Source organism: Aquarana catesbeiana, linkage group LG04 (genome assembly GCF_042186555.1).
Source record: "Aquarana catesbeiana isolate 2022-GZ linkage group LG04, ASM4218655v1, whole genome shotgun sequence".
NCBI lineage: Eukaryota > Metazoa > Chordata > Amphibia > Anura > Ranidae > Aquarana > Aquarana catesbeiana.
In genome coordinates, this window is record NC_133327.1 from 640,775,785 (window position 1) to 640,919,963 (window position 144,179).

Sequence of the window (144,179 nt, forward strand, 5' to 3'; positions counted from 1 at the left end):
AAAAAACACACTGGACTGCATGTGGTGTGAACTGGCCCTTCCATTTGCATGCAAGCTTTTCAGCAAAAGTGACAGTTACAGGTGTTGCTTACAATCTTTCATTACCTAAGTCCCCTTTCACACTGGGGCACTTTGCAGGCGCTACAGCGCTAAAAATAGTGCCTGCAAAGCACCCTGAAAGAGCCGCTGCTGTGTCTCCAGTGTGAAAGCCCCGAGGGCAGGACGCTAGAGGACAGGACGCTAAAAAAAAGTCCTGCTAGCAGCATCTTTGGAGCGGTGAAGGAGCGGTGTATACACCGCTCCTTCACCGCTCCTGCCCATTGAAATGAATGGGGCAGCGCGCCTGTACCACCAGCATAGCGCTGCTGCAGCAGCGCTTTGCGGTGGTTTAAACATTTTCTTGGCCACTAGATGGGGGGTAAAACCGCCCTGCTAGCGGCCGAATACCGCCGCTAAAACGACGGTAAAGCGGCGCTAAAAATGGGGCCGTTTTACCGCCAGCGCCCGCACCACCCCAGTGTGAAAGGGCTCTTAGACTTAGCAAGGCCATACATGATTCTTTTTTTTTTTTCAACCAACGGTTGAACAAATAAAAGAAAATGAACCAATTACCCCATCCACACATTGAATGTAGATAGGGGAATCCTTCCTGCTGTGCCTTCCCTGCCAGTAGAATACAATGATCGATGTTGCTTGCTAGAGCCAGTGGACTGATTGCTTGGGAAAAACCCAACAGGCTGGTTGTATACAAGTGGATCCATTGATCCACTTGTGTACAACCAGTCTGCCCATAAATGCATCAAAATTCGTCCAGTCCCAGCTGAACCAACCAGAGAAAGTCTTATACTCACCCAATCCTCCGCTCCAGCAGCAAACGGCGTTCCCCTGGGAGGCTATGGCCTTTGTTTCTATTGTGGAGAAAGAGGGCACTTTATCTCTCTCTGCCCAACTCACCCACCTCGGCCAAAGGTTCTTCAGGTGGGTACTATTAGTGTAAACTGCCAGGGTTGCTGTAAGACCTGTCCCCGTTCAATGCTACAAGTGGGTACCCTGACTATGGTGGTTAACGATACTGGTGTCCCTCAAGAACCCGTAACCAATACCCCTGAGAAGCTCCTACCATCTGGCCTAGAGGCAACTATGCAACCTCCTGACAACAGAACAGTTCCTGTAGTCATCCCAAGCTCCATAGTGGTAAGTGCAGTAACATCATCCTGTCCTGCCAAGAAAGTTCTACCACCTGACTGCACGTATGCCTCGAATGGCTCCATAGTCTGAGCAGGAACTGGAGATGTTTGAAAAAGCTTTGCAAGCGACGAATGTCTCCCCTGCAAGAACTTTAAAAGCAACAAAGCCTAAAAAAGAATAAGGAAAAGTCTTCTAATGCCAGGTACACACGAGCTGACTTTTCGACCGGACTGGTCTGACGGACCGAGTCCGGCAGACAATTCGACCATGTGTGGGCTTCATCGGACCTGCAGCGGACTTTTTCGGCCGAAAATCTGACAGACTTTAGATTTGGAACATGTTTCAAATCTTTACGTCGGAACTCCGCCGGACCCACATCTTATCGAAAAGTCCGCTCGTCTGTATGCTAGTCCGACGGACGAAAACCGACGCTAGGGCAGCTATTGGCTACTAATAGGAAAGGTGCAGCGCTAAAAAATATTAATGTAAAAATGTCCCAATAAGAACCAAAATAAATGTGGTCAAACAAAAGTCCTCTCCGCCAGGAAGAAATAATACTCTAATCAACGAGATCCATATTGAAAGGAGACAAAGAAGAGAGATGAAAACCAACACCCAAACAAACTGACCCTTACCATCAGTGTATGGTTTATACACGTGTGTAGAAAAAAGGCAGTCTTCATAGAATAAACAACGATCTTCTAATGGAGTAGCACCAACATATTCCCCTCTGAACTAAATGGAAGGCTTTAGATCTCCTTTTGGTAGCTGGATATTAAACCAAGTATACTCCAGTATGCATATGCACCTCAAGATCATGGTACGTAGGGAATAAAAAGAAAACGCTCATTGCGCAATCTCCATAAACAAGGATAATTTATTGAAAAGATAAAAACCACTCACATTTAGTAAGAAGGTATACAGCAGTGTGAAGCGTCCAGCGCTTCTAACCACAAAGATGGCCGCCGTGTCACCGTCTCACCGCGTCCTGCGTCGCCAGTCTCTATCATTGCCCAACGTTTCATCATCAACATGCGTCTTCAGGGGCGTAGTTATGATGCAAACTGACGTGTATTTATAGGAACAACAGAACTGGACAGGCAGAAGTCAGAGGACAGGAAAACTTTTCTTTTCCTGTCCTCTGACTTCCGCCTGGACTTCTTTGTGGACAGGCAACAGGCGAAAGAGCCCGACTCCCGGGTGGCCGTCCGCAAAAATGCGGAAGCGCCTGAGACTGAGCAGCCGAAAATAGTGCCATGGCTGCTGCGGCACCAATCCGGGGACAAAACCGGGGACTGTCCCTGGAAAACGGGGACAGCTGGTCAGCCTACTTTTAGCTCCCCAGTCTGGGGAGGTGACCTTGGGCCTAGGCTCAGGTGTGGACGGGGCCCTCCAAGAAAATATGAAGGTGTCCTGGACAGGAGGCACAGGAAGAGCAGGAGAGGACAGCGGGAGAACACTGTTGGGCAAGTCTCCAGGAGTTCCACAGAGACACCCAGGAGGGCTGTTGAGTTAGCACACAATCGGAAAGATTGGGGAGGCAAGCCTGAGAGGAATGGGATGGAACAGTCTGGGATAGGTGCAGAGCCAGTCTGGAGGATTGTGGTGGCACGGGCAGTGGAGCGAGGCAGCTGCAGCCAGGAGGGCTGGCGGTGCCTGAAGAGGTGGTGCTGGGAGCAGTAGCCACAGGGACAGCTAGCACTGGGACTTTTCTATTTGCTACACCACAGGGGCCCGCTGTCCCTGCTTGTAAAGGGCACTTGCTTTAGGCCTGGCTGAGCCAGTGTCAGGCCTACCAAATTAGTGCTAGCTATTCTGGAGAAGGAAAGAGAGGAAGCAATGTACAGGAGGAGAAAAGGAGTGATTTATACAGGATGTATATAAAGTCCCAATTGTTGATGTTTGATTCCATGGGCATCTCATAAGTCCTCATCCCTATCCAAGTTCAATCTCCCTCCATAAAACAAAAAAAAACAAAGTGCAAGGACTGCTTTCATGTCTCTGGATGAATGACAAGTGTGTGCCTGGCTGGGGCAGGGTGACAGACGGACCACAATACTCAACAGCTCCTACGGGGGTACAGCTACACTTGCACTGCGTGGGAGTGACATCATCGCGGCCCGGGCCATTCATACAGCTGGAGTCTAGGAACCCAGAAGGAAGACCGGGTGAAGATGGAATCGCCAGGGAGTGACACCGCTGTGCTGGAGGGCTCCATGTCCAGGTAGGCCTGTCATAATGTCCTAGTATGCGGTGCATACTAGGACATTATGACTTTTTTTTCTCAGACGGTTTACTACCGCTTTAGGTTTGTTGGCAGTCAGTATTATTATCATATACTATATGACATTTTAGATTTTGCCTTTAGTTCTATTTTAAACCATGATTCTATGGGACATCTTTGACAATTACAGAGGAGGAGCTTGGAACATAGCTCTGATTTAGGGCTCTATGGGTTCATTTATTAACGGGGGTAAAGGCTGCAAAGTGAATGATAATAATTAAGGTGAACCTGTGTTAAATATTAACCCCTTGGCGCCGGGCGCACGCAAACATGCAGCCTCTCAGCGCCTGGTTCTTGGTGCCAAGGGGCCACATATTTGCGTGAATTGCTGTCCATACAGCAGTGCCGAGAGCGCGCGTGGTGAACGCTCCATTCACAGTTACCGGCGCCTAACCGAAAGCTCCCGATCGCTGCTTGCGATCAGGTGTTTTCGGATCACGTGACTGCCAATGACGGCAGTCGCATGCTCTTAAGCACCGCCCTGCCTCCCGTGTCATAAACCTCTTAAAGAGCCGAGAGGCGCCGGCATAAAGAGGTTAATACCCCATTATCTCTAAGGGAAATTTAAAAAAAAAACATTTTTGCTAGACCATAATTGGTTGACTACAGCTTTATTTTATTAGCTAATCTCAGAGAACATTCAGGGAATCAGCAAATCAATGAAAACAATGGTTACATTTATCATTATTATACAGGATTTATATAGCGCCAACAGTTTGTGCAGCGCTTTACAACATGAGGGCAGACAGTACAGTTACAATACAATTCAATACAGGAGGAATCAGAGGGCCCAGCTCCTTAGAGCTTACAATCTAGGACATTTAGGGCCCTTTCACACTGCTTCCTTGAAAAAGCGCATTTTTGCAGCGTTTTCTGGACTCCTGATTCCAATCATGCACCTGTGCAACTTGGACATGTTGTTCAAAAACACACCAAAAAAAAAGTGCATTTTTTTTATGCATTTAGTGCTTTTTTTTTTTTTGCTGTATTTTCCATTCATTTTAACGGGGAGGTGCGTTTTTGAAAAGCAAACCAAAGATGCTGCATGCAGGACTTTTAAAAACACACCGCACCCGCAGCACACTGCTGTCAAGAGTTCCATTGGATAGAAAGTAATACATTTTTTCACGCATTTTCCTTCTGCTTTTTTACCCCTCAAACGCATCAAAATTGGATCAGTGTGAAAGAACCCTTATTTGACAATTCCTTCCAGCTTTCTTTAGAATTGTTACATTACATCTCTTGCTACAGTCTTTTGTATTTGCTAAGCTCCTCAGCTCCATCTAGTGGCCATAATTAATTATTTTGCTACTGCCCAAAAAAATAAAATGTTCATTCAGAAGAGAAAATAGCCTAAAGAACATTTTGCACAACTTACACACAACAAAGGTGCATGAAGGTTCGCTGGATAAATTGCTAATCAACTATTTTATAAATAGACTCCGCACAAAAATAAATGAAACTACTCTACACAACTCCCCTAAAAAAAACCTCCATGCCCATCTAAATAAAAGAGAGAAAAATAAAACTTTTTTATGAAGAAAATTTTTCCTAAGCCAATCGATAAATGAAAGTTTTTGCTTTGGTAAAATGTTACCAACGGTTACATATAGTTACATAGTAGGTGAGGTCGAAAAAAGACACAAGTCTATAAAGTCCAACCTATGTGTGTGATTATATGTCAGTATTGCATTGTATATCCCTGTATGTTGTGGTCGTTCAGGTGCTTGACGGTGATATTTGTAGTTATTCCGGAATCACTGCGCTCATCCCCAGTTGTTGGTGTAATTGGTAGGTCACATTAGGTCACTTTTTCACTTCCCTGACCCTTGCACTTGGGTCTAATCCAAAGTTCTAGTTCTGCAGTTTGATTTCACAAGATTTTAATAGGATCTTGCAATCATATTCGCTTTCCTTTCCTCATCAGATATAAAATCCCAGTCTTTCACAAACCCTCTCATACAATGAGGCACACAATTGTTAAAGGCATAATTATGATTCAGATTGGTTACACTGTATTTACTGTAACTAAATATCCTATTTGCCGTAAGCATTTTACTTATACTATACTTCTCAGCATCTTACAATAAATGTGTTCATATCACTTATAGAATGATATTGTTGTGAAATACAATGACTCCAATGACCTGGGGCTGTCCCATGTAAAGGTTATACAGCTTGATGCTACAATTTGAATACATTTTACAGTAATATGATCTTTTCATTTAACATCAATTGTGATGTACAGTCACTTGTCAGCCTCATTTATCAAACTAAGGAGAATAGAAACTTGGTAGACCCAAGGCAAGCGATTAGTTAACACTTTGTTCTGGAAAATGATGACTTGGCTCTGAATAGTTCTTATGGGGCAATGGAATGCACTTTGCTCCAGGAAGGACTTACGCCCTTAATGACCAGGCCATTTTTTGCAATACGGCACTGCGTCGCTTTAACTGACAAATAGGCAGTCGTGCGATGATGTGCCTAAACAAAATTGAGATCCTTTTTTTTCCCAAAAATAGAGCTTTCTTTTTGGTGGTATTTGATTACCTCTGCGGTTTTTATTTTTTGCGCTATAAACAAAAAAAAAGCAACAATTTGGAAAAAAAAAAACAATATTTTTAACTTTTTGCTATAATAAATATCTCCCCCCCCCCCCCCCCAAAAAAAAAAAAAAACTTCTTCCTCAGTTTAGGCCAATATGTATTCTTCTACATATTTTTGGTTAAAAAAAAAATCGCAATAAGCGTATATTGATTGGTTTGCACAAAAGTTATAGCGTCCACAAAATAGAGGATAGATTTATGGCATTTCTATTATTTATTTATTATTTACTATTAATGGCAGCGATCTGCGATTTTTGGCAGGACTGTGACATTGCGGCGGACAGATCGGACACTTTTTTGGGACCATTGACATTTATACAGTGATCAGAGCTAAAAATAGCAATGATTACTGTATAAATGTCACTGGCAGGGAAGGGGTTAATGCTAGGGGGCGATCAAGGGGTTAAGTGTTCCCTGGGAGGTGTTTCTAATTGTGGGGGGAGTGGACTGACTAGAGGAGGAGAGAGATCGCTGTTCTTGATCACTACTTCCCTGTCAGAACGGAGATCTGTGTGTTTACATTGACAGATCCCCGTTCTGGCTCTCTGAAGAGCGATCGTGGGTGGCTGGTGGGCATGGCGGCCTCCGGCCACGTGCATCGGCTCCGGCATCGCGCCTTCGGAGGTGTGCGCGCGCCCTTATAGCTTCTTAAAGTGGGCGACGTACAACTATGGCGATTCACGCAGCTGTGCCGACCTGCCGCGGTACATCTGCAGCGGCTGGTCAGCAAGTAATTAAAATATGATGCTTAAAGTGTAGGTTTATCTTTAAAAAGCACACTATGCATTAAAATCCAACACTGCATTTAGAATAAGCTCCGTCAAATCCTCTGCAGCCAGCGATGACCCCATCCCGAGTTGAGACCAGCGGCCCCTAGTGCCATGGGAAGAAGCCTATCTTGCTCTTTCAGGCCACACATGTGCAGCTCCCACCCATGACACTAGGGGGCACTGGTCCCAATGGCTGCTCTGTCCCTACAATAACTGGGGATGGAGCCATTGCTGTCCGCAGAGGATTAAAAGAAGCTGCTTCTAAATGCAGTTGTGGACTTTTATGTTTAACTACCTCCTGCCTGGCCTATTGTAATAATGTGGCAGTATAGGATCACTGCTATCCTGGGTGGACATCATATGACGTACCCTAGGGACCACCCAGCAGCACGATCTGTGACCTATTGTGTCCACCGGACACAGAGGACCATAGACTAGTACTGGCAGCTGTATTCGGCCCTGCTACCATGTGATCACTGGAACCAATCACGGTGATCACATGTCAGTGGTAAACAATATCATTCATTCATAGACATTGTGCACTCTTGTAATGATCTCTGTGATTGGTCACAGTGATCACTTGGTACAGGACCAATCACAACAGATCTGTACCATCTGATATCACAACTGTAAACAATGGTATATGAATGCATGCCATTTACAGTTTCACTGTGTAAAAATGATTGCTTGTACAGTAATTACCACTGTAATGAGAAATCATAGTGTAAAAAAAAATAATAAAATCACCTCCCCAGAGCAGTACAGTGGCATTATGCTGACACTGTACTGCTCTGGTGACAGTATGTAAAAATACAATTGTAAAAAAATGTTTAAAATGAAGTTTTTTTCACGTACTGCCACCAGTCATTGTCCCTGATTACCACCAGTCATATGGTGACGCTGTACAGCCCTGGTGATAGTATGTAAAAAAACGTGCATTAACTCGCATTAAAATGTATGTAATTGCACAAAGAAAATGCACGTTGCAGCATGACAACACACCTGGTTAATGCTACAAAAAACACATCTCTATGCACAGGCATAGATTTAAATGGGAACTTAAAGTTAAAAGGGCCCCTCTTGCCCTCCCCATCTATTATATTAGTCCCAATACAGACATCAGGTCAGCATATCCCACATGCACTCAACTTCTTTAGTCAACCATGGCGAGGTCTGTTCTGAGTGGAACCTGTCCTGTTAAACCGCTGTACGGTCTTGGCCACCATGCTGCAGCTCAGTTTCAGGGTCTTGGCAATCCTATTATAGCCTAGGCCATCTTTATGTAGAGCAACAATTCTTTTTTCCAGATCCTCAGAGAGTTCTTTGCCATGAGGAGCCATGTTGAACTTCCAGTGACCAGTATGAGAGAGTGAGAGCGATAACACCAAATTTAACACACCTGCTCCCCATTCACACCTGAGACCTTGTAACACTAACGAGTCACATCACACCAGGGAAGAAAAATGGCTAATTGGACCCAATTTGTATATTTTCTCTTAGGGGTGTACTCACTTTTGTTGCCAGTGGTTTAGACATTAATGGCTGTGTGTTGAGTTATTTTGAGGGGACAGCAAATTTACACTGTTATACAAGCTGTACACTCACTACTTTACATTGTAGCAAAGTGTCATTTCTTCTGTGTTATCACATGAAAAGATATAATAAAACATTTACAAAAAATGGAGGGGTGTACTCACTTTTGTGAGATACTGTATTTTGTAAGCAATAATTGAAATGGCATTTTTTGGCTTGTTTTTGCATTTTGCGTAACTGATTCAGATTATGTTTAGTGGTTATATAAGATAGACAGTTGACTATGTTCTTATCCTTTGGTGCCCCCTGGTGGGGTATTACAATATTATCGGTGTCTTTTGTGGGTTGAAAGTTATTTTATCTTGTTTCTAAGTGGATGGTTTATTTTTTTAAAAAAAACTAAAACCACTTTCTTTATTGCCTGAATAATGTTACAGGTCCCTTTATTAAATCTCAGGCTTTTCTTCTTTCTGATGCATTGGTTCAATCAATTGAAGAACCTTACCCGGCTTGGTCTGGCACAATTGCCATACTTTTTCTTTTATCCATATTATATTTTGTTGGGATTTTCCTTATTGATATGTACAAATAGTAACATATTTGAAGTCTAAAAAATAATAAAAATGTTTTTTCTTTCCTCTTGGCTCTCCTCCTAGGAGTGGTGGTGGTCCCCAATTTCCTGGTCCTATCATTAAAGAGGAACTGCAGTCTGCTCACATAATTTGTAATAAAAACATCTTTGCCATTCTGAATCTTCCCTCCAACCACTTCGCATATTATTTTATATATACTGTGATTCTGTATTTGCCAAATATACTGCAGAAATCTCCCTCCACTGAGTCTGGCTGCATCCATTTTAACAGCTGAAGCTGTTGCCTGTTGGGCAGCTGAAGCTGCTGCCTGTTCACTTCCTGGATTTACACAGACACACAGAGGCACACCCTAAGCTCTGCCCTGCAGCTCTCATTGGCCCTCCTATGACTCACCCCCCCCCCCCCCTCCCTTCCTGGCAAACTCTCAGGAGAGTGAGAGAGAGAGCTGTGTATGATGTCATAAGCCTAGGCTAATTACCAGAGGTGGGGGACTCGAGTCACATGACTTGACTCGAGTCGGACTCGAGTCACCTGTTTGAGGACTTGCGACTTGCTTGACAAAATTAAATAAATGACTCGACTTGACTTTGACTTGCCACTAATGACTTGCGACTTGACTTTGACTTGGGCTATTTGACTTGCAATGACTTGCAATGACTTGGCACCACCAGTGCTGTGTCAAGAAAAAAGCACTAAGCAGTTTTGTTAATGTTGAAAATGAAACAAAACCTTTCCTGAAAACTGACTTTTAACTAATTTTAAGGATGGAAATGGGGTAGATCAGTATTTAGACTTAATTTGTGACTTGACCAAAATAAATGACTTGACTTGACTTGCTTGACTTCTAGCAGGGACTCGACTTGACTTGCTTGCTTTTCGCCACAGTAACTTGGGACTTGCTTATGACTTGAAGGTTAAGACTTGAGACTTGCTTGTGACTTGCACATGTGTGACTTACCCCCATGTCTGCTAATGACCAGACAAGAAACAGGAAGTGGGCTGTATAAGGTATTTACTGGCAGAAAAAAAATGTTTTACTATCCAAAATTAAAACAAGGGCAGAAGATTTAATAGATGGAAAGATGAAAAAACGGCCGACGGTCTGCTTTAAGAAAATATTGTACCATTGTCTATATATTTAGTACTTTGTAATAAGCTAGAAAACAATAGTTACATAGTTACAATAGAAACAATAAAACAATAGAAAGCAAGTTTTAATGTAGATTTATGCATATTTCATTGGCACAGTTTCTCAAGAAGAGGAAGTAGGGCGCTTTTGAACCCAAGAAACATGTTGTGTATTTGCCACTGTAGCCCACCTGGGGCTACTACCCTGTTTCCCTGAATATAAGACCTAGTGTGATTGTCGGTGATGGCTGCAATATAAGCCCTACCCCCCAAATAAGCCCTAATTAAAGTCCTTGTAGGTCTTATTTTCAGGGTGGGGCTTATTTTCGGGGAAACAGGGTAGGGCTTATTTGGGGGGTAGGGCTTATATTGCAGCCATCACCGACAATCACGCTAGGTCTTATTTTCAGGGAAACAGGGTAGCATGCAAAATTTTGTCAAATACTATTTTTATTAGAGAAATACATAAGTAATATGCTGAAGGATGTGGGCAAGGAAGGCAAACTGTGAAATCATTTATTTTATCTTTTGTAAAATTATTATTATACAGGATTTCTATAGCGTCAACAGTTTATGCAGCGCTTTACAATATAAAAGGGAGACAATACAGTTATAATACAATAAAATACAAGAGGATTAAAGTGGTTGTAAACCCTAAAAAATAAAACCAAAAAAAAAAAACCCTGCAAGACAAAGGCATAATGAGCTAGTATGCATAGCATATTAGCTCATTATGAATTATTTACCTGAGATCGAAGCCCCGCTGCGGTGCCTGTACTCAGCACTGGCCAGCGACATTTCTCCCCGGAGTTACTGCTGGGTATCGCGGCTCCGGCGCTGTGATTGGCCGGAGCTACGATGACGTCACTCCCACGCCGGTAATGGCACGACAGTGGTGTCCAAACTATGGCCCTCCAGTTGTTAAGGAACTACAACTCCCATCATGCCTAGTCATGTCTGTGAATGTCAGAGTTTTACAATGCCTCATGGGAAGTGTAGTTCCGCAACAGCTGGAGGGCCGTAGTTTGGACATCCCTGAAGCAAAAGCACGTACTGCCATTGCTTCAGTGCGCATGTGCCGATGACGTCGGCACATGCAAATACAGGGGATATCTCCTAAACCGTGCAGGTTTAGGAGATATCCAGTATAGCTACAGGTAAGCCTAATTATAGGCTTGCCTGTAGCAAAAAGTGGTTGTAAAGGGTTTACAACCACTTTAAGAGGGCCCTGCTCAGAAGAGCTTACAATCTAATAGGGTGGGTCAGGTGGTACAAAAGGTTGCAACTGTGGGGAATGAGCTGATGGAAGTGGTAGGAGATTAGTTGGAGACGTGATAGGCTTTCCTGAAGAGATGAGTTTTCAGGGATCGCCTGAAGGTAGCAAGAGTAGGGGTTAGCCGGACAGGTTGAGGTAGCGAGTCCCATGGAGACAGGCATGGGAGGAGGAGACAAAAGAGCTTGAGAGTAGGAGGTCTTGAGAAGAGCGGAGAGGACGATTTGGGTGATATTTGGAGACAAGATTGGTGATGTAGCTCGAGTTGTGAATGGCTCTGTATGTTGTGGTTAGCATTTTGAATTTAATTTGCTGGGTGATTGGGAGCCAGTGTAGAGATTGGAGGAGAGGGTTGGCAGACACTGAGCGGTTGGTAAGGTGGATAAGTCTGCAGGCAGGTATGCCAGTCAGCTGCAGCACTGATTTATTTATTTTGACAGCAACAGGAATTGCTTGAACGTTATGTAAATCTGTGACTCCAGTGCTGGAGGAGGTGATTTCACCACCACAGTTAAAAAAGAAAAAAAAAAAAGCATGTATGCCAAAGCATAAGGGCAGGGGTGGACATAGGGGCGGTTCACCCCTATGCTTCGGCATATATTTTTATTCACTTTTCTTGGCAGAGAATTCTTCATCCACATTGTTCTGAAAAAAAAGAACAGTGGATGTCCATCATTAGAAGTGAGTGGATGCAGGGTGGTATTCTAATGGTGGGCATACCACTGATCGATCGATGTGAGTGGAGGAATCTGTTAGGTTCTCTTTTTTCATTAAGCCCACAGCCTGAATTAAAAAAAAAAAAAAAAAAGAACATTACAATATATGCCCAACAAGGACCAGCAACGTACTGGTATATTGCTGGATTTTAGTGGTTATACCAGAATGATGCCTGCAAGTTTAGGCATCATCGTGGTATAGTTTTTTTCAGCCGGCAGTCGGCTTTTATGTAAAAGCAATCCTAGCAGCTAATTAGCCACTAGACTGGACTTTACAAGCATTAGGAGGGGACATCCCCCCCTCCCATTCCCACCATGGTTTTCTTGGGCTCTCCTGTCCCACCAGGGAACCTGAGAATGCAGCCAGTGTTTCTGCCAGCTGACCATAGAGCTGATTGGAGACCAGAGCGGCTCTATGGTCAAAATTGGGAAATCATCTTATCACTCCGATCTTGGTATGTTCAGATGCTTTAAGGGCAGAGGAGAGATCTAGAGTCTAATAGACCCCACATTTTTCAAAAAAAGAGTACCTGTCACTACCTATTGCTATCATAGGGGATATTTACATTTCCTGTAATAACAATAAAAATTATTACAAAAAAATGAAAGGGATAGTGTAAAAAGAGAATAAAAAAGCGAAATAAATAAGTAAAAGGCATCTGTCTCGTGTTGTATGTAAACACGCTAGTGTGCATTCAATTAAATATAAACCTTTCTACCTGCACCTTGTGTTTTTCACCTGCATAACATGTGCATTGATCATGTCGTTTCATGATGTCATTTTATTGTGAGTAAATCTTCACATTATGGTGTCAAAAGTTTGTGCTCAAATATGAGGCACTTCATGTGGTACTGCACAGGTTAATGCATGACCTCTGTAGTGTGAGAACTGATATTTCCTGAGATCTCACAATCCCTGGGTCACTCAGTCTGCAAATGAGAGCTAAACCGTAATTAGATCTGGAAAAGACTGAACAAGCAGAACAATTAACATGCTGGAAGAAATGTGTTTCATGACATTGCATCTCCCACATTTGTGATGCAACACAGAGGAAATGGCGAGGCATGCAATGGACAGTGTGACCCAGAATAAGAAGTTGCCTGTTCCTAGGGACAAGCTAGGCGAATAAACACATGGGCATAGGGGATCAATCATTGACACTACAAACTGCAGCCACAGCATGTGAGCCCATCATTACAAAGTAAGGCAAACAAATGACACAGGGAATAGAACTATACTGATACCTAGTTACAAAAACATTTGAAAGTGCAAAATGCCTTTAAATCAATGGGCTCCTGCCACACAAAAAAACATCCCAATTGGTGGACATGTCACAAAATTTTTGCTGCAATGCACCACATTGCACCATGGTGTGTTGCAGCTTCAGAACACGTGTGTTGGCCTAGTGCGTTGGGGTGGTATTCTAAATGAAATGCGTCAACTCGTGTAACGTGCAATGCCGTAAAACACATACTATGTGCATAGATGTAAATCAGACCTAAAGGAGCACCAAAATGGTTTAAGGCTGGATTCACACCTATGCATTTTTAGTGCTTTTTGCATTTTGCATATTTGCACTACAGTCTATTTACCATGGTTTCCTATGGAACACGTTCTGTAGTGCAAAACTGCAAAATGCTAAAAGCACTAAAAATGCATAGATATGAATCCAGCCTAAAGGAGAAATACAGCTTAAGCTAGTTTTGCTGTACTTCTCCTATGGATCACTGAAAAGCAGTTCGTTCTGCACTCCTGTGACCCATTTTCAGCAGACAGCAGGATAAAGTACACTGTCTTTTTTGATAAAAGCAAACAAATACTCTTGCGCACAAGTATGTTGATCAGGTGATCTAACGGTCGGGATGGATAATGTCTCAGGCCTTGCTGCCCGCCACAATAGGGATATCCTAGCAGTCAGAAAAGGAATAAAGAAAAGAAGGCGCACCAGCCTTGTGCATTATCCTTTGATACACTTATTAAAAGAATAAATTAAAGTAGATGTAAACCCGAATTTTCTTTCTTTTTTTTTTTTTTTATGTCATACTGTAGAGCAGTGTTTCTCAACTCCAGTCCTCAAGGCTCCCCAACAGGTCAGGTTTTCAGGATTTCCCTTAGATGAAACGGCTGTGGTAATGACTAAGGCAGTGAAGCTGATCAAATCACCTGTGCAAAATAATGGAAATCCTGAAAACATGACCTGTTGGGGCGCCTTGAGGACTGGAGTTGAGAAACACTGCTGTAGAGTATAAGATTTCCTTTCATTTGAGTCCAGTCTTGTCACAAAGAGTTAATCCATCTCCGAGCAATCCTCTTTTATTGTTCAGTGAGATAAAACTTGACAAAAGAGAAAAACTTTGTCAAATCCTCCTCCTTGCTGTGAGTGACAGGTGATTTACATATCTCATGCACTAGCCTAAGACATGCATTATTTTTTAATTCCCTCCCCCACTCCTTTCTTCAGCAGCTCTGCAAGGATTGGCTGTTCCACACCTCAGCATGATTTGGCATGCTGAAGTCATGTGGTTACTTTCCTGTCTTTTCACTGGATGTTAGAGATCATAGCAGAAGTTCAGTGTAAGAAATACACAGGAGAAATTGCATATTGACAAGGGGAGTGTAGAGGTGGGCGGGGAGTCTACTGACATCACGACTCCACCCACCGAGCTCCAGACAACAGACCCGCCCACAGAATCTGCAGTTTTTCGGGTCTCATAACAGACAGAGGGGGGACATTTGACAGGTAAAGATACATGCAGGAGGCATGTATATCCTTATAGATAACCCCTATGGCAGTAGTTTAGAAAGGATGAGATTGGGTTTACATCCACTTTAACCACTTAACGACTGCCCACTGTATATATACGTCGGCACTTTAAAGATGGATATCTCGGTAATGGCAGCGGATTCGCCGCGAGATCACTGTTATCGGCGGCAGGAGAGGGCCCCCCCCGTCGCTCTCCCGCGCCCTCCGCTGCTTACCAGAGTCATCGGTCGCGGTGGAGGCGATCAGGTCCTTCTCATTCCTTGGTATGGAGACGAGTGAGGGGAAGATGGCTCCCACCCATCTCCATACCATAGCAGGGCGGAAGCGACATCAAAACATCACTTCCGCCCATACGTCTTAAAGGGCTATTTTTTTGTAGTCATTTTTTCAAATGACAACATTTTTTATTTTATTTTATTGCATTTAAGTCCAAATATGAGATCTGAGGACTTTTTGACCCCAGATCTCATATTTAAGAGGGCCTGTCATGCTTTTTTCTATTACAAGGGATGTTTACATTCCTTGTAATAGGAATAAAAGTGACCCAAATTAAAAAAAAACAAAAAAAAAACAGTTTTAAAATCAATAAAATAAAGTAAAATAAATAAGAAAAAACATTTTTTTTAAAGCGCCCCGTCCCGACGAGCTCAAGCGCAGAAGTGAACGCATACGTGAGCAGCGGCCGCATATGAAAACGGTGTTCAAACCACACATGAGGTATCGCCACGATCGGTAGAGCGAGAGCAATAATTCTAGCCCTAGACCTCCTCTGTAACTCAAAACATGCAAATTTTTTAAACGTCGCCTATGGAGATTTTTAAGGGTAAAAGTTGACGCCATTCCACGAGCGGGCGCAATTTTGAAGTGTGACATGTTGGGTATCAATTTACCCAGTGTAACATTATCTTTTACAATATAAAAAAAAAAATTGGGCTAATTTTACTGTTGTCTTATTTTTTAATTCAAAAAAGTGAATTTTTTCCCAAAAAAAAAAGTGCGCTTGTAAGACCGCTGCGCAAATAAGGTGTGACAAAAAGTATTGCAATGACCGCCATTTTATTCTCTAGTGTTTTAGGGAAAAAATGTATAATGTTTGGGGGTTCTAAGTAATTTTCTAGCAAAAAAAACTTGTTTTTAACTTGCACCAAGTGGCCCCGAGATACAGGGCCCCAAAATAGGTTCGGAAAATGTCATTCTCTGCTGCAGAAAAGTGCTTGACATTTTCTGAACCGATTTTTGGGGCCCTGTATCTCGGGGCCACTTGGTGCTAGAAATCCCAGCTATTGTATGGTGCTAGTTCCACTGGGTTTGCACACCAAATTTGGGGTTCCTAGCACTAAGTGGCCCCGAGATACAGGGCCCCAAAGTCGGTCAATTGTGTCCATCTGCAGCAATGTCATTTAGGGACACTTTGGGTTCAGAGACCCCAAATTTTGGCTGCAGCTAGGGGGCATCTAGGAACACTTAACTACCGAGTTTGAAGTTTGGGGGACCTATGGCTGCAAATGGGCACAGTGAGGCTGCAAATGGGCATTGTTGACCCTCTTTTCCACTTACAGTAGCTGTGCATTTCTCACCCTCGTCTTATACTCGGGTCAATAAGTTTTTCCCATTTTTTTGTGGTAAATTAGGGCCTCGACTTATACTCGAGTATATACGGTAATTCATTCTTTTAATAAATGTATCAAAGGATAATGCACAAGGCTGGTGCGCCCTTTTTTCTTTATTCCTTTTCTGAAGTCCACTGTGTGCTGATGTCACAGAGCTGGTCTATGCTCGGGCGTCATCACAACCATAGTCAGGTCCGCCCACATGCCTGGACCGACAACCAGCTCAGCCTCTCAGCGAGCCGCTTAGAGCCTGAGCCGGCCGCTCCCACCCTCTCCACAGCCCATCGTTTCAGTGAGCGAGGAGGGGACAGAGCAGAGAGCTGTAAGAACTGAGCAATCGATTGCTCAGTTCTCAGTGTTAGAGGCGTTAAGGGCAACGCACAGCCAGTTACTGTCTCTACATATTGGATCCATACAGGAACCCCAAGGTTCTGTTCTTGGACCTCTCCGGTTTTCAATCTACACCTCCTCCCTGGGTCAGCTGATAGCTTCCCACGGCTTCCAATACCACCTCTACGCTGACGACACTCAAATCTACTTCTTTACCCCCCAACTCGCTCCTTCAGTCTCCTTACATATCACTATTTTACTATCAGATATATCAGCCTGGATGTTGCACCACCGCCTCAAACTTAATCTATCCAAAACCAAACTTATCATTTTTCCTCCCCCACGTGCCTCTTCCCCTGATCTCTCTGTAAAAATCGATGTCGTCTAGACAGTGCGGGGCTGGTCCCCATCACCCACGAAACCTGTGGTAAAGCAAACCTTTTAGTCCAATAGCCAGAGCTCCTCTCACTCAGGTTCCTTCCTGAGTCTCAAAACCAGAGCCCTGTTGAGCTCTCCTTCTGAATATTTAAAGTCCACCTGAGTGTGGGCTCAAGTGGACCAGAACATCCAGACCGGAACCCAGCCTGCCACAGAGGCTGGAAAAACTCGGGCCGGATTCCGATTCAATCCCCTACAACAGAACGAATGCGAGGTGAAATGTAGCGATTATCCACTATATCACCTTGCATACCGTCACAATATTTTATATATATATATATATACATACACACACACATACCATAGTTGCCAACTGTCCCGGATTTCCCGGGACATTCCCGGGACTTGGACTCCATTCCCGAATTTGTGGTGTCCCGGGAAATGTCCAGAGAAATCCGGTACTCGATTTTTCGAAGCCGCCGCTGCCGCTAGAGGTCCACGGCCGGCGGAGACATTGTCTCCGCCGGCCGCCATTTTATTGAAGTTCAGGAAGACGGCTGGGGGGGGCTAGACGGAGCTCCTGCGTCGCCGCCCACCCTCCGCCCCGCTCCGCCTCGCCCCGCCTACCCCCCCCCCCCCGCCCCGCTGCCAGTCTAGCCATGCTTAGGACACCTCTGAGGTAGGGGGGGGGCGCACCGCTGTGGGACTCCTGATGTGAGGGGGGGGACTCCACTGGGGACACACACCTGATGCAAGGGGGGCTCCACTGGGCACACCTGATGTGAGGGGGGGCTCCACTGGGGACACCTAATGTGAGGGGGGGCTCCACTGGGGACACCTGATGTGAGGGGGGCTCCACTGGGGACACCTAATGTGAGGGGGGGCTCCACTGGGGACACCTAATGTGAGGGGGGCTCCACTGGGGACACCTAATGTGAGGGGGGCTCCACTGGGGACACCTGATGTGAGAGGGGGCTCCACTGGGGACACCTGATGTGAGGGGGGGCTCTACTGGCGACAACTATAGTGAGGGGGAGCTCCACTGGGGACACCTAATGTGAGGGGGGCTCCACTGGGGACACCTGATGTGAGGGGGGGCTTCACTGGGGACACCTGATGTGAGGGGGAGCTCTGCCGGGGACACCTGATGTGAGGGGGAGCTCGGCCGGGGACACCTGATGTGAGGGGGAGCTCGGCCGGGGACTCCTGATGTGAGGGGGGTTCCACTGGGGACACCTGATGTGAGGGGGGGCTCCACCGGGGACTCCTGATGTGAGGGGGGTTCCACTGGGGACACCTGATGTGAGGGGGGGCTCCACCGGGGACTCCTGATGTGAGGGGGGCTCCGCCGGGGACTCCTGATGTGAGGGGGAGCTCCACTGGGGACACCTGATGTGAGGAGGGGCTCCACTGGGGACACCTAATGTGAGGGGGGGCTCCACTGGGGACACCTAATGTGAGGGGGGCTCTGCCGGGGACACCTGACATGAGGGGGGCTCCGCTGGGGACACCTGACATGAGGGGAGCTCTGCCGGGGACTCCTGACATGAGGGGGGCTCCACTGGGGACACCTGATGTGAGGGGGGGCTCCGCCGGGGACTCCTAAAGTGAGGGGGGCTCCGCCGGGGACTCCTAAAGTGAGGGGGCTCCGCCGGGGACTCCTAAAGTGAGGGGGCTCCGCCGGGGACTCCTAAAGTGAGGGGGCTCCGCCGGGGACTCCTAAAGTGAGGGGGGCTCCGCCGGGGACTCCTAAAGTGAGGGGGGGCTCCGCCGGGGACTCCTAAAGTGAGGGGGGGCTCCGCCGGGGACTCCTAAAGTGAGGGGGGGCTCCGCCGGGGACTCCTAAAGTGAGGGGGGGCTCCGCCGGGGACTCCTGGTGTGAGGGGGGGCTCCGCCGGGGACTCTCGGTGTGAGGGGGGCTCCGCTGGGGACATCTGATGTAAGGGGGGGCTCCGCTGGGGGCACCTGATGCAAGGACGGACCCTGCTGGGACATCTGACGCAAGGACGGACGGCTGGTGGCAGGCGACATGGCTAGTGACACGCTCAGGGATCCCACTGATTCTGTATTATGGTGAGATGAATGATTTCATTTTATATTACAATGTAATAATAGAAATAATGCACTTCAATCATCCTGACACAATAACAACCATGGTGCCGGGATGATTGAAGTGCTAACACCAGGTGTTTGGAGTATCTTTATAAGCTGATTGTTAAACTTTCTAGAATACACATATTTTTATTGTGTAGGATCTGGGGCTGCTGTCCCGTCATTTCCCTCTCCCCCTCTCCATCCCTCATTCATCTCAGACTCTAACCACACCCTCTTGAGCCACGTCCATTTAAGCCACGCCCACTATGTCGCGTAAACCACGCCCATTTTTCACCGCGCCACACTTGTATATTTTTCCTAAGCCACACCTACAAACGAATGCCCCGCCCCCTGATTATTGTACGGCTCCGCCTACAGCCACAAAAGTGTCCCACTTTTTTTTTTTTACAATGTTGGCAACTATGACATACATTCACACAAGACTGACTGTATATATATTAAATACACTGCAGCTAACTGAATCACCTGCCTGCCTGAAGTATATTAGAAACAGTACACCAGGAACGGATTGCAGTCAGATCTAGCTAACCTGGATACAGTGGAGATAGATAGATAGATAGATAGATAGATAGATAGATAGATAGATAGATAGATAGATAGATAGATAGATAGATAGATAGATAGATAGATAGATAGATAGATAGATAGATAGATAGATAGATAGATATTTTTTTTTTTTTTCTCTATTTTAAATACACTGCAGCTAACTGAATCGCCTGCCTAATCTAAATAAAATGACTCTCTCTCGGTCAACGCCAGCAACACTACACAGGGCCGACGTGCAGACGGCCTTATATAGTGTGGGGCGTGGACTTAACCCCCTGAGCCATAATTGGCCAAAGGCAGGGTGCTTTTGGCCAATTATGGCTCTCTTTGCTGACAGCGCTGTGATTGGCCAAAGCGTGCGGGTCATAGTGCATGCTTTTCCAATCATCAGACAGCAATGCACTGCGATGTTGCAGTGCATTATGGGGCGTGACGAACGTCCCATAATGTTCGTATTTCGACTAACGCTCGAACAGCCAATGTTCGATTCGAACTCATGTTCGATCTGAACATAAAGCTCAACCCTAGTGAACAATATACATTTCAAAAAAATTTAACAAGCCAATGGTGAATATCCACATCCTTTTCTGTTCTCAGATATTGGCGATTGCTTCACCACATCCTTTAATAGAATTTGTAACGGGAGCAATCTTCCTTCAACAGATAGAAAGCTACAGTCTGAGTCCCTGTAATTAGGTGTTTGAGCCACCTTGACAAAAAAAGAATTCTGTTGCAAGGAATGTGATTTTTGCATTGAGCCTATGCTGCATGATGATGTCACCCTAGGTGGCCCATTCATGACCACCTTGGCTCAGTGAATGTCAGTTGAATGAAACAGGTCGTCATCATTCAACCCAGGAGACTGAGAACATCTACTGGTGAAAGAGAAGTACTGCAGGGAACAGCAAAATAAAATGGTGAGTATTGCAGCAAAAGCTGCTTTTAAACACTTTAGCCCCGGAAGGATTTACCCACTTCCTGACCAGGCCATTTTTTGCGATACGGCACTGTGATGATTTAACTGACAATTGCGCAGTCATGAAATGCTGTACCAAAACAAAATTTTTTGCGCTATAAATAAAAAAAAGCGACAATTTTGAAAAAATAAAAAAACTATTTAACTTTCTGCTATAAAACATTTACAAAATTATATATATATATATATATATATATATATATATATATACACATACATAATTATCAGTTTAGGCTGATATGTATTCTGCTACATATTTTTGGGAAAATAAAAAATGTCAAAATAAACGTATATTGATTGGTTTGCGCAAAAGTTATTGCGTCTACAAAATAGGGGATAGATTTATGCCATTTTTTTTTTTTTTATTCGTTACTAGTAATGGTGGCAATCAGTGATTTTTAGTGGGACTGCGACATTTCGGCGGACAGTTTGAACACCTAACTGACATTTGACACTTTTTTGGGGAACCAGTGACTTTATTACAGTAATCACTGCTAAAAATATGCAGTGATTATTGTACTAATGACACTGGCAGGGAAGGGGTTAACATCAGGGCCAATCAATTGGTTTTAATGTGTTCCCTGTTTGTGTTTTCTAACTGTATGGGGAACTGTGTGACTGGGGAAACACACAGATCCGTCTTCCTGCTTAGCAGAAAGACAGGATCTGTGTGATCTCCCCTGTCAGAACAGAGATCTGCCTTGTTTACACAGGCAGAACCCTGTTCTGTCACTGCGGGGGAACAATCGCGGGTGATTGGCAGACATAGAGTCTGCCGGACCCGCTGATTGGCTCCACCGCTGGCCAATAGGAGTGCGCGGGAGTTTGCAGGATTGTGCCACCTTGCCGCAGTATAATGACACCGGCTGGTCGGCAACCGGTTAATTTACATTATTACCGAGGTATTTTTTGGGCTATAGTTCAGCTGTTATTTTTGAGCAAAACAAGAGTAACTTTAACCGCTTCAGCCCCGGACCATTTGGCTGGCCAAAGACCAGAGCACTTTTTGCGATTCGGCACTGCGCCGCTTCAACTGACAAGTGCGCGGTCGTGCGACGTGGCTCCCAAACAAAATTGATGTCTTTTTTTCCCCACAAATAGAGCTTTCTTTTGGTGGTATTTGATCACCTCTGCGATTTATATTTTTTGCGCTATAAACAAAAAAAGCGACAATTTTGAAAAAAAATAAATAAATAAATTTTAAAAAAAACGCTTTTTTGTTTACTTGTTGCTATAATAAATATCCCCCAAAAATATATAAAAAACATTTTTTTCCTCAGTTTAGGCCGATATGCATTCTTCTACATATTTTTTGGAGAAAAAAAAAAAAAAAAAATCGCAATAAGCGTATCTTGATTGGTTTGCGCAAAAGTTATAGCGTCTACAAAACAGGGGATAGTTTTATGGCATTTTTATTAATATTTTTTTTTTGTACTAGTAACGGCGGTGATCAGCGATTTTTATCGTGACTGCGACTTTATGGCGGACACATCGGACAATTTTGGCACATTTCTGGGACCATTGGCATTTATACAGCGATTAAAAATGCACTGATTACTGTAAAAATGTCACTGGCAATGAAGGGGTTAAAACTAGGGGGCAGTGAAGGGGTTAATGTGTGTCCTAGTTTGTGTTCTAACTGAAGGGGGAGGGGACTGTGCAGGGAAACTAACAGATCGCTGTTCATACTCTGTATGAACAGATGATCTGTCAGTTCTCTGCTCAGAGAACCGGAAACTGTGTGTTTACATACACAGCTCCCGATTCTCCATGTGCTCTGAGCGATTGCGGGTGCCTGGCGGTGATCAAGACAGCCGGGCACTCGTATCGGCTTGGGGAGCGAGCGGGCTGCCCGCACGTGCCCCCTAGTGCCCGTCTATGTTACCGACGTATCATAACGGCGATTCGCGCATCCAAGCCATGTTGCCGCAGTACAACTGCGGCGGCTGGTCGGCAATCGGTTAAGATGAAAGATCTTAATGTAAAATAAGATGGGGAGTTTACCCTTTTTCTAACTTGATTACAAGAATCCCACCAAGGTTTCTAACTAAGTCAGATTTCATCACCTGTGTAACAACAACTGGTGTGACTGGTAAAAATCACATGAAGACAACAGTATTGTAAACAGTATTTATTTTTTACCAACACCATACAAAATACAATATTTAAAAGGTCTAACAACAATTGAGGTATATGTTCTCTGGCAACACAAATAACAGTACCGTTTCCACAATGAAATGTTATTTGTTTGCTGGTAGGTTGTACCATGTAATGATTTCTAACATCTCTAGGAGACTCCAGTGTCAATATATCCCTGGAATCTCCACCTCCAGACAAATGCCGTTTTCAGTACAAAATCAAATAAATGTTGTTATATCCCATGATGGATCCCCCATAGCGGAATAAAGATTTGGGAAATGCAGCTTGTAAGAAAGACTTTCATTTTAGCATTGTGGGGAAATCGTGTTTCCTGGAGCGCAATTCTAGCCAAACCTTAATTTGGTTTTCACTTGAGTTGGGAATGCTTAGAACTTCTGCTAGAATTTTACTGTTATTTATTGATTTTGATTTTGTTGTTGGAGATTTTCCTTTCACTCTCCAGTGGTGACAGCCAGAAAAAAAATACAAAGACAGTGAGGAAGGGTCTGTGCTTTCCTGTCCAAGTGACAACTGCCCTCTCATTCCGTGTCTTAATGTCACAGGTGTAGAAAATTAAGGGAAATCTCCTGTATTGGAGAATTTTAACTTTTCCCCACTCTATCAAAAAGTTTAAAACAAATTACCATAGTGGAAGAGCATCTTCTCATGAGATTTGGGATACTCAGAATTTCCTGAGATCTTGCTGGATGGATAATGACACCCCCCCCCCGACCTTGTCACAGAAGTTGGGAGCAAAGTACATTTATATCCAACTGTCTTTCACCTCCAAGGGTTTATTATACCACTTTAATGCTGCAATGTATTATTGGAATAGGGGACACCAATTGCTACTCCCTTACTAAATTAGTTTTGGGTGGAGATGACATTTAGTGCAATTCAACCTTTTAGTAGTCTCTCAGTAAAAACATATTGTAGCGTTCACTAGTATAACTTTATTTTTTTTTGTTTTTTTTGTTTTATTTTGTCCAATATACTTTATATAGCTATGCTGATCTCTGCTTTCCCCCCCCCCCCCTTCTGTGAAAGATACTTTTTGTTAGTTGGAATTCCTTTTCTTTCTATTTTGAATCATAGATCCACTTAGCAGGTTATCCCAGCATTTTATGAAAAGTAAATGTTCGCATTGAAAATGATAATTACCATGGTCTGCAATTCATTACATTAAAAAGGGTTGACGCACTTTATAACTGATCTCATTCTTACATGGAGGTCATTCTAGTGCTTTCATAAGAGGGTTTAAGGCACATTTACAATAAATAGGCACATTCACCTTTGCCAAATCAGAATTGGGATCATAAAGGGGCCTCTCGGTTTCCTTCTATTTCCCGGTGACATTGTCTGCAGAAACAAAACTCTCTATACAGGAGTTGTATAAAGGATGGCAGGGTGCATGCACCGCTAAAAGGATTCTGGAATGCTACTGAAAAAAACTCTGCAGCCTCCCCTTATTTTTGAGCTCCCAATTTTTTAAAGTGGTTGTAAACCCTTAAGGTTTTTCACCTTTGCGCGGCTCCATCCACTGTCTCTCTCCTCATTGGACAAATTGATAGCAGCAGGAATCATTGGCTCCCACTGCCGTCAATCAAATCCGAGTCCTGCTGTCTGTGTCAATGGATGCGGGGAGCGAGCCCGCACGGGTGCCCCCACGGAAAGTGGCTTTCCGTGGGGGCACCTGATGAAGAGGAGGGGCCAGGAGTGCCGGCGGGACACCCCAGAAGAAGAGGATTGGAGCTGATCTGTAGAAAAAAAGGATTGTATGACTACGGTTATTGAAAAAAATACATAATGAGGAGCAACTTAACAGTTCCTATGGTTTAGGTCATTTTTAGTAAACACGATAAACTCTTTCTATTGTATTAGCAGAGAAAAAGGCATCTGGAAGTATGAAACACATCTCAGTTTAAGGTTAGAAAAGATTGTTTGCTGTAAAAACCTTCACAAAAGAAACAAAAGTTCCCCATAAAACAAGTGTTCTTTCTAAGGTTATCCGATTGCCCAATGAAAATGTTACATCAAAATTCATCTTTGATAGCAAAATGTGGCTGATCCTCAGGCTTGAAGTTTGAATTGGGGCTCCCATCATCGTTCAGGATCCGTCTGGCGGTGTAGCCAACAATGGGGTACTTTTTCTTGTACACGCTCTCAAAAATGTCATCCAAGGACTTAAGCTGCTCCTCGGTGAGACTGGTCTAGGGGGGAAAAAAAATGGAAGAGAAGGTTATCAAAGAGACCCTGTCACCAACTTAAACTGCAGATAAAAGTACAGAAAAATCAAGTATTTTAAAGTGGTCGTAGACCTTAGACAGCCTCAGCTCTGTACCGATGTGAAGGGGGTGTCTTCCCTCCAATCAGCTCTCAGAGCTCTCCTCACTGAGCTCTGCAGACTGTAACTTCAGCTCTCCGCTCTCTTTTTTTTTTTTTAACTTTCAGAACTTTGAACAGATGTAGAGAAGAATGCAGATAGACGAACAAAACGTATGCAAGAGGATAGGTTTCATCTCGGTGTATCACCTGAGCCCAATTACTTCACTGGGTGCATGTAAGGGTTTACACTCGCTGGGTGCATGTAAGGCTTTACACTCGCTGGGTGCATGTAAGGCTTTACACTCGCTGGGTGCATGTAAGGCTTTACACTCGCTGGGTGCATGTAAGGCTTTACACTCGCTGGGTGCATGTAAGGCTTTACACTCGCTGGGTGCATGTAAGGCTTTCTGTTTCAATATTTTTATTGAAGAAATAGCAGGTTACAAATAATTCGACATTGAATTACACTGCATATACACTTGTAATACATCGTTACAAACAAAAGCAGGAGCATGAACCAAAATGTTATATTTATAACACTCTAGGACACGTATATACGTGGCACAAAGTTTCGGACTGAAACTAAGGCATAAGGCCTGGAACTATTCTTAGGGACCGGGTGTTAAACCTGTGCCACACGCACCCCCAGCGGGAACTAACTGTGCGTGGGCAAGGTTGGAAATGCATTAGGATTATGCCTTTAACTAGCTGGTCTCTCCGGTATGCATGTAAGGGTTTACACTCGCTGGGTGCATGTAAGGGTTTACCATCACTGGGTGCATGTAATGCCGCATACACACGTGTGGACTTTTTGACCGGACTGGTCCGACAGTCTATCCGGACTTTCCGAACAAACGGATTTACGATCACACCAAAGTCCGACGGATTCGTACATGATGACGTACGACCGGACTAAAATAAGGAAGTTGATAGGCAGTAACCAATAGCTGCCCTAGCGTCAGTTTTCATCGGTCGGACTAGCATACAGACAAACGAACTTTTCAATAGGAACTGGGTCCGGCCGAGTTCCGACGTAAAGATTTGAAACATGTTCCAAATCTAAAGACCGTCAGATTTTCGACCGAAAAAGTCCGCTGCAGGTCTGATGAAGCTCACACAAGATCGAATTGTCCGCCGGACCAGTCCGGTCGAAAAGTCCGCTCGTGTGTACGCGGCATTAGGGTTTACAATCACTGGGTGTATGTAAGGGTTTACAATGACTAAGTGTAGTGTTTTCCTTTCAATTTTTTTTTTTTTGCATTGCACTTGCATGGTTTCGGGAAATGTCAATGCCCCAACACATGCCATAGCCTTCTTCCTTCTGGGGGTGTCCAATTACTTTCCATGCTGGCCCAACTCCTCCTCCCCTCACCTACTACATACATTTCAAAGTAGCACCCAAAGGGGAATACTACTGCAGCCGCGAGCTTGTTTCAGGATCTTCAGATTTTGGAAAGTTGAAGCAGGTCATATGCAGTTAGAAAAGGTCAACTACAGATTAGATGTGCCTGCAATCTGCAGTCTGATCTCAGAGGCGTCTCATACTGATGTATGAAGCATGTTGCATTTGAAACTCTATACCCTTCAACTCTGGTTCTAGGGAAGATCTGAGGTCCAGGCAGGCATTATGTTCCAATACAAAAACACAGATCAAGAGATCACTGTAGCATGACATCACGTACCGTATCATAGGTGAGGTCTTCTGGATCCAGAGACATTTTGGCAACACCCCGACTGGAGTCTTTTCCTGCCAGTGCGTTGTATGGAGCTCCCTTCCCATAGAACTCTGTGGAACATAAAAAGGCCACAAATAAAAACACCAACATGGCTGGGATCTGCACCGCGTTGCACTCATACATACTCATTGCATACTTTAGTGTTACAAGATAGACTGTTATAAATGGAGGTTAAATCTTAGTAGATGCAGAAAGAAGTTTTTCTTTTTTAAATACAACAGTTCTTCCACAATCACAAAAAGGGACACGGTTATGTAACACCTTTGTGAAATAGGTGTAATTTCTGAACAAGGATATATGCACTCACCGGCCACTTTATTAGGTACACCTTTTCAATTGAACTTGGGTGGGTTTGTTTCTACAGTACACCTTTTCTATTGCTTGGCAACACAAATCGCTAATCAGCCAATCACATGGCAGCAACTCAATTCATTTAGGACGTGGTGAAGATGACTTGTTGAAGTTCAACCTGAGCATCAGAATGAGGAAGAAAGGGGATTTCAGTGACTTTGAATGTGCCATGGTTGTGCCAGACTGGCTGGTCTGAGTATTTCAAAAACTGCTGAGTTTTTCTGGGATGGTCCAAAAATGAAAAAATATCCAGTGAGCGGCAGTTGTGTGGAAGAAAATGCCTTGTTGATGTCAGAGAAGAATGGGCAGACTGGTATGAGATGATAGAAAGGCAACAGTAACTCAAATAACCACTCAACCAGGGTATGCAGAATACCATTTCTGAATGCACAACACATCAAACCTTATAGCAGATGGGCTACAGTAGCAGAAAACCACACCGGGTGCCACTCCTGTCAGCTAAGAACAGGAAACTGAGGCTACAATTTGCACAGGATCACCAAAATTGGACAACAGAAGATTGGAAAAACGTTGCCTGTTCTAATGAGTCTCGATTTCAGCTGCGACATTCAGATGGTTGGGTCAGAATTTGGTGTAAACATGAAAGCATGGATCCATCCTGCCTTGTATCAATGGTTCAGGCTGGTGGTGTAATGGTGTGGAGGATATTTTCTTGGCACACTTTAGTACCAATTGAGCATCATTTAAACTCCACGGCCTACCTGAGTATTGTTGCTGACCATGTCCATCCCATTATGACTCCAGTGTACCCATCTTCTGATGTCTTCTTCCAGCAGGATAATGCACCATGTCACAAAGATCAAATCATCTCACCACTGGTTTCTTGAACATGACAATGAGGTCCCTGTACTCCAATGGCCTCCACAGTCACCAGATCTCAATCCAATAGAGCACCTTTGGGATGTGGTGGAACGGGAGATTTGTAGCAGACAAATCTGCAGCAACTGCAATTTCGATCTGTCTATGACCAGCAATAGTGTTAGATGGACAGCATGTACAATGCAATAGATGGCGCCTAGTGCTGCCCCTCCCTTTTCCAGTCTGTGAAAAGAGGACAAACAAGGCATCAGTTTTCCTAAAGGTCTTCGTGACCTCAAGATAGACCAAGAGAATCCTTCTTACATCTAGAAAACTAAATTTTCTTTCTAAGTCGCCCTGTGGCGAACTACAAAAGGTTGGCAATACAATGTTTTGAGATCGGTGGAATGTACTTGCCACCTTGGGCAAAAAACCTGGATCGGTTCGTAACACAACTCGATCTTCAAAAATCGTGAGGAAGGGCTCCCTAACTGATAGGGCCTGCAACTCACTTACCCTACGAGCTGAGGTAACAGCTATAAGGAACACAGTTTTTAATGTAAGTAATTTAACTGACATACTTTCCAGAGGTTCAAACGGAAATTCTACCAGAGTTTGAAGTACTAGGGACAGATCCCACGTTGGACAACTTCTCACTACTACTGGTCTGGCCCTAGAGATAGATTTGAAAAATCTGGCTATAGTGGGATTTTCCAGGAGAGAAAACTGGAGGAACACACTAATAGCTGCCGCCTGTACCTTTAGGGTACTAACAGAAAGACCTTTGTCGACACCCTCTTGGAAAAATTCCAAAATAGACGGAATATCATGAGTTAATCTATCATTTTCAGATAACCATGAGTTAAACCTTTTCCAAACTTTGGAATATATGGCTCTAGTAACTGGCTTCCTGCAATTAACTAGAGTCCTGACTACTTTGTCAGAGAACCCTTGGGCGCTCAGTATCTTTTCTTCAGATACCAGGCCGTCAAGTTTAAGGAAACCACCTGAGGGTGTGATACTGGACCCTGCAATAATAGGTCTTCCCTTTTCGGAAGACTCCACGGAGGCTCTGAAACCAGAGACTGTAGCAGGGAAAACCATGGCCTTTTGGGCCAAAACGGGGCAATTAGAATCAGATCTGTCTCTTCCAGCCGAAACTTCCGGAGGACTTCTGGAATCAGCCTGATTGGCGGAAAGGCATAACATAGGCCTGGAGGCCACGGGTTCGCCAGAGCATCGATCCCCAAGGCTTGGTCTGCCGGGTTCATGGAAAAGAATATCTCCGTCTTGCGGTTGTTTCGGTTTGCGAACAAATCCGCTACCGGATAACCCCATCTCTTGGTGAGGTCTGCAAAGACTTCGGGATGAAGGGACCAGTTGTCTCGGTCTATCCTGTGACGGCTGAGATAATCTGCCAGGCAATTGTTTTTCCCCTTCAGGTGTACAGCAGAAATGGAGGCTAGATTCCCCTCTGCCCATGAAAGGATCTCCTGGGCAATGGACTGAAGCCTCCGGCTTCTCGTGCCTCCCTGCTTGTTGATATACGCGACTGTCGCTATATTGTCTGACAGGATTTGGAGGTTGTGACCCCTGATCTCCATCTGAAAAGACTGGAGGGCTCTCTGGACTGCAAGCAGCTCTCTTTGATTGGATGAGGCCCTTGCCTCCTCTGGGGACCACTCTCCTTGTGCTACTGCATTGCTGAGGTGGGCCCCCCATCCCCAGGAACTCGCATCCGTGGTAATCCTTCGGGAAATGGGAAAGGACCATGGGAGACCTCCTGCTAGGTGCTGACCAGCTCTCCACCACCACAGGCTTCTTTTTATCCTGTCAGGAAGCCAGATCCTTGACTCCAGGGACCTTACGTCCCCGTCCCAGTTTCTTAAAAGAAACCTTTGTAACGGACGCTGACGGAGTCTCGCCCATGGTACTGCGGGAAAACATGAGGTCATAAGACCCACTGCCCTCGACACCTGTCTCAGAGAGACCGACTGGTTGGTCTGCAATGTAGACATAGTCTGGAACACTTTGGTAATCTTCTCCTGAGGAAGAAAAACTTTTTGGTTCACGGAGCAAAAATCGTAACCCAGATAAGTTACTTTCTGGGCCGGAATCAAGGACGATTTTTCTTTGTTTATTAGCCAGCCTAGGGACTGTAAGAAGTCCTGTACAGCCTGGAGATCTTCCAACAGCCTTTGGTATGATTTTGCCACTATCAGGAGGTCGTCTAAGTAAGGGATAACCGTTATTGCCTTTAATCTTAGAGGAGCCAGCACTTCCCCCAACACCTTCGTAAAGATGCGTGGGGCTGAGGAAAGACCGAAGGGGAGGGCCTGAAATTGAAAATGTCGGGTCCCCATACCCGTCTTCACTGCCAATCTCAAAAACTTTTGGAAGGCTGGATGGATAGGGATGTGAAGATAAGCATCCCTTAAGTCCAACGTGGCCATAAAGCAGTTTGGGTATACTAGGTTTTTGATTGTAAAAACCGTCTCCATACGGAAATGCTTGTATCTGATGGACTTGTTTAAGGTCCGGAGATTCAGGATAAGTCGAAACTTTCCTGCTGGCTTTCTGACCACAAATACATGGGAATAGAATCCCTTGCCCCGCTCCGATCGAGGAACAGGAATCAGGACTTTTTGATCTAATAAGTCTCCGATCTGGAGACCCAGAGCCCTTGCTTTCTCCCGATCTTGTGGAGGAAATGTGACCAACAAACGTTCTGGTGGTTGGTGAACAAACTCCAGCCTGTACCCGTTGGTCACTAGGTCCAGGACGAAGGGGCTCAGAGTGACTGCTGCCCACTGTGGGATGAAGGCCCTCAATCTCCCTCCCACCGGGGAACACAAGTCACTGCGGCTTGGCGGGCTGTTGAGGAGGGTTAAATAGCACTCCCCCTTTGCCTCTGCCTTTGTGCCCAGTCCAATGCTTTTTCGGCCTGCTGTCCTTTTCTCTAGGACTCTGTTGCCTGTTTTGGCCACGAAAAAATTTTCTGGCTGTCTGAACTCTTTTTCTCTGGAAACGCCTTTTTCTTATCAGCCGTGCGTTCCAGTGCCTCCTGTAGACCTGGGCCAAATAAATGATCGCCAGTTAAAGGAAGGCCACAAAGGCGCAACTTGGAGGCCGAGTCCCCTGACCAGGTCTTAAGCCAAAGGCTTCTCCTGGCCGAGTTCACTAGAGCCGAAGTCCTGGCTGACATTCTTACCGACTCAGCGGAAGAATCTGCCAAAAAACCCACTGCCTGAAATAGGAGAGGAAAAGACTTTAAAATTTGCTCTCTGGAGGTACCTGCTGACAGATGTGACTGAATCTGAGTCAACCAAACCTCCAGATTTCTGGCCACACAAGTGGAAGCCAAAGCTGGTTTCAGGTTTCCAACTGCTGAGTCCCAGGCTCTGTGGAGAAGGATATCCCCCCTCTTGTCCATCGGATCCTTAAGCGTACCCATATCATCAAACGCCAGGTCCGAGTTTTTTGAAACCTTTGAAAGAGGTGCTTCTAACTTGGGATTCTTATTCCATGGCTGCGCAGTGTCCTCATCAAAAGGAAACCTCCTTTTTAGGTTACTGGAGAAGAATGGTTTTCTCTCAGGATTATCCCATTCCAGTTTAATAGTATCAACCAAAGAACTATGAACTGGAAACACTCTTGATTTTCTCTTATGTAATCCTTTATACATAAGATCATGTTTGGATAACTAAACCTCTTCCTCTTTTAATTCAAGGGTAGTATAGATAGCCTTTAATAAGTCATCTACATCCTCCACAGATAACTTAAATCTTGAGCCTCGAGTGGATTCTCTATCTCTGGGCTCTGTATCTGACCCTGATTCTTCCAGAGAAGAACGGGTAGATCTGACCTCAGCCTCAGAGTCTTCACTCTCTGCCTGCTGCGGAGTGCTTACTGACGCCTTCAGTGAAGACGGACTCTCTGCTGGAGTCTGGAGCTTGTCAATAAGCGTTCTAAAGGAACTGAAGGTGGACGCAAGCTCATCCCTAACAGAAGTAAGCATCTTCTGGCAAGAGGCAACCGGGTCATCCTTTACTAGGCCTTCTATACAGGTGCGACAAACTGCTTTGCTCCATGAGGAGCTCAATTTGTTTGCGCAAACCGCACATTTCCTTTTAAGTGGCTGCGCTTGGGCCTTGTCCTGAGTCTTGGTCTCTAAGACAAAATAAATGCCCCACAATGTAATTAAAGCCACACAATCACTCCGTAACACCACGTGCAGGAGGGAGGAAATGTGTCCCCTTACACCCACTACTACAGAGGGGGGAGGGGGAGGGAACACTCACAGGGATAGTAAGGTGGTGACAGAACACCCCAGGCTTACCTGTGAGGTGCTGGTGTTGGGAACTGCATCCGCTGCCTGTGCAGGTACTGCAGGAGGATCCATTCTGCCCCTCTTGGTCATCCACAGCCTGGCTGCTTAACACCAAGAAACACCAGCAGCCAGCGTTCTCTGTTCGCGCCGTTTATGAAGACTGGAACCTCGTCTCCGGCGCCCGATGATGATGTCATATGCCCCGGAAGTAACCCTCTCCAGGCACTTCCTGTGGGCCAGCTTGGAGCGCAATAGCTCCGCCCCCTCGAACGCTGCGGCTTCCTCCATTGCTTGCTCAGATCAGCCAGGCTGTCGGCAGGGAAGGACAACCGAAGCTCAGCTGAGCTAGAGTGCAATGCACTGCGCTAGGGGCACGACCTCACACCGGTCCTGGCCCTCTCCAGGCACTGAGGACAGAGAACAGCAACACAGCCAACCTCCCCAGCGGTGTGCTGCTTCTGGCCGAGGAAGAGGTAAGTGATATGCCCCAGAAAAAGGCCATACAAAGCCCCTGCTTATAAGGCCTATGGGAGCAGGTTCCATGAACATGTTACCCCCCGTCCGGAGGAAACACAAAATAACTGACATGGGCCTGGAGGACCGCCCTTTTATCTGGTGGGGGTGATGTGTTTCCTGTCCTGGTAGGAGGAGCCCAAGGTCTCATGGGCTGTCCTGGAAGACGCTTGGAGAAAATGGCGTTGTCGGCATTATGCCATAAGAGAAAAACGTGCAGATAATGGCACCAAAAACGCATGTGATTTTGCTGCAACTTACCGTGCTAGTGGTGATTCATGATATTAAATTAAAAAAAGTCAAATATGATACAATTCTATATAAAAATATATAGATTTTTTTTTTTTTTTTTAAACTCTATTTTCGGCCAAGTGCATCCTGCATTTTCGGTTTTGGGACCAAAATTTCCATTCGGATCACCTCCAGCAAAAATAGAACATTTTTAAAACAATTCAGAAGGTAATTAAAATGATGGCTTTTTATATATAAATGTTAAAATTGGATGAAGGGAAGACCCTTTTGAAAATCTTGCAGCTAATTAAAGAGGAAGTAAACCCTGATGTTTCCCTGCAAAGGTAAAGCATAATGGGCTACTCTGCATCACTTACCTGACAGGAGCCTGCGATGTCACCGCTGTCCCCTCTGCTACGGAGCGTCCATCTTCTTTCCTGGGTATAGTGGATCCGGCGCTGTGATTGGCCGGAGCCGCAATGACGTCACTCCCGCGCATGCGCATGGGAGCCGCCACTAACGGCATATTGCCGTTAGCAGCGGCATGCTTAGTGCGCCTGCGCCGTAGACAGCGGTGCCTGTCTGTTTGCGAATATCTCCTAAACCGTGTAGGTTTAGAAGATATTTCTTGCACCTACAGGTAAGCCTTAATCTAGACTTACCTGTAGGTCAAAGTGGTCTGTAAGGGTTTACAACCACTTTAAAGCAGTATTAAATCCAAAAGAAAATGTTTATTTTTAACTGCAGCTTATCAATTCTTAGATGTGATGACTGTATTAGTTTCCATGTCTTTTATGCTCATCTGATAATCTAGCCAGCAAGTCTGTTTTTCACAGCACAAAACTCTCCAGCAGAATGTATCAGTTTAAATGGATGAGATAAACCACATAAAAGAGAAGTATGGGAATTGAAAAAAAACATACATACCGTACTCACCTAGGTGGATGCAGCACCTGTCCCACGCTGCCCCCAAGACCGAGAACTGACCGATCAAACACAGCTGATTGCTCAGTTCTTGGTCTTCAGTAAGCAGTGCTCTGCCCCTGCAGCGCTCTCTGGAGCGTTGGGCTGTGGAGGGGGTGAAAGCGGCTGGCTCAGGCTCTTGGCGGGTCCCTACAGAGCCTGGACGAGTGACGTCAGCCGACAGCGGACTTTAGCCTACTGACAGCTGAAAACAGATCACAGGAGTGCAGAACTACATGAACTCCTGTGACCAACAGGAGAAGTAGGACAAAACAGCTTTGGCCCTACAGTGCAATTACAATGATCAGCGTTTTTATATTCATGTCAATTCTTTTATTCCAAAAAGTAAAAAAAAAACTGTTTGCTGTAACTGATTATAAAGTGTTAGCTGGAGTTTGGCTTCAATTTGTTAGTGTATCTAAATCTGCTAATACATTTAAACACTACCCCCACACACACACACCTGCTATGCCTCCTGCTCTCCTTCATCCAGAGTAGTGTCCTCACTAATACAGGAGGAGAGATGTAATCAGGTGAAAACAAAGGGGAGAAAAGCCAAAGAAAATTAAACTGATTCAGCCACCAAATCTAATGATTGATAAGCTGCGATTAAGCCTAGATTTCCACTATTGCGACCTGAAAGTCCCGTGATTTTGATGAGACTTGAAGCAATGCCTGTGTATTCCTGAGGTCTGTGGACCTCAAGTCGCAGCAAAATCGGTCCAAAGTAGTTCAGGGACTACTTTGAAGTCGCACAGATATGAACAGTGCTCATTGGAAATCATGGGGTACGATTTGTCCTGCGACTTTGCAGGACAAGGGATTAACTGTGTTCCCTGGGAGGTGATTCTAACTGAAGGGGGAGGGACTAACTACAGGAAGTGACAGATCGTGGTTCCTAGCTAATAGGAACACACAATCTGTCACTCCTGTCAGAACAGAACAGGGAAGTGTGTGTTTACATACTCGTCCCTGTTCTGTGTCTCCTGCTCACGATCGCTCGTGGCCGGCGGTCATCGCGACCGTGAGCATCAACACCCTCTCCACCTCTGGCGGCACGCACGCGCCTGCTATCCGGACCCCACGAGCCAACATATAGCTACATGGTTTCGCGCAGGGGAGCCGACCTGCCGCAGTATAACTCCAGCGGCTGGTCCGGAAGCGGTTAATGTTGCCTGTAAGGAGTTTTGTTAGAGAGATCATATTATGAAATGTATAACTGAGAAAGATCTATAAAAAGTCACCTTTTCCAGCTGAAACATCAAACACTGTGCCCTTCACTGCCATATAAATCGGCTTATCCTCCTGCAGAGAGAATTATAATATTTTATTAGATTGTCATTGAAAAATTAGGTCTCAAGTATGTTCTCCATTGTACAATAGAAAATGATGAATAACACCTTTAAGAAAAAGATTAGACAGCAATATGAATAAATATACATGTACTTTGGCTAAAAACTTCATTCCTGTCCATCAGGATAAAGCTTGTTTTAGACATTAGAAAGAAGTCAGAAAAGCATTGACATTCCATAGACATGCATGCTCATACTGCACCACTGTGCATGTTAATGTAATGAGCAGACAACAGTGTCCTTAAAGAGACCCCGTCCTCAACTTAAAAAAAAAAAATGAAGATTTTTTTTTATTACCTTGCAATGTGCCTTTGAACTTTTTGGAAAGATTGACTTTGCCAGGAAGAGTTCATTTCCTTATCACAGCCCTCATCTTCTGGGAGTCTCTAATTTCTGTCAATGCTGGCCCAGCTCCTTTACCCCCTCCCTAAGTAAAATGTATGCAGCTGCTAAGGGAGGAGTGATAGAGAGTGCTATGAAGGGTCACTTTAGGGAAAGCTTGGAGTGTGCTGGGACTGCTGAAATCACATACATTATGGAGGTCTTGTCAGAGCTTTTGGGAGGGGGGAGGCTCTCTGAAACGATCAGCAGCTATGGAGCTGCTGCTTCACTTTGAAGCCAAGAGACGGCTGAACAAAACTCATAGAGGCCGTTATCAACAGCCTGTGATTAACCACTTCAGCTCTGGAAGGTTTTACCCCCTTTCTGACTAGGCCGTTTTTTGCGATACTGCACTGCGTTGCTTTAATTGACAATTGCGCGTTCATGGGACACTGTACCCAAATAAAATTGATGTCCTTTTTTCCCCACAAAAAGAGCTTTCTTTTAGTGGTATTTGATTACCTCTGCAGTTTTTATTTTTTGCGCTATAAACAAAAAATTTAGACAATAAAAAAAAACACAATATTTTCTTACGTTCTGCTATAAAACATTCCCAATAAAAAAAAAATTAAAAATGTAAAAAAAAAAAAAAAAAAATCGAATTTCTTCATCAATTTAGGCACTTCGTTTTTACTAGTAATGGCGGCGATCAGCAATTTTTAGCGGGATTGCGACAATGTGGTGGACAAATCTGACACTAAGTGACACTTTTTGGGGGGCCGGGTGACACCAATATAGTGATCAGTGCTTTAAAAAAAAAAAAAAATGCACTGTCACAGTATAAATGACATTGGCAGGGAAGAGGTTAAAGCGGAGGTCCACTGAATTTTTTTTTTTAAGTCAGCAGCTACAAATACTGCAGCTGCTGACTTAAAATAATAATAATAAAATAAGGACACTTACCTGTCCAGGGCGCACGCGATGTCGGCACGCGAGGCCGAACCATCCCTCAGTCCTCGGGTGCTGCCGCTGCCATCTTCGGTAAGGGAATCAGGAAGTGAAGCCTTGCAGCTTCACTTCCTGTTTCCCTACTGCACATGCGCGAGTCGCGCTGAACAATCCGAATGGTCCCTGCTGTCTCTAGGACCTGTGTGTCTCCCAGAAGACAGCGGGGTGGACGGGAAGTGGTCCGAAAAGCGGGGGGGGGTCCGAAAAGCGGAAGTTCCATTTTTGTGTGGACCTCCGCTTTAACATCAGGGGTGAGCGCAAAGGGTTAAGTGTGCTCCTCGGGGGTGCTTTCCAACTGTGTGAGGGATGTCGTGACTGGAGGAAAAGAGATTTGCGTTTCTGCTTAACAGAGACACAAGATCTCCATCTTCCTCCCCCACAGAACGGTGGTCTGAATTGTTTATATAGGCAGACTGACATTCTGCCTCTCCTGTGAATGATCGACATGGCCACCGGACCCACTGATTGCGACCCACTGTGTCCAATCACAGCGGGAGCAGGGCTCCGGCGGCGTGCCCCAGAGCCGAAGAGAGGAATCACGCGATTGTGTGCTTAAGGGCCACCCTGCCACAGAACGTGAGGCGGTCAATAGAAGAAAAAAAAAAGGGGGGGGGTATTGCCTTGACACATATAATCATAATACTGTACTGTAGTGATATACTGTATCACTGTATAATATGGAATTAGAAAGCTCAGTTCATACGCTGTGTTACTCTGCTGAGAATTCACACCTGAAGGCATACAGCCGTGGCCAAAAGTTTTGAGAATGGCACAAATATATATTTTTCACAAAGTCTGCTGCCTCCGTATCTATGATGGCAATTGAATATACTCCAGAATGTTAAGAGTGATCAGATGAATTGCAAAGTTTGTCATGAAAATGAACTTACTCCCTTAAAAAACATTTCCACTGCATTTTTGAAGGAGGCTTCAGGGCGCACAAGAAAGTCCAGCAAGCGCCAGGACCGTCTCCTACATTTCATTCAGCTGTGGGATCGGGGAACCACCAGTGCAGAACTTGCTCAGGAATAGTGGTATTCAGGTGTGAGGACATCGGCACACACAGTGAGGAGAAGACTTCGAGGATGGCCTGGTGTCCAGAAGGGCAGCAAAGAAGCCACTTCTCTCCAGGAAAAATATCAAAACATCAGGGACAGACTGATATTCTGGAAAAGGTACAGGGATTGGACTGCTGAGGACTGGAGTAATTTTCTCTGATGAATCTCCTTTCCGATTGTTTGGGGCATCCAGAAAAAACCTTGTCCGGAGAAGAAAAGGTGAGCACTACCATCAGTCCTGTGTTATGCGTAAAGCAGGGAGTGGGCTCACTCACAATTTTGCCCAAGAACAGCGCCATAATAAAGAATAAAGAATGATAAAAAAACATCCTCCGAGAACAACTTTTCAACCATCCAAGGACAGTTTGGTGATGAACAATGCCTTTTCCAGCATGATGGAGCACCTTGCCATAAGGCAAAAGTGATAACAAAGTGGCTTGGGGGACAAAACATCGAAATTTTGGGTCCATGTCCAGGAAACTCCCCAGACCTTAATTCCATCGAGAACCTGTGGTCAATCCTCAAGAGGCGGGTGAACGAAAAAAAAACCCCCACACATTCTGACAAACTCCAAGCTAAGAATGGGCTGCTGTCAGGATGTGGCCCAGAAGTTGATTGACAGCATGTCAGGGCGAACTGCAGAGGTCTTGAAAAAGGGTCAACACTACAAATACTGACTCATTGCATAAATTTAATGTAATTGTCACTAAAAGCCTTTGACACTTATGAAATGCTTGTAATTATACTGAAGTATATCATAGTAACATCTGACAAAAAGGATCTAAAAACACTGAAGCAACAGACTTTGTGAAAATTAATATTTATATCATTTTCAAAAGTTTTGTCCACGGCTGTACTATGGATGCGATACCTTCAGACAATCTGTATACATGACCTGGGGCTCTGCATTGTGCCGTGACAGAGGAAATAATCCAATAATAAGAGCAGGGAAGGATTCTGCACATAATTACTTACAAACTGAAATTCGTTTCTATGGTGCCGAGAAGAGATATTCACCATCATCTCTTGGTGGTTATTAAACACCCCCAGCTGGACTAACGCACAAAAACTTTCAACAAAACCGAAGTCTATATAAAAGCTGGAATGCCGGTTTACCAACTAATGGAAGGCCCCCACCCAACCCGAAAGACTGCATGACGGATCAGTTGTCACAGCAAAATTTTTTCTATGGACATCCTCCTGATGGTTTGCAGTAGTGTGACATTCCTGTCCCAACAACATCCCTTACATAACTCCCCCGCCCTACCCTGCACTATTGGTTATTAACCCATTGCCGACCAGCTCAAGTGCATTTACTGAGGCAGGTTGTGAACCGACGTACCTGTACTTCGGTCCGTGCAAGGAGGATAGCAGGCGCGAGCCTGTCGCACGAGCCCGCGGTTCCCATGGACTCAATGTCCGCCGGCGACCCGCGTTCACGGTGTACAGAGGCAGAACGGGGGAAGGATTCCCCGTTCTGCCCAATGACGACATGTCAGAGATCTTCTGTTCCCAGTGATCGGGAACAGCGATCTCCGTCATGTCCCAGTGAGCCCATCCCCCTTACAGTTAGAACAAACCCAGGGAACACACTTAGCCCTTTGATCACCCCCTAGTGTTAATCCTTCCATGCCAGTGTCACTTTAACATTGATCTGTGCATTTTTAATAGCACTGATCAATGTAATAAAAATCTGAAATTGCAGTTCGCTGCCATTACTAGTAAAAAACAATAAAAAATAAAAGTCCCTAACTCTATCCTGTAGTTTGTAGACGCAATAACCTTTGTGTTCACCAATCAATATACACCTACTGCGATTTTTTTTTTTTTTTTTTTACCAAAAATATGTAGAATACATATCGGTCTAAACTGATGAATATATATATATTTTTTTTTTTTTGGATATGTATTATAGCAGAAAGTAAAAAAAGTGTTTTTTTTTTTTCAAAATTGTCTGTCTTTTTTTGTTTATAGCACAAAAAATAAAAACCACAGAAAAAAAAAAAAGAAAAAAAAAAAAAAAGGACGTCAATTTTGTTTGGGTACAGCGTTGCACGACCGCGCAATTGTCAGTTAAAGCAACGCAGTGCCGTATCGCAAAAAATGGCCTGGTCATATAAGGGGGCAAATCCTTCCGGGGCTGAAGTGGTTCATTTTAAGTATAAGTCAGGGCAAAATAAAAAAAAAAGGAAAAATTATACAAACTTAGTACATCACTTCAATACATGCCATTCCTCCCCCCCCCCCCCTTAAAGTGGTTCTAAAGCCTTAAAAAAGTGATTGTAAACGATCTCCTTGTAAAAACAACCCATTCAAATTAAAATAGAAATGAAAGGCAAAACATTTTTGTATAGATAAAAAAATATATAAATCCCTTTTTTATAAGTGATCAAATTCGATCTGTTCTCAGCTGCATAAGAGTTGGGGGGGGGAGAAGCAGCTGTGCAGTGGGGGTGTGTCAGTACAACTCTGATCATTGGAGGAGAGCACATTGAGTTCCCAGCATAGCTAGAGAACAGACCGCGGTGTGCTCTCCTGCTTAGTGTGGTCAGCTTTTAATAGAAAAGCAGAGGGACTGGCAGGAACACCAGGGATTTCATATAAAGAATGCAATGCAAAGAGAACAGGATACTTTCTCATACAAGTACATGGTACATCAGGCACACATCAGGAATATGAATTGTTGGGGTAACAAACGCTTTAAGGTTTTTCACCTTAATGCAGTCTATGCTGCAGAATTCCCCCAGCCCCCCTTATTCTTACCTGAGCCCGCTGCTTCTGCTGTCAATCGAGTGCTGTGCTGAGTGAGCGAGCCCACATGGGTGCCCCCATAGAAAGCGGCCCATGCGGGTACTTGCCGAAGAGGAGGAGGCTGGAGCAGCAGTGGGGGACCCCATAAGGAGGGAGATTTGGGCTGCTCTGTGCAAAAAAAAATGCACTGAGCAGGTAAGAACACGTTTGTTATTTTACTTTTAAAAAAATATGAAATTTTAGGGCACTTTAACACTGGGGCGTTGGCAGTAAAGCGCCGCTAAAACTTTGGTAAAGCGCCGCTAAATATAGCGGCGCTTTACCGCCAACGCCCCAGTGTTAAAGTGCCCTAAAGTTTCATATTTTTTTAAAAGTAAAATAACAAACATGTTCTTACCTGCTCTGTGCAATTTTTTTTACCGTTGTTTTAGCGGCACTTTTCGCCCGCTAGCGGGGCGCTATATACACCGCTCCTAAAGTGCCTCAAAGATGCTGCTTGTAGGACATTTTTTAGCGTCCTGCCAGCGCACCGCTCCACTGTGAAAACCCTCGAGCTTCCACACTGGAGTGACAGGAGAGGCGCTTTAGAGGCGATATTTTTAGCGCTATAGCGCCTGTAAAACACCTCAGTGTGAACGTGGCCTTAATGTCACTTTAAAAGCTACAAAAATGTACCTCCTAGACCCCTTTTACACAGGCAATCCAATCAGATCCTTCTGTCGGTTTTTCTGTCGGACCCATCAGGCTAGGAAAGGAAATCCCAGGTGTAGAAACGGGCAAGATGAACTTCCGTCACCAGGAACGGCATGCCCCAGTTGAAGACCATTGGGTCGAAACGCGCCGGGCCATACCCCTACTCCATGCTGCCTTTGTTCTTAATTTTGTGATCACTATTTTTATTTTATTGTTTTTATTGTTTGTGGCTTTTTTAGCAATAAAATCCCCTTGTTTTTACCTGCACCATGCGGAAGCGGTGATTTTTTCTTTTACATGAATTCCGGACAAGATTACCTTCTTTTTGGATGACCAGTGCTGCCCAGTCATTCCACACTTGGAAATTTCCATCCTTAGCACCTACCGTGTGCTCCTTGGCGTTCCTGGTGACGGAAGTTCATCTTGCCCGTTTCTACACCTGGGATTTCCTTTCCTAGCCTGATGGGGCTCATTGCCTGACTCCATGTCGCTGACAGGGGAGTCCACCTCTTTCGGTAAGAGTAACCATCTTCTTTATTGTTTGGATGTTTATTATCGTTGATGCCAGCTCAGCCTTACGGATCTACACTACATTTACCGGGTCCTGTGGGTCTCCAACCATCCATTATCGTCCTACTTATTATGTATGGACATGTGTTAACACTTTATTTATTAACCATTTCTATATTTTGGACTTATTATTTTTCCACCACATGGTTCAACCAATACTCTTACATGGACTTATGTAGGTTGTTTTAGTTATATTACCGTTTTGCGCTGCATTTTTTAAATTATAGTCGCATGACATCAAAAATTGCATTGCAAAGTCGCACTGTAAATTGCGCAAATTTGGGGTCGCAATTGTGGAAACCGAGCCTAAAAAGTTGAATAAAATGTACGGAAGGCTGTCCGTACACTATACCAGGGGTCTACAAGTTTCTAAACAAAGGGGCAGCTTACTATCCTTCAGACTTTGGGGGGGGGGCAGACTCTTCCTCTTCCTCTTCCTTGGCATCAGCCAAAGCAGTGGCGCCCCACCCCTGGCCGGAAGTAGCGGCGCCCCATCCCTGGCCGGAAGAGGGAAGGAGCAGCGCCCCATCCCTCGCAGATGCAACGGCCCCCCTATACCTGGCTGAAGCAACGGCCCCCCTATGCCTGGCGGAAGCAGCGGCGCCCCATGCCTGGCGGAAGCAGCGGCGCCCCATGCCTGGCAAAGGTCTACATCACTGCTCCATACAATCTGATTGCATAGTACCTTTGTATTACCATCAACTATGTAATAAAAGGGAGTGCATGACAGCACACTGATTGAATTGATTGTTTAGATTTGTGGTATGCTGCAAAATTTTGGCAAAGCTAAAAAAATTTTTAAAAAAAGAATATAAAAAAAAAAAAGTTCTAATAGACATGTATGGATGGGATGGATTGTAGACTCGGCTGCTTAGCATAGCCCATAATAATGACAATCCATAGAAGGTCGTGCGTTGTCCCAGCAGTTACCTGCTCCCCGTTGAATTTAGCCAGGTCATCATCGGTGAAAAGGCGGACAGGTTTGTGGCCAGATGATCTCCGGATCTCCGGCTCCCCCATTACCGAAGCGCACAGCAAACCACTGAGTACCAGCGCGGAGCACAGCGCCCGGCACGGCGACATCTTCACACACTTCCTGGAGGGGCGGGGACAGAACGCTGCACTGCACTACAAGCTCCGCCCACAGGAGGTGCAATAACCCATTACCTTCCAGTGATCTACAGAAGGAGAATGACAGTACAGTACATAGCGATCTTTGTACATATCTATAGACTGATATAACTACATCGCTCAGAACTTCTGTCTTAGCTCTTCCTGCTTTTCAGTGGAATATTAGGAAAATGAGGTCAATATTTTGGATATTTTCAAACTTTATTATTGTAAATAGTAGCACAGTCTTAACTAGATCTACCCCACTATAAAATATTCCTTCTATTTGTATCAAGTTGGCTCTTATATTACATAATTGGTGGTAGATCTAAAGCAGATTGTACAATCAGATTGTAAGGTCTATGACCAGCAGAGCGAAGCAGCCAATCAGAATTCAGGCTTGTTCAATCACATAATGACATGACATAAAACATAAGGACATGTTCACATTTGTCATGGCTGTGGCGGTGTCTTTATGCACATACGTCAATTTGTATTGCGTTAACATCTTATTCATGGACATGACTCACTTTTTTAAGCCGTGCGCACTAACATGTACGGCGTGGACGACATGGTACGCTGTAGTATGGGTGCGTTTCTCACTTTTGTATTAGTACATTGCGGTAGCACGTAGGGCGTTGCAATGCGGTGAATTGTGTCACAACACACTGCATAAAAATGCATCATGTCCCACCTTTCTTCAGTGCAGCTGCATGAGCTGATTTCAGGGGGGACTCAAGGCAATTTTTCTATTTCTATGCAGTGGTGTCACTATGGTTGGTGTCACACCCCCCCCCCAGTAGAGCACCGTACAGGTTTATGAAATATTCATTTCACCTACAGGAAATCCTTATTATAGGCTTACCTGTAGGTAAAAATATGCAAGCGAGGTATAGAACTGCTTTAAGGGCCGGTTCACACTATTGCGATGCCTGACATCGCATGTGATTCACACCGTATTGCTGTACAGAACACATGCAATATCTGTGCGATGCAGATTCAGCCATATTGTATGAGATTGTATGACTGAATTCGCATCGCATTTGGACCAAACTTGTGCAGGACCCTTTTTTTTGTCCCCACCAGAATCAGATTGCCTGGGTGTTCACACCCATGTGATCCGATTTTGCAAATCGTGCTGCGTTTTGCAAACTGATTATGGGGTATCGTTAACTTAAAGCGGAGTTCCACACACCCACCGGTGTCACATTTGGCACCTTTCAGGGGGGGGGAGGGGGGTGCAGATACCTGTCTAATACAGGTATTTGCACCCACTTCCTGGCATAGACTCCCACGGGAGTCTACGCCTCTTCCCGTCCCTCCGTGCTGTCTCCTGGGAAACACGCAGGTCCTGGGAGATAGCGGGGACCAGTTACGACGCGCAGCGCGACTCGCGCATGCGCAGTAGGAAACTGGGAAGTGAAGCCACAACACTTCACTTCCTGATTCCCTCACCTCGGATGGCGGCGGCAGCTGCTGAGAGTCGAGCGAGTGATCGGCGTCGGCTGCCGACATCGCTGGACCCTGGGACAGGTAAGTGGCCATGTAATAAAAGTCAGCAGCTGCAGTATTTGTAGCTGCTGGCTTTTAATATTTTTTTTTTTTTTAGGTGGACTCCAGCTTTAACATACACTCCGCAATCAATTTGCATGAACAGGTTGCGATTTAGATGCGGTGCGGATTTCCAGCAAATTTGCACCGCATCTAGTGTGAACCGGCCCTAAGGTAATAAACCTTATGGCTTTACAACCACTTTAATTGTAGACTGATGACTTGAAAGATCTATTTGTGGGGAAAAAAGGACATCAATTTGATTTGGGTACAATGTCGCACGACCGCGCAATTGTCAGTTAAAGTAACCCAGTCATTAAGGGGGGTAAATCTTCCAGAGCTGAAGTGGTTAATGTTGTGTTTCCTAAAACATTGTGCTAGTGTGTGATAGTGTGACATAAATAAATGGAACCTACCGCTATTTTATTCTCCGGGGTGTCTGCTTCCATAAATTATAATGTTTGGTGGGGGGGGGGGATTATATGTAATCTTCAGGACTAAAATTATTACTTTAAACAATTGAAAAAAAAACCGGCTTCATCCAAAAACAAAAAGTTGTTTGTTCCTGTCACCATCCTTGATTATTACTCCATCCTCAGCCTCCCTCCATCTCCTCTGCTCCTCCAGCAAACTTCAGGGACTTCATTTCCCAGCATGCTGTGCTCCGAGTCTGCTGTGTTGGGTCAGCTGCGCACGCATCCTCTGTGTAGACAGAGCCCGGAGCGGAGCAGCATCCTCTATACAGCCCGGATCCGCCGGCCGGTGCCATGATCAGGGCGGAACTCTCCAGATCCTACCAAGAGGTAATAGAAGAGGGGGATGGGGTTGACACATAGGGGAGGGGAGACATCCAATAATATTCTGTGTGTGTCTGAATCAATTATTCAGAGGATGGGATGCGAGGAGTCACATGACATTGTCAGGTCTCTGAGTTCAGAGAGTTCAGCCGAATACAAGAAACATTGTATCCCTAATATAGAAACATTGGATCCCTAATATAGAAACATTGGATCCCTAATATAGAAACATTGGGGGTTATTTACTAAAGGCAAAGCCACTTTGCACTGAAAGTGCACTTGGAAGTAAAATTGCTGTAGATTTGAGGGGAACATGCAAGGAGAATAAAAAACAGCATTTAAGCTTGCACATGATTGGATGATAAAATCAGCAGAGCTTCCCCTCATTTCAGATCTATCCCTTGGATCTACAGCGACTGCACTTGTAGTGCAAAGTAGATTTGGCCCTAGTAAATCATCCCTTATATAGAAACATTGGGGGTTATTTACGAAAGACAAATCCACTTTGCACTACAAGTGCAAAGTGCACTTGAAATTACACTGAAAGTGCACTTGGAAGTGCAGTCGCTGTAGATCTGAGGGGTAGATCTGAAATGAGGGGAAGCTCTGCTGATTTTATCATCCAATCATGTGTAAGCTAAAATGCTGTTTTTTATTTTCCTTGCATGTCCCCCTCGGATCTACAGCGACTGCACTTACAAGTGCACTTTCAGTGCAATTTCAAGTGTAGTTTGCACTTGTAGTGCAAAGTGGATTTGCCTTTAGTAAATAACCCCCATTGCATCTCTAATATAAAAACATTATATCCCTAATATAGAAATATTGTATCTTTATTATAGAAACATTGTATCCCTAATATAGAAACATTGGGGGTTATTTACGAAAGGCAAATCCACTTTGCACTGCAAGTGCACTTGGAAGTACAGTCGCTCTAAATCTGAGGGGAAGATCTAAAATGAGTGGAAGCTCTGCTGATTTTATCATCCAATCATGTGCAAGCTAAAATGCTGTTTTTTATTTTCCTCGCATGTCCCCCTCGGATCTACAGCGACTGCACTTTCAAGTGCAATTGCAGTGCAAAGTGGATTTGCCTTTCGTAAATAACCCCCCTTGTATCCCTAATATAGAAACACTGTATCTCTATTTTAGAAATAATTTATCTCTAATATAGAAACATTGTATCTCTGGATCACATTGGTTTGATAAATATGAAATTCTTTTTTTTTTTATTTGGCTGGATTCACACTTCTGGATATTGATATATTTTGAAATCAGTGAAAACTTATCAATAAAAAACATGGATGCAGGCATTAAGACACATGTCAACAATTTCAGCGAGAGATCGCTACATTCCGCTCAAATTCATCCACAGAGCATATTATACGCCGCAGAGATTATCTAAAATATATCCAACACTATCAGATAGATGCCCGAAGTGTAATGGAGAGCTGGGTACCTTTATACATGTTGTCTGGTCGTGTCCTATTATACAAGAGTTTTGGTCATATAGGTGGTAGACAATATTAATACGGTGGGTAACCTGTATATACCAGTGAACCCGATTAGTTTTACTCCTGGGAGTATGTGATAACCTCATAACTAATACCCATAAAAGACTGTTTGTATTTTATACCTTGTTTTATGCTAGGAAAACTATTCTGATTAAATGGAAGCAGCCCGACACCCCCCCCCCCGGTCCCCCAGTGGAAAGCCTTAGTAAACTCCACACTACCACCCTATAAAATCATCTATATTAACCGTAAGTGCCCTAAGAAGTTCTCGAAGGTTTGGGGAGCATGGTCTAAGCAGTCAGATTAACATGACTTGTGGGATGCGGGGTAGACCCCCTTCCGATATGTCCTCTCCCCCCCCCCCCCTTTTTGCTTTTCCTTTCCTCCCCCCCTCTACCCTCTTATGCCCCGTACACACAGTCGGATTTTCCGATGGAAAATGTGTGATAGGACCTTGTTGTCGGAAATTCCGATCGTGTGTGGGCTCCATCACACAATTTCCATCGGAATTTCCGACACACAAAGTTTGAGAGCTTGCTATAAAATTTTCCGACAACAAAATCTGTTGTCGGAATTTCCAATCGTGTGTACACAAATCTGACGCACAAAGTGCCACGCATGCTCAGAATAAATAAAGAGATGAAAGCTATTGGCTACTGCCCCGTTTATAGTCCCGACGTACGTGTTTTACGTCACCGCGTTCAGAACGATCGGATTTTCCGACAACTTTGTGTGACCGTGTGTATGCAAGACAAGTTTGAGCCAACATCCGTCGGAAAAAATCCTAGGATTTTGTTGTCGGAATGTCCGATCAATGTCAGACCGTGTGTACGGGGCATTAGACTTCTTGATCCTCCATAATCCATTTTTTAGGTACCCTAAATAATGGTTAACATTACTACCTGACTTCTCAGCTGAGGGTATTATCAGCTGACAGTCAATACCGGAAAATTGTATAAGTGAATACATTTTGTATTTATAGATGTACTCTTATACGTATATCATGAATCATACACAATTCTGTATTATGATGACTAAAATCTTCTGATTTAAAATTATTCACCATGATTGTATGTACCCACTGTGTAGCAGCACTATGTTTTTTTTCTATTTTTTGTTTTTTTTAATGTTTGTGTGTTTAAATGTTCTCCTTCTGGAAACAAATAAAAATTTTCTGTTAAAAAAAGAAGACACATATCAACATCACTGTGCATTGATGTGCATTATGATGCTGCACATTAACATTCCATGCAAAGTGTTTTGCAACATGCAGCATCGGACTTAACCACTTAACCCCCAGGCCTTTTTTGGCACTTTTTGCTTATATGTAACAATTACTTAGAACCCCCAAACATTATATATTTGGGCAGAGGCCCTAGAAAATAAATTGGTGAGTTTTGCAATTTTTTATGCCACACGGTATTGTGCAGAGGTTTTTTAAACCCAATTTCTGGGAAAAAATATACTTTTTTAAATTTTATTCCGCAAAAAAAAAAATGCAATAAAACCACAATACATAACCCATTTTTTTGTAAAATATAAAAGATGATGTGACGCCACGTACATAAATATCAAACATGTCACGCTTTAAAATTGAGCATGCCCGTGCCAAGGCAACAGACTATGTAAATTTTTACTATCCATAGGCCAGGGGCGGATCCAGGGGGGGGGGGCAACGGGGCAATTGCCACCGCCGAGAAATTTGTTGCCGGCCGGGCGGGTGACATAGCCGGCAGCTCCGCGGGCGGGTGACATAGCCGGCGGCTTCTTGGGCAGGTGACATAGCCGGCAGTTACGATAGCGGGCGGACCAGGTGGTGCAGTTTGTGGGCAGGCGGCGCGATTTGTGGGAGGGCCGGGCTGCCAGGTGACTCAGTGTGTTGGCAGCTGGCCAATCAGTTAGCCAGGGGCAGGGGAGCAGAGAGATGAGATCATCTCTCTCCACCAGCCCTGCATCCCTGCAGTAACTTCCGCCCTTAGTGGGCAGGCAGCAGAGAGATTACATTATCTCTCTGCTGCCTGACTCAGTCTGGGACACAGCAAGAGACAACCAAAACACCACCTCAATAGGCAAGTGACAATCCACAAGATGTGGAAGGTGACGTGGCAAGTGACAATCCGTAATGTGTGGCAGGTGACGTGGCAAGTGGCAATCCGCAAGGTGTGGCAGGTGACGTGGCAAGTGGCAATCCGCAAGGTGTGGCAGGTGACGTGGCAATCCGCAAGGTGTGGCAGGTGACGTGGCAAGTGACAATTCACAAGGTGTGGCAGGTGACGTGGCAATGCGCAAGGTGTGGCAGGTGACGTGGCAAGTGACAATTCACAAGGTGTGGCAGGTGACGTAGCAAGTGGCAATCCGCAAGGTGTGGCAGGCGACGTGGCAAGTGACAATCTGCATCTGGTGTCAGGCAAGTGACAATCCGCAACGTGTGGCAGGTGACGTGGCAAGTGACACACTCAGGGCTCCCATTGATTCTGCATTATGACGAGTTGAACTATTTCATTTTATATTACAATGTAATTATAGAAATAATGCGCTTCAATCATCCTAACACTTTAACAACCATGGTGCTGGGATGATTGAAGCGCCAACACCAGCCGTTTCCCCGATAAATTGCCCACAAAAAAAACGGATTTTCTGGCAGTGCCCCTCCCGAGACAAGACTCTGGATCCGCCCATGCCATAGGCAACACTTTAAAAGCCTTTACAGGTTACCACTATAGATTTAGACAGGAGATTTAGTTCTAGAATTACTGCCCATGATCTGACGTTTGTGGTGATACCCCACATGTGTGGAACGATTGCTGTTTGCATGCGTGTGTGACTTGTGCGCTAGCACAGGGGGACATGGGCACTTTAAAGCGGTTGTACACCGCTGGACCTTTTTTTTTTTTTTTTCTTATCTGCAAGGTAATGTCATAATGTGCTAGTATGCATATTATGTGAAACATACCTGAAAATGAAGCATTCCAGCGATGCAATGTGATCGCTGGAGGCCGCTTTCATCTTCAGCCATCTTGCTTCTGGGTTCGCGGACTCCGGCTCTGTGACTGGCAGGAGCCGCGATGATGTCACTCCCGCACATGAGAGCCGTCGTTCATGGCACAGGGCTCAGAAGGAATGGCACGGTGGCCATTCAGAGCGCATGCGCCAGTCATGTCACTGGCTGCATGTACAGTAAATATCTTTTAAATCGTGCATGTTTAGGAGATATTTATGCTACCTATAGGTAAGCCTTATTATAGGTTTACCTATAGGTAATATTTAGTGATGGAAGTTTACTTCCTCTTAAATTTTTTTTTTTTTATTGTTGCTTCAATGGAAAAAAAAAAGTAATTTAAACATTCATTTGAGAGGTACTCTTTATGAAGAGATCTGGGGTCTACGAGAGCACCAAATCCCTCCTCTTCCCAGGAAAGCATTCAAAACACCAAGATCAGTGTTTTTGAATACTTTTGATTTTGGAAAAAATTGACATATGGGTAAACCAGAAAGACCTGATCAAAGCCAATACCAGCTTTGTATGGGTCTCCGATTAGCCTGCGCCCTGCAGACATGCCAGCTGGTAGCTCAAGTCTCCCAGTGGGAAAGGAGAGCCGCGGGAGGGGGTCATCCCATCTCTCTGCTTGTAATAGCAATCGAGTGGCTAGTTAGCCACTCTGATTGCTACTACAAGAAAGACAACCGTCGGCTCTAAAAAATGGTACCAGGGTGATGCCTGCTGCTGCAAGCATCATCCCAGTATAACCATTAGAACTCAAATGACGCACTAAGTATGTGATTTGGCGGCAAGTGGTTAAAGGGCTGGTTCCCACCAGATGCAGTCCAGTGCATTTTTAATCTGCATCAAATTGGACAGTGTTTAACCACTTGCCGACCAGCCGCTGTCATTATACTGCGGCAGGTCGGCTTGTTCCCGCAAATCACCATAGGTGTAACGTTGGCTCTTTTAAGAGCTATAGCAGGCGCGCGCGTGCCTGCTGCACAGCGGGGGAGCCGATGTGCGTGGCCGGCGGCTGCGATGTCCGCCAGCCACCCACGATCGCTCCACAGAGAGCCAGAACGGGGATCTGTCAATGTAAAAAAACAGATGTCCGTTCTGACAGGGGAGTAGAGAGATTGTCTGTTCCTAGTAATCAGGAACAGCATTCTCTCTCCTCCAGTTAGTACACTGCCCCCACAGTTAAAAACACCTCCTAGGGAACACATTTATCACATCATCATCACTAGTGTTAACCCCTCCCTGCCTGTGTCATTTATACAGTAATCAGTGCATTTTTATAGCATTGATCGCTGTATAAATGTCAGTGGTCCCCAAAAAGTGTCTGATCTGTCCTCCACAATGTCGCAGTCCTGCTAAAAATTGCTGATCACCGCCATTACTAGTAAAGAAAAATAAAATAAAAATTCCATACATCTATCCCCTATTTTGTAGACGTTATATCTTTTGCGCAAACTAGTCAATATACGCTTATTACGATTTTTCTTTTTTACCAAAAAATATGTAGAAGAATACATGTTATGGGAAAGTTCCCCCAGAGGGTTTTTTTAGCAGCAAAGTAAATAAATAATAGATGTAATTGGAAAAATATGTTCTTTATTAAAAATTAATGGCATACAATGTTTCCACAAAAGTTAAAATATGAGCTCTAAAGGGGGCATGCCCCAAAATGCAGAGAATGCAAACACAAATTTGTACATATTATATGACATGTCCAATGTAAGACAAAGCTTGACGCGTTGCGACCCATTTTGTTGGCGTCTTCTTCAGAGGATAGGTTTGCTGCAAAGAAACTACATTTAGCACATCAGGTTGAAAGATGCATGAAAGGCTACGTGTGTACAAAGTGGCCATTTCACATAGTTACCAATATATGCGGTGGGGACCTCCCAACCAAGATTTCCTTAAGAGCTATCAGATGATCCTGTGTGATTCAAGGTCGGATAGAACCTCAGGAGGAGACGACAATTCACTGAGTGCAGCTTACAAGGAGTCACACGTTTATATACCCCCAAGGGCACACCAGGCCGGGTGGGGTCGACACCTGCGGCATAGTTTCAGAGCATAAATTCATGAAGGAAATAAAATATATATATATATGCCTTTCATGCATCTTTCAACCTGATGTGCTAAATGTAGTTTCTTTGCAGCAAACCTATCCTCTGAAGAAGACGCCAACAAAATGGGTCGCAACGCGTCAAGCTTTGTCTTACATTGGACATGTTGTCATATAATATGTACAAATTTGTGTTTGCATTCTCTGCATTTTATATATATATATATATATATATATATATATATATATATAAGTGAAGGAATGAGAAAGTGAAGGAATGAGAAAAAAAATCAGAAAGTAAAAAAATGACCAAAGTGCAATGGATGAAAGAGGAAGTAAATGAAAGTGAGAATATAGTGAAACTTTTTCACTATATTCTCACTTTCATTCACTTCCTCTTTCATCCATTGCACTTTGGTCATTTTTTACTTTCTGATTTTTTTCTCATTCAATATATTCAATATATATATATATATATATATTACACAGAGAGAGAGAGGGAGACACGAGAGCATGATGTGAGTGAAGTGAATAAGTGAAGGTTAAAAGTTGAAAAGTGTGAAAAAATAAATAAATAAATATATATATATATATATATATATATATATATATATATTATATATATATTTATTTATTTATTTTTTCACACTTTTCAACTTTTAACCTTCACTTATTCACTCACATCATGCTCTCGTGTTTCTCATGTCCTTTTATAATATCATTTATGCACTAATTATCTTAGTGACACACATATAATATATACAACACTCCCCTGGGGGGGTTTCTTTCTCTCCGACCGTGCAACGCATCAAGTTTAAAATTCTCTACATCTATACAAGCACTATATATATATATATATATATATAATATAATATATTTTATGAATTTATGCTCTGGAACTCTGCCGCAGGTGTCGACCCCACCCGGGCTGGTATGCCTTTGGGGGTATATAAAGGTGTGACTCCTTGTAAGCTGCACTCAGTGAATTGTCGTCTCCTCCTGAGTTTATCTGACCTTGAATCCCACAAGATCATCTGATAGCTCTTAAGGAAATCTTGGTTGGGAGGTCCCCACCGCATATATTGGTAACTATGTGAAATGGCCACTTTGTGCACACGTAGCCTTTCATGCATCTTTCAACCTGATGTGTTAAATGTAGTCTCTTTGCAGCAAACCTATTCTCTGAAGAAGACCCCAACAAAATGGGTCGAAACGCGTCAAGCTTTGTCTTACATTAAACATGTTGTCATATAATATGTACAAATTTGTGTTTGCATTCTCTGCATTTTGGGGCATGCCCCCTTTAGAGCTCATATTTTAACTTTTGTGGAAACATTGTATGCCATTCATTTTTAATAAAGAACGTATTTTTCCAATTACATCTATTATTTATTTAGTTCGCTGCTAAAAAAAACCCTCTGGGGGAACTTTCCCATAACATATTATCCGGGTTGCGTAGCACTACTACCTCTCTATATATGTGTCTTTCCCATGCTGTAGAAGAATACATATTGGCCTAAACTGATGAAGAAATTTCGGGGGGTTTATTTATTTCTTTTTTTGGATATTATAGCAAAAAGTAAAAAATATATATATATTTTTTTTAATTGTTGGTCTTTTTAGTTTTAGTTTATAGCGCAAAAATATAAAAAAAAAACGCAGAGGTGATCAAATACCACCAAAAGAAAGCTCTATTTGTGGGAAAAAAAGGACGTAAAAATTTTGTTTGGGTACAGCGTCGCACGACCGTGCAATTGTCAGTTAAAGCGACACAGTGCCGTATCGCAAAAAATGGACTGGTCATTAAGGGGGAAAATCTTCTGGTCCTTAAGTGGTTAATATGGATTCCAATGGCCCTAGTTCACACCGGTGCAGAGCTTTCCAGTGCAGTCTACAAAAGTAGAACATTTTTTTTCTGTATGGAACGTGGCACATGTCACATGTCCTCAACTGAGATAAATATTAAAAAAGAGGGAAAGTGCACCGGAACGCATCAAAAACATGCATGCAGAAACGCATCTGGATTGCAGAAATTATGATGTCAACCAGTCCTGAGGCTTTTCCAATGACAGCGTGCGCATTATCATGTACACCCGATTTTATCCTTTTGCTGTTTTTTGGACACATGGTAAAAAAATTATTTTAGGTCTGAAGATTACATAAAACCCCCAAACATTATATATTTTCTGAAAGCAGACACCCAAGGCTAATATAGCGGCAGTTCCAATTGTTTTATGTCACATTATAAGCACATTAAGGGTTTAGGAAATGCAAAATTTCAATACAAAGTACATTAAAGTTAATTTAAGGTCACATAAATGCAATGGATTACCCAGTTTTTTGGTAAAATATAAAAGAAAAGGTTGCACTAGGCTCGCTTCACATCTATGCATGTTGCTTTTGAGCGTTTCTGCAGTGCTTTTTCCTGTGTTTTCCTGCAGTTTTTTACAGCGATTTTGCCACGTTTTGCATTTTTGATGTTTTTTTATTTTATTTGTTGCTGGGCAGATTTAAAAAAGCAAAACGCAAATCGCGGTAAAAACGCACTACATGTTTTTCTGCAGCTTCTCCATTGAAGTCTATTGAACCAAAAAACGCAAAAAAGTTTTGCATTTAAAAAAGTGTCTGATCCTTTTCAAAAACGCAGAGGCACAAAAATGCATTGATGTGAACATGTTCCATAGGAAACCATGTTAAAAAAAAATGTTCTGCAAAAAGCATGAAAAACACAGTAACGTGAATGGAGCCTAAATAGTTACCCAAAAGGTTAAACAGTGAAACAGAGAAAAACTTCAGCACCCTAACTTTTCCATAGGTACTGCTTTTAATGCCCCTACAGATCATCAGTTTAGAGTTAATCAGAAATAATGGGCCTAGAATTATTGATGTCACTCCGGTGTGTGACAATATGTAACGTGTGTAGCATAATCAACTTTTTAATGCGTAGGGCCCCCAACACGTTCATGTATGTGGAGGAGTTTTTATGTTTTGGGTGTAACAAACTTTTTTTCTTTTTTAACCTTTTTTTAATATAGGGGACAAAGTCCCCCATGTGATTCATTTTTGGTGACAGGTTCTCTTTATTGGGATATCAGGGGTCTTCCTGACCCTCAATAATTTTACAAGAGGATGGGGACAAACAAAACACACTTCTCTTTACCCACCTGCTGACCAGCTGTCGCAGTTATACTGCATTAGGTTGGCTCGGCTGCGAGAATCGCAGTAGCTGTACATTGGTCCCTTTAACAGCTATAGCAGGTGCTTGGCCAGCGGCCTCGATGTCTGCCGGCCACCCACTCGTTCCTGAGAGAGGCAGAACGGGGATCTGTCAATGTAAACAGACAGATCCCCCGTTCTGACAGGGGAGTAGAGAGAGATTGTCTGTTCTTAGTGATCATGAACAGCGATCTCTCTACTCCCAGGCAGCCCACCGCCCCACAGTTAGAAACACCTCCCTAGGGAACACTTAACCCCTTGATCGCCCCCCTAGTGTAAACCTCTTCCCTGCCAGTGACATTTATACAGTAATCAGTGGCTATATTTAGCTGTGATCGCTGTATAAATGTCACTGGTCCAAAAAAAGTGGCAAAAGTGTCCGCTGCAATGTCACAGTCTGGCTAAAAATCGCTGACCATTGCCATTACTAGTAAAAAAAAAAAAAAATTTATAAAAATGCCATAAATATATCACCTGATTTGTAGACGCTATAACTTTTGCGCAATCCAATCAAACGCATATAGCGATTTTTTTTTTTCTTTTACCAGTAATATGTAGTAGAATATATATCGGCCTTAACTGATGAAGAAATTAAATTATTTTACATATTTTTGGGGATATTTATTATAGCAAAAAGTAAAAAATATTGTTTTTTTTCTTTTTCAAAATTGTTGGGCTTTTTTGTTTATAGCGCAAAAAATAAAAACTGCAGAGGTGATCAAATACCACCAAAAGAAAGCTCTATTTGTGGGAAAAAAAAGGACGTAATTTTTGTTTGGGTACAGCGTTGCACGACCGTGCAATTGCCAGTTAAAGCAATACAGTGCCTTATCGCAAAAAATGGCCTGGTCATTAAGGGGGTAAATCCTTCTGGGGCTGAAGTGGTTAATTCCTAATTATTTTACATGAGGGCTGGAACAAAAACAGCACATGTCTTTCTGACTCCCAATGATCGTACAGGAGCTGGGAACAAAAAACAGCAGTCAACTCTGACTCTAATCTTACAGGGGGCGGGGCTAGACAACAAATGATTCCAGGTGTCTGGTCTGTGAAAGGTGTTTAGCAGCTTCTGAAGCCAACAAGAGTGCTAAAGTATTTTAATAGATTATATTTAGAGGCTGACATTAGTGACTATAGATAAGGGTTTTATACAAATCGTAATTGGCGTTGCCTGTGCCAACTGCCTTGTGACTTGTGTTTATGTGACTGTACAATGACAAATGATTAGATTATTTTTTATCTGGCTATTTTCTCACTTTACTTTGTGTTGATCTTGGATGATGTGACCTCCAGGCTGAACAGTGACACCTCTGCTAGACCATTAATATGTCATTCATTTATACTCAGCCCCGGGCCAGGTTTTTTTTTCTTTTCTCGGGTTCAAGTTAGGACATAAATAGTAAAATATCCTCATGTATTCATTATACAGACCACCACAAAAGTCAGGATTGTTTTCCAATTAACCACTTGCTGACCAGGACTTATCTGAACCTTTTTGTTTACAAGTTTAAATTAGTATTTTTTGCTAGAAAATTACTTGGAACCCTCAAACATATTATATATATATATATATATATATATATATATATATATATATATATATATATATATATATATAATATTTTAGCAGAAACCCTAGAGAATAAAATGCCGATTTTTGCAATATTTTATGTCACACAGTATTTGCGCAGCGGTCTTTCAAACGCAATTTTTTTGAAAAAAATACACTTTAATGAATGACAAAAAAAAGAAAAAACAGTAAAGTTAGCTCAATCTTTTTGTATAATGTGAAAGATGATGTTACACCGAGTAAATAGATGCCTAACATGTCATGCTTTGAAAATTGTACACACTTGTGGAATGGCGATAAACTTCGGTACTTAAAAATCTCCATAGGTGATGCTTTAAAAAAAGTTTACAGGTTATCTGTTTAGTGTTATAGAGGAGGTCTAGTGCTAGAATTATTGCTCTCACTCTAACGATAATGGCGATACCTCACATGTGTGGTTTGAACACTGTTTACATATGTGGGCACGACTTACGTACTTGTTCGCGAGCTCGGAGGGATGGGGGGCTTGTAATAGAAATAAGCATAACAGGTCCTCTCTATTGAGAGATCTGGGGTCAAAAAGAATCCAGATCTCTCTTTTTTACCCTTAAAAGTCAAAAAAAAAATAAAAAAAAAATGACACTTTGACTTCAACAACAACAAAAAAAAAATCATCTCTTTAAGCCGGAGAGGCGGAATGACGTCAGATGTCACTCCGGTCCTCCAAGGGCATAGAGCCGAGTGGGGGCCATTTTGCACTCACTTGACTTCCTGCCTAGCCATCAGCCACATCAGATCAATTCCGGGCTTCCTGAAAGCTAGCTGCTGCCAGAACAATGGTATTTAACATCAAAGTCGTGACCTAAATGTACTGTGGGCGGTTAAAGTGGTTAAAGAGAACCAGTCATCATCAGGTATTTGCAAGGATGTGATTATTCAGTTGTAACATCATAAATGTACAGGCTTGCCTATAAGAGATTAGTAGTTGTTTCCTTTTTTATGGCTTAAGCCTCGTACACTCGATCAGATTTTCGGACGAACGTTCGACCGTTTTTTGTATGCTGCTAGTCTCCTATCGAAAAGGGAAGAGGTTACTCACCATACAAAAATTCTCGTACGACAGAATACAACTTCAGAAGTGACGTAATGTGTTGAATGGTTTTGCATGTATTCTTATGTTTCTGAGCATGCGTAGTCTTGCTCTTACGATTTTTTTTTTTGCCCACGGACGTCATATGACGTCCTGGGCTTTGGGCGGGTATATCTGAATGATGCCTATAGTTACAGACATCATTCAGATATTGCCGGTTTCAGCCGGCGAATCTCTACACCATAGGAACGATCATAGCGGCCGTTCCGCCGCTTGATCGTTCCTATGGGAGGCGAGAGGGGACGCCCCCCCCCTCCCGCCGCTCTCCGGTGCTTGCTCCGACTCACCGTTACGATCGGTGAGGTGGAGAGTGGATCCGCCAGTGCCGGATGTAGATCATAGAGATTTCCGGCGGACCAGATGGTCCACGGAGTCTCTATGATCGTCGGAGGCCTCTCCATTCAAAAAAACGGCGCCACTTCGGCTGGGAAGCGCCGATCGTTTTATTTTTTTTTTTTATTTCAGGCTTCCCAGCCTAGTGGTGAGATATGGGGTCTTATTGACCCCATATCTCACTATTAAGAGCACCTGACATGTCATATTGCTATTACAAGGGATGTTTACATTCCTTGTAATAGGAATAAAAGTGATCAATTTTTTTTTTTTTTTCAAAAAAGTGTCAAAATAAAAAAAATAAAATATAATTAACAAAAAAAAAAAAAAAATTTTTTTAAAGCACCGTCCCCGTGTGCTCGCACGCAGAAGCGAACGCATACGTAAGTCCCGCCCACATATGAAAACGGTGTTCAAACCATACATGTGAGGTATCGCCGTGAACGTTGGAGCGAGAGCAATAATTCTAGCCCTAGACCTCCTCTGTAACTCAAAACATGTAACCAGTAAAAAAATTTCAAGCGTCGCCTATGGGGATTTTTAAGTACCGAACATTGGCGCCATTCCACGAGCGTGTGCAATTTTGAAGCATGACATGTTAGGTATCTATTTACTCGGCGTAACTTCATCTTTCACAAAATGTAAAAACATTGGGCTAACATTACTGTTTTGTTTTTTTTTTTTAATTCCTGCGCAAATACTATGTGAGATAAAAAGTTGCAATAACCGCCATTGTATTCTCTAGGGTCTTTGCTAAAAAAACATATATGATGTTTGGGGGTTCTATGTAATTTTCTAGCAAAAAAATTATGATTTTTACATGTAGGAGCAAAGTGTCAGAATTGGCCCGGTATTGAAGTGGTTAAACGGAAATCGGACATTGAGTTCACATCCTACAAAAATGTAATAGTCTGCACTTCCAGCTTTTGTCTAACACAAAAACCGGAATCAGCTGTCGAAAGCACCGTAATAACGATCAGAAAATCGGGAGATCGTTGGTCGGACAAAATTTTACTTCCGATTTTCGTATCGTATAGTCTGTGTTGGAACACAATTGAGTCAGCCTGGATGCTTCTCATCCATTCAAGAGAAGACTTGTATTTTTATCAACAAATATGAGTTTTCTTCTGATTAGCTGAGGTAGAGTTTGTAATGTAATTTGACAGTCTCTCCACCTCAGCCTATCAGAGGAAGACTTGTATCCATTGATAAACATACAAGGTTTTTCCTAAATGGCAGCACACAGCAGCTTAATCACTTAGTAATTGAAATAGTTGGTTTGGGCCAGCTTGGCCCAAACAAATGCTTTATGCTCCTTGCACACGTGGGCATCTAGGTGCAGTGCATCTCTTCCAGACTCTTTGTGCACCAGGCAGGGACGGGGTAGCGTCCAGTCCCGCTGCAGGCAGCCAGGCAAAGTCCATTGTAAACCATGGCTACCTGTGCGTTCAGGTACAAAGTTCTTGGTGATTTCTTCAAACACTGCATTTGCAATTCCAACATACACTCACTGCCCACATTATTAGGTACACCTGTTCAATTGCTTGGTAGCAGAAATTGCTAATCAGCCAATCACCCAGCAGCAACTCAATGCATTTAGGCATCTAGACATGGTGAAGACAACTTGCTGAAGCATCAGAATGGGGAAGAAAGGGGATTTTAGTGAATTTGAATATGGCATGGTTGTTGGTGCCAGACGGGCTGGTCTGAGTATTTCAAAAACTGCTGATCTACTGTGATTTTCACGCACAGCCATCTCTCGGGCTTACAGAGAATGGTCCGATAAAGAGAAAATATCCAGTGAGCGGAAGTTGTTTGAAGGAAAATGCCTTATTGATGTCAGAGGAGAATGGGCAGACTGGTTTGAGATGATAGCAACAGTAACTCGAATAACCACTTGTTACAACCAAGGTATGCAGAATACCATCTCTGAACGTACAGCACATCGAACCTTGAAGCAGATGGGCTACAGCAGCAGAAGACCACACACCGGGTGCCACTCCTGTCAGCTAAGAACAGGAAACTGAGGCTACAATTCGCACAGCTCACCAAAATTGGACAATAGTAGATTAAAAAAAACATTGCCTGGTCTGATGAGCCTCAATTTCAGCTGCGACATTCAGATGGTTGGGTCAGAATTTGGCCTAAACAGCATGAAAGCATGGATCCATCCTGCCTTGTATCACCGGTTCAGGCTGGTGGTGTAATGGTGTGGGGGGATATTTTCTTGGCACACTTTGGGCCACTTAGTACCAATTGAAAATTATTTAAACACCACGGCCAACCTGAGTATTGTTGCTGACCATGTCCATCCCTTTATGACCACAGTGTACCCATCTTCTGATGTCTTCTTCCAGCAGGATAATGCACCATGTCACAAAGATCAAATCATCTCACCACTGGTTTCTTGAACATAACAATGAGGTCACTGTACTCCAATGGCCTCCACAGTCACCAGATCTCATCCAATAGAACCCCTTTGGGATGTGGTGGAAAGGGAGATTTGCATCATGGATGTGCAGTCGACAAATCTGCAGCAACTGCGTGATGCTATCGTCACTATGGACCAAAATATCTGAGGAATGTTTCCAACACCTTGTTGAATCTATTCCATGAAGAATAAAGGCAGTTCTGAAGGCAAAAGGGGGTCCAACCCAGTACTAGCAAGGTGAACCTAATAAAGTGGCTGGTGAGTGTAAATGTATGCTTTTCAATGGTAAGTGCAGCATTTGACAAACACTGTATTTTACCTGTTTTGCCTACATTTTGATAGGACATGCTGCATCCGAAGAAACGCAGGGCAACACAAAGCAGCCTTTGAACTGCCATGTGTACTGCTGAGTAAAAGTCAATTGGATTTTGCTGATCTGTGTTTGGCGTAAAAAAATGGAAACGGAAAATTGTATACTCACCTTTCCTTACATTTCCTTTCCTGTCGCATCTTCATGACAGCATACATTTGGGTTGTGACTCCATCCTTCACAACCTGATAGGACTGAATAGCTATAAATAGTAAAGGTAGGACCCACCTCAGTATTCTCTGTATCTATCACCCCAGAACTTAGAAGGGTGGGCATCTGTATGCTGCCATGAAGATGCGACAGGAAAGGAAAATTACGGAAAGGTGAGTATACAATTTTCCATTTTCCTGTCGCATCATGGCAGCATACATTTGGGAAATAACTCGCCAGATGGGTGGGCTCAAGAAGAAATTAAGTGTATTTAACAAGCAATTGATGCATTGACCTCCCGAAATCCACAGTCGACAACTGTGCGGAATCTACTTTATAGTGGGTCATAAAGGTGTTTTTGAAAGACCAAGTTGCGGCTTTGCATATTGTCTCCGCGGACACTCTGCTGTATGCTGCCCATGAAGTCGCCACTGCTCTAGTGGAGTGAGCTTTTAGGCCCTCAGGTATTTGAATCTGCTGTAGTGAATAGGTTTTTTTGATGATCTTCACCAACCACGAAACAATGGTCCGAGAGGAGGCTGCCTGTCCCCTTTTGAAGCCGTGTGGAATGACTACAAGGTTATCTGTCTTCCTAAAGGTACTAGTTGCCATAAGGTATGCCGAGATGTTGCCTTTAACATCCAGTGGATGCGGATCACCTTGAACTGTAAGAAGTGCTGGGAGACTTATCTCTTGGTTAAAATTAAACGAAGAGGCGACTTTTAGGATGAATTGGTCCGAAGGCCTTAGGACCCCTCTGTCTGGATAGAAGACTAAATAAGGTTCCTTCGCAAGTAGCGCTTGCATCTCTGAGACCCTGTTTGCTGAAGTTATGGCAATGAGGAATGTGACCTTAAGCGTTAAGTCACATAAGGAGATGGCTCCGGAAGGGAAGAAAGGTTCGTGAGACAGTGCTTCCAACACAATTGATAGATCCCATGCTGGAAAAGTATGTCTTCTGGGAGGTCTTATTTTTAGACAGGCTTTTTGAAACTGCGTGACGAGAAGGTCTTGGGCCCACTTTACTCCTGTCATGGCCGATAGTGCTGAGACCTAAAACTTTTAAGGTATTTGAGCCTAGGCCTTTCCAGACTAGACTGGAGGAATTCGAGGATTTGTGCCACCTCTAGTGATGATGTGTCCCAACATTGTTGTTGTGAGAATGAAATTATTTCCAGGTTCTCCTGTAGGTGTTGTTGGTAGTGGCTTTTCTGGCTTAAAGTAGAGTTTCAACCACTCTCTGGGAACAACCCTGATCTAGGAACCTAGATCTTTTAGCCTCCATGCTGTCAGATGTAGTTTTTCTGGCGACGGGTGAAGAAATTGGCCCTGGAAGAGTAAATCTCGTGTGACTGGAAGAGGCAGAGGATTCTCTGTGTTCATCTGCATGAGCATTGTGAACCATGGTCTCCTCGACCAGAAGGAAATCACAGCTATCACTGTTGATGTTGATCTCTTGAATCGGAACAGGAACCTCACTATCAGAGGACTTGGAGGGAAAATGTAGCCTAGCTGGAAGTTCCACGGATGTTGCAGGCAATCTATCCCTTCCGCCGATAGGTAAGCAGCCCTCGAAAGGTATCTCCAGCATTTTGTGTTCTCTGGGGTTGCTGCCAGGTCTATGTCTGGAATACCCCAGGTTTTGGTTATGAGAGAGAAGGCCTGATGACTCAGGGACCACTCGTTGGAAAAGAAGTTTCTGCTTAGGTTGTCGGCTAGATGATCCTGTGCCCCAGGGACGTACACCGCGCCTTCAGATCAGTCAGGTTCGTTTGTGCCCATTCGAGGATGGGGCAAGTTTCTTCCATAAGAGAGCGACTCCTGGTACCCCCCTGTCTGTTGATGTAAGTTACTGCCACTTTGTTGTCCATACGTAGTAACACCCCTTTGCCTCTCAAGAGGGGACAGAATGCTAAGAGGGCTTGAAAGGCAGCTCTCAATTCTAGTATGTTTGAAACAATCTCCTGGGTTTGGAACTGCCAGAGACCCTGGGCTGCCTGGTCTCAAAAGTGGGCTCCCCATCCCTCCATACTGCCGTCGGAAGTGACCACCTTGTGGAGGGGGAACTATGTTCCTGAACCTCTTGAGGTTGTGTATGTAGGTTACATAGTTACATAGTAGGTGAGGTTGAAAAAAGACACAAGTCCATCAAGTCCAACCTATGTGTGTGATTATATGTCAGTAGGTCAACCACCATATGGACTGTTTTGATTTGATTGGAAATAAGGATTTGTTGAGACATCGACACTGCATTCCACTGCCTCAGAAATGAATTCTGGAATGTCCTTGTGTGCCACTGGGCCCACTGAACGATTGGTATGGTTGCTGACATTGAGCCTAGAGCGCTTAGGCTTGCTCTGGCTGGAATCGGTACTGCTGCCAGTAATCCTTCATTTTCTGGATTAGGAGAATTTTCTCTTGGGGAAGTTGTACTCTGTTTAGTTAGGTGTCTAGTTCTGCTCCCAGGAAGATCATCTTCTGCGTAGGTTGAAGCTCTTTTCCCAATTTATCAACCATCTAAAACTTTGTAGTGTGGCAATTAATGTTTCCTGATAGAAAATTTGAGATTCCTGACTGTCTGATAGGAGGGGGATGTCGTCCAGGGAGTGATGGACTCTTAGACCCCTCTCTATCAGGAGGGCTATCACCGGTAGCATGACCTTTGTGAAAGTCCTGGGGGCAGTGGAAATTCCGAAGGGTAGACTCTGGAATTGAAAGTGTTTATGTTTTACTGAGGATCGAAGGAATCTTTGGACTGTAGCGTGCATGGGGACGTGAAGATATGCGTCGGATAAATCTACGGATAGCATCCAGTCTTCCAGATTTATTGCGCAAAGAATTGTTTGAAGACTTTACATGTTGAAAGACTCAAACATGATTTTCTTGTTGTTTCTTTAGATCTAATATTGGGCGCAGGTCTCCTGTCTTTTTCTTCACTAGAAATAGTGGAGAGTAGAATCCTTTCCCTCTCTGGTGAAATGGAACTTCTACTATCGCCCGTTTCTGAAGCAAGTCCTGAATGTACTTGACTAAGAGCATTCTCTTTTCTCTTGATGCTGGAAGTCTGGTTGCATAAAACCTTGGGAATTCGGTTTTTGAATTTCCACCTGTGACCAAACTGAACAATAGAACATTGTTTTCCTCTGAATGGGACTTTGTAAGGCAAGAGTCTTCAAACAATATACCAAAATCACATATATAATTTTATTATCAAAAAAATTAAAATCATGACAGAGGACATGAAAAAACTTGAAGAAAAAGATAAGGATGCTGACACTTCAAGTGGTGTTAACAATAGCATATAAAGGTACAATGATAAACACAGAGAACCACACCGACTATTGCGGCTGAGGTCTGCACATACAGAGAGACCGACGCGTTTCGAGGTTTTAATTGGGTTGGAACCTCTTCTTCAGGGACAGGTGATGAGATGGGTGGTTATCTATACATTTACAAAAAAAAGGCAAAACATCTTAAAAAACATTCATGGTATGAGACCAACATATGGTCATAACAGTCAGAAATATTTAATGTGTTTAAATGATATTCTCACCATGTAGCTTTTTGAACACACATTAGAAAGCATCCAACTTTAAAAGGAAACAGTGGGCATAGTGGCCCGCTGACAGGACACGGACAGACGTGAACCAACACTAGCACCAAGGACATGGTGTAGGCATGCGGCCCAAAAACGGGACACAAAGGGCGTCCTCCCACCCCCAAAGTGACGCCACTGATGACAGCTGTGGTGAATAGTGTATATCACCTAAAACAAAGGGAAGGGACAATCTGATAGATTCCAATCCATAAATGTAAAGGGACATAATCAACATCAAAAAAAGATGAAACTTATATCTAGTGTATATTGATATTGATATGATTGGGATATCAATCCGTCCGTGACCAAACTGAACGGTGGCCACCGTCCAGGGATCTCTTATGTTCTCCGCCCAAGCCTTCGTGAACTTCCTGAGCCTGGCTCCTACCACCGCAGGCTGGATGGACGCACCATCAAAAAGACTTTTGCTGTTCTCCTATGGAAGAGGATTTTGTTTTATGGAATTTTAAGAAGGAGGTCTGGGGATTCCTCCAATTTCTCCTAAACTCCTTTCCGGGTCTGTGTGACCTGGCTTCTCTATACCTTTCTGGGAGATTACGCCTGAATTGTGGCAGTTTCTGTTGTATTGGTCTCCTGTCTGGGGGAATGAGGCCTGATTTTCCCCAGGTAACTTTGGATATGGCTGTGTCTAGCTTTTCTCCAAAAAGGTTTGTTCCGTCGTACGAGATCTTACACCAGTTAGTTTTTGAAGCAGCATTAGCTGTCCAGGGTTTAAGCCATAGGGCTCTTCTGGCGATCACAGAGGCCAGCATTGCCCTTGAGGAGGACCTGATTGTGTCCACCAAGGCCTCTGCCACGAAGTCCCCTGCGAGACTGAGTTGCTGAAGAGCTGTGATCACTCTCTCCTGTTCTGCTCCCTCCAGGATCAGTTTTTTCAACATTAGACGTCCAGCTAGCGATGGCTCTTCCTATGGCTGCTAAAGCGATAGCAGGCCTACAAGCTCCGCCTGCTGCCACATAGGCTCTTTATAAATCAAGGTCGATTTTCCAATCTAACACATCCCTGAACGTCACTGCATCCTCGAGAAGTAGTGTTACATGCCTGGCCAAACGCATTAATAATGCGTCTACCACTGGATTTATGTTAGGCTCTTTTAGTGGGTAAAGTTTTGTCAGTCTGTTGAGACTGTTTGTTTTTTTTTCTCTGGCTTTTGCCACTCATCTTTGATCAGTTCCTCCAATTCATCAATGAATAGGAATGACAGACTTAACAAACGGCTCTATCAGGGTAAAGTCAAATCCTGTTGAGGCCTCTAATTCTTCAGTGTCAGATGAGCTATCTGCTGTTTTTGATGTGCTGGGTGTAACCGCTGAGGCAGTCTGAGCAGGCTTATCTGCTTCAGGTGTTGAATTGATTCTTTTATAGATTCTCTAATGATGTCAGTCACCTCTCTGGCATCCGCTTCTTTTTCTGTAGTAGCTTCATCGAAGCACGAATGACAGGCCAATTTGTCTGGAAGAGCTATGGCGCCACAGACCCAGCAAGCATTTGTGGTCGGGCGGGAGCGATGGCTTGTCAAAGATGTTCGGTGGGGAGAGGACCTTCTGTGGTATGAGTGACGGTGTCGAGAGGGTGACCTAGAGCGACATTGTCTGCAATCTGAGCGGCTTCTTTGAGTTGAACGACTTCTTCGGTGACCTGAGCTGTTTTCTGCGTCTTGAGTCAAATGATCTCATGGACCTGATAGGGCTGTCCAATCAAATGTATACTGCCATGATGCGACAGGAAAACAACGTCCATCAACGTTGAGCCCTTTGTGAATTGAACCAAGTGAGTCCTTTTTATCTATTTATGCCAGCAGTACTTTCCTTCCTTTGCCAGTTGTGATAAAAAGTTTGCCACCAAACCTGGATTGGTATTATCAAAGAAGCTGAGAAAAAAATTCTGCTGCAGTTAGATAAAACAGGACGTGACTTAATTGGTCTCAGCTACTTGTTAACCACTGGCCACTTAAACCCCCCTTCCTAACCAGACCAATTTTCAGCTTTCAGTGCTCTCACACTTTGAATGACAATTACTCAGTCATGCAACACTGTACCCATATGAAATGTTTGTCCCTTTTTTCACACAAAAGTAGAGCTTTATTTTGGTGGCATTTAATCACCGCTGGGTTTTTTATTTTTTGCTCTATAAATGAAAAAAGACCGAAAATTCTATAAAAATAAATACATTTTTCTTTGTTTCTGTTATAAAATTTTGCAAATTAATAATTTTTCTTCATAAATTTTGGCCAAATTTTATACTGCTACATATCATTGGTAAAAATAATCAAAATCAGTGTATATTATTTGGTCTGTGTGAAAGTTTATAGAGTCCACAAGCTATGATGCCAATCTCTGAAAATTGATCACACCTGAAGTACTGATGGCCTAGCTCATTTCTTGAGACCCTAAGGCTCGGTTCACACATGGGCGGCACGACTTGCAGGTCGCCTCAGCGAGGCGACCTGCAAACGACTGCGGGGCGACTTGCGAGACGACTTCTGCATAGAAGTCTATGCAAGTCGCCCCAAGTCGCCCCCAAAGTAATACAGGAACCTTTTTCTAAGTCGGAGCGACTTGCGTCGCTCCAATTAGAACGGTTCCATAGCACAGAACGGGAGGCGACTTGTCAGGCGACTAGGTCGCCTGACAAGTCGCCCCAGTGTGAACCGAGCCTAACAAGCCAGGACAGTACAAATACCCCCCCCCCCCCCCAAATGACCCCTTTTTGGAAAGTAGACATTCCAAGGTATTTAGAAAGAGGCATGGTTAGTTTTTTGAAAATGTAATTTTTTCTCACAATTCTTTGCAAAATCAAGAATTTTTTATTTTTTTATTTATTTATTTATTTTTTTAAAAAGTGTCATACTATCAGGTTATTTCTCATACACAGCATATGCATACCACAAATTACACCCCAAAATACATTCTACTCCTCCTGTATATGGCGATACCACATGTGTGAGACTTTTACACAGCGTAACCACATACAGAGGCCCAACATGCAGGGAGCTTCTTCAGGCGTTCTAAGAGCATAAATGACACCTCTAATTTCTTGACTACCTCTTACACTTTTGAAGGCCCTGGATCACCAGGACAATGGAATTGCCCAAAAAATGACCCCATTTTGGAAAGAAAACCCCAAACCGCAACCTATAATCTATGTGGCATATTGAGTCTTTTGAACATGTCATTTTTTTTCTACAAGTTTTTGGAATATGTGGAAAGAAAATGAAAACACGTTTTCTTTTTTTACACAAAGTTGTCCATTTATACAATATTTCTAACACATAGCATGTACATACCAAAAATTGCACATTGCTACTCCTCCTGAGTATGGCAATACCACATGTCTGAGACTTTTACATAGCCTGGCCACATACAGAGGCCCAACATTCAGGGAGCACCATCAGGCGTTCTAGGGGCATACATTTCAAATTTAATTTGATTACCTATTACACTTTGTGGCATGGATGAGCCGTGGATGGGGGTGGCTAAGCATGGTTGAGCCATGAATGTGGATGGCTGGGTATGGCTGAGTATGGATGGGATGGCTGGGTATGGCTGAGTGTGGATGGGATGGCTGAGTATGGCTAGGTGGGTATGGCTGAGTATGGATGATGTGGCTGAACATTAATGGATGGATGGATAAGTATTGCTGAGTATGAATGGATGGATGAGTATTGCTGAGTATGGATGGCTGAGCATGGATGGATGCATGAGTATTGCTGAGCATGGATAGATGGATGTGTATTGCTGAGTATAGATGGATGGAGGAGTATTGCTGAGCATGGATAGGTATGGATGGATTAGTGCTGGAATGGGCACAGATTAGCGTTGTAGGCACTACACATCCAGCCCACAGCGCTACTGTACCGATTGGTACGGGAAAGATGAACCGGACATGACGCTGATTTGTTTACAAGTGATTGCTCCGTCATTTGACGGAGCGATCACCTGGTAAACGGCCGCTATCAGCGGCCATTTACCGTGATCCGTGATGCGCCGGGTCCTCCGGACATGGCGGTCACGGATATTCCCAGGGGCGCGTGGGAGCAAGATTCTGGGAGGACGTCCATGGACGCCCTCCAAGAATAAGCCGAAAGCGCTACAGCCATCCTTCGGCTATGGCCCGGTCGGCAAGTGGTTAAACTACATCCAACCTCAAAAGTAAAAATGTAACATACTGTAGCCTACCAGTCCTTAGATGAGTTGGCTGCGTTTGTTTTCTTTTTTTGGTCTTTTATTACCTTTATTTTCCCTGGTAATCCTGCAAAGAACACACTTCCTGTCCTTGGGCGGCTTCACTAACTCACTCCACTGTATCTGTGTAGGGGGACATGGTTGTCACCCAGCCTGGACTTTTAAACACATCTGCCTTTGTTCATTTCTGTTACATGGGGGATGGGAAAATTAGTAGTTTACAAAGGAATTTAATACTTCCAGTTCAGATTACAGAAAGTGACAAAGGCGCCGCATTTCTGGCAGGATCAACAGGTATTTTCTGTACTTGCTCAAATGTTCTTAGCCTGAATAAAGAAAACTACTACAACCACCACATCCAAGGACCGGTAAACTGCAATATATTATATTTTTGTTGGGTTTAGTTATCTGTTAAATTAAAACAGCTGTGTTGTCTAAATGTTCTGACAGACATCAGATGACTTGCACCTTATCCAACCACAAAAGGATCTTTCATATACAACCTCTCTCCAGATATGCACATTAGTAAACACTTACTGCAATAGATCCCACATAGGGCTGGTATGTTGTCATGCATTGTGAAGTTCCTTGAGGGCAGAGACTGATGTGAATGTACAATACACTGTACACTGTATATGCTCTGCCTAAATTGATGGCACTATATAGGTACCTGAAACAAAAAATAATTTAGGCCCACAGAAATGCACTGAGCTGATAACGGTACCAGCCACCTGCTACATTGGACAAAACGATAGTGATTGGCTGGAAAGGCCAACCTACACTATATTTCCAAAAGTATTGGGACACCTGCCTTTACACGCACTTGAACTTTAATTGCATCCCAGTCTTAGTCAGTAGGGTTCAAAATTGAGTTGGCCCTCCCTTTGCAGCTATAACAGCTTCAACTCTTCTGGGAAGGCTGTCCACAAGGGTTAGGAGTGTGTCTATGGAAATGTTTGATCATTCTTTCTGAAGCACATTTGTTAGGTCAGGCACTGATGTTGGATGAGAAGGCCTGGCTCACAGTCTCCGCTCTCATTCATCCCAAAGGTGTTCTATCAGGTTGAGGTCAGGACTCAGTATGGGCCAGTCAAGTTCCTCCACCCCAAACTTGCTCAACCATGTCTTTATGGACCTTTTTTGTGCATCTATGGAACTAAGGGGCTAAGCCCAGCCCCTGAAAAACAACCCTACATCATAATCCCCCCTCCACCAAATGATTTGGAGGGGTGGCCCAATACTTTTGGCAATAAAGTTTGGATGAGCGAATTTGGGGTGGAAGAACTTGACTGGCCTATGGTTTATATTATGGTGTTGCGGTTGTTTTTCAGGGGTTGGGCTTGGCCCCTTAGTTCCAGTGAAGGGAACTCTTAAAGTGTCAGCATACCAAGACATTTGGACCATTTCATGATCCCAGCCTTGTTGGAACAGTTTGGGGATGGTTGTTCCAACATGACTGCACACCAGTGCACAAAGCAAGGTTCATAAAGACATGGATGACATGGTATGAATAATGCCCCGTACACACGGTCGGACATTGATCGGACATTCCGACAACAAAATCCTAGGATTTTTTTCAACGGATGTTGGCTCAAACTTGTCTTGCCTACACACGGTCACACAAAGTTGTCCGAAAATCCGATCATTCTGAACGCGGTGACGTAAAACACGTACGTTGGGACTATAAACGGGGCAGTAGCCAATAGCTTTCATCTCTTTATTTATTCTGAGCATGCGTGGCACTTTGTGCGTCGGATTTGTGTACACACGATCGGAAATTCCGACAAAGGATTTTGTTGTCGGAAAATTTTATATCCTGCTCTCAATCTTTGTGTGTCGGAAAATCCGATGGAAAATGTGTGATGGAGCCTACACACGGTCAGAATTTCCGACAACGAGGTCCTATCACACATTTTCCGTCGGAAAATCCGACCATGTGTGCGGGGCATTAGAGTGGAGACTGCAAGCCGGGCCTTCTATTCCAATATCAGTGCCTGACCTCACAAATGCGCTTCTAGAAGAATTTATTTATTTATTTCAGGTACTTATATAGCGCCGTCAATTTACTCAGCGCTTTACATATACATTGTTCATTCACATTGGTCCCTACCCTCGAGGAGCTTACAATCTAAGATCCCTAACTCACATTCCTATATTAGGGCCAATTTAGACAGAAGCCAATTAACCTACCAGCCTGTCTTTGGAGTGTGGGAGGAAACCCACGCAGGCACAGGGAGAACATGCAAACTCCAGGCAGGTAGTGTAGTGGTTGGGATTCGAACCAGCGACCCTTTTTTACTGCTAGGCGAGAGTGCTACCCACTACACCACTGTGCAGTCAAACATTCCCATAAACACACTCCTACACCTTGTGGACAGCCTTCCCAGAGGAGTTGAAGCTGTTATAGCTGCAAAGGGTGGGCCAACTCAATATTGCACCCTACGGACTAAGACTGGGATGCCATTAAAGTTCATGTGCGTGTAAAGGCAGGCATCCCAATATTTTGGCAATATAGTGTATGTGGTCCATTCTTGTGCTGGGAAGGATCAGTGAGGGCATGTCCGATCATTTGTGGAACTGAAGGCCCTCTTGTTCTGGAATTGGCACACTCAAGGCTTTCATAAGTATGTTATTTTGTTGGACTGAGCTATATCAGTGATTTGCATGCCAAGGGTGAAAAATTCCCTGGCTGACTTCCTTATCCACTGATCTGTAAGGTTTGACTTGAGCTGTACCAACTCTGATCAGACACTTCAAGGACACCTTAGCATGTTATAGGAAAGCCTCCTTATCAATCACTTCCTGACTGACTGCAGGACATCCATGAACGTCCTTGGGTTCAAGTGGTTATACCAAAATTGTATCAAAATTTGCAGCCGGCGATTCCCTGTAAAGCAGAAGAGGCTCTAATGTCTACTCACTCCCTGAACAGCCACAAAAGTTTCCTCCCTTTCAGTTTTGGCTCTTTGTTTAAGTGGCTGTTAGCAGCCAATCGGACCATTCTTTGTCTGATCTTCTGCATACGAGGCCAGAGGAGATTTTTGGAGTCTAATACACTCCAGATCTCCCCATTAGGAGGACCTGTCACAGCCCATGCTGTCACAAGGGACGTCAATCATCAAGGGAAGTCCCCTTGGGACTTTAAGGGTGACTACTAAAGATGAGGTTTAAAACATTTATTTTATTTAGAACAATAGGTAAAACATGATTCGTTAAAATTGTCAGATCTATATATATTTTGCGTCAAAAAAAGGTATATCATTGAAATAACATATTGAGCAGCACAGTGGTGTAGTGGTTAGCACTTTCGCCTAGCAGTAAGAAGGGTCGCTGGTTCGAATCCCAACCACGACACTACCTGCCCGACACTAAACTGGTGTTTGCATGTTCTCCCTGTGCCTGCGTGGGTTTCCTCCGGGTACTCCGGTTTCCTCCCACACTCCAAAGACATGCTGGTAGGTTAATTGGATCCTGTCCAAATTGTCCCTAGTATATATGAATGTGAGTTAGGGACCTTAGAGTGTAAGCTCTTTGAGGGTAGGGACTAATGGGAATGTACAATGTATATATAAAGCGCTGCGTAAATTGACGGCGCTATATAAGTACCTGAAATAAATAAAATAAATAAATAAATAAATATGGCATTTATAGGTAGCAAATACATGCAATTTGAGAATATAGTGGAACAAACATCCAACGCGTTTCAATTCCTCTTTTTTTCAGGGGCTTATCCATACATAGGATTGCAGTAAGTGTTCGAAACAAAATGCCAAGTTTTGCATCACCAAAGCCGCATTAATGTTAAAAGGTTTTGTTTCTGGGTACCCTTCCCCATCTGGGCCAAAAGTAAAGCCAAGGTCCAGATAACATGATACCCGCCAGCGAGTCCACAGCTTGCAGAGATCACTACAGACAACGTTCTCTCCAGGCCATGGAAGAGATGGCATGTGCTTCAACATGTAAGGAGCAAGAGTCTACTCCACATATCTCGCTGCAGAGTAGAAGGGGGACTACTGCCTGTGGGTCAGCCCGCAATGGGTCAGCCCATTGAGGGATGCTGTGCAGGCACCCAAAGTCCTCCTTATCAACCAATGCATGGTGCTCAAGGCTGTAATGCTGCACAATGAAAACCTATGCCTTTGTGTAACAAAAAAGCAGACATGATCCACTCATTGGCTTGTACACCATTTTTAGGCAGTTTGGATAAGTTCTAGGCACTTTGCCAAGACACCTCTAAGGAACCCAGAAGGCACCCTGGTTGAAAAAGCCTGAACTAGGCAGTAATTTGAATGCTTCCACAGAAAAGTTCTAGATGCTGAGAGGTAAAGCTGTACCTAATTTTTCCTCTGCAGTTGAATGAAGAGACGGAGCAGCCTCAGGAGGATATAGAGATACTGGAGGAAGAGGATGACCAGGATGACCTTACCTCTACTACTGTACCAGGTGAATATGATCTAGATAGAAACATTACAACCATGATGTATTAGAGTCTGTTTTGAAGATAAGATTTTATTATCACAGTGTAAAGCCTCGTACACGTCTGGAGACATTTGCCGGTTTAGAAAAAAAAAAAAGAAGGCCGACATTCGGCTTGTGTGTGTCGGTCTCTTCGGCAGAAGGCGTCCGTCTTCTGTCGGACGTGCATGCTGGAAAAAAAAAACGACTCCCGATCAGCGCTGATTGGTGTGTTCTGGCGGCGGTGGTGGTGGGGGGCGTTCCCCTGTCAGAACACAACAGCTTTGCTGACAGGTTTTTTTTTTCCTTTAACCCAGGCTTAGTGTGTACCAGGCTTAAGAGGTTTCAATGCAGTACCCGCTCCCTGTACATGATGAAGTCGTAAAACGTAACGGGTAGGACTAAACTGACACAACACAAGCACACTGGCGAAGGTGAAGAGGAGGAGTTATTGTGCTTCCTGAGAGGTGCATTAAAGTGATTGTTAAGCCACTACTATAAAAACCTCCCATTCCCTCTGTAACATAACAATATGTGTCCTTGTACCTGTGTTATATTTAAAAAAATGCAGATTATACCGTATATTAAAGCGGCTCCCGGTGCTCACATGACTCCTCGGCTCTCTCCTCTGCCTGGCTGACAGCTCCAGCAGGCAGGGCCGAGCACTCCCATCAATGTCAACTGGGGAGGAGGGAAAGAGAGGAGAGAGAGAAAGCCGAGGAGTAACGTGAGCACCAGGAACCACTCTGATATAAGTACAGATTGACATATTTTTTATATAACACAGGCACAGGGACACATATTGTTATGTTACAAGAGGAGGACAGAGAAGGACAGAGGGGAACTGCGGATGACGGAGGAACGTAAACTGACTACGGTGTCAGGGCTCAGCAGCCATGATAAATCATGGTCAGTTTATAGGGGGGGGGGGTATAGCCAGGCAGGATCAGCCAGGTTTTTTAGGTGATAGAAGGGGCCACATTACAAAGTGCAAGCACTGTGCTGTATAACATGCTTTAGGGGGACAGGATCTGTAGCACTTTATGTATAGCCTTATCCCAGAAAATAACTAGTACTTTTCTGTGATCATCAGCTCCATCTAGTGTCTATAATGTGGTATTTTTTATTCCTGGTGGACTGGGCATTGCTGGGCAAGCAGAATTATAATGCAGACCACCCTAGATAGCACCTGCATGCCATGCTGAGCCAACTCAATTGGCCTGGGGCAGTAAGGCTGGGGTGAATAGCACTAGAAGAAATTGGATGTTCTCCAGCCAGGGAATGAAGTAGGACTTATCTGATATGAGAAGCTCACAGTTTGCCGCAAAATCAGCAATTTCAGTACAGGAGAGGAGACTGTACAACTGGGCAGGGCTGAAGGTAAGCTGGAGTTCAATTTTAAGTGCCGGTTCACACAGGGGCGACTTGTCAGGCGACCTAGCCGCCTGACAAGTCGCCTCCCGTTCTGAACCATTCTAATAGGAGCGACGCAAGTCGCTCCGGCTTAGAAAAAGGTTCCTGTACTACTTTGGGGGCGACTTGCATAGACTTCTATACAGAAGTCGTTTTGCAAGTCGCCGTGGCAGTCGTGTGCAGGTCGCCTTGGTGAGGCGACCTGCAAGTCGTGCCGCCCCTGTGTGAACCAGGGCTAAGCCTTACCTAGTTTTATTTGTTTTTTTTTGTGTGTTGTGTGTGATATATCTAACATCACTGTGGGAGTTGAAGATAGGGAGTAATAAATTATATATTTCATCTAATTGGACGAAGGAAGATAAGGCAGGGATATTCTTATTAGGGTCAAAAAAATCCTGATGGTTTAGTGTATCATTATGTGTTTCTTTATAACATAGGAGTTTATTGATGAGTAGACAGTCTCTAGCGGCATTTCCTTCTTCTTTTCTCTTTCTCTCTTTTTTTCGAGATGGGGCTCAGGTAAGTATAAGGGGGGGTTGGGTGGGGGCTGCACCCAGAAGGATTTTACCTTCACGCATAGAAGGCATTAAGGTAAAAAACCTTGTGCCTTTAGAACCACTTTAGTGCAATGTGGAGCCTGGAGTGTTTTACTTCATTTTAGTTAAGAGAGAACTCTGCAATTGGAGTGGAGTCTTGTTACATGATGTTGAGATGTGTATGTTTGGTGTATTATTCTTTTCAAAAAAATACTGATATGAGAACAATATTCAAAAACTTACTGCATTTTTGTGTTTCAGTAAGATTTTTGATTATTGTTCTCATGTTAAACTTTTTGTCATTCATTTGTACAGCATTATGCTTGTTTTTGAATCTTAAAGTAATGCACATTTGTAAAGCACATCTGTTTTGGAGGTTTTAACTAATCATCAGGCCTACAATAATTTTTTTTAACATGTGCAAAAAACACAAAAAAGGCTCTGGTATCGAATAGGTTGTAAACCTCAGGCAAGAAATATGAACAAAGCATATCCCTCTGTAGTGTGTACTTGTCTCAATTAAGCGCACTAAGTGTCACTTTTGTCTGCTGCTTTGTTCCTCTGCTATCTGCATGAGTCACTTCTAACAAGTTTTCCTGACGCCAAGAGAAAAATGGTGACAGGGGAGGGAACTCCAGCTGATTGACATTCTCAGCTCTGTTCCTTTGTGCTGTGGAAAGGGGTGTGTCCCTTTCCTCCAATCAGATGTCAGAGCTCTCCTCATTGAACTCTACAGAGTGTAACTTCAGCTCTCCACCCCCTTTTTTGCTGAACTCTCAATTAAGCTTTAAAATTCAGTACTTTGAACAGAACAGAAGAGAAGGCTGCAGATAGACAGATACAACTTATGTAGGAGGATCACCTGAGGCCAGTCACTTTACTGGGTATATAGAAGGGTTTATAACCAATTTAAGTCAAGTGATTGGCAGAAAAGGACAGCTGTATAAAGGCTTGTTTTATGGACACTGCTGTAAAAAAAAAACACTTTTGTGGCGATTTCTTGTTACATTCATGAACAATATTTTGAAGGTGGCACTGGATCTAAATTTCTTTTTATTTCTCAGTGTGAAAATAAGTTCATACTGTATTGTACAACATCTAAAACAGAGGAGTCTCAGGGGAACCTTCACTGAATCCAGGAAAGTGTAGGGAAAATGAGCGCTAAAATGAAGGGTTGGGAATCCAGAAGTCCAAAGCAGTGCCAGGACGTGGTCTTCTAGCGCCCAAGGCAGAGATGCCCTTCGTCCATTCATGATGATCAAGCTTAGGGGATCCTACGCCCAGCAGTCACTTGCTTGTCAAAATCACTGCTGCTGTCATTTCTCCTGTAATCCTTGCAACAGAAGGAAGATGCCCCAATCCCTACAGAAAACCATTGTGCCCAGGACAGCTGCCCCTCCAGGCCAACCCGTTTTCCTGGCCCTGGTCCCAAGATAACAAGCCAATGGGTTTGAGGGCTACAATTTTCCTCCATCGTTATGGCTTAAAGAGCTGTAATGGACTTAAGGGTGATTTAACTGAGGAATAATTAGCTGCTTTGCTCCTCTCCTCCAAAAGTGTGCTTCAACATCTAAAATAGTCTCACACAAGCACACATCAATCTATTTAAACCAGCACTTGAAGCCCTGATGAAGGTGGAACATTGTAGCCTCTGAAATGCATTGGCTTTTATCTCTGTTTCTGTACTTTTGAACTCCTAAACCTTTGGTGTTGCACTTTTGCTTTCCTTTCACCTTTCTGTAGAACATTATTTAGAGGCACATGAGTTGGGTGTCACTGATCTCTCTGTTTCTCATTCCCATTCAGAGTTGGACAGGAATAGCCCTCCGGTACGTTTCAGCAGGACTTGTCTGAAGAATTTTTTCTCGGTTCTGCTAATCTTTGTCTATTTGCTGCTGATGGGTGTCGCCGTGTTTCTGGTCTACCAAACCATAACGGACTTTCGGGAGAAGCTCAAGCACCCAGTCATGTCTGTCTCATATAAGGAAGTCGATATATATGAGGCTCCTGGTAAGTGGGACTTTTTTAGACTTAAAGTGGTATAAAAGCCCACCTTGTTTACTTGTACCTTCAGGTAAGCCTAAACATGCATCGTTTAGGAGATATTTACAATAATAGCAACCAGTGATGTCAGTGGCGCATGCACACTGCGCTCTCAATAAATGGTGTGCCATCCATTGAGAAAGCCATGCCACGGCCGTGACGCACGCAAGCATGCACGGGAGCGACGTCATTGTGGCTCGGCCATTCAAGCAGCTGAAGCCCACAAACCTGGAAGGAAGACCAGGTGAAGATGAAAGCCCTGTCAATGGTGAGAGCACACCTCTGGAGGGCTTAGTTCCAAGGCAAGTCTTTTATAATCTGCTAGTATGCAATGCATACTAGCACATTATGCTGTCATCCTGCAGGGGACCATTTTTATGGAGTTTTTTTTTGCGGTTTACTGCCGCTTTAAAGTATAAAGCCAGAACATTTTCTTTAGTTTTTGGATAGATTGGAGAGGGATTAGAACACCTGTCAGTGTTTATTGCTGTCTGTGCTGCCGTTAGAGAGATTCTCCCTCTCTATTTGTCCTGTTTACCATTATCATTGAAAGTGAAAGTAAAAAGAAATCCAAAATTTTGGATTGTCCCCAGAAAAGTAATAGAGGGGAAATCTTCCAATAGGGACAATAGTTCTGATGACCTGGGGGTCCGAAAGGGGATTCCCTTAATGTGCAGGGATTTCCTCTCACTTCCTCTATTGACTTTGAGACAGGAAGTGAAGGGAAAACTCCCCAATGGGGGACCGATGGCAAAAAATAATCCAACAGGGGTTATAACCCTCCCTTACTTAAATGTTTTACTTGTAGTTCTGCTTTAATCTGCCTATACCTAAATATATTATACTCAATAGTGAAATGGTTAGGTTGGTAAACATGTTCCTGGCTAGCATGTAAAAGTGACGTTTTACATTTTATAAAGTGCAGGGATACATCCTTTGTGCCTGGGGTGGATCCATAGGTCCTGGGCTGTACACAGGACCTTGATTTCTTCTCAAGTTCAGATTTAGTGCTCATCCTAGTGATATAAAGACATAGATGAGCAAGTTTGGGGTGGAGGAACTTGACTGGCCTGCACAGAGTCCTGACCTCAACCCAATAGAACATCTTTGGCATGAATTAGAGCGGAGACTGTGAGCCAGGCCTTCTCATCCAACATCCGTGCCTGACCTCATAAATGCTCTTCCGGAAGAATGGTCAAACATTCCCATAGACACACTCCTAAACCTTGTAGACAGCCTTCCCAGAAGGGTTGAAGCTGTTATAGCTGCAAAGGGTGGGCCAACTCAATATTGAAACCTACGGGCTAAGACTGGGATGCCATTAAAGTTCATGTGCGTGTAAAGGCAGAAGTCCCTATAACTTTTGGTAATATAGTGTGTAAATTTTATATATATATATATATATATATATATATATATATATATGTATGACTGTCAGATTCCTACGAAAAAATTGTATTATTTTTTTTTCTTGTGTGATGATTGGCTGTTTAGGCCCCCAGGACTGTCACATGGCAGGAAGAGAGTCCTCAGCCCAGTGTAATCTACAAGTCATGACTACTATGAAATATTGTTGTGGTACAGAACACCCCCCTGCCTGTGTCATTGGCTGATTTTCCTAGAAGTCTGCACTAAGATACAAGTCATATTTTTGGCATCCCCCGCAATAGGAATTTCTGTTCTGGTGAGATTCTCCCAAAGGGTTAAATACATCCTAACAAGATGCAGAGCCTTCAGCTTTTCTCATTACAACACTGAGAGTGCGCCAACTGATGATAAAGAACCAGAACCTCCCATTTAGAATTAGTCTGCAAAGGACAAACAGCTTTTTCTCCAGAGCAGATAAAGGAAAGAATATATTCTATTTTAAATTAAGAAACACAATAAATTAAAACTGTCCCAAAACAATTATAACTTTCCTTTAATGAAGTTTTTTTAAAATAAGACCTTTTTAATTGTTTGTTTATAACAGGCATTGCTCTGTATCCGGGTAAAGCTGAACTACTAAGCTGTGAACATCATCTGTATGATCACATCCCGCCACTAAAAAATCCCGGCCAGCCTGGAGAGAACAGCTGTATGACCAAGGAGATCAACTACACTGATCCGTTCACCAATCAGACCATGGTAAAGTAGTATTCAGTGTCTTATGTACATATCCAAGGGAGCTTTGTTTTAATGCCTGACTCTGTATCCTTAGATACAGTTTGGTGAGTGAGCATTGTCCCCCTAGGACAGGAAGTGTGTTACTGGCAGGATCACCAGGGGAAAAAAAAGGAAAAAATAAAATGAATGCAGCCACCACATGTAAGGACTGGATTTGTTCTTGGGTTAGAACCTCTGTCAGGTTTTTCATAGCTGTCCAGTCTCCAATGGTGAGATTCACTCTTGCTTTCCATCCTAGTGACCCATGTCAGCTGAGAGAATATCCAAAATGATTATTTGTAACTGGAACAGTAATGGGGGGGGATATTCCACTGGTGGGCACCTGTTCTATTGACCATCCCCTAATGCCCCATACACACGTTGGGAAATGCCGCCAGCAGAAGACCGATGAGAGCTTTTGGTCGGAAAATGTGACCATTGTATGCTCCATTGGACTTTTGCTGGCGGAATTCCAGCCAGCAAACGATCGAGAGCAGGTTCTCTATTTTTCGGAAAAAGTTCCTATCCGAAAAAAGCGATTGTCTGTATGCAATTCGGATGCGCAAAAAAATCACGCATGCCCAGAAACAATTCGATGCATGCTCGGAAGCATTGAACTTCATTTTCTCGGCTCGTCATAGTGTTGTACGTCACCGTGTTTTTGACGGTCGAACGTCCAGAGAACTTTTGTGTGACCGTGTGAATGCAAGACAAGCTTGAGCGCAATCCCATTGGAAAAGCCATCCTATCTTTTTCCGACCAAAATCCAGATCGTGTGTATGCGGCATAAGAAGGCATTCTGTTAATTCAGCACAATTTCCTATCACTTCCCTTTGGGTCTCTGGGGAAGGTTATTTTCCACAATGAGGGACAGATGGCAAGAAAAGGTTTCTCATTGGATAGTGATTTTGTACGTTTGCCCTCTGACAAAGAAACGATCAGTCTATAATTTTAATGGTCAGTTTATTTTATCAGTGAGAGACAGAATAACAACAAAAATATCCAGAAAAACGCATTTCAAAAAGTTATAAATCGATTTGCATTTTAATGAGTCAATAAAAGACTCCTGTCCACAGAAGCAATCAATGCATCAGATTCCAATCTCTCCACAATGGCCAAGACCAAAGAGCTGTCCAAAGATGTCAGGGACAAGATTGTAGACCTACACAAGGCTGGAATGGGCTACAAGACCATCGCCAAGCAGCTTGGTTAGAGGGTGACAAAAGTTGGTGCGATTATTCACAAATGGAAGAAACAAAAAAAATAACTGTCAATATCCATCAGTCTGGGGCTATAGACTGATCATTTCTTTGTCAGCAGGCAAATGTACAAAATCAGCAGGGATCAAATACTTTTTTCCTTCACTGTATTTATTAATATATATATATATATAAAATATATTATGGCCAGGAACTGCTGATCGACTAAGCAAATGACAGAAGATAGCCCTGTGTTGCTAAACAACAAAACAACACAGGGCTCTCAACGGAGACCAGCGATAGCAGGGAGTAAAAAAATATACATCTCTTAGTAAAAGCAGCACACATTACACTTGTTAGGCACACAGTCAACCCTTTGATTGCCCCTAGATGTTAACTCCTTCCCAGGCAGTGTCATTAGTACAGTGACAGTGTATAGTATTTGCACTGATCACTGTATTAACAAAGATATCAGCCATAATCCAAGTATCATTTTTTTCAGCCGACGGCTGGATTTCTTATGAAACCGTTCTGAGCAGCTCATTTGCCACTGGAATGCTTTTCGAAGCGGCAGGAGGAGGGGGGGGGGGGACGCCCACTCCCGACGCTCGCTTGTTTTTTTTAGGCTTACCTTCCTGCCAGCTTGCCCGAGAAACGATCAGACGGTGCGGCCGGCTGCTCCCATAGGCAGTCAAAGAGTAGATACTCTTTGATTGCCTCTATGGCCTTGGAGGACGGGGGCAACATCATGACATCACTTCCGGTCCAGGAAGAAAATCATTTTTTTTTTTTTTTAAAGCAAAAGATGAAAAAATGTTTTTGTTTTTTTTTTCCTACTTTTGCTTTTAAAGGTAAAGGAGAGATTTTGGGTCTTTTTGACCTCAGATCTCTCCATGTCATCCTTTTTTCTATAACAGGGGATGTTTACATTCCTTGTAATAGGAATAAAAGTGATCTAAAAAAATAAAGGGACGGTGTAAAAATAAACGTAAGTCGCGCACAGATAGGTAAACCATATTCACACCACTATTGTGGTGTGAATACCGCCGGTCAGTGCGATTTCATGTGTGGCTTGCTGACATCTTACATGCATAGTTGCATAGTTACATAGTAGGTGAGGTTGAAAAAAGACACAAGTCCATAAAGTCCAACCTGTGTGTGTGATTATATGTCAGTATTACACTGTATATCCCTGTATGTTGTGGTCGTTCAGGTGCTTATCTAATAGTTTCTTGAAACTATCGATGCTCCCCGCTGAGACCACCGCCTGTGGAAGGGAATTCCACATCCTGGCCGCTCTTACAGTAAGGCTGGGTTCACACTGGTGCGACACGACAGCCGTCCTACTTTGGATCCGACTTTGCCCTGTGACATGAAGCCGGCATGTGTCCGACTTTCAATGAACGGGGATCCGACTTGGATCCCCGCCAATGCCCGGCACTGTGTTTGGTATGAATCTTTAGGGGGAACTCCGCGCCAAATTTTAAATAAAAAACCGGCATGGGTTCCCCCTCCAGGAGCATACCAGGCCCTTGGGTCTGGTATGGACCTTGAGGGGAACCCCCTACGCCGATAAAAACGGCGTGGGGGTGCCCCCCAATCCATACCAGACCCTTATCCGAGCACGCAGCCTGGCCGGACAGGAATGGGGGTGGGGACGAGCGAGCGCCCCCCCCCCTCCTGAACCGTACCAGGCCGCATGCCCTCAACATGGGGGGTTGGTGCCTTGGGGGAGGGGGCGCGCTGCGGCCCCCCACCCCAAAGCACCTTGTCCCCATGTTGATGAGGACAAGGGCCTCTTCCCGACAACCCTGGCCGTTGGTTGTCGGGGTCTGCGGGCGGAGGGCTTATCGGAATCCAGGAGCCCCCTTTAATAAGGGGACCCCCAGATCCCGGCCCCCCACCCTAGGTGAATGAGTATGGGGTACATGGTACCCCTACCCATTCACCTAGGGAAGTGTCAATAAAAAAAACCACAGTACACAGGTTTCAAAATTAATTTATTGGGCAGCTCCGGTATCTTCTTCCGACTTCTCCCGGTGTTCCGCCTCTTCTCCCGGGCCCCGCCGCTATCTTCTTCCAGCTCTATTGCCAGCGAGGGGCCCGGTCTGCTGCCGCTGTCTTCTCGCCGCTGTCTCGCCGCTGTCTCGCCGCTTCTTCTCTTCATCTCTTCTTCCGATGTTGACACGACGCTCTCCCCGACTGGAATGCTCTCTGCGCGCTCTGCTCTGACTTATATAGGCGGTGACCCCGCCCCCTTATGCCGTCACAGTCTCTGGGCATGCTGGGACTGTGACGTTTTAGGGGGCGTGGTCATCACCCGATGACCACGCCCCCTTATGCCGTCACAGTCCCAGCATGCCCAGAGACTGTGACGGCATAAGGGGGCGGGGTCACCGCCTATATAAGTCAGAGCAGAGCGCACAGAGAGCATTCCAGCCGGGGAGAGCGTCGTGTCAACATCGGAAGAAGAGATGAAGAGAAGAAGCGGCGAGACAGCGGCGAGAAGACAGCGGCAGCAGACCGGGCCCCTCGCTGGCAATAGAGCTGGAAGAAGATAGCGGCGGGGCCCGGGAGAAGAGGCGGAACACCGGGAGAAGTCGGAAGAAGATACCGGAGCTGCCCAATAAATTAATTTTGAAACTTGTGTACTGTGGTTTTTTTTATTGACACTTCCCTAGTGAATGGGTAGGGGTACCATGTACCCCATACTCATTCACATAGGGTGGGGGGCCGGGATCTGGGGGCCCCCTTATTAAAGGGGGCTCCTGGATTCCGATAAGCCCTCCGCCCGCAGACCCCGACAACCAACGGCCAGGGTTGTCGGGAAGAGGCCCTTGTCCTCATCAACATGGGGACAAGGTGCTTTGGGGTGTCGGACCAGTTAGGACGGCTCCCATAGGGAAACATTAAATTTCACACGTCATGCGACATGAGCTCCCAATGTCGGAGCGTTTGTCGGACCAGTGTGAACCCAGCCTAAAGAATCCTCTACGACAGTGGTCATCAACCCTGTCCTCGGTGCCCGCTAACAGACCAGGTTTTATGTATTACCTTGGGGAGATGCAGACTAGAATACTGCAATCACTGAGCAGCAAATGATATCACCTGTGATGTATTTCAGTCATCTTACAAACCTGGCCTGTTAGTGGGCTCTGAGGACAGGGTTGATGACAACTGCTCTCCGCAGTTTAAGGTTAAACCTCTTTTTCTTCTAATCTTAATGAGTGGCCACGTGTCTTATTAAATTCCCTTCCACTGAAAAGTTTTATCCCTATTGTGGGGTCACCAGTACGGGATTTGTAATTTAAAATCATATCCCCTCTCAAGCCTCTCTTCTTCGGAGAGAAAAGGTTCAGTGCTCGCATCCTTTCTTCATAACTAATATCCTCCAGACCCTTTATTAGCTTTGTTGCCCTTCTCTGTACTTGCTCCATTTCCAGTTCATCCTTCCTGAGGACTGGTGCCCAGGACTGGACAGCATACTCTAGGTGCGGCCGGACCAGAGTCTTGTAGAGTGGGAGAATTATTGTTTTATCTCTTGAGTTAATCTCCTTTTTAATGCATGCCAATATTCTGTTTGCTTTGTTAGCAGCAGCTTGGCATTGCATGCCATTGCTGAGCCTGTCATCCACTAGGACCCCCAGGTCCTTTTCCATCCTTGATTCCCCCAGAGGTTCTCCCCCCCAGTGAGTAGATTGCATTCATATTTTTGCTACCCAAATGCATTATTTAACATTTTTCCACATTAAACCTCATTTGCCAACCCCATTAATTTGTTCAGATCTTCTTGAAAGGTTTCCACATCCTGCGGAGAAGTTATTGCCCTGCTTAGCTTATTATTGTCCACAAATAGAGATTGAGCTGTTTACCCCATCCTCCAGGTCGTTTATGAACAAATTAAATAGGATTGGTCCCAGCACAGAACCTTGGGGAACTCCACTTTCCACCCCTGACCATTCCGAGTACTCCCCATTTATCACCACCCTCTGAACTCACCCATGTAGCCAGTTTTTAATCCATGTACTCACCCTATGGTCCATGCCAACAGACCTTACTTTGTACAGTAAACGTTTATGGGGAACTGTGTCAAATGCTTTTGCAAAATCCAGATGCACCACGTCTACGGGCCTTCCTTTATCTAGATGGCAGCTCACCTCCTCATAAAATGTTAACAGATTGGTTTGGCAAGAACGATTCTTCATGAATCCATGCTGATTACTGCTAATGATACCGTTTTCCTTACTAAAATCTTGTATATAGTCCCTTATCATCCCCTCCCAAGAGCTTGCATACTTTTGATGTTAGGCTAACTGGTCTGTAATTCCCAGGAATGTATTTTGGCCCTTTTTTAAATATTGGAGCTACATTGGCTTTTCTCTAATCAGCTGGTACCATTCTAGTCAGTAGATCGTCAGTAAAAATTAGGAACAATGATCTGGCAATTACTTGACTGAGTTCCCTAAGGACCCTCGGGTGAAAGCCATCTGGTCCCGGTGACTTAAGTTTTTTTTGTTGTTTTCCAAGTTTATTTCTAATTCCGTCCTCTGTTAACCATGGAGGTGCTTCCTGTGATGTGTCATGAGGATAATCACTTCAGTTTTGGTTACTGAAGCCCCCCGATTCCCTCGTGAAGACTGAGGAGAAGAATAAATTCAATACCTTTGCAATCTCCCCATCCTTTGTAACCAGATTTCCGTCCTCATTCTTTATGGGGCCAATATGGTCTGTCCTCCCTTTTTTACTGTTTATATACTTAAAGAATTTCTTGGGATTTTTTTTTTGCTCTCCTCCGCTATGTGTCTTTCATGTTCTATCTTAGCTGCCCTAATTGCACCCATACATTTCTTGTTGCATTCTTTGTAAAGTCTGAATGCTGATGATGATCACTCAGCCTTGTATTTTTTGAAGGCCTTCTCCTTTGCTTGTATATGCATTTTTACATTGGAGTTAAGCCATCCAGGACTTTTGTTCGCTCTTTTAAATTTATTTCCCAATGGGATGCACTGGCTAATGCCTTTATTTAATATGCTCTTAAAGCAAATCCATCTCTCCTCCATGTTCTTTGTTTCTAAGATTTTATCACAATTTATATCTTCTAGCAAGGTTCGTAGTTTGGGGGAGTTTGCTCTTTTGAAATTCAATGTCTTTGTATTCCCCTTATGTTTCCTATTTGTGTGATTTATACTGAAGCTAATTGACCTGTGAGCGATGTTTCCTAAATTGCCCCTTATTTCCACATCTGTGATCAGGTCTGTATTGTTGGTAATCAGTAGGTCTAGTAACGTTTTGTTTCTAGTTGGTGAGTCTACCATCTGACCCATGAAAATGCATGAATGCATGAAATGCATGACATTTAGGAACTGGCGAGCATTAGACGAATGCGCAGTTCCTTCCGCCCAGTCTATGTCTGGATAATTAAAATCCCCCATTATGATGACACTTCCAATCCTTGCTGCTAATCCAAATTGTGATAGGAGGTCCGTCTCCCCCTCCTCCTTCAGGTTAGGGGGCCTATAGAATACTCCCAGTATTATTTTCCCCTTAGTTTCATCCTTTTGGAGCCATAAGGATTCCACCTCCTCCCTAGCTCCCTTAGTGATGTCATCTCTCACATTTACTTGTACATTATTCTTGATATACAGGCATACCCCTCCCCTTTTTTACCCTCTCTATCCCTGCGATAAAGGGAATACCCTTGAATGGTTGCCAGCCAATAATGAGAGCTGTTGATGAGAGCTGTTGAACCAAGTCTCTGAAATTCCCACAAAATCGAAATCCTCCATGTACAACAGTAATTCTCCCATCTTGTCCGCCAGGCCCCCGGCATTGTTGAACATGCCACATAGTTTAGACGGCTCGCATCTGTGCGATTTCATGCAATAATTCTAGTGCTAGACCTCCTTTGTAACTCTAAATAGGTAACCCGTAAAGGTGTTTAAAGTGTCGTCTACGGAGATTTTTGAATATTGTAGTTTGTTGCCATTCCACGACGTGCGCAATTTTAAAGCATGACATGTTAATTATCTATTTATTCGGCGTAACATCATCTTTTACATTATACAAAAAGATTTAGGTATTGTGTTTTTTTTTTTTTTTTTAATTCATTAAAGTGTATTTTTTCCCCAAAAAATGTGCGTTTGCAAAACCGATCGCTATTTTATTCCCTAGGGTCTAATGTTTGGGGGTTATAAGTAATTTTCTAGCAAAAATTACTGATTTAAACAAAGTGTCAGAAAAGGCCTGGTCGGCAAGTGGTTAATATCACTGGTGCCATTTAGTCAGTTCCCACCTATGGTCAGTTAGTGCCAGATTGATAGTTAGCAGTGGTGGCCCGTCCATTAGAGACGCACGGGAGCCACCCCCCTTATCCATGCATCCAGCCCCCTGATCTACATACAGGGTGCCGGACCATGGATTCCAATGGAGGTGGGTGTTTTTTTTTAAGCACATGTTTAGAGCCAGAGGCTCTAATAGGCTTCAAAACTGCACCCGAAGCCCATCCAGTTGTGTGAGATAGCAATTGAATATTTGCTATTTTCACACTATATCTCCTCCCCGCCAATCAGGAAACGGGTCATGATACCTGTTGCCCCCACCTCGCCACCTAGATGGGGCATGCCCGCCATGCTGGAGGGGACACCAGAGCCGCTGCCCGCACCTCGCACCTCGCCACCTAGATGGGGCACGCCCGCCATGCTGGAGGGGACACCAGAGCCGCTGCCCGCACCTTGACACCTAGATGGGGCCCGTCCGCCATGCTCGAGAGGACACCGTAGCCGCTGCCCGCACCCTGCCACCTAGATGGGGTAAGGAGCGACTGGCAAACAGCGGAGGAGGGAGGTTCGCTAGTGCCGTGCTGTCGGGGGGGGTGGTTGTTTGCCACCACCAGTCGCAACTGATAGTAGTAAAAATTTCAGTATATATATCATAGTTTGTAGACGCTAGCACTTTCACGCAAACAAATTAATTAATTTATGCTTTTAGGATCCCTCACAGCAAAGCTTTACAGGCTTATTTGCAAAAAATAATAAATGCACTTTTTTTTTTGCTGCCATTATATGTGCACTTATTATTTTTTTGTAAAAGGTGGATTTAGCCATAAAGGTAAATACTATAATAATCCAAAATATACCTTCGCTGAAAGTACAGTACAACTTTTTTCAATATTTGCCTTGAGCTCTGCTCTAATGGCGGATGTAGTGGAACAGTTACAGACCTCAGATTTGTTCAGCTTATCTTAAATGCGTCAGTGGATCCTGGAACAGACTTCCTGACTTAACACGGTTATTATGTAGTCACATTTTTCATTATCATCTAAATAGATGTTAGGTCTTAGAATATCCAGTGCCAAAGTAAGTTTCTCAAAATACATAAAAGGTCTCTTCATGCCAGAATCTGTTTTTTAAAGTTGAAATCTTGGCTTATTAAAGAAAAAAAAATCAATTACAGAAGAACTTCATCCAAAGCCCCTAAAGCATGCAAAAGGCTAAACACATGTGTAAGGCCTCATTCAAATGGATGCTGGTACCCGTACTGTTTGCAAGAGGCATTTGTTTTGGCATCTGCGTCCGCCCCCAGCTGTGTGCAGGCAGCCTATGAAAGTGGATGCTGATGGACATTGACGCATGTCAAAATTTGACAGGCATGCTGGAGCAGGTACATAACCCCATATGCACACTGTCTGCATTCTTAACCCTTTTGCTGCAAGGTCCGCAACTGAGGATCCTGTGGCTATGTGTAGCTTTTCTTTTTTCTTTTTTTTTATTCTTTTATTATGGCAAAGCTTCTCAGATACAACAAATTAAGTAATCTCAGAAAATCTTCCAGTCTATCAAAACTATAATAAATCAACACATACACTATATTACCAAAAGTATTGGGACACTTGATTAGCCTGCACAGAGTCCTGACCTAAACCCGATAGGACCCCTTTGGGAGGAATTAGAGCGGTCAGGCCTTCTCGTCCAACATCAGTGCCTGACCTAAAAAACGCGCTTCTGAAAGAATGGTCAAACATTCCCATAGACACACTCCTAAACCTTGTGGACAGCCTTCCCAGAAGAGTTGAAGCTGTTGAAGCTGCAGAGGGTGGGCCAACTCAATATTGAACCCTACGGACTAAGACTGGGATGCCATTAAAGTTCATGTGCATGTAAAGGCAGGCGTCACAATACTTTTGGTTAGGGCCAAAACTAGGGGGGGCAGATGCCCCAGGTGACGTATCTAGGGGGCGTCACTCTGCTCCTCCCACCTGCCAGTGCAATAGAAAGGCATTCCAGAGTGATGCTTAAGCATGTAAGAGCCTTTGTGAAACTGGAAGCCATTTATTAGGACAAGGAGAGGGGTTTGTGTGCAGAAGGCCCTGGACTATAAAGTTGGGTTTGGTATGGCAAAGGATTGGGGGGCCTATGGGGGGTAAAGGGAAGGCAGCCCTGGACTGGGGGGGTGCAGAAGAGGCCCTTGACTAGGAAATGGTGGTTGGTGGGGGCCTTGGGCTGATGGGGTGTGCGGACTAGGAAATGGTGGTTGGTGGGGGCCTTGGGCTGATGGGGTGTGCGGAGGAGACACTGGGGTGGGGGTGGGGGGTGCAGAGGAGGCCCTGGACTTGGGGGGGGGGGGGTACAGAAGAGACCTTTGACTAGGAAATAGTGGTTGGTGTGACTAAGGCCTCTGGATGGTGGGGGGGTATAAGAGAGATGCTAAACTAGGTGAAGTAGGTGCCTGGAGGTCCCAGATTAGAAGAGGGGGTGTCTGGAGGCCCTGGACCAGGACAGCAGATGTCTGGAGGCCTTGGACTATTAAAGGGGGATAGTGGAAGCCCTCTGGACTAGGAAAGAGGGTGCCTGAAGGACCTGCCAGCTTTAGGAAGAAACAGCCTGAATCTAAAGCCTGGGCTGCGGAAGAGCCTGCCTGGGCCCTGAAGGGTGAGTTCATAACATAAAAAGGGACATTTATCAATTGTCCCAAGTAATGTCAAACAGGAGCAGAGCAGAGAAAACAAGATTTAGTGCTTGTTTGGCTGTACTTCTGTGCATCACAGCAGTGCAAATTGTTTTGCACTCCTGTGACCTGGTTTCAGCTGACAGCGAGCTGCTGGCTGACGTCACAGACCCGGTCCAGGCTGGGGAAAGATCGCAACCTTATGGTTGGGATCCGCTCACATGCCTGGACCAGCACCCAACTCAGTCTGTACCGGCCGCTCCCGCCCCCTCCACAGCCCAGTGTTTCAGTGAGTGCGTGGGGCGGGGGGGGGGGGGGGTGGCAGAGCAGAGAGCCAGAGATTGACTTGACAGTCACCAGCTCTCTGCTCAGGGAGCTCTGAGAACTGAGTGATTGGCGGTGTTTGATTACTCGGTTCGCAGCCTTAGAACTGACGGGGGGACAGATGCAGCATTCACCTACATAAATATGATTTAAAAAAAAAAATCCCAAACCCGACATCTCCTCTTTTCTGCTATCTGGCCCACATGACAATTAGGCCTCATTCAGGTGGAGCATATGCATCCATGCCCAGTGTGATGGCCATGTACCGCGTGGGGTTGCATGGTGTTCTGTGCATCAGTGTGCAAGCAGTCCAGTCAAAATCAATTGGGACGCAGCAGCTGTATGGACATAGTCGAATGTCAAAATTTGATATCCAGACAGGAAGGAATGCATATATCCGAATGCACAGTGTCTGCATTCAGATCTGTGCACCCACTTCTACAGGTGAAGCTCTCTGGTGGATGCAGATGCAGCAAAAAGTGGCTCAGTATACAGGACCTGTCTCAGCGCCTGTCTGAATGAGGCCTTAGGAGAATTTATCAAAACTAGAGCAGACAGAATCTGGAGCAGCTGTGCATGGCAACCAATCAGGTCATAGCTTTCATTTTCAGAGCCCAACAAGCTGAAGATAGAAGCTGATTGGTTGCCATGCGCAGCTGTTCCAGATTCTGACTGCACTGGTTTTGATAAATTCCCCTCACTGTGTTTTACATTTCTTACTCCTGACTACTGCATTCTAAGTACAGCACATTCTTTGTTAAAGTGGTTATAAAGACAGAAGGTGCATTCTATGCATGAAGGTAAAAAACCTTCTGTGTGCAGCAGCCCCAATACCCCCCCCCAGGCCCCTTCTAATATTTACCGGAGCCCCCTCTCGATTCAGCGAAATCCACGAGAGCCTTGGCTCTCCCGGGACTTGCACTCCTGATTGACTTTTGGCTCCCGCTGCTGTCAAAAGCCAATCACAACCAGTGAGCCAATCAGGAGACGGAGTGGGTGGGAGTGCGCCTGCTTGGATGCCCCCATAGCAAGCTGCTTGCTGTGGGGGCACCCGGAAGGAGGGAGGGGTGCTGGCTAGGAACCCGAGAAGAAGAGGATCTTGTTTTGCACAGAGCAGGGTAAGTATGACATGTTTGTTATTACATTGTTTTGCATAGAAATTTGGCGTTTTATATTGTAGGCCGGTAATTCTTAGTAATAACACACTTAAATCTGTCCAAACAAGAGTCTAGTAGACATCCCGGGTATGATAAAGTTTGAAACACAAAATAATAAATTATAATATAGTAAATAACTATAAATTATTATAAAAAAATAATAATATAATAATAAAATGAATTTCCACACAATACACGATCGCTCAATTCTGCAAGTGTTCTAATTTACTATCGCCATTTTCTAGCTGATCTAAAACCACTTTTGACGTAAAGGGACATTTTTTGGTTGCTATGGACAATCTCAAGTTTCCAGACAGAAAGAACAGTACAGTATATATAATATAAAACTGCATGCAGGGCACTGGGGACAAAAGGGAGGTGAAATAATTTGATACAGTATTGTAATCTATAAGATTACAGTGTACTGTATGTGTTATGTTTGTACTTTTTGAATTTCCTGCTAGGCTCCGCCCCCATGTGTCCCGACACTCGTAGGGAACGGAGCCCGGCACACAGAGCATCAGGCGGAGGATTCGGCGGAGGACACGGTAAGTATGCTGTAACAGAATTCTGCAATGCAATCCCGAGTGTGGTTCGGGGTTACCGCTAATGGTACTGAAATTTAACCCCGAGCCACACTTGGGAATACCGCCAGGAGGGTTAAAGTGGCTGGGTGAAAAAAAATTAAAAGTCAGCAGCTACAAACACTGTAGCTGCTGACTTTTAATATTAGGGCACTTACCTGTCCAGGGAGCCCGTGATGTAGGCACCCCAGCCGATTTTCGGATCAACTCCCAGGTGCTGCCGCCGCTCTAACTGGTAAGGGAACCTGGCAGTGAAGACTTTCGGCTTCACAACTGGTTCCCTACTGCGCATACGCGAGGACACCACTTTCTAATTGGCCCGGCGGCGGGGGAAGGAGGAGGGGGCCAAACTCCCGGAAGATCTGGACGCAACCCCGTCTCCAGAAGGGGATCTGTCAAAAACAGGTCCCCGTTCCCCCCTCCCCCCTGAAAGGTGCCAAATGTGCCACAGGAGGGGGGAGGAAGCGTATAATCGGAAGTTCCATTTTTGAGTGGAACTCCGCTTTAAGGCTTCATGTACACAGGACGTTTGAAAACCTCTTCTGAATGCTGGAACTTGACAGCTAGTAACCAATGTTTTAAAAACGTCCGTTTTGCCACTTTAAAATGCCGGGTTTAGCGGCGTTTATGTGCGTTTGCGTTTAGAAGCGTTTTTTACTTTGTAAATGGTCAGAAATGTATCCCTAGTGAAAGCGCCTATAAACGAAAAGCTTATAAACGCGAGTTACCGCGTTTAGGCACGTTTACACTTTGTTACAAGCATTTGGCGTTTCAAATACTACTAAACTACTGTCCTGAACGTGATTTTTTTGCTTTCAGAAAAATGCTTCTAACCTAAACTGCTTCTAAAATACTATAAACGCCTGAGTATACATTTTTTTATGTACCAATAAGATAACATAGAGACGAGTTCAGGGGCTGCTGAAAAAAATGCCCAAATGCTCCTAAACGTGAGTTTACCAACTGCATGAGGCCTTAAAGCGGAGTTCCACACAAAAATGGAACTTCCGCTTTTCGGAACCCTCCCCCCCTCCGGTGTCACATTTGGCACCTTTCAGGGGGGAGGGGGGTGCAGATACCTGTCTAAGACAGGTATTTGCACCCACTTCTGGCATAGACTCCCATGGGAGTCTACGCTTCTTCCCGTCCCCACCGCGCTGTCTCCTGGGAAACACACAGCTCCCAGGAGAGAGTGGGGACCACTTGGGACGCGCAGCGCGACTCGCGCATGCGCAGTAGGGAACTGGGAAGTGAAGTCGCAACGCTTCACTTCCTGATTCCCTCACCTAGGATGGCGGCGGCAGCTGCCGAGAACTGAGCTGGTTCTCGGCGTCGCCTGCCGACATCGCTGGACCCTGGGACAGGTAAGTGGCCATGTATTAAAAGTCAGCAGCTGCAGTATTTGTAGCTGCTGGCTTTTAATATTTTTTTTTTTTTGGCGGTGTGGGTGGACCCCCGCTTTAAAGTTTTAAAAAATATTGGTGTATTTTGCCAGGATATCCACCAGATGGCAGCATTGAACCACAGCAACAAAGAACTTTGCTACTCTTAAAGGGAAATTATAATAGTTGTGAGTCAATTCTTACAATGAGTCAGACGTCTCATTGGAAACAATAAATAAATATAGAAGAGCAAGCTTGTAAATATGTAAAGTCGCAGCAAAAGTTCCACTTTAAGGCTGGGTTCACACTGGTGCAATGCCAGACATTGCATGTGATCCGTGCCGCATTGCTGTGCACATCACATGCGATGTCTGTGCGATGCGAATTCAGTCATACAGTTTGTATGGCTAAAAAATGGTGCAGGGCCCTTTTTTGATCCGCACTGGAATCAGATCGCATGGGTGTTCAGACCTATGCGATCCGATATCACAGTTTGCAGTGCAGTTCACAGAGAGCATTGTGACCTGCCTGCGAGTAGGATGCAATGCGGGAACCCGCACAGGAATCACACTGGTTCCCGCATCGCACCAGTGTGAACCAGGACTAATACTAACTCAAAATATACACTCCCTAAAACTGTCCTATATACAGTACTATATACTTATTGTATAGGCAGTTGGAGGGGTGCAGCCATGTTTTTGGATGATTCTGTTTTCCGTTGGATACTGATTTAGGTGTTCTGTATGAATATTGTGTTTTGTAGAAGCATGCGCTTATTGTTAAAGGCCCGTGTGAAGTGCGGAAGAGAGAGCTGGTTTTTCTGCAGTTCCACCTTAATGAGACGGAACAAGACTTCAGCGCTATCGACTACTTACTGTTCTCTTCTTTTAAGAATTTCCTAAATAGGTAAGAATTCTTCTCTTGCCAACAGATAAAAAAATACACTGAATTTAACATGTGTTCCGAAAAGGAACAAACAAGAAATAAGACAGACTGATTACCAGATGCCATGGAAATGAATATTTACCTTCACTGGCACTCCAGGTAGGTGGTACTGTGCAGCAGTATTGGCAGTGCAGGTAGGTGGTACAATACAGTAGTTCTGGCAGCACAGGTAGATGGTAAAATGCAGCAGTTCTGGTAGTGCAGGTAGGTGCTACAATACATTAGTTCTGGCAGTGCAGGTAGGATGTACAATACATTAGTTCTGGCAGTGCAGGTAGGATGTACAATGCAGTAGTTCTGGCAGTGCAGGTACTGTATGTTGTGCAGTGCAGCAATTCTGGCAGTGCAGGTAAGTGATACAATACAGTAGTTCTGGCAGTGCAGGTAAGTGGTACAATGCAGTATTTCTGGCAGTGTAGGTGGATAGTGCAATGAAATTATTCTGGCAGTGCAGGTATGTGGTACAATGCAGTGGTTCTGGCAGTGAAGGTAGGTGGTAAAATACAGTAGTTCAGGCAGGAAGTACAATCCAACAGTTCTTGCAGTGCAGGTAGGTGGTACAAGGTAGCAGTTCTGGCAGTGCAGGTAGGTGGTACAAGGTAGCAGTTCTGGCAGTGCAGGTAGGTGATAAAATACAATGGTTCTGGCAGAACAGGTAGGTGGTACAAATACAGTAGTTCTGGCAGTGCAGGTGGGTGGTATAATGTAGCTGTTCTGCAAGTGAGGTAGGTGGTACAGTGCAGCTGTTCTGGCAGTGCAGGTAGGTGGTTCAATACAGTAGTTCTGGCAATGCAGGTAGGTGATACAATGTAGCTGTTCTGGCAGGGCAGGTAGGTGGTACAGCGCAGCTGTTCTGGCAGTGCAGGTAGGTGGTACAATACAGCTGTTCTGGCAGTGCAGGTAGGTGGTACAATACAGTAGTTCTGGCAGGGCAGGTAGGAAGTACAATGCTAGTAGCTTGGCTGTCATTCTGGTTCAATCATTTATGTGATTTCTAATGCCGCGTACACACGAGCGGACTTTACGGCAGACTTGGTGCGGCGGACTTTTCGACAGACTTTCCGAATGAACAGACTTGCCTACACACGATCAACCAAAGTCCGACGGATTTGTACGTGATGACGTATGACCGGACTAAAACAAGGAAGTTCATAGCCAGTAGCCAATAGCTGCCCTAGCGTCGGTTTTTGTCCGTTGGACTAGCATACAGACGAGCGGACTTTTCGACCGGACTCGAGTCCGTTGGAAAGATTTGAAACATGTTTCATTTCTAGGTCCGTCGAACTTTTGGGAAAAAAAAGTCCGCTGGAGCCCACACACGAGTCTGCCGTAAAGTCCGCTCGTGTGTACGTAGCATTAGTCACTGACCTTGAGCAAGTATACAGATCCAGTGTTCTAACTTTCTGATCTGCATGCTTGTTCCAGGTCAGTGACTCAGAAAGTCCTGCCACCAAACACAGCCAGTCAGCTGGTATTCTTAAGCCCTATACACACTACCAGATTTTCTGCTGATTTTTGTCTTCAGATTTACCAAAGTCCTCGTATCTCTACCTTTAGAGGTTCTCTTTAAATCCTGCCTGTGTTGTATTTTTGTCATGGTTCCTTCCATACAGATGGTATGACATTGGAGGAATTGTGCAGGTTTCCAAGCCCGTGTCTGTATCTCCATAATCTCACCGGGAATACAATCTTCCCTTGTCTTCTGATAAAACCTCCATCGCCTTTTCAATGGGCTCTTTGTGCTCGGCAGGCGCTTCATCTCTTTTATTAGGACTTTGACGTAACTGAAATTTAGAAGGATGATCAGGATGAAAAGAGCATTTTTATTTAGTTGATAACATTAATCTCTGTGTAAACAGGACCACGTGCCCGTACCTGTGCCAGGTTGGGAAGAGAACCCATTATCCTTGGCATGGACTGCGACTGGTGGCTGTGTTTGTGCTGCCCATGGATCCATTATTATTGGCAAGAATCATATACACCTGAGTGTTCAGCATACTAAGGGATGCAGTGCCCAATTACCAAGTAGGCAGAATAGGCCTCGGCCTATGGGTCCCAAGCCATTGAAGGGCCCTGCGATAATGGATCAAAATATTGATTTGATCTTGAAAGGAAATTACAATGAAGCGTTCTTAAAGTTGTAGTAAACTCTGTTACACCAATTGTATCTACAGGTAAGGCTATAATAAAGCTTATCTGTAGGTACTGTTAATATGTCCTAAACTTGCACTGTTTAGGAGTTATTCAGAGTGCATGCTGCGGGTGACGTCATCAGCACATGCACTCTGAAGGTCCGGCTTACAGTGTTGGACCTTCAGAGCCCGTGCCATAAACGGCGGCTCCCGCATGCATGCGTGGAAGTAAAGTCATCACGTCCCCCGCCACTCATGTAACTGAAGGCTGCGAACCCGGAAGGAAGACCAGGGGAAGATGTCAGCCCTCTCAGCGTTGACAGCGCAGAGATTTTATCCAGCACTGAGGGGGTGACATGGCTTCTTTACATCAAAGTCTGGAATCAGCGCTAAATGCACATTAATGGGACATGTGTTTACGTTACCTATAGCGAAAAGGTTTTTTTTGGCTAGCATAGGGAACAGTTAGATCCCAACTCCGAGCACAGCAACAACAAAAAAAAGTACCATGCATTGCCCCCCCCCCCACTGTAAAGGGTTACAAAGGCTAAATTCTCCTTCTATTTAGGAAAGCTAGAGTAAGGAGAAATGCATATCCTATTCTATGCTCCAGCAAGGTCCCAATGGAAGTGCAACCGGTCCCCCACTTGAAGCTCTCTAAGTCGCTTATGGTTCATCGCCACCACATATAATAGAGGATAAGGCTAGGTTCACATTGCGATTTTTGCATATGTTCCCAAAATGCATCATTGGGGCTCTGTCACATTGGAGACCCCTGTACGTACACCCCTGGGATAGGGTATGTAATACAGCCACTTCCCATACTTCCTAGGCTAAATTAACATCTAATTCCACATCAGCCTGCGTTCAGGAAGTGAAAACATAAAATAATTAAACAAAATTACACAGATGTCACACCTTAACTGCTGCTGCTCTAATTATCAAAATGTAAAAATAGTGGAAAATAAAAAAGTGCAATAAAAAACTACTTCTAAAAATTCCTAGGAGAGCTGTGTTGCATACAAAAAAAACATATATTAACAGTATTTCATTGTTATTATATATGATTTTTTTACTTTGTATGTAACAGCGCTGCTAGGAATATTAGTAGTAGTAGTAGTAGTTTAATACACTTTTTATTTTTTAAAATATTTAGCATTTAACCCCACAAGGGTAGATTTTATTCTAATTCTTGGAGTTGGGTTTTAAAAATAACTGCAGTTGGTTTAATCTCTGTGTACCCTTGGGGAAATTCCCCGTCTCTTCCTATCCCAGATGCACAACAGGAAGCTAGAAGAAATCTTGCAAAATTGGTACACTTCCTGATTAATTAATTTCTTCCATTATTATTTACAGTGCAAATCAAACAAAATTCATGCAGGACTGTGAGAGTTCCTTCTCCAGCTGGAAATTCTCCGGGGGATTTCGCACGTGGGTGAAAATGTCTCTTGTGAAGTCAACAGAGGAAGATGGAAGCCAATCGGTGGAATTCAGACAGGAGGTGGGAGATCAGATTCAGTTAAAGAATAAATAAGTAGGCCACTATCACTGACGTCTGTTCAGAAAATGCCAGTTCACCGGCTGTCATGGTAATTGAGTGACTTCGAGTCTCTGAACTGACAAGTATGCAAACAAAGTAGGTATACCCTGGTTTTACTTGCTGCAGACTTGTTCAAAGTCTGTGACTCTGAAAGTATTGAACCCAGAGACAGCCAGGCAGCTATCATTTTCATCAGCGGCAGCCTACATAGTTCTTTTAGCACAGGCTTCATTTAAATCTCACCTACAGTTTAGTTCCATTCACATAATTACAATTGAAAACACTAATATTGCATCTGGCCAGTCCTTAGATGTGGTGGCTGCATTACTTTTAATTTTTCAGGTTTGAGAACATTAACTGCAAGTATCAAAAATACCTATTGAAAATCCGTGTCTTTTCAACTCACTATGATCTGATCTGAAATCCCAAACATTGTCATCTTTCCCAGCTAATTTCTCTAAACTGTGGCCCACAGGCACCATTCCATCCACTGACACCAATGGTGGGGCACTACTCCTTCCACTGACACCAGTGTTGGGGGGGGGGGGGGACACCATTCCTCCCACTGACACCAATGATGGGGCACTATTCCTCTCCTAAATACCAACAATGGAGCTGATACCAACAATGGGGCACTAATCCTCCCACTAAAACCAATGCTGGAGCATTGTTTACTTCCACTGACACCAAGGTGTTTTTCTAATCTCACTGGCCCCAGCCTGTCATTGATTTTGACAGGCTGCTGGCAGTGGGCTGTTCGATGTACCTGAGCCTCCCTTGTGATCAAAAGTGCACATTTTTGTGCCCTTTGTATGGGCCCAACCTCCCATGTGCATTTGTATTCCATTTTTACATCTATGTGGATAACTCAAAACAAAACTCTCAGCCAGCTGGATGGTTATTGTAACTTGTTGAAATATATTTATACTTTCAAGTTGATATCACACTTCGGCATTGTGAAGGAAGCACCACCATATCACACCGTACGTCATCGCACTTAAACAGTACCTGCCATCTCACCTGAAGTACAGCACACAAGAATGCACTGTGGTGCGTTGTGCTGTCAAAAATGGTGGAAGTGTGTTCTTTTTGCACTTTAAAGAAAAAACGGTGGCCAGACTATGGACATTTATATATTTATATGTCCTTAATATGCCAAAATCAGCTTTAAAAACATGTCATCGCTAACCTCTGCAACTGCAGGTACTGTGGAGTAAGTGATCCTCAAAGTATCTTTTATTTGGCTGTAGTAGTAGTACATGCAGCATGGTTTGTTTATAGCACAGAATATAGAGGCTGAGTTACTAAGAGTTGAGAATTTTCACTCAAATTATGAAAATATTCATTTTAATTACCCAATCAAAACCGAATTCCTGTTCACTGTGAATACTGTGCAGATGATCTAAGTAAACAGGGATTTGGTTTTCACATGACTTTCCACCCAAAAGGGGAAGCTCCGCTTATCTACCTCCGCTGCCACATTTGGCTCCTTTGGGGGGGGGGGGGGGGCGCGGGTACCTGGTTCCAGTGGCAGCTGGTGCTCAAAATTTTTGGGGGGGCGCAAACTGAAAAATTCTAAAAAACATCAATTGCAACCTCACTGTGCCTATTAAATTCAGCCACTTTGCCCATCAAATGCAGCCACTGTGCCAATCAAATGCAGCCACTGTGCCCATCATATGCAGCCACTGTGCCCATCATATGCAGCCACTGTGCCCATCATATGCAGCCAGGTGCATCCCCCGGCTGTCAATTTAACACCCCCCCCCCCCCCCCGCGCGGCTGGTCCGGCATCATTTACCGCTCGCGTGGCGGGGCTCTGCTCCTCTCCTGGAGTGACGGGGCTGTTCTCTTCTTCTGCAGTGGCAGGAAGCGGCGACTCCTGTGTCCGATCGGCTCCTCAGGCTTCCTCCGCCGTGCCGTGTCTCCTCTTCCACCAAAGCATTAGGCATCCAATAGGATCGCCTAATACTTTGGCCAATCGGGAGACAGGTCTCACTGACCTGCCTCCTGATTGGCAGGGAGTAATGTTAATGTGAAAATAGCAAAAATTCATTCGCTATGTCACACAACAGGGTGGGATCGGGATGCAGTGCTCTGCACCCCGAGCCCATCCTATTTTGAAGCCTATTAAAGCCTCTGGCTCTAATCACATACTTCAAAATACACACCCCCCGCCTATCCCCGCCATAGTATTTCATGTGTCCGGCGTCCTGAAAGGGGCCGGGCACATGAATAGGGAGGGCGGCGGAGGTGTCAGGGGGAGCGGCGCCTGTGTGTCCACAATGCACGGGCTGCCACTGCCTGGTTCCCACTATGAATTCAGCCCCCTCTCCTTCCCCCTGCAGCGGGCCCATTCACAAAGCGCAGTGCGGGGAAAAACAGGCTGTGAAGCCTCAAGGCTTCACTGCAGGTTTCCCTTAGCCAAGATGGTGGCGCAAGCAACCGAGAGCCAATTCAAGAATCAGCTCAGGTGAGGACACCGCTGGATGCCTGAACAGGTAAGTGCCCTAATAGTAAAAGTCAGCAGCTTTAGTATTTGTAGCTGCTGTCTTTTCATTTTTCTCTCTTTAATTTGTGAAGACTCCCGGCAACTTTATTAAATCAGCTCAAAAGTGTGAGCATAAGCATCCATAAAACATGAGGAGATAAGCAGCATTACTGTCTTTCTCATGTATGTGGTCACCCGTAAAAGGCTAGAAACGTAATGGCAGGGAAAGTCAGTTTGGGTTTTAGGTTCTTGTTCATACAGCGTGATGACCACAGCTGAAATTACACCCCCACTGAGCCTGAGGTGTAGATTCGGTGGGGACATAAGGGGGTCCAAATCTACCCCAAAGTGTCTGTGGCACAGCAGTTAGGCGCTAGCACTGACACCATCAGTGAGGACAAGTGTCCAAAACACCTCACAGCCTCAGCTGTGCAGCTACGGGCAGAGCAGCTGAGGCGGTTGCGGTGCGACCCATACACCTAAAGGGGAATTTCTTTGTCAGCAGTACTGTCCACTGAAGGCCACTTGTTTAATTTTTGCCATGGTTGTGAAGTAAAGCATTGCAGCCATGGCATGTGTATAACCCTAAGCAGGGAGAAAGTGGTAAAACCAATTGTCTTTACCTGCTTTTATCGCCCCCTGACTGCCCATGTGAACAATCCCTAAGTAAACAGTGTATTTGTTCTTTTTATATTAGGGGCTGTGGAAAAATGTAGATACTAAAATCCTATCATGTGTATATTTGTCTATTATGTGTATATATGTCTCTATTTGAATGTATATACAGTGGGGAAAATTAATTTTTGATCCCCTGCAGATTTTAGTTTGCCCACTTACAAAGAAATGAAGGGACTATAATTTTTATCATAGGTGTATTTTAAATGATAGAGACAGAATATCAACCAAAAATCCAGAAAAAAACACATAATACAAATGTTATAAACTTAGTTGAAGTCCAGTGAGTAAAATAAGTATTTGATCCCCAAGCAAAACATGACTAAGTACTTGATGGAGAAACGCTTTCCCTGGGGGCACATGTGCGGGCATGCTCCCATGTCCTGCTGCTGCGTCCATTGACACAGACAGCAGTACCCCCAGTCGATGTCTGCTAGTGACGAAACGTGTAGGGTGGAGCCTATGACTGTGACGTCATCACGCCTTTCCTCTCAGGAGGTGGATGGGCAAACAATCTAGGAAGTGAAGAGAAGCCTATGGAGACGCCGCGTTTCCGTTTTATTTAACAAACACTGCTGTAACGCTTTCAAACGGCTTTTCTCTCGTAAGTGCAATCCACTCGTTTTTATTAAACTTGCCTTTATTAATTACTACACCATGGGAGCATTTTTTTTTTTGTTTTTGAGTATCACTGGTTCCAGCTGCAGTTTCAGACAACTTTTTAAAGGTCCTGGGGAGGCCGTTTCTTTCCCCGAGCTTGGTGAGACTACTTATTAGTGGTCACTGCGATCTGGTAAGCAGATTATTTATTCACCTGGGTGTTGAGCTGGACGCACTTTATATGAAGAACTTTCTCACTATTTCCTCCAATGTAACCTATGATCCTCATTCACATGGATGGGTGTTAACCCCTTGTTGTTTAATTTCAATGGGACTCTGCTTTAGTTTTATTATCACTTGATTAATCGAGCAATTATTTCACTAGCGCTGCATCTGTTTTGCATATTTTATCTGTTTGAGTTTTTCTATTAGACTTTAAGGTGCTGGCAGCTGTGTATATTTATATTCATATATATTAATTTTCTCTTATTTTTCGAGCGCAACGTTGGCCTTTGGGCTCCTTTTTTTTACAAACTTACAAAATCTGCAGGGGATCAAATTATAATAATACTACTGTTTACTATATCAAATTTTTTTTTTTTTTTTGTTGATGATTACAGACAAGTGTGGTGAATTTCATTGATCGAAGATCAGCTGCTGACAAGGGGGACCAGTTGTTCTTTGTGGTATTTGAATGGAAAGACCCGTACATTCAAGAAATTCAGGATGTGAGTATACAGCCCAACACTGAGAATGTGTGAAATGGAATCTAATCAGTTTTACAGCAATGCAAGAAAACTACTGGCACAGCTTTTCTTGTAAGCTTAAAGTGAACCTGCAGCCAGGACATTCAAGTATTTCCATGTTTCCAATATGCAGTAAATAAGCTTTAAAATATGTCTGTGTAGTTGCATGCACTGTGGAGCAATCCATTCCCAAAGTTCATTTCAATAGCATTTGAGGTTCATGAGGTTGTTATTTTCCTGGCGACCAAATACAGGGAACAACCAAACTTGAATAACAGAAAGAGTATTCCCGTGCTACCCAGACCAAAAAACAAAAGTAGGACACTAGTTGCAGCGAACACTGGATTGGTCAAACCATAACCAAAAATAGGAATGTAAATAAAATCAATAGATGGTGCTGTGCTCTAAGTGATAAATCAACAATCAAAGTGCTATGTGCTAAAAAAAACGAATATAGGACTCCAATACAATATACAAAAGTGACAATGCAAACACATAACACATAGTGTATGAGTGAATAATATCCTATATCGGATACATAGAAATAAAGTGCTTGTGCCAAAGGGGAAGTCCAGATACACAGAAAGTCCTCAGATGTATAGTAATGAGCAAAGTGAAAACGTAGGGTGCTGCTCCAACTCACACTCTGTGCAAATATGATAATGTGACGGTGGAATATGATAATGTGACGGTGGTTTGGTGGCTTTTTTCTTCAGTGCAATTACACCTCTATGTGCAATGGCCCCTTACTGCTGTAAGGTAACAGCGTAAACGTGTACAATAGAAATCTGGGAATTCAGGATCCTGTAATAGGTCCCACTGAGGGCTTCTTCTGTATGCAACTCAACAATGATGGATGGAAATATTCCCAAGCCGATGTGTAAGCAATATGTAAGGAGAGAAAGAAGGGGTCCTGAATCGTGAAGTAGTAAAAACTAGGTACTTTTATTGATAACAGCAAATAGAGGTACTCACATAAAAACTAGAGTAAAAAACAAAAGACCGTGAGCGGCGAGCTCACAACGTGACGTCACTTCCAGTGTCTATCTGTTCTGACGCGTATCGTCACGATCACGTGACTTCATCAGGGAACCAAACATGAACTGACATTAAATGAAGAGGAAGGGAGTGATGGTAAGATCATCATGGCATAATTTCCTTCTCCGAGGGGATATCAAATAGAGGCAGGCCCTGCACAAAAAACTCATCCTAAAACACGTGTTAAGACGCACATCGTAACATATGTAAATGCACTATAATGCATGTCAAAACGCATTGATACAGTGGCTTGCGAAAGTATTCGGCCCCCTTGAACTTTTCAACCTTTTGCCACATTTCAGGCTTCAAACATAAAGATATAAAATTTTAATTTTTTGTGAAGAATCACCAACAAGTGGGACACAGTTGTGAAGTGGAATGAAATCTATTGGATATTTTAAACTTTTTTAGCAATTAAAAAACTGAAAAGTGGTGCGTGCAAAATTATTCGGCCCCTTTACTTTCAGTGCAGCAAACTTACTCCAGAAGTTCAGCGAGGATCTCTGAATGATCCAATGTTGTCCTAAATGACTGATGGTGATAAATAGAATCCACCTGTGTGTAATCAAGTCTCTGTATAAATGCACCTGCTCTGTGATAGTCTCAGGGTTCTGTTGAAAGCGCAGAGAGCATCATGAAGACCAAGGAACACACCAGGCAGGTCCGTAATACTGTTGTTGAGAAGTTTAAAGCCGGATTTGGATACAAAAAGATTTCCCAAGCTTTAAACATCCCAAGGAGCACTGTGCAAGCAATCATTTTGAAATGGAAGGAGTATCAGACCACTGCAAATCTACCAAGACCTGGCTGTTCCTCTAAACTTTCAGCTCAGACAAGGAGAAGACTGATCAGAGATGCAGCCAAGAGGCCCATGATCACTCTGGATGAACTGCAGAGAACTACAGCTGAGGTGGGAGAGTCTGTCCATAGGACAACAATCAGTCGTACACTGCACAAATCTGGCCTTTATGGAAGAGTGGCAAGAAGAAAGCCATTTCTCAAAGATATCCATAAAAAGTCTCGTCTAAAGTTTGCCACAAGCCACCTGGGAGACACACCAAACATGTGGAAGAAGTATATATAATGGATTGAACTACTGAAGGAAAAAATTATCAATAATTGCCTTCAAAAAGTTGCCAACATCCCGAGTTAGTGGAAAAAATAAGACCCTTGGGTTAGGGAATTTATATACCCCCCAATATAATGGGACTTTGTAGGCGAACCATACAATGGATTAGATAAAAAGTGTTTTATTTATTTGAAAAATCATAAAAACATGATACATTTAGCAATGAGATCCATTGAGATCCATTGCTAAATGTATCATGTTTTTATGATTTTTCAAATAAATAAAACACTTTTTATCTAATCCATTGTATGGTTCGCCTACAAAGTCCCATTATATTGGGGGGTATATAAGTTCCCTAACCCAAGGGTCTTATTTTTTCCATTATGTGGAAGAAGGTGCTCTGGTCCGATGAAACCAAAATCGAACTTTTTGGCCACAATGCAAAACGATATGTTTGGCGTAAAAGCAACACAGCTCATCACACTCAACACACCATCCCCACTGTCAAACATGGTGGTGGCAGCATCATGGTTTGGGCCTGCTTTTCTTCAGCAGGGACAGGGAAGATGGTTAAAATTGAGGGGAAGATGGATGCAGCCAAATACAGGACCATTCTGGATGAAAACTTGTTGGAGTCTGCAAAAGACCTGAAACTGGGACGGAGATTTATCTTCCAACAAGACAATGATCCCAAACATACAGCAAAATCTACACAGGAATGGTTCACAAATAAACGTATCCAGGTGTTAGAATGGCCAAGTCAAAGTCCAGACCTGAATCCAATCGAGAATCTGTGGAAAGAGCTGAAAACTGCTGTTCACAAACGCTCTCCATCCAACCTCACTGAGCTCGAGCTGTTTTGCAAGGAAGAATGGGCAAGAATTTCAGTCTCCCGATGTGCAAAACTGATAGAGACATACCCCAAGCGACTTGCAGCTGTAATCGCAGCAAAAGGTGGCTCTACAAAGTATTAACGCAAGGGGGCCGAATAATTTTGCACGCCCCACTTTTCATTTTTTTATTAGTTAAAAAAGTTTCAAAAATCCAAAAGATTTTGTTCCACTTCACAATTGTGTCCCACTTGTTGGTGATTCTTCACAAAAAATAAACATTTTATATCTTTATGTTTGAAGCCTGAAATGTGGCAAAAGGTTGAAAAGTTCAAGGGGGCCGAATACTTTCGCAAGCCACTGTATGTGTTATGAGGTGTGTTAACATTCAGTATAATGCTACACGCCTTGAAAAATTAGAAGCTCTCCATGTGATAGCATTGATTGACACAGCTAATTGCTGTGATAGGTTCTCTTTACTGAGATATCAGGGGTCTATTAGTCCACTAATGTCTATCCTGTGCGCTACTGAAGCTACTGGAGCACAGATTGTGCTCATTTCGCTTTTTCCATGGCCACTGCAGCCAGGGAAAATGATAGCTGAAACCGGAAGTGAGGAAATCCTGTGAGCTGATTCACCTCTTTATTTTCTATGAAGGGGTGAACTTAGCCTTAAAGTAACATACCCAGCAAATCCAGGGTTGTTCTGCTATATTTCACTGCTCTGCTGCTGCCCTGCCATCTTCCTTCCTTACGTCATCGGAAGCTGGCTGTCTCTTCCTGGTCCTTGCAGCCCCCAATGGCACTCTGCCAGGTTCATTGTCCGCCAGCTGCTAGCTGGAAGCTGATGGCTTCTGGGATATCGGACATGGTCGCTTCAGGAGCAGGGAATGGAGTGGAACGTAAGTTAAAAGAAGGAAAATCAGCAAAAAAGGCAGCTTTTTCCGTATATAGAGGGGGAAGAGTTCCAGTGGTACAAAGTGCTTTTTTTTGTTTGAAGGTCCTCTTTAAAGTGATATTTAATACATGTGGTGGCTGCCTTTTTTCCCTTTTTTAGGCTTTTTTAAAATTTTATTTCTACCTGCTGATCTGACCATTACCACAGTTCCTGTCTCAGGATGTCTCCACTCCACTGGAGGAGCAATGCCTTTCAGGGGAGAAGGCACTCTTAGATGGACTATCAGATTTAGGTGATCTTACATAGTTAGGTTGAAAAAAGACACAAGTCCATCTAGTTTAACCAAAAATAAATAAAAAAATACAATCCCATATACACAATCCTTCACCCACAGTTGATCCGGAGGAAGGCGAAAAACCCCAGCAAAGCATGCTCCAATTTGCTACAGCAGGGGAAAAAATTCCTCCCTGATCCCCCAAGAGGCAATCCGATTTTCCCTGTATCAACTTTACCTATAAATGTTAATACCCAGTTATATTATGTACATTAAGGAAAGAATTCAGACCTTTTTTAAAGCAATCTACTGAGCTTGCCAGAACCACCTCTGGAGGGGTGTCTATTCCACATTTTCACAGCTCTTACTGTGAAGAAACCTTTCCATATTTGGAGATTAAATCTTTTTTCCTCTAGACTCTTTAGTGCCCCCTTGTCCTCGGTGTTGACCGTAAAGTGAATAACTCAACACCAAGTTCACTATATGGACCCCTTATATATTTATACATAGTGATCATATCCCTCCTTAATCTCCTCTTCTCAAGAGTGAATAAATTCAGTTCCTGTAATCTTTCCTCATAGCTGAGTTCCTCCATGCCTCTTATCAGTTTGGTTGCCCTTCTCTGCACTTTCTCCAGTCCAAAACTTAACTGAATATTCCAGATGAGGTCTTACTAATGATTTGTACAGGGGCAAAATTCTCTCTCTCTCTCTCTCTCTCCCCCTCTCTCTCTGGAGTCCATACCCTCTTAATACAAGAAAGGACTTTTCTCGCTTTGGAAACCGCAGCTTGGCATTGCCTGCTATTATTGAGCATATAATCTACCAAAACCCTCAGATCCTTCTCCACCTTTGATTCCCCCAATTGTACTACCTCTAGTATGTATGATGCATGCATATTCTTAGCCCCCAAGTGCATAACTTTACATTTATCAACATAAAACCTCATTTTCCACTTAGTTGCCCAAATAGTGCATTGAGGTCAGCTTGTAAATTGGAGACATCCTGTAAAGACGTTATTTCACTGCATAGCTTAGTGTCATCTGCAAAGACAGGAATGTTACTTTTATTCCCAGAACCTATATCAACTATAAAGATATTAAAAAGTAAGGGTCCCAGCACTGAACCTTGGGGTACACCACTGATAACCTCAGACCATTCAGAGTAAGAGTCATTAACCACTACTCTCTGAAATCGTGACTAACAAATTAAAGCTGATCTCCAGCCAACACTTTTTAGGTAGTAAAGCCTCATTCACACTACAGCATATGCCGGTACAAGACCATGTTTACCCACAGTTGTCAAACCGGGATCAACGGCTGTCCATGTGGCTGCTGCGCCCCAATAAACATGAGTGAGACTGCCTGCATGGGAATGAACGGAACACCTGTGCATCCCTGTGTGTGGAAATGTGGCTCTAGTTCCCTACAGAAACAGGTTTTTTTCTTTTGGGGTAAAGGTTTTACATGAATAAAAGCTGATCATTCTAAGAACCCCTGTCAGTGGTTAATGGTTTTCTCAACATCTAACTATCGCTTTTGCTGGACAGCTTGGTCTGTTACAGTTAAAAAGTTAGACTGGATCACAAGGTGAAAATAAAGGGAAAAAGCCTTAAAAAAATAAATAAAATCAATGCATCCATTACATCTAAGAATTGGTAAGTACATTACATATTTGATTTTGAGGTTAATGTCAGCTTGAAGTGTCATTAAACCCACATCATAAAAAACTGTCAATAAATGGTGTATTACATGCTGTTCATACTCAGTCACTATGAGATTCATTTTCTGTATTTTACAAAAAACCTGGTTGACCCTGCTGCTCCACCTTCTGTTCATGTCTATCCATCTGTACGCTCTACTCTGCTGAACTGACATTACTGTAACATATTTGGTAAATGTCTTCTGTTGTCATATCTTTAAACTTCTATATTTAATGCTAGCTATATAACAATCACACTACAATAGCAACATTACTGGTGATTGATTCTCAACCCCAATTGGCTTGAGTGATCAAGAGAGGTCATTCGTTTTACGACCCTAGCCTGTGTCTGGTCTGGTATTGGCCATCTCCTCTCCCATATTCAGATGTCTCAAATCAGACCCTATGATGACCAATAGAGAAATGCATGCCTGCTCAGTTTCCCTATAAATTTATAGCAGTCTATGGGGTGGCGCAGACAACATGGCTCTTTCCTGAGTGGCTCTGTCATGAGAGATGCGCAGTTTCACTGCCACAGTTTAACAAAAGCAGGATAACTAAAGCTGGATGAAGATACAACAAAAACCCTGCTCCACTCTGCAAGACGGCAAGCAAACCAGCATTTGACATTTATTTTATATCAAGTCAGATTCAGACTCTATCCACCAACATGCTCCTCATTCTCTTTCTTCTCACATCAGCATCTTCTATCCTCAAATTATCCTTACTGTACCCCTCCTCTCTACCCTGCAGCATGCACATATCACCCTCACTCCTACCCTCTCCCTACTACTGCACTTATCATCTCCTGCATTTGCTGCACCCACATGCTGACATAAACACCAGGGCCACCAGACACGTGCGCTCATGCACATCCCACTTCCATCTTGCCTTCCTCGCCCTCCTCCTTCTCCTAGTCTCAGGTGAAATTTCTCCTAATCCTGGTCCACCATTTTCCAACTGCAAGCCACATATCCAATATCCCTCTTCCTCTGGCAACCACCGCAATACACTCAGTTTAATTTCTATCCCTCTGCTTCCTTAAAGCAGCCCACCTATCTCATGCACCCTTTGGAATGCCCGCTCCATCTGTAACAAGCTAACATCTGTACATGACCTTTTCATCTCTCATGGCTTTAACATGCTCGCCGTAACCGAAACCTGGCTTCAAAATTTGGACTCAGCTTCTCCTGCTGCCCTCTCCCATGGTGGCCTCCATTAGACTCACTCCCCCAACAGACAGAAAGGAGGTGGAGTTGGATTCCTTCTATCCCCACAAACCACCTTCCAAGTCCTTCCTATCCCTCCCTCTCTAACCCTCTCTTCTTTTGAGATGCACTGTATTCGTCTGTTTTCTCCTATTTCTATGAGGATTGCAGCAATTTATCGCCTCCTGGACTGATATCGCTCTGTCTTGATGACTTTGCTGCCTGGCTACCCTACTTTCTCTCCTCTGAAATATCCACGATCATTCTTGGTGACTTCGACATTCCCGTCCATGTTAACTGCCCAGCTACAGCTAAACTTCTCGACTTAACCTCATCTTTTGACCTAACACAATGGACACATACTTCCACTCACTCCAATGGTAATACCCTTGACCTTGTATTCTCCCATCTCTGCAACCCTGGCAACCTCACAAACACCCCCTTTCCTCTCTCTGATCACAACCTCATTAGTTTCACTGTATCCTTGCCTCCAACCGCCCATCCCTCCAAGCAGCAAACAATTACTTGTAGGAACCTTCGCCGCCTTAACCCTTCTCTTCTCTATTCTGCTACTGACCACCTATATGACATAATCTCTCCCCTGTCCTGTCCTGACCTGGCCACCTCTGTCTACAACAGTTCGCTCTCATCATCACTAGATGCACTTGCTCTAACCACACGCAGAATCAGGCCTCGACCGTTACATCCCTGGCAAACTGACAACACTAGAAATCTCAAGAGACATTGTCGTGCTCTTGAACGACTGTGGCGTAAAACCAAATGCCTGCAAGACTTCACCCTATATAAATCTGCCCTTCTAAAATACAATTCCTGCCTCCATGCTGCCACACAAGCCTACTTTGTTTCTCTTAATAATACTTTGTCATGCAGTCCCCGTTGGCTCTTCTCAACCTTTAACTCTCTGCTTAGTCCCCTACCCCCTCTACCCACTAACTCACTGCCCATGAGATGGCCAATCACTCCAAAGACAAGATTGATGCAATTCATGAGGACACCTCCACTGTGCGTACATCTTCCCCAGCAAACATACCTTGCCTAACAGCACATTCAACACTCTCCTCTTTTGAATTGGCTACTACTGAACAGGTTAAAAAACTTTTCTCAGATGCCCACCTAACCAATTGTTCCTTGGATCCTGTTCCCTCACAACTAATATGGTCACCCTCTTCTTCTATCCTATGCTCCCTCACTCACATCTTCAATCTCTCCCTCTCTAGTGGCACCTTCCCCTCCCCTCTAAAACATGCGCAGATCACTCCCATACTTAAAAAGCCCTCACTGGACCCCACCAACCTGAACAATTTAAGACCCATCTCATTGCTCCCATTCACCTCTAAACTTCTAGAACGCTTCGTGTACAACCATCTTAGCTCCTACCTCAGTGAAAATAACCTTCTTGACCCATTACAGTCTGCCTTTCGCTCGCAGCACTCCACGGAAACTGCCTTACTAAAACTCACTAACGATTTACTAACTGCTAAAACCAACAGCCAATACTCCATACTCCTACTACTTGACCTCTCTGCAGCCTTCGATACTGTTGACCACCCGCTCCTCAATAAACTACTGTCCCTCCCCTCACGCCAGGGTACTAGGTGTAATCCTAGACTCTGACTTGTCATTTCAGCCCCAAGTCCAATCGTTGTCAAAAGTTTGTAGAATTCACCTCCGTAACATCTCTAATATTCGCCCCTTTTTAACAAATGAAATCGCCAAGCTCCTAATTCACTCCCTCGTTATCTCTCGCCTTGACTGTTGCAACTCCCTTCTCATGGGCCTGCCTCTCCATAGGCTATCCCCTCTTCAGTCTATCATGAATGCTGCTGCCAGACTTATCCACCTTACCAACCACTCAGTGTCTGCCAACCCTCTCCTCCAATCCCTACACTGGCTTCCAATCACCCAGCGAGTTAAATTCAAAATACTAACCACAACATACAAAGCCATTCACAACTCTGCCCCGGCCCAATCACCAATCTTGTCTCCAAATATCACCCAAATTGTCCTCTCCGCTCTTCTCAAGACCTCCTACTCTCAAGCTCTCTCGTCTCCAGGATTTCTCCAGAGCCTCTCCCATCCTCTGGAACTCACTACCTCCACTGGTCCGGCTATCTCCTACTCTTGCTACCCTCAGGCGATCCCTGAAAACTCATCTCTTCAGGAAAGCCTATCACGTCTCCAACTAATCTCCTACACTTCCATCAGCTCATTCCCCACAGTTACAACTTTTTGTACCACCTGCCCCATCCTATTAGATGGTAAGCTCTTCTGAGCAGGGCACTCTTAATCCTCTTGTATTTTATTGTATTGTAACTGTATTGTCTCCTTTTATATTGTAAAGCGCTGCGGTGTTTTTACTTCCCTGTTATTCTATGACACAGGCTGGAGGGATGTGACACAGCCTGTGACTGGCAGAAATCTGCCCGCACCATGTTATTGCCAAAAAATAATAAAGATTTAATTTCAAAGATATATTTGTATGACAATTTAAAACAGTTTATTGATATCTTATTATTTATTTTTGCTCTGTATTCCGAAGGCTGTTTTTTTTTTGAACATGTGACCAGCAGCAGAGGACTAGAAGCTCCTCCTGCTTATGTTTCCTTGCAGACAGGCTGGGAGAGAGCTGGTTTATGTGACAGCTGTATATCAATTAGGATAAAGGTACTTTTTTTGTAATTAAAATAACTACAGTGCCATTATCTACATACAGAAATAGAAGGGATAATGTAAAATAAACCGTGTGTGTTTAGTATCACTTTTAATCTGAACATAGTACTACCTAGTGATGTTAGTCTACCAGCATTGTCTGCTTCCTCTGTAGACCTGAGATGTGTTCACACTTCTGGTACTAAGGAGCGCATGACAGCTGGATAGCAAGTAATGCAATTCAGCCACATCTGCTTCTCATACACTTAATCTGCTTCTCTCTAGTTATTTCCTTTCCTTATTTTATTCCCGGTCTGCAGATCATCACTGCCAACCCCTGGAGCATGATCGCTCTGCTCTGTGGCGTCTTTCTGGTTTTATTTAAGGCCGCCGACTTTGCCAAGCTCAGCGTGAAGTGGATGATCAAAATCCGCAAGCGGCATCTGAAGAAGAGAGCGCGGGAGCTGAACCACATAAGCTGAGATGGTGATTGGACCAGCCATAACTTCATAGTGTTACAGAGGGAGCAAGAAGGTCAAGAACCGCTGTCATTTGTCCCATAAAAAGGAGAATCAGCATTTTAGGCGTTAACTGTAATCTAGGATCAGCATAGTCTTAGGTGGATCCAGGGCTGGACAGGTCCAGGAGCCAGGCAGGAAGTGACCTTCAAAAGGTGGAGCTGGTATGTAAAGAAGACCTCCAGAAATGCAAAAGCCCATCTTTTAAACTTTGCCTCCTCCCTGCTGTATTTCCTGTATATGGTTTCTAATACATTTTAATGCAAATATCTTTTTTTTTAAACTTTTTCCAAGTGGTCAAGTGACCGCAAAGGTCCAGAAAGTGTGTCCCCTGTGTGGAGGGCTAATGACGCCGCTGAATCCATAGAGCAGTGATGTCATCCTACTGGCATCCATAGCTCTAAGGTGTTGTCGGCCATGAGAGAGTTAATGCCCACCAGCCTGTGAGCTAGGTGCGGGATTGCGCGGGGGGCAGTGAACACACAGAATGTATCAAAAAGTAACAGCACCACAGATATGTGTGCTCTACTGAACAGCTGCTGCTCTGAATATTGCGAGTGACAATAAATAAACAATGTGAAGTGATGAGAGCAGTGCTATTCCACACCACAATATCCAGTCTCCTCAATATACTGTGCAAATAATCCTATGAAATACATCTAAAAAATCCCATAGACAACTATATACAGAATATAAAGCGCAAAATATAATAAAGTGCTAGTGCATCAAATTTAGTGCAGTTGTGCAACAAAATTTAAGTGCTTGTGCAATAAATTCATAAAGATTTTCCCAAAAAATTATTAGTGTGTGGCGAGGACGCTGATGACATCGCGGATTCTGGTTCACACTCGCGGTCTATGATACGTCCGGAGGTGAACAGTTATTAACAGCTGAGCGTGTTCTTCCCTAGTGTCCCTGTCAGACGGGGAACCTGTTCCTACCCTAGCAACTCGCATAAAGTGCTCCAAGTCTGAGCGCCGGAATGTTAAATAGACTCTGCCTGACTTAAGATGGTCACCAGTCACATAGGGTGCCAGCATCCAATCTGTGACCGAGGAAACCAAGTTGCTCTCAACTTCCTCCCCCATCTGCATTGCCGCTGTGGCTGTGCACCACCTGCAGTGGAGAATCAGACAAACACATTTGCTGGAGCTTTGCAGTCATGTAACCATTTACAAAACGTTTAAATAAAGGTATTTGCATTGAGATTTATTAGAAACCCTATGCAGGAAATATTAGGAGACATTTAAAGGCAGACATTTAGGTGGGCGATTGCACAGCCTTTCCTTCCATTTTAATTTTTAAGTTCTGCTTAATTAAATGTTAGTGTATTCAGAAAAAGTGCATTTATCCTGTTTGCCCCATTAGCTGATCTAACCAATGTCACCCTCCTCCCTTGTTCCAGAGAAGCATACTTGCCTCAAAGTGATGATTGTTTACATCCCATACAGTAATGCCGCGTACACACGACCGGTTTTGCCGTCGGAAGAAACTCTGAAGGTTTCTCCGACGGAATTCCATTCAAGCGGTCTTGCCTACACACGGTCAACCCAAAGTCCGACCATCCAAAACGAGGTGACGTACAACACTTACGACGGGACAAGAAAAAGGAAGTTCAATAGTCAGTAGCCAATAGCTTCCGTCTCGTACTTGCTTCACAGCATGCGTCGTTTTTGGTCCGTCGGAACAGCATACAGACGATTGGTTTTCACGATAGGAATTGGTTCAGTCGGAAATATTTAGAACATGTTCTATTTCTAGGTCCATCAGAATTTTCGAAAAAAGAAGTCCAATGAGGCCTACACATGATCAGAATAGACGATGAAAAGCTTCTGTCTGACTTTTTCTCTCGGGCATTCCGCTTGTGTGTACAGGGCATAAGTCCTCTGTCTACTGGTCATGCCTGTGCAATAGAGCTTTATAGAAGTTTATGGGGCCCACCTACCTCTGTCTCCTGGCTAAGTGACGAGCCCAATGTACTTCTATGGGGCTCTAACTGGACAGGCATGGCCAAGTGACAGAGGACTTGTACTGCAAGATGTAAACAACCCCTGGAGGCCACGTCCATTAGATCGAGGTAAGTAGGCATTTTCTTGAGAGGGGGAAAGAGATCAATTAGGTCAGCTTGATAGGGCAAGTGCACTTTGTCTGATAACTTGCACAACATTATGGAAATAAAATGTGTACAAAAATAAGAAATAAGGGAAAAAAGATTATCTGCCCCAAACACAACTGTGCTCCACCCTGACATGCCACCCTCTCCATGCCCACAAAACCTTTACAACAGTATTAACAATTAAAATACAAGTGCACTGAGCTTAAGATGCAAAATAACAAATAATAGTGCTGCTACTTAAATCACAAAAATATAACATAAGGTGAAAACATAAACATAAATATATATATATATATAATATTCCACAGTAGCGCGAACGGAGAACATCGTTTTACAGCAGCTGTTTAATCCTTGAGCTTTACTGCCAAACACAAGAGTGAATGCCAATATCATCCGGTGAGCTTGCTTCCTAACGGGAGTTGATTTCCCAATTATCACTTTGGTGGAAGAATTGGTGTCATCATATATACACTTATATAATTTTTTCACTTCTCAAAATGACTGTTTTTTGTAGGTATTTACAAGATTTTTTTCACTGTTCATTTAAAGACATTTATTTGATTTGTCTTTTTTTTTGACACGTTAAATATAAGAGCACTACTGTATATACACTGTTATATATTTATGTTTTCACCTTATCTTATAACAGTATTAACAGGCTAATGCACAAATGGGTCAGATTTTCACCACTGGAGCCTGTAGGCACCCAAAGTGATAACCTTTTATACAGAATATATTCTTGTTTTACTCATCTCATCCTGTTCTAGGTCCAACAGTGGGGTGATTTACTAAAGAAAAAAGAAAAAATATTAGAATCGCGCTACCACATTTGACTCAATGTTGTGTAAATTGGTAATATTAATGTCTATGAAACAGAAATATGTGTGGCATAATCAGATTCCACAAAGTGATATAGTGCCAAAAATGTAAAAGTATACAAAATATTAAAAATAAGATAACATATTCAATCAAAAATAATGTCCAACACCTGTGAACAAATGAGTATTAAATTACGGAAAAGTCCAACGATTAATAAACATGTGTTATCTTCTGTGACATAGAAAATGCTGTGTTCAATCCACCACCAGTGAGAAATATTGCCCGCTTACCAGAGCCCTGTGATCCCCAACTACAGAGGATCAGGGGAAGCCTGTGTAAAGTTAGCCCTCCAGAGCTCAACGATTGTACTTGGATCCAAGATTCATAGGTGGTGATTGGACATCCAGAGATACCAAATGGGGTTATAGAAACTCAGATTCCATCATGTCTCCCCAGCTCTTCAAATCCCATTTCAAATAAACATTCAACAGCCCCTGGGACCGGCAAAAGTCTGGTAGAAAATGCTGTATTCCCAGTTCCTATGGATCTGTATTTTTCCTCATTTGGACTCCTCAGTATATTGTCGGCATAGGTGAGGAGGAGCTGAGAGGCGTCCAGGAAGACCTGCCGTTTGTCTTGAACAGAGTCTGAGTCAAATGTGGTAGCGCGATTCTAATATTTTTTCTTTATTTTACACTGTTTTTGTTGTGCAGAAGAATCGCAGCTTTTATCATTCATATCGTTCACTTGTACAATTTTTTATATTGTGCTTCCAGCATATTATCTTATACACCTGCGCAGTTTTTCTTTTTTGATTTACTAAAGGTTGTGCACTTTGCAAGTACAGTTGCTCCAGAGCTTGGTAAATGAGGGGAAGTTTTGCTGACTTCCATCATCCAATCATGTTTAAGCAAAAATGCACCCTTTTTTAAAATTTTCCTTGCATGTGATTGGGTATTTTTTGCAAAGTGAAGCTGCACCTCTTTTACTAAGCTCTGGACCAACTGCATTTGCGGAGTGCACAGTCTTTTTGTCTTTAGTAAGTTAACCACATTGTGTAAGGCCAGCCATACACATGAATTTCTTTCCTGCAACCAGACATTTGCTCGATTCCCCCATCAACACAGCTAGTGTTGATGGGGGAATCCCTCCTGTTGGGCCATTGGGGGGGCAGGGGAAGCCATCCCCGCCGGGAGAAGACCGTGATTATTGCTAGTGGCTATGGCAGCCCCTATCGATATTCGCAGGTAAAACCCAGCATGCTGGTTGTACCCAAGTTGATCAGTTAATCAGCTTGGTACATTTAGCCTGCCCATACACGGTTCAAATCTCAGCCGGTTCCTGCTGATCCAGTCAAGATTCAAACCAAGTATGGCCTGCCTAAGTAAGAGGACTGAATTTATACTAATGGGAAAAATGTATGGCCCATTACTATATAGCAAAAAGCCACATCTTTACTTATGCCTTCTACAGGCATGTGCCTACTGTACCTAATTGTTGATCTGGCCCTGTCATATAGGCAATCCTCTGTAGTTTAGTAATGTTACCAAAATGACTAACGTTTAATATCTAACTAATTCAGTGCTACACAGATGGAACAACTGGCTCCCAATGGTGTAAGCTGCACAAGTACACAATGTAGTACTGTAGTGACTGATCGCCCATGATTGCACATCGCTTCACATCTGTATGATTAATCTCAAATACATCATGCTTGTGTAGTGTACACTATTTGGAGCCATTTATGTAGCAATCGATTGCTACTCTTAAGCTGGACATACACCTGAGAAGTTGATGTAGCAGACTTTTCATTTTGCTTTTTGCTTTTAATTTAGTTACAAAAGCAATCAGACATACAGTAATATCAACTTGTAGACCAGTCCTTTTCTGGCACTTTTTTTACAAGTTTAAATTAGTATTTTTTGCTAGAAAATTACTTATAACCCCCAAACATTATAGTTTATAACATTATATTTTTTAGTACAGACCCTAGGGAATAAAATGGCGATTGTTGCAATTTTTTATGTCACATGGTATTTGCGCAGCTGTTTTTCAGGTGCAGTTTTTTGGAAAAAAATACACTTTAATGAATAAAAAAAATAAATGTATACCCCATTTGTTTGTAAAATGTAAAAGATGTTACGCCAAGTAAATAGATATCTAACATGTCACACTTTAAAATTGCACATGCTTGTGGAATAGCCACAAACTACAGTACTTATAAATCTCCAAAGGCGACGCTTTAAAATTTTCCAGGTTACCCGTTTAGAGTTATAGAGGGGTTCCAGCACTAGAATTATTGCTCTCGCTCTAATGTTCACGGCAATATCTCACATGTGTGGTGCGAACACGGTTTACATATGCGCACGTGACATACATATGCTTAGCTTCTGCGCGCAAGAACGGAGGGATGGGGGAATTCTTTTCTTACTTTTTTTTAAAAGGGACCTATAAAAATAATATCACTTTTAATCCTATTACAAGGAATGTAAACATCCCTTGTAATATAAATAAGGTTGACAGGTCCTCTTTATGGAGAGATCTGGGGTCAAAAAGACCCCAAATCTCTCCTTTACCTTCAAAAGCAAAAGATCAAAAATCTTTTGCTTTAAGAAAACAAAAACATTTGTTAACTTCCGCCCTGGACTGGAAATTATGTCATTACATCGCTCCGGTCTTCCAAGGCCATAGAGGCAATCAGAGACGATCTAGTCTCTCAGTGCCTCTGTGACCAGCTGGCCGCACTGTCGGATTTTTAGGTGCGCTGGTAAAAACTTGCCTAAGAAACACTGGCGAGCAGGGGGATGTTCCCTCCCGCTGCTTCGGAAAGCAATCCATGGTGGATCCATGGTTTTCATCAACTGCAAGGAGATCGGATTGAAAATGGCCTGATCAAATGCAGTGGAAAAATCCTATTGGCTTAGGTTAAATTGACATAATGCCAATGTTTTCCAATGAACAATTCTTTTTCCAATCGATGTTTCAATAGGCTGTATTAAAACTGTCAGTTTTTAACCCAATTTTGAGTTCTCAACTGACCGAATTCTGGTAGTCAGTTGAACTCGGAGGTTGCTTTTTTGAAAAGTTGAAAGTTATATGTATATGGCCAGCTTTAGCGACTAATCTATAGCAATTTAAGCAGCGTGAGTGAGCTACTGAAAATTTATCAGGTACTGCACTCCTGATAAGTATTTGTATTTTTTTTAAAAAGGGAAAGCATATTTTTTGGTCAATGTTATTGTAATTTTTTGACAGTTTACCAGTCTATAAGCTGATATGTTAAATATTTTTTAGAATTGCTCCTAGAAAATTGTGTATTACAAATTAATTTAATACAGGGTGCATTCATGATACTTCATTTACAAAGTCTGATGAGTTTGCAATGGGAAAAAAAGGGCAGTATGGCCACTTGCTGCAGCCTATGGGGGAGATTTACTAAAACTGGTGCACACAGAATCACAGCATTGGGAGGGTGTATGTGATCAGCACAGGGCCAATCAGCACTGTCCAGATAGAAGGTCAGGGGTCCTGCAGCCTCATTGGTTAGTCAGAGTAGAATGAAAACTCCTCCTACAAGCTTTAACCAGACACTGATAGAAGTCACAATATTGCTATATACTGCTGATGAGAAAAGGTATTTAGCAGTTTATATTTACAAAAATAATTGCATTTCCATGTTCTGGGTACTGTGAGAGACCAGATATAGTGACTGCAGGGTCCTGGGTTTAGTAAGACTCTAACTGAACAAGCTTAAGTTAGAAGTTAACCAGATTCTGTGTGCACAGGTTTTAGTAAACCTCCCTTCTATGTGCTGCTAAGGCTGTCCATACTTTATACAATTTTCTTGTGTAATTTTCCATTAGATTTACCAAAACCATATAATGAGGTCAAACCTAAACACTTTCAATTTGTATACAATCCGGCAGGCCCTTGCACTACATAGTTGAAGGTAAATCTAAAGGACATTGAATAAGAAGAAAATTGTATAATGTATGCTAAAATAATTTAGATACGCCTTTTTAAATGACATTTGAAACAGAGAAGGGGGATGTCCTCAATCTGTGACTCATTATACAATGTATGTAATCTGATTTCCCTGCTTTTAAGATCCGTTTGCTAACCCCAACTGTTAACTGAGCCACGAGAAAGCTGCTGATACTGTGTCAGAGCTTGCCGCCTGCTGGCAGGTAGCGAGTATGAAATTAATACATTTGTAAGAAATATAGTTTTTAGTTGTCCATATAATAAAGAAAATATATAAAAAACTAAATATTCAACACTTTTTTTTAATTCTTTTTATTGACAGATATAGAAAAAACATATTGGTACAACAATCAGCACACTCAACATGAGCGTAATTCTATGATCTTTTTAATTGTGAAAAAACAGGCCCGGGTTCTCCACCCTTCACCAGAGGCAAAGGAAATACTCTGAAGTATCCAAAGCATAGATAAATGTATTATTCAGGTGTAAGACTCCACCCGCTCAAATGTGGTTCACCCAAAACGGGTTTAATCTTCGAGATCTTAGTGATTAAAGCCTAAGTTTAGCTAAAGTCAAAATTAAAAAAATTCAGTACGAGGAACACAAGTTATAGTTACCGTGTGCCTTGTTCTGATTCTTTTTTACTTTTTGCTACAATAAATATCCTCAATTTAAAAAAAAAAAAAAAAACACATTTCTTCATCAGTTTTTATATATCGTATAACACGCACTGGCGTATAACGCACACCCCAATTTAAGAGGGAAGTTTCAGGATAAAAAACTTTTTTTTTTTTAAATACGGGATGTCAGTGCAAGGAGATGTCCAGGGGGCAGGACTGAGCGTGACTACGAGCCGAGCACACAGGAGATCCGGTTTTCTGCCGAGAAAGGTCCTCTCGGCGGATAATGACCCCCCCTGTACTGCGCAGGCGCAGCGCTTGCACAGTACGAACAACAAGGGAGCCACCGAAAATATCCGAAGCTGAACAGTTGTGAGCCAGCTGTACACGCGCCTGCGCAATGAGCAGGACATTGTGCCTGACGCTGCCGCATGCTCCCGATGCTCATGCTACTCTGCAAGGGGTGGGTGTATTACTGTGATATCACATAAGCATAATAACAATATACTGTGGCAAGTATTGTGAGAAATATTGAAATCACCCATGAAGATTGCAAAACCCGCCCTTAATGTGTTGAAACACGCCGTAATATAGCCACCCCTTGCAGAGTAGCATGAGCATCGGGAGCGTGCGGCATTGTCTGGTAGCATCAGGAGCGTGTGGTAGAATGTGGTGTTCAGTGTGGTCTTCATTGCGCAGGCGCGGTGCACAGCTGACTCTCAACTGTGTATGTTTGGCTATTTTCAGCTCGGTAGTGCTTCGTACTGCGCAAGCGCTGCGTCTGCGCAGTACAGGGGGGCCATTATCCGCCAGGGGAACTTTTTCGGCAAGACACTGTGCTGCGCAAGCACTGCGCGTGCGCAGTACAGGGGGGTCATTATCCGCTGGGAGAACTTTTTCGGCAACACACCGGCTCTCTTTCAGCAAAGCTCTTCCCCTCGGTGGCAGCCTATATTTTCAGGGGGAAAAAGTGTGTGTTATACGCCAATAAATACGGTATATTCTTTTACATATTTTTGGTAAAAAAAATTTTAAAAACGCAATAAGCGTATATTGATTGGTTTGCACAAAAGTTATAGCCTCTACAAGCTATGGAAAAGATTTATGGAATTTTTATGGCTTTTTATGGCTTTTTTTTTTACTAGTAGTGGCAGTGATCTGCGATTTTTAGCGGTACTGCAACATTGCGACAGACAGATCAGACACTTTTGACACTTTTTTGGGACCAGTGACAATTATACAGCGATCAATGCTATAAAAATGCACTGATTACTGTGTAAATGTCACTGGCAGGGAAGGGGTTAACACTAGGGGGGCGATCAAGGGGTTAACTGTGTGTTCCCTCAGTGTGTTCTAACTGTGTTGGGGTGGGAGTGACTAGGAGAGTGGACATCGTTTTTCCTGCTTAGTAGGAATAAATGATATGGCTCCTCTCCTCTGACAGCACAGGGATTTGTGTGTTTACACACACAAATCCCCGTGCTGGCGCTCATGCACGTGATCGTGGCCTCTGGTGGCCGAAAAAGGGTAGGACGTACCCGTATGGGGTTTCGCCCAGGAGAGCCATTCTGACGCAGTTTATCTGCGTGAGCTGGTCGGGAACCAGTTAAAGGGCTGTCAAAAGCTCTCAACAAGAAAGCATGACTATGGTTGGCCATACATCAATACAATTTTCTTGTACAATTTTCCTTTAGATTTACTAAAACCATAAAATATGAGGTCAAACCTAAACACTTTCAATTTGTATGCAATCAGGAAGGCTCTTGCACTACATAGTTGAAGGTAAATCTAAATGAAATTGAATAGGAAAACTGGTTAATGTATGGCCAGCTTATGTCTGCCTTTTCTGCTAGATCCGCCATTCACAGAAATTGTTCTACAGCTTCTCTGAATGACACAGGATCTCTGAATGGAGGATGGGAGGATAATGGGCCCTTCCATTCACAGATCCTGTATCATTCATAAAAGCTTTTCAGTGCGACCTTGTATTAACCCTCCGCTGCACTGGAAGATTGGGGGTGTAGGGGATAGGAGGAAGATTTCTCCTAAAAAGAGAAGGATCAGCACAAACTGTAAATTACGTCCCTTGTGCTGATTTTTTGACTTTAGCTAAACTTGGCCTTTAAGCCCATTTTTTGAGTGAAACACGAATAATGGAACTCAAAGGTAAACATTCAATAGATCTCTGCCCAACTGTGTGCACTCACAAAGAATTGAGCAGTATCTACCTTCATCCACAAAAACAGCCTCTTGTGGCTGAGCCAGTGTTCTGGCTGAAGCGTCTTCACACTCGGATGGCAGGATTAGTAGTATATTTCAGCCAGCTACTTGGTGTCATCCATAAAATGCAAATCTTTATTAGCTACATAGTAAAATACAACTGTGACAGCCTAACACAGGGGTAGGCAACCTCGTCCCTCCAGCTGTGGTGAAACTACAAATCCCATCATGCCTCTGCCTCTAGGAGTCATGCCTGTGATCGTCAGGGTCTTGCAATGTCTCATGGGACTTGTAGTTTCAAAAAAGCTGGAGGGCCGAGGTTGCCTACCCCTGGCCTAACACGTGTGCTATTAGGAAGGCTGTTAAAGTCGAAACACGTTAGCCAGTAACAGTCATGTTTTGCTATGTAGCTAATAAAGATTTGCATTTGATGGATGGCACCGAGTAGCTGGCTTGAATTTACTACTAATCACACATTGCAGGGACACCTTGGCATGGAGATGTGGTTTCACATACATGAATGTGATTGGGAAAACGACCTTCATACTGCAAGACAATCAATTGGCCACCATGCCGGGCATTATCTCTGGCTCCTGGATCGGATTGTCTACATTAACCTGTCCACCCCTGGCTTAGTAAATGTAAAAACCTGATGCCAAAACTGCTTTTAACAGTCTATAAGTGATATAGCACCTCCCAGACAGAAATGTAACCATGCACAAGAATTCATAAACTTTCTGAGGGTCCACCACTATGTGCTTGCTGCTACATATGGAGGAAACTTCTCTCCTTTTGTTGCAAGACTAAAGCCCGATGTTAATTTGAACCGTTGAGAAGAATGTGAACAAAGACTGCATATTCAGCATGGAAAACCCCTGGGAGTAAACTGGATCTGGACATACTGCCAGTAAATAGATTTTGTGTCTGTATGTAAATAGTTCAATGTTTTAACTACTAAAGGGAACAGAGCCATCAAAGTGCATTTACTTTCAGCTTAATATTCCTGAGAATGTTCATTAGCCGTGGATGGATCAGGTCACAGAAATTCAAGAAGTTGAAGTCCTACTTTGGCCTTATAAGTGAAAGTCATTTGTGGAAAACCTATAAGAATAAGTAAGAACCAGGAGGAACCATATTCTTGCCTTTTTGTTCTTCAATGCAGCAGGGAAGAATAAATGGGAAGGTTTGATTGGTTACACTGGGGGGAGATTTACTAAAACTGGAGCACTCAGAATCTAGTGAAGCTGTGCATGGTAGCCAATCGGCTTCCAACTTCAGCTTTTTCAAAAACTTTGACTTTAAAACCTGGAAGCTGATTGGTTTCTATGCAGAGCTGCACCAGATTTTGCACTCTCTGGTTTTAGTAAATCTCCTCCATTGTGACGATCAACAATGGAAATGTGTGGGAAGTGTACTGGGAATCAAATAATCAGAGGAGCTAATATTTAGTAGATATTGGATGATCTCCGCCCTACTGCATATACTTCCAGTGATCTGGGGTGTTGGGTTGAAGTGGAGATGAAGGCAGAACTATTTTTGCTCATTTTGGATAAAGTAATGCCGCGTACACACGGTCGGAATTTCCGACAACAAATGTTCGATGTGAGCTTGTTGTCGGAAATTCCGACCGTGTGTAGACTCCATCGCACATTTGTTGTCAGTATTTCTGACAACAAAAATTTGAGAGCTGGATCTCAAATTTTCCGACAACAAAATTTGTTGTCAGAAATTCCGATCATGTGTACACAATTCCAACACACAAAATTCCATGCATGCTCGGACTCAAGCAGAAGAGCCGCACTTGTTATTGAACTTCATTTTTCTCGGCTCATTGTACATCACCGCGTTCTTGAAGTTCGGAATTTCCAACAACATTTATGCGACCATGTGTATGCAAGACAAGTTTGAGCCAACATCCGTCGGAAATAAATCCAGGATTTTGTTGTCGGAATGTCCGATCGTGTGTATGCGGCATTAGGCCTGGTTCACATCAATGCCTTTTTTTTGGTGCTTTTTGCAGAAACACAATACAGTTCATTTAACATAGTTTCCTATGGGACACGTTCACATCTATGTTTTTTGTCAGCCACTGCATTTTTGGAAAGGGTCAGGGACTTTTTTAAACACAGAAGAGTGCTTCTACCATGATTTTACTGCAATTTTGCCACAATTCAGGTTTTTTAATCAGTCCAACAACAAATTGGCTGAAAAAAAAAAACATAAAAAGCGCAAATCACAGCAAAATTGCGTGTGTAAAAATGCAAAATGCACAGCAAAAAGCACTGCAGAAACTACCCAATGCAAACTGCATAGGTGTGAATCGAGCCTAAGGAAGGCTCATAACCCCTGTCAATTTGTTTCCAGCTGTGTCCTATTGGGGAGATTTCCCTTCGCTTCCTGTTCCATAGCCAAAACAAGAAGTGAGAGGAAATCCCTTCTGAGTGAATGAATTCCTTGTTGTCAATATAATAACTAGTGTCCCCTTTGGAAAAATAGGATTTTTTCTTCATACTTACCTGTAAAATACTTTTCTTTGAGTACATTATGGGACACAGAGTCAGGCTAATATTCAATACCTGCTAAGTTATACTCCATCTTCAGGTGAATGGACACTTGTAGACCAAAGGTCTTTAGACAGGAAGTGATCCCCTATATAACCCTTCCCATACAGGAAGTACTTCAGTTTTGTAGCAAGCACTGAATCCTCAAAAAAGAGGGGAGGGATCTCTGTGTCCCATAATAATGTACGCAAAGAAAAGGATTTTACAGGTAAGTATGACGAAAAAATCCTATTTTATTTTTCATACATCATGGGACACAGAGTCAGGCTAATATTCATTACTTGCTGGGACGTCCCAGAGCAATAGCCTTGAGGGGAGGGAGACACCCTGCCAGTAATAGCCATCAGACCTTATACGGCAGCCCACAGTACACTGTGGCCAAAAGCCAAATCCTCGGCTGCTCGAACATCCACTTGATAAAATTTTGTGAACGTATGCACTGAAGACCAGGTGGAAGCCTTACAAATCTAAGCCACAGATACCTGATGGCAAAAAGCCCAGGAGGTTCATACACCCCTGGTAGAATGAGCTCTCATCCTAGAAAGGAGGAGCTTTATGTTTCAGACCGTGGGCCTGAATGATCAGTTTCCTGCCCCTTCTTGGGTCCTTTTGGTAAAACAAAAAAGGAGTCTGATCCTCAGATCTCCGCAGATCTAGACAAATAAACTTTACTGCCCGAACAACGTCCAAAGAATGCAGTCGTCTCTTCCGCCGAACGAGGCTGAGAGAAAAAAGAAAAGAAAAGAAAAGGTAAAATAATGTCCTGATTTAAATGAAAGGCCAACACCACTTTTGGCAAAAAGGATGGAACAGGTCGTAACACGACCCTGTCATGAAGGATCAAGTATGGTTCCCTACCCTTCTAGCCGAGGTGATGGCCATCAGGAAAGCTAGCTTGCATGACAGCAAGTCTAATGGAATTTCCTTGATGGGTTGAAATGGTTGTTTCTGTAACACAGACAGCACCAAGTTCAAGTCCCAAGGACACATAGGTGACCTAATGAGGGGAAGCAAACGAGTCGCCCCTTGCATAAAGGTTCAGACTAACGAATAGGATGCTAAAGGCCTTTGGAAGAATAATGACAAGGCTGAAATCTGACCTCTGATTGTACTCAAAGCCAATCTGATTTCCACAGCCGACTGTAGCAAAGAGAGAATTCTCCCAATCACGTATTTGCGAGGATGCCATTTTCTGGCTCCACACCAAGCAATACAAGTCTTCCAGACCTTATGATGAATCTTCCTAGTGACAGCTTTTCTAGCATTCACTAGGGTAGACACAACTGGTCCCCAGATGCCATGGTCCTTCAGCACCCTGGCTTCAATATCCATGCCGTCAAATTTAGAGACTGTAAATTGGGGTGGAATATAGGACCTTGAGACAGTAGATCGGGGCGACGTGGAAGCGTCCATGGCCCGTTTATTGTCAGTCTCACAATCTCTGGGAACCAGGGCCTTCTGGGCCAGGCTAGTGCCACAAGAATGACTGGAACCCCCTCTCTCAGTATCCTGCGCAACAAATGTGGAAGGTGAGGGATTGGAAGGAAAGCATAAACCAGGGAGTACTGGCTCTCTGGAACTATCAGAGCATCTGCTCCAATTGCATGAGCATTCCTTGTTCGGGACACAAATTGCTGTAGTTTGTTGTTGAACCTGGATGCCAATAGATTGACCTCTGGCTATCCCCAACGCTGGCAAATTTCCTGGAACACTCCTGGGTGTAGGGACCATTCCCCCGGGCAGATCTGCTGGCGGCTGAGATAATCTGCCTTCCAGTTCTCTACTCCCGGAATACGGACTGCCGATAGAATCGGCACATGTTCCTCTGCCCAGGCTAGTATGTGGTTCACCTCCTTCAGAGCTGATCGACTCCTGGTACCGCCTTGGTGGTTTATATAGGCCACTGCAGTGGCATTGTCGAACTGAACCCTGATAGGGCAGTCCTGAAGCTCCACCGTCCAGAACCGTAGGGCCAGATGTACTGCCCGTAATTCCAGGATGTTGATGGGCAGGATCTGTTCTGTCCCTGACCATTTCCCCCTGAGCTGTGAGCGCTTCTAGGGTCACTCCCCAGCATGAGGGACTGGCATCTGTAGTCAGTACTCTCCAAGTTATTGGGAGAAAGGATTTTCCCTTTCGCAGGTTCTGATCCTGCAACCACCAGTTTAGACTTAAGCGTGCCCGAGGAGATAAACATATTGGATAATCCAGGGCTTGTCCTCTTCTGTTCCAAGCCAACAAGATGTCTTGTTGTAAAGGCCTGGAATGAAACTGGGCATAGGGCACTGCCTCGAAGGAGAATACCATCCTCCCTAGAAGACTCATACAGAGCCAAATGGAGGGTTGTCTGGTGCCCCTTATCTGACGCACCTGAACCTTCAGGGCACAGATCCCTACAGGTGGCAAGAATACTCTTGCTTGAACCGTATCAGACCTAAATACTTTAGACTTTGAGCTGGTTTCAAGGCTGACTTTTCTGTATTTATGATCCAGCTTAAGCTTTTCAAATATCGCACTGTGCATATTTTGCTCTGTTCTAGAGCCTGTAATGAGTGATCTCTGAGCAGGAGGTCATCCAGATACCCGAGCACCAGGGTCCCTTGGGCCCTTAAAAGACCCAGTACTGGTGCTAGGACCTTTGTGAACACCCGGGGAGCTGTAGCAAGCCCAAAGGGTAGAGCCACAAACTGAAAAAGACATTCCTCTACTGCCAAACGTAGACACCTCTGATGAGGCTGAAAAATAAGTATGTGTAAATGCGCGTCTTTTATGTCGATGGAGGCTAGAAAGTCTCCCCTCTGGAGTGAGGCTACTACTGAGCGGACAGACTCCATCTGAAAGGACTGTATCAGTAGATACTTGTTCAGGGATCTTAGATCCAAAATGGGCCTTGTGTCCTCGTTTGGTTTCTGAACCGTAAACAGGTTTGAGTAAAACCCTGTGTGCCCCTTTCGTATACAGGAACTTCTACAGTCACTCCTTGATGCACTAGATGATGTAGTGCCTGAAGCAATAAGTTTCTTTTTGGAGGATCCGAGGGAACGCTGGATCTTAAAAACCTCTGAGGGGAACCCCTGCAACTCCAGCTTGTAACCGCGAGATATAATTGAGGTGACCCACTCGTCCTGAATTTTTGTTCTCCAAATGTCCGCAAAGTGCAGCAGCCTTCCCCCCCACTCGATGGAGTTGAGGCATCCCCTCAAAAGGAGGGCTTGGTGCTGGGTTTAGAAGAGCTTTGGACACAGGGCTTCTTTTGGCCCTGCGGCTTGCTCCTGGCCCTAGCGCCCTGTTTGCGGAGGAACCGCCTTGACCCTGAGACATCTGAGGTTTTAAATTAGGGACGTCTGGTGCTTTTCTTCACAGGAAGTAGAGAACTCTTCCCTCCGGAAATGTTTTGGATATATTTGTCCAAATGATCACCAAATAAATGTTCCCCATGAAAAGGGAAATCTGCCAATAACTTTTTACAAGGAAGCTCGGCTGACCAGTTCTTAAGCCACAAAAGTCTGCGCATGTACAGACAAGAGAGCCGAACGAGAAACCTGCTGTTTTGAATCCTTTAAGGTGTCAACAGCAAAACACAGTGCTCGAGGAATATCTGTCTTATTTTTCAGGCAGATCATCCTCCTGGTTAGGCCTATCAGGCAGTTTGACCTGATCATTTACGGACTGCCAGATACCAATTGCTGCAACAGCTGGCTGAATAGCTGAACTGGCGAAAGAAAAGAAAGCCTTTAATAATGACTCCAATTTCTTGTCAACAGGGTCTTTCAAGCCCTGTGCGTTATCTACCGGACAAGTTAAGTTCTTGTTTAAGGAAGAGACTACTGCATCTACGGCTGGCATGCTCCATTTTTTAATTAACTTTTCATCCATGGGATATAAAAGGGAAAACCTCTTAAGAACAACAAAAATCCTGTCAGGATGTTCCCAATCAGCAACCGGGGGTGTAAGGGGAAAGCCTGTGCGGCCTGAAGAGGCCTCAGGGATCCCAAAGAGGACCAGGGGGGCTCAGTCACCTCTGTAAAAGGCAACCTAAAGGCAGAAAGCACCATTTTGGTCAGAGTCAGGATCAAAAGCCTCTGTGACCAAGAGGCAGAAATCAACTGGATATCTTCTTTTACAGATTGCTCGGAAGCAGACTCATTGGCCGGGCCTGCCACAGAATCCTGAGCTTTAAACTCTTCCCTATCCTCAACCCATCCCTGCTTCAGACTAGGAGGCTCCAGGGAGGGGAACTGTCACGCTTCTTGCCACCCTGCGGGAATGGAGGCAATCCTGTCAGCAATCCTGTGCTCTAACCCGGCTAGGGCCAAGGACAGTTCATCCTTGGTGATAAAGGTTGAAGCAACAGCGTTGACTGTAGGCACAATAGCAGATAGACTCAGCGGCTTAGATTGCCTGGAAGCCTCTGGTAATTCAGGGGATACAACACTAGGGATATGACTAGGTTCATCAGGAACTACTGACAACATAGGTGTGCCCTTCCCCATAGTGTTAGTCCGGCTCCTCTTTTTTGAAGACATTTACCAGCCACAAAAAGAGAGTACTTGGGTGTAGTATTAAAACACCTCAGAAGGAGGACCCTTTAATAGGGCTCACCAAGCCCCTATGCAACAATCCTGCTAAGCACCTTAGCCTGCCAAGCAACACTTGGTGACTCGCGTGACCCAGGTAAGGAGAAATGAACCACTGCAAGTGTGTGTTCAGAGCCTGCTCTGTGTCCCACAGCTGCATTCTGGAAGCACCGCATGCTTGGCCTACACAGCTAAATAAGCTGGATGTGCGCCGGAACGTTCTGTGTGTGCGTGCGTGCGCGCGCATGTGCTTGGTCCTGGCGAACAAGCATGGCTGTATTTGTGTATGACGCAAATCTTCGTGCGCCCAGATAAAGGCTACTGCGCATGTGTGGTGAAGCTGCATGCGCCATGGCTGCCAAACAAACTGCTAAGTCCAGCGGCACTTTTGCAAATGCACGTGCGCCATGCCGGCCAAACTGCTAAGTCCAGCGGTGCTTTTGCGAATGCATGTGCCCCATGACCACCAAACCACAAATGCTGAGCAGAGCAGCACTCTTGCGAACGCACGTGTGCTATGGTGAACCAAGGTGAAATGGCGCACCATCGTGCGCCATCATACAGGTAAAAAACAGCCAGACACAAGCAAAAAAAGGTACACCTTGCAAACACCCACAGCTAGCCCAAGACTCCCCCGTACGGTCACCGCACACAGATGTTCAGCCTCTAGCTAGCCTGACTGTTTGTTACAATCACTGGGAAACCCCACAATAATAAGTAAAGGGGTTTCACTTACCCGTCCAGGCACACGGCAGCTTAGAATCTAAGAGCCCAAACTTCACCCATCATGGCCCAGTGCCAATGGAAGCCATGCATGCCCATGCTATCACACTGCAAGCGCCACCATGTTTTACAGATGACGTTGTGTGCTTCAGATCATGAGCTGTTCCAAGCCTTCTCCACACTTTTTTCTTCCCCTCATTCTGGTATAGATTAATCTTAGCTTCATGCGTCCAAATAATGCTTTTCCAGAACTGGTCTGACTTTTTTAGATGTTTTTTGGCAAAGTCTAATCTGGCTTTTCTATTCTTCAGGCTTATGAATGGTTTGCATCTTGTGGTGAACCCTCTGTATTTGCTCTTGTGAAGTCTTCTCTTGATTGTAGACTTGAACAATGATATGCCCACCTCCTGGAGCGTGTCCTTAACTTGTCTGGATGTTGTGAATGGGTTTTTCTTTACCATAGAGAGGATCCTGTGATCATCCACCACTGTTGTCTTCTGTGGACGTCCAAGCCTTTTTATGTTTCTGAGCCCACCAGTGCATTCTTCTTTCCTCAGAATTTTCCAAACTGTTGATTTGGCCACTACTAATGTTGCTGCTATCTCTCTGATGAATTTGTTTCATTTTTAAAGCCTTACAATGGCATGTTTCACTTGCATGGACAGCTCCTTTGAACGCATGATGTAGGTTCACAGCAATAGGTTCCAAATGCAATTACCACACTTAGAATCAACTCCAGACCTTTTACCTGCTTAATTGATGAATAAATAACAAAGGAGTAGCCCGTACCTGGCCATGAAACATCTTTTGATTCAATTGTCCAATTACTTTTGGTCAGTTGAAAAAGGGGGGATGGTTGGTTATTCTTAAGAGCTGTAATTCCTAAACCCTTCCTCTGATTTGAATGTAATACCCTCAAATTAAACCTGAGAGTGTGCACTTTCAGGCCATATCCATTATATAACTATAGATTAAATATGTTCTGCTAAATACCTGGAAAAAAAAATAAAATTGTGCCTGTGTCCAAATATCTATGGACCTAACTGTAGGTGTAACATGTTCCTAAAGTTGAGCTTATCATTTAACTGCCTCCCGCCCGTCGTATAGACAAATGACAGCGGGCGGGATCCCCTCTTGTTCTGGGTTGATGTTATATGATGTTTCCCAGTCTCGCCACGATCGCGCAACCACAGGGGGCGCTGTGTCCCTTGGACATTGCGCTGCCAAGGCTCTTTACCCATGTGATCAGCATTACCCATGTGATCATCAGTTCAATCACAGCTGATCACATGTCAGCAAGGAAATGCCGTTTATCTGCTCTCCTCGCCTCACACTGACAGAGTGTGAGGAGAGCAGAGCCGATCAGCGGCAACTTCTCACACGGGAGACCTGTATAGGTAATCAGGGCACTGATCATCAGTGCGATGATTACAATGCAGCTTTAACAGTGCCCATCAGTGATGCCACTCTGTGCCCAGTCTGTGCCTATCAGTGAAGCCAATTTGTGCCCATCAATGATGCCAGTGCTGCCTTTCAGTGCCTACCAATGCCGCCCATCAGTGCCGCCTATCCGTGTCACCTATCATTGCCCATAAGTGCCACCTATTAGTGCACATCAGTGCTGCATATTAGTGCCACCTATCAGTGCTACAAATTAGTGCCACCCCATCAGTGCCCATAAGTGCAGCCTCATCAGTGCACATTAGTGAAGGAGTAAAATTAGTTATTTACAAAATTTTCTGACTTTTTTTTTTTTTTGAATTTTCGGTCTTTTTTAGCAAAAAAAATTTTAAAAACAGTGGTGATTAAACACCACCAAAAGAAATCTCTATTTGTGGGAATAAAATGATAAAAAAATGTATTTGGGTACAGCGTTGCATGACTGCCCAATTTTGAGGTGGTTAAGCACAAGTGAGGTTATGCTGCTGGAGAAGGGACCCAGTATATGAACCTTATACTTTACCCTGCATGGGCAAAACATAGGTTAAAGTGGAATTTAATTATATTTGAGCACCACACACTAAAAATGCTATTTATAGTGAAACTTCACTCTCTTAATCAACATTGATTATTTGTAATCCTGCTGCTAACATTAGTAAATAGATAGGTACATCTTATTTACTTGTTTTATTTATTTTTTTACATTTCTTCAGGTACTTCCTGGTTTCCATGCATGGGCAAGCAATGTTATACATTTATATTTTTTGGTTTATAGCGCAAACAATAAAAACCGCAGAGGTGATAAAATACCACCAAAAGAAAGCTCTATTTCTGGGAAAAAAAGGACATACATTTTATTTGGGTACAGAGTCGCATGACTGCGCAATTGTCAGTTAAAGTAACCCAGTGCTGTAGTGCAAAAAATTGCCTGGTCATGAGGGGGGGGGGGTGTAAATCTTTCAGGGCTAAAGTGGTTAATATTGTTAAATGTGAGAGTTTAGTTCTGCCTTGAGGCTGGGTTCACACTTATGCAAATTGGGGGTGGGTTTTCCTGCATCCAATTCGCATAACGGGAGACTGTGATTGGCTCTCAATGGTGCCGGTTCACACAGCTCCGAGGAGGCCGCGGTTCGCACAGGAAAAGGGTCCTGTGCCTCTTTGACTCTGTTTCATGTCTGAAATCAGGCAACACGGGACCCACTGGACCCCATGGTGTGAGCTGCAGGTAAGCAGGCTGAGCGGGCAGGTAAGTGTTGGTTTGTACAGAAGACAGCAATTTTTTAGTAGTTCAGTTTAGTTCCACTTTAGGCTGGGTTCACAGTCATGCGAATTGTATGTGGGTTTCCCTGCATCCAATTCGGCTCTCAGCCGGTTCACACAGCTTTGGGGCGGCTGCGGTCCTTATTGGAAAAGGATCCTGTGCCTCCATTTCAGGTGCGAATTCAGGCAGAGATTCGGACCTGAATTGCACCTGAATCGGTGTACAGGGGTGCACTGGACCCCCTGCTGGGCATGCGGCCTGATCAGTGTAAGCCCAGCCTTAGGCCCCTTTCACACATGATGTCAGTTTGTTCGTTTTTCATCCATCCGTTGACGAATGAAAAATGGACATCAATGCATCTTTATGGAAAAACAGATGTAAATGGGTGATCATACATTTAAATCCGCATCCGTCATTATCTGTTTTTTTAAACTGATCAAAGCTCTATTTTTCTTCCATTAAAAAAATGGATCGGACAAAAAACGGATGTAAACTGACAAATGGTCAGTTTTTCATCGTTTTTTGCATTGTTAGTGGATGTACAAAAAAACTGATGAAAAACGGATCTGTTTTGACGTGACTGAACCGATGAAATGAACGGTCCGCATGTGGAGCCTTACAGAAAACCTACACAGAGAAAATACACAAGCTATGGTTGCAGAACTCTCCTTGCTAGTTGCCGGGCCTATATACCTATCCACAATGTTTTTTGTCACATACTGAGAGCAAGTATGAAGATCAGGGGTTCTGACATTCTTCAGAAATTCAATAGCTGCATATTTGTTCTGGACTTGCGATTCCAAAAGTATTGGGGTCAGAAATAGAAGGAAGTCATCACATGACTAATTTATAATGCAAGTCTGCTTTTAATAACGGTCTTTTCTAAAGATCCTTTATTCAGTTCCCATATGTTTTAATGTAAGTAGTTAAAAGATTTCCGATCTGTTTTGGAAAATAAACATGTTGAGCCATTTAGGTCTGTGATTAGAAATAGTAATTAGATGCTGCAGTTGGCCCCATGATGGTAATATCATTTCTGAAGTTTTTTTTTTTTTTATCATTTTCTGATGTGTCCTAGAAGTTTGCAGGGATGGAAGGGGGAAGGAGCTGGTACCTGTCAAAACCAGGTAATCGCTCCCTTCCCACCCCAAAAAAGTGCCAAATATAAGAGAGGAGGAGGGAGGAGGACTTTAAGCCCACGTTCACACTGAGGGCAGGTTTGAAATTATGCGAGTTCAGCTGAACCCATACAATTTCAAACCTGCATTTCATTGCGAGTTGGGGGGCGATTTGACAGACATCTGTGCGGGTTCATGCAAAGAGGTCTATTGAAATCACCCCAGAAGTTGCCAAAAGTAGTGCAGGAACTACTTTTGGGAATCTGTGCGGCGCCGCGAAGTCTGTTGTACTGATTCGGACGGTGCCAATGCCGGCAATAAGCTCCGATTTGACATGTCAAATTGACCCAATGGGAACATAGGCAAAGTGGAAAATTTCCTTTGTATAGTGTACTATAGTGACACGAAATAGAGTGGGGGTCAGCAACCTTTAGATCGGGATCTACCAAGAGATCGCGGACAGGTGACTACTAGATCACAGTCGGGGCTTGCTGACCCGCTATCCCAGAGCATCAAACAGAGTGCAACGCAGAGGGACTACTTGTAAAGTTGGAACTGTAGTAGGGAGCAAGAGCCGCATAAGCCGATGCCTCTTCTGTAGTGCTGGCTCCTGTCCCATGTATAGTGATACCAACTGCACTCCACCTTATATCCTGGCTAGCGGTCTCCAGAGTGATGCCAGCAGCAAAAAAAGAAGAGATCAGGTCAGTGTGAAGCAATACACTGGGAATAATAGTATAGGGCTCCTTTCACACCGATCTGCTGCGGTTTACCCATAACACAGGTGCAGTGCAGTGTTCCTGCAGCTTTGCTCCTCTTAGCCATAGACTTCTATTATATTCGGTGGGTTTTGTGCACTTTCTAAATTTTGGTGAGTTTTGGTGAGCTTTCAAAAAGTGCACCATGCCTGCAGGATATAATAGAAGTCTATGGCAAAGCGCACCTAACCCAGGAAAGATGCAGATGCACTGCACTGCTCCCACAGTGCAGGTAAACCGCAGCACATCAGTGTGAAAGTCGCCTCAAAGGGGGCTCAGAACAGTAAGGGTTAATTTACCTTTGCAGTTTAGGGGGTGGTAATGCCCCATAGTTAGGATGTGTTTTTACCACCCCCTCCCCAACCGCTGCAGTGGTCAGGAGTGTACAAATGTCTCAGCGGCAGCATGAGTTATACGCCCTGTCATGGCTGGGGGTGTAGCACCTGCCAAGCATGACCCATTCAAGTGAATAAGGCCGCTCTGCAAGTGCCCTGCAACCTTGTGCTTTAACCCCTCGGACCCCGCTGGAACATGCAGTTGCAGGGCACTTGTAGAGTGGCCCCATTTACTTGAATGGGTTGCCATTGGCAGGCGGTAGCCCCCACCAAAAGCAACAGGAGGCTTAATAGCTGTTGCAGCATGTGTACACCTTTGACTGCTACCTCAGCAGGGTTTTACCACACCCCAACTTTATACATGAATGAGCCTAAGGGTGGGTGCCGCTGCCTAATGCAACTAAGGGCTTATTCACAAGTGCAGAAGGCTCTGCTGCTTCTCTGAAAAGTGATCCGAGTGTGTTTGACAGGTGGTGAGGAGGGAATAGGATTGCTGTGCAATGCACGTGATTGCGACACAGTAGTACGGCAATTAAAGGTTTAAATAAGTTGTGTGGAGGCGACACTGTGCCTGGTGATCTTTGACTTCTCCCATGTTGTTCAGGTAGATCTCCACCTCTTTAAGGCTGCCCACCCCGGAATAGAGTATATAGTGACACTGAACTACTCTGACGACTGTCAAGCATCTGTGGTAGTGAGCCCTTGTAGATCGAACTTGGGGTTCCCCAGGGCATGAATTCTAAGCCTCAGCCTTAGGCCTCATTCACACGAGGCGGACTCGGTTTCCATGGAGCCCGCCTCGGTCCGCCGGCTCAGCAGGAGATCTCTCCGTTGATCTCCGCTGAGCCGGCGGATGACAGGTCCCTCTCTGCTCACTGCATGTCCGTTTTCGTCAGATCTCACCCGATCCGATAGCAACGGATCCGGACGTAGGGCCATCCGTCTGCTTTTAGCGGATCGGACGGGGTCAGATGTCAGCGGACATGTCTCCGCTGACATCCGTTGCTCCATAGGCTAACATGGAGCGCCCGTTCAGGTCCGCCGTCAAAACTGACAGGCGAACCTGAACGGTCCGATCGTGTGAAAGGGGCCTTAAGGTTGCCACCTCATCCCTTTGAATTTAACACATTAATTACACAGGTTCTGAGGCTGATTTAATGCAGAAAAGGCACCAAGAGAGTTTAATTACCACCTTAACCACTTAAGGACAGAGCCTCTTTCTGAGATTTGTTGTTTACAAGTTAAAAACAGTTTTTTTTTTTTTTAGAATATTACTTAGAACCCCCAAACATACATTTTTTTCGAATACCCTAGAGAATAAAATGGTGGTCGTACAAAGTATGAACTGAACAGTGATCTGTCATCTCCCCCAGTCAGTCCCCTTTTTATAGCATTGATCGCTGTATTAATGCCAATGGTCCCAAAAATTGTCCAATGTGTCCGCCTTAATGTCGCAGTCATGATAAAAATCGCAGATCGCCGCCATTACTAGTTGAAAAAAAAAAATCATAAAAATGCTATAAATCTACCCCTATATTGTAGACGCTATAACTTTTGCGCAAACCAATCAATATATGCTTATTGCGATTTTTTTTACCAAAAATATGTAGAATACATACCGGCCTAAAATGAGGAAAAAAAAAATTTTTTATACATTTTTGGGAATATTTATTATAGCAAAAAGTAAAAAATAATGTGTTTTTTTTCAAAATTGACGCTGTACTTTTTTTTTTTAGCGCAAAAACTAAAACCCACAGAGGTGATAAAATACCACCAAAAGAAAGTACTACATTTCCCATGATGCTCAACTACACTGCAGTGGGCATGAATATCATGGTAAATGTAGTTCCAAAACATCTGGGGGTGCCAAGGTTCGCCATCACTGCTATAGATAGATCATATCTATAGGTAGATGATGAGAAGGAAGGGATTTAATAGACAGACTGGGGTAAAGCTATTTCCAGTGCTGGCATGGAGGGAGAGAGAGAGAGAGAGAGAGAGAGAGAGAAAGAGAGAGGGGGTGGGGGAGGGAGAGAGAGGGGGGCAGGGAGAGAGAGATAGGAGGGGGGTGATTAGAGGGCAGGGGGAGAGAGAGGGGGCGCAGGGGGAGAGAGACGGGTCAGGGTTTGGTCACAATTCTCACTCACTTGGATGGTCCTTGGGGGCTCTCATTCAGCAGCATCTCTCAATGTGGCTGTTAGCTTTTTTTAATCTTCCCGCCCCCACATCCCCTTCACAGACACAGCAGCACACAGGCAGGGAGAGAGGGGCGGGAGAAGGGATGTGTGTAAGAGAGCTCAGGCATGCTGGAGGGGAGGGAGCAGAGTGGGAATCCTCTCCTTCCAGGACAGCCGCATCACTCAAGCCGCCTGTCACCGCACAATGAGACTAGGGATGGTCAGGAGGATGGAGCGGCCATCAAATGAGGGGGAGGAGAGGAGCAGGTGGATGAAACCACTGGTGTTCCGGAGGGGGTGTGGCACTCATTTCTGCACCCCTCAAGTGCTCCAGCTACCCCTGCACATTACACCACTGGCTGGGAGTCAGGAACCAGTGTAGCTGGCGGCCCCAGCGGGAGTTGTGACTAGTGTAGGGGGCAGAAAAGAACAAAGAGGAGGTGCCAATTTGGGGCCCGGGCGTCCAGATAGATAGGGGGCCCCTCAGGACGCCGGGGCCCCTTACATCTGTATGAGCTGTCCCCCCCTGATGGTGGCCCTGTATGGGTCCACTACCATATGGACGGTTTGATTTGATTGGAAATAAAGATTGGTTCATCGACATCGACACTCCATTCCACTGCCTCAGAAAATAATTCTGATGTGCTCATGTGCCACTGGGCCCACTGAACCATTGGTATGGTTGCTGACATTGAGCTTAGAGCGCTGAGGCATGCTCTGGCTGGAATCAATACTGCTGCCAGTAATCTTTTCATTTCCTGGATTAGGAGAGTTGTCTTCTCTTGGGGAAGTTGTACTCTGTTTAATCGGGTGTCTAGCTCTGCTCCCAGGAAGATCATCTTCTGCGTGGGTTGAAGGTTGCTTTTTTCCCCAATTTATCAACCATCCAAAACTTTGTAGTGTGGCAATCAGTGTTTCCAGATGGAAAATGAGAGATTCCCGCCTGTCTGATAGGAGGAGGATGTTGTCCAGGTAGTGATGGACTTTTAGACCCCTCTCTCTCTCAGGAGGGATATCATTGGTAACAGGACCTTTGTGAAAGTCCTGGGGGCAGTGGAAATTCCTAAGGGTAGACTCTGGAACTGAAAGTGTTGATGTTTTACTGAGAATTGGAGGAATCTTTGGAATGTAGCGTGTATGGGGACATGAAGATATGCGTCAGATAATTCGACAGATAGCATCCAGTCTTCCAGATTTATCGCGCAAAGGGTTGATTGAAGACTTTCCATCTTGAAAGACTCAACCATGATTTTCTGCTCCCTGTTCTGCTCCCTCCAGAATCAGTTTTATCAATGTTAGACGTCCAGCTGGGGATGGCTCTTCCTACAGCTGCTAAAGCGATAGCTGGCCTACAAGCTCCGCCTGCTGCCGCATAGGCTCTTTTTACATCAAGGTCGATTTTCCGGTCTAACACATCTCCGAATGTCACTGCATCCTTGAGAGGTAGTGTTACATGCCTGGCCAAATGCATTAGTGATGCGTCTACCACTGGAGCTGACACTAACAGATTTACGTTAGGCTCTTTTAGTGGGTAGAGTTTTGTCAGTCTGTTGAGACTGTTTTTTTTTTTCTCTGGCTTCTACCACTCATCTTTGATCAGTTTCTCCAATTCATCAATGAATGGGAATTTGTTTGGGATACTTCTTCAGGTTTGGAAAATATTTTTTTGTTTTCCATGGGGCTTCTTTAGGCTCCTCCTATCCGATTGCTTCCTTCGCGGATTTAACAAACAGCTCTATCAAGGTAAAGTCAAATGCTGTTGAGGACTCTAATTCTTCACTATCAGATGAGCCCTCTGCTGTTTTTGATCTGCTAGGGGTAATCGCTGAGGTAGTCTGAGCAGGCGTATCTGTTTCAGGTGTTGATATTTGTTGTATCGATTCTCTTAACGATTCTCTAATGATGTCAGTCACCTCTCTGGCATCTGTCTCTTTTTCTCTAGTAGCTTAATCGAAGCACGAACGACAGGCCAATTTGTGTGTAAGAGCTATGGTGCCACAGACCCAGCAAGCATTTGCGGTCGGGCGGGAGTGATGGTTGGCCGAAGATGTTCTGTGGGAAGAGGACCTTCTGTGGTATGAGTGACGGTGTCGAGAGGGTGACCTAGAGGGACTTCGTCTGCGACCTGAGCAGCTTCTCTGAGTTGAGTGACTTCTTTGGTGCCCAGAGCGGCTTCTTCGGTTATCTGAGCTACTTCCTTTGTGTCCTGAGCTGCTTCTTCTGCATCTTGAGTCTGATGATCTTATGGACCTTATAGGGCTGTCCAATAAGGCAGCATTAGTGGCAAGGCTCTCTTTTTCTCAGTCTTCACTACTTACTAATTTCAGTGGTCTCCATGAGGAGTGAACAGAGGCTTCCACCTAGAGTATGCAGTAGGAGTTAGAGAAAATACATAGCGAAGCAAACCAGTCACCCATAGTAGAGACTAAGTTAGGCTTACCTTAGTGGAGGAGTAAGGATTGAGAGGTTAGCAGCAATCCAATATGAATCCTTGTTGTCTTGCAGTGACAGGAGATAGAGGAAGAGCTGGAGGTTTTAAATTTACCGCCCTTGCGACGGAAAGACGTCACGACCGCGCATGCGTGATAGCGCGCCGAGGAGCCCATTGCCATGATGGATGCTGGCAAAACAAGCTCCTGGTGGCGTCACTTATGCTCACATTTACGTAGAAGCGATCTGACGCTCAGGGGCCATCTTGGGGATGTCAGGATGGCTGTATGGGACTACAGATCCCAGAGAATCCCTGCAAGTGTTAGAAAGGTAAAAAACTGATACCACTGCATGTAATCTAAGCCTATTTAAAGTTGTTGTACACCCTGTACAACTACTTTTACCTACAGGTAAGCCTATATTAAGACTTACTTATAAGTGCTAGAAATATATCCTAAACCTCCATGGTTTAGGAGATATTTACAATAAAGCTGTGCGCCAATGTCTACGACGCATGCGCACTTTAGAAAGGGCAGATTGTGCCATTTCTAAAGTGGTCATGCCGTGACTGGCAGTTCCCGCACGCATGAGCGGGAGTGACATCACGCGACTCCGGACAGTCACAGAGCCGGAGTTCGTGGCCCTGGAGGGAAGAGGGGTGAAGATGGACACTGGCGGCTAGTGGGGACAGCAGGGACATCGCAGGCTTAGTTTCAGGTAACTGACACATAATGGGCTACTATGCTATGCCCATTATGCTTTACTTTTGCAGGGAAATAAAGAGCAAGTAAAGCCCATCAGGGTTTACATCCTCTTTAAGGCTTGTAAAGTACCAGGCAACACACCCCTGGGACCATCAGAGTGGGGTTCCTTCCATCTAGCTCATTTAGAGGCTGTAAAGGCAAGGACTTCCATCCAAGAGAGGCTTGAACCTGGCTGGGGCGAGATCGGTAAGGGGTGCTGAGTGTTCCATCCAGTCCCGGACAGGTGAGGAAAAAAAGGAGAATACTGAGGTGGGTCCTCCCTTTACAATATATAGCTATTCAGTCCTATCAGGTTGTGATGGGCGGAGTCACAACCCAAATGTATGCTGCCATGATGCGACAGGAAACGTGTATTGAAAATACCTGGAATTTGCAAATTGCAACCTGCATAGGTGTGAACCAGGCCTCCTTATAGCACTCAACAGTACAACATAGCAGTGCGCAAGTACACACATTTTTAATTATCTTTTTTTTTTGTTTTTTTACCACTCACTGTCACTAGTCAGTATCCCTACCACACCAGTCAAATGGTCATAGTTGCTGTAGTGCACTGGTGACAGTATCTAAAAAACAAAAAACAAAATGGGGAAAAAACATTTTCCATTATTCTGAAACCATTTAACCCCTTACACATGGGGCAGGCTCTGTTTGAGTCCGCCTGCTCAGCAGAGAATCTGTCCGATGATCCCCGCTGAGCAGGCGGATGGCTGGTCCGTGTCTGCTCCACTTATGTAGAGCGGACAGAAACAGCCCACTCTCCTCTATGGGCGGTCGGATGTAAATCGACCGCCTGCCCGTTTACACCCAACTGACATCTGATGCGCCAGACAGATCCCCATCCGCCTGTTTTTAGCAGATCAGATGTTCGGTGGCTGTCAACAGACAACTCCATAGAGGAAACTGACAGGCGGACCCAATCGGTCCACCCATGTGAAAGGGTCCTTAGAATGAGCTTGTATTTAAACAAAAAAGTCCTTGTTATATGATTTTGTAGAACTTGTATAACCAACATTAGATAACAAAATAGAGACTAGAGTTATTTTGCTAATACAGTCAAGAAGTCTGTACTCCCAAATCCCTACAGAAATCACAAAACAATTTGCAGGTACTGTCGGGGACTGGAAAAATTTTATGACGGTGGCACAAAGTAAGAAGGTTGATGAAATGTTAGCAGAGAAATTGTGTGACATACCAATCTGAATTATCTGGGACATCAATGATAAAGCAGAAACCAAGACAAGGCCTGGGAGCCAAACAACTCGGCATTCAAGTAATTGAGCATCCTTTAAATGTATTAAGCTGGAAATCAATCTATAAGGAGGGGAATATGGAAAATTTCCAGTGAACAGCACCCATGATGGAATTGCATATAAACAAATTCCTTTTATTGTATGCACAGGTGACAGATCCAAATAAAATCTGAATATTGTACCAGTACTTAGAAAAATAACTACATTGTACAGTATTTGTTTACTGACATTCTTGTCCCAGTCACCTCATATTAGAACTGTGTGTACAAATCTACCCACGTGATGTGGACAATGTAATACCAAACACAATACATTTCACTGACTGAAACAAAGAAGAACTTGTTTCAGTCTTCCCGGTTTGTATACTGTCTTGTGCCAATTTCCTCCTGTGTCTGCTACACTTTCAATTAGAAAAATTCAGACATAATGAGCTATTGCAATATTGGAAACCTGGTCTAAGAAAAAGATAGGGCTGCCATTGATAATTTTTTTGCCTGGCGGTCATGCGGTATGCATGTTTTTTCTACTTTTCGAGTCAATTGCCTATACAGCAAGTATATAGATGAGGGGTACTTTCTTTAGCCACTTCTCACCCGGCCACTGCACATATATGGCCGGGTGGGTGCTCCCTTCTTTCTGTGTGGACGTTTAGGAACGTCCCTCAAAAGGAGGGGGATCGCGCGCGTGCCCTCGCAGCGGTGCGATCCCGATGCACTTGTGTCACCCTGACACGGCCCATCTCCGATCGGCAGGAGGGCTCTGTGATTGGCCCTCCTGATCACATAATGGCTGTGTCCAATCAGAGCCGACATGTGATGTAAACAGAGAGCTGGTTGCTAGGCGATCGGCTCTCCTCTCCTCACACGGAAGTTGTCAGTGAGGAGAGGAGAGCAGATCGCTGCAGCCAGCCGGTGATCAGTATGAGCTGTTTTTACAGCTTTTTACACACTGATCACCGGATCAGTGTCCCCACACAATGTAAACACACAGTGTCCCCTAAATAGTGTCCCCACATATGTAAAACTAAAATCATATGTCCCAATGATCATCTGCACACATATGTCAGTGATTATTGCGTACATATGTCCATGATCACACAAACCAATTATTATACACTTAATGGGATTATTTTTTTTACCAAAGACATGTAGCAGAATACATTTTGGCTTAAATTTCTGACAAAATTAAATTTTATTGCATTTATTTTAAAACAGAAAGTAGAAAATATTTTTTTTTCTCAAAATTTCCGCTCTTTTTTTCGCTTATCGCAAAAAAATAAAAAATTGAGTTGTGAATAAATACCACCAAAAGAAAGCTCTATTTGTGTGAACAAAATGATAAAAATTTCATTTGGGTACAGTGTTGCATGACAGCGCAATTCTTATTGAAAGTGCGAGAACGCTGAAAGCTGAAAATAGGCCAGGGAAGGAAGGGGGTGAAAGTGCCCGGTATTGTAGTGGTTAAGCGCTGAAGCCAGAGAGAATCAGACACCTAGAATTTCGGGAAAAGACAGCTGTGGTCTCTCACCAAAATAGGCTTCCTCTAAAACAGAACAAAATGTTTTTTTTTAACTTTTTTTTTTTTTTTTTAATGCAAAGATTCTGAAACTCTAAGTTACAAGCGGTGCATGCATGGTTGCAAAATGATGTGTCTTGTGTTTTTTTCAAAAGGTTACTCAGCTGCTGTGCAGGTTTAGCAGCAGGACCTGGAATTTATTGCAGTTGGCTGCACTGCTCAAAAGTCATGGGTTGTCAACTACACCTCCCTCTTGGTACAGGTATGTCGGTGGGCTGCTTTAAATGCATAAGGGGCATAGACCAGCAGTGCACATAAAAATGTGGTCCAGTGACAGATCATGCATGACAAAAAAATTTGTTTAGTTTAGATTTGTTAATCTAGTTATTTCGTTTTGTTAAATTCGGTTGATTAGTTCAATTTGTATTCGTGATGCATATTCGTTGTATGTCTTTTTCGAATTTTCTTCGAATTTACCGACTCCCCTCCTCCCACCAATTCGAAACGATAAATTTTGAATTGGTTGAATCAAACACTTCAAATTTTTTTGTTTTCGATTAGAATGTGAACAAACAAAAGAAAAATCTTCATCAAATGATAACAATAACTCTATAAATCACCTTTGGCTTAACAAAAACAGCATTATTTCGAAATAGTGCTCTAAAACACAGACTTTGATTTCAGAAATATGTTTACAGTTAGAATTCGACCGGAGTTTAATGTAAAGTTTGATTTGAATTTCAATCCGAATTATGGAAATATGAACAAATTTTGTTTAGTTATTCGGAGCATTCATAAATTTCGTTTATACTGTAAATCAGTTATAGCCGAATAACGAAAAATCAGTCCAAATATTTATTCGGAATGAACCGAACTGCACATGTCTAGTTCTGATCTGTGCATTAGTCCCGCACTGATGTACACTCTGAGATCTGTACAGATTGCTGCAGCTGTCCAGCAGTTGTAGATTTTAACAGGCTAGCTGCATGGGACATC

The 144,179-nt window shown here is 43.9% G+C and overlaps 2 protein-coding genes across 2 annotated transcripts; one reads left to right on the forward strand and one right to left on the reverse strand.

Annotated features, from left to right (window-relative positions):
- Nucleotides 1–22,927: 22,927 nt before the first annotated feature.
- Nucleotides 22,928–43,095, reverse strand: NENF (neudesin neurotrophic factor). The gene is made up of 4 exons (XM_073628407.1): nucleotides 42,902–43,095; nucleotides 35,463–35,523; nucleotides 26,958–27,061; nucleotides 22,928–25,160 (listed from the first exon to the last, which is right to left on the reverse strand). The coding sequence occupies exons 1-4, from the start codon at nucleotides 43,052–43,054 to the stop codon at nucleotides 24,984–24,986; spliced, it is 495 nt and encodes a 164-aa protein (XP_073484508.1). The 5' UTR covers nucleotides 43,055–43,095; the 3' UTR covers nucleotides 22,928–24,983.
- Nucleotides 43,096–45,313: 2,218 nt separating this feature from the next.
- PACC1 (proton activated chloride channel 1) lies at nucleotides 45,314–119,720 on the forward strand. The gene is made up of 8 exons (XM_073628408.1): nucleotides 45,314–45,435; nucleotides 73,353–73,443; nucleotides 77,211–77,414; nucleotides 79,420–79,574; nucleotides 93,945–94,087; nucleotides 97,615–97,759; nucleotides 102,185–102,292; nucleotides 112,318–119,720. Exons 1-8 carry the CDS (start codon nucleotides 45,400–45,402, stop codon nucleotides 112,477–112,479), a joined length of 1,044 nt encoding a protein of 347 aa, XP_073484509.1. The 5' UTR covers nucleotides 45,314–45,399; the 3' UTR covers nucleotides 112,480–119,720.
- The last annotated feature ends 24,459 nt before the right edge of the window (nucleotides 119,721–144,179 follow it).

Excerpts from the sequence above, each read along its gene's own strand:
- NENF (XM_073628407.1), bottom strand. The coding sequence starts at position 43,054 with ATGTCGCCGTGCCGGGCGCTGTGCTCCGCGCTGGTACTCAGTGGTTTG. Across the intron at positions 27,062-35,462 it reads TGATGTTTCAGCTGGAAAAG|AGTTCTATGGGAAGGGAGCT; the intron begins GTGACTTTTTAT and ends TATGTTCCACAG. Across the intron at positions 25,161-26,957 it reads AAGACCTCACCTATGATACG|ACCAGTCTCACCGAGGAGCA; the intron begins GTACGTGATGTC and ends TTTCCCCCCTAG.
- PACC1 (XM_073628408.1), top strand. The coding sequence starts at position 45,400 with ATGATCAGGGCGGAACTCTCCAGATCCTACCAAGAG. Across the intron at positions 79,575-93,944 it reads CGTTCACCAATCAGACCATG|AAGCATGCGCTTATTGTTAA; the intron begins GTAAAGTAGTAT and ends TGTGTTTTGTAG. Across the intron at positions 97,760-102,184 it reads CGGTGGAATTCAGACAGGAG|ACAAGTGTGGTGAATTTCAT; the intron begins GTGGGAGATCAG and ends TGATGATTACAG.